The sequence below is a fragment of the Rhincodon typus genome, chromosome 25 (assembly GCF_021869965.1).
Source record: "Rhincodon typus isolate 14 chromosome 25, sRhiTyp1.1, whole genome shotgun sequence".
NCBI classification, from domain to species: Eukaryota; Metazoa; Chordata; class Chondrichthyes; order Orectolobiformes; family Rhincodontidae; genus Rhincodon; species Rhincodon typus.
The window spans coordinates 17535714-17664538 of NC_063356.1; the positions used below are offsets into that span (position 1 = coordinate 17535714).

General features: G+C 40.1%; 1 protein-coding gene across 1 annotated transcript; it reads right to left on the minus strand.

Annotated features, from left to right (window-relative positions):
* Window positions 1-22406: 22406 nt before the first annotated feature.
* Window positions 22407-63505, minus strand: LOC109934068. Its single transcript, XM_020532892.2, has 5 exons — window positions 63164-63505; window positions 43283-43363; window positions 39390-39562; window positions 29518-29658; window positions 22407-25297 (listed from the first exon to the last, which is right to left on the minus strand). The coding sequence occupies exons 1-5, from the start codon at window positions 63240-63242 to the stop codon at window positions 25109-25111; spliced, it is 663 nt and encodes a 220-aa protein (XP_020388481.1). The 5' UTR covers window positions 63243-63505; the 3' UTR covers window positions 22407-25108.
* Between the last annotated feature and the right edge of the window lie 65320 nt (window positions 63506-128825).

Here is a 128825-nt window from a genome sequence, read left to right on the forward strand (position 1 = left end):
CCGATACAGTCATCAATGTAACGGAGGAAGAGGTGGGGTTTAGGGCCGGTGTAGGTACGGAAGAGGGATTGTTCCACGTAACCTACAAAGAGGCAGGCGTAGCTTGGGCCCATGCGGGTACCCATGGCTACCCCCTTTGTCTGTAGGAAGTGGGAGGAATTGAAAGAGAAGTTGTTGAGTGTGAGGACGAGTTCGGCTAAGCGGATGAGGGTGTCAGTGGAGGGGGACTGGAGACAACCCAATTTAAATAAGACAAACCTTACTGATGAGTACTAAACTATAGAGGCATCATTTAGGCCATTTATTTAACTTCCAGGAAAACGCAGCCGCTCCTCATGCAGTGTCTTAGGCTTAGACTCTTATTATTGATGAGCTCTTAAATATTGTGGTTGGTTGGCTCGTCAAGCTGGTTCGTTGTTCCACAGACGTTCCATTACCCTGCTGGGTAACATCATCAGTGCAGCCTCCGATGAAGCACTGTTGAGTTTTCCCGCCTGTTATTTAAACTCTGGTGTCCGTTGAGCTGGGTTGTCTCACTTCCGGTTTTCCCTCGCAGTAGAGTATATACAGGGTCTAGGTCTATGGCCTTGTTGGCGGAGAACCAGGCCTCTAGGAATTCCCGTGCCTGTGTCTGCTTGGCCTGTCCCAGGATCCTGGTTTTGTCCCAATCAAACTGGTGGTTTTCCTTATCAATGTGACTGGAGATGAGTGAGTATGGGTCGTGTCTTTTTGTTGCTAGTTGATGTTTGTATGCACTTGTGACTAATTTTCTTCCTGTCTGTCCAACGTAAAGTTTGTCGCAGTCTTTGCAGGGGATCTTGTATATTACATTGGTCCTGTGGGTAACGGGTCTTTTGTTTGAGTTAGCAGTTGGCGTAGGGTTGATGTGGGTTTGTGTGCTATTCTGATGCCCAGTGGTCATAGGAGTCTTGTGGTCAGTTCAGATGTGTTCTTGATGTAAGGTAGCGTGGTGAGTGTGTCGGGGCATGTAGTATCTTCCTGTTGTCGTGCATGTGATAGGCATCTTCTGACCCAGTTGTTTGGGTATCCATTGTCCTTGAATACTTGGAGGAGGTATTCTTCTTCTTTTTGGTGTAGTTCTGTGTTGCTGCAGTGTGTTATTGCCCGTTTAAATAGTGTTTTCACGTAACTTTGTTTGTGTGTGTCAGGGTGGTTGCTGTTGAAATTCAGTACTTGGTCAGTGTGTGTGGCTTTCCTGTTTACCTTTGTTAGGAATTCCCTATTGGTGCTACGTTCCACCATGACGTCAAGGAATTGGAGCTGTTTGTTCTTTTCCCCTTCCTTGGTGAATCTGATCCCAGTGAGAGTGTTGTTTATGAGTTCGTGTGCCTCCTCTAGTTTGATCCATTTAATAATTATGAAGGTGTTGTCCATGTATTGTATCCATAGTTTCGGTTGGATTAGCGGAAGGGCCATGCTTTCGAGTCTCTGCATCACTGCTTCAGCTATTAGTCTGGAGATAGGTGATCCCATTGGGGTACCATTGATCTGTTCATATATTTGGCCGTTAAAGGTGAAGTGGGTGGTGAGGCATAGGTCCAGTAGCTTCAGCATGTTGTCTGTGGAGATGGTGTCGCTCGGGTCTTGTTCTTGTTTGAGTAGTGTTGCCAGTGTTTCTCTTGCTAGTGATACGTCTATCGATGTGAATAGGGCAGTAATGTCAAATAATACCATGGTCTCGTCTTCGTCTATTCTTATGTCCCTGATGGAACTGAGGAACGCTTGGGCTGAGCGCATTGAGTGGGGTGACTTGCTGATGAGGTGCTTTAGTCTCCTTTGTAACTCGTTGGCAAATCTATGTGATGGTGTGCCTGGCAGGGCACTACCCACTTTACCTTTAACGGCCAAATATATGAACAGATCAACGGGACACCCATGGAATCACCTATCTCTGGACTAATAGCTGAAGTGGTGACGCAGAGACTCGAAAGCATGGCCCTTCTGCTAATCCAACCGAAACTATGAATACGCTACATGGACGACACCTTCATAATTATTAAACGGACCAAACTAGAGGAGACACACAAACTCATAAACAACACTCTCACTGGGATCAGATTCACCAAGGAAGAGGAAAAGAACAAACAGTTTCCATTTCTTGATGTCATGGTGGAACGTAGGACCAATGGGGAATTCCTAACAAAGGTAAACAGGAAAGCCACACACACTGACCAAGTATTGAATTTCAACAGCAACCACCCTAACACACACAAACGTAGTTGCGTGAGAACATTATTTAAGTGGTCAATAACACACTGCAGCAACACAGAACTACGCCAAAAAGAAGAAGAATACCTCCTCCAAGTATTCAAGGGCAATGGATACCCGAACAACTGGGTCAGAAGATGCCTATCACATGCACGACAACAGGAAGATACCACACGCCCCGACACACTCACCACGCTACCTTACATCAAGAACACATCTGAACTGACCACAAGACTCCTATGACCACTGGGCATCAGAATAGCACACAAACCCACATCAACCCTACGCCAACTGCTAACTCAAACAAAAGACCCGTTACCCACTATGGAAAGGACCAACGTAATATACAAGATCCCCTGCAAAGACTGCAACAAACATTACATTGGACAGACAGGAAGAAAATTAACCATAAGAGTACACAAACATTAACTGGCGACAAAAAGACACAACCAATACTCACTCATCTCCACATGCATAAGGAAAACCACCAGTTCAATTGGGACAACACCAGGATCCTGGGACAGGCGAAGCAGAGACAAGTACGGGAATTCCTAGAGACCTGGTTCTCCACTAAGAAGGCCATCAACAAACACATAGAACTAGACCCTACATATACTCCACTGCGAAGGGAAACCAGAATTGAGGTAATCCAGCTCAACGGACACCAGGGTTTAAATAACAGGCGGAAAAACACAAAAGCGCATCATCGGAAGCTGCACTGATGATGTTACCCAGCATGGTAATGAAACGTCTGCGGAACAACGCACCAGCTCAGCGAGCCAACCAACCACAATATCCACAACATGAGCTACAAATCTACTCAAAAACCTTAGAGCTGCTCAATGTAAACCTTCCCTTCTTGGTAGCCCTCCCCATCATCCCCATAAGCTTTGAACTTCCCCAAGTCCCCACTCATCTTATCTAGCTACATCCTGATCAGCCTACTCTAACCCCAGCACCAGACATGTCAAGTCAACATGACACAAAAAGCAGTCTTTTGTCCTGTCCATCAATCCATTGTGCTGCTGACTGTTGATGATCCCGAATCTCCCAGATTAGTTCTGTCCTTTCCAAGCTTTATCATTTTTCCCCATTAAGTATTGATTGTCCCCTTCTCAATTTATTCCCCTCTCCATTGCAGTGTGCTGACTCCAATTCCCACAGTTAAGGTCTCTAGTTTTCTCCCTGTAACACTGGCCCCTTATTGTCTCCCTTTGATTTTTAGTGACCAGACCGGGACTTACCATGGCTCACTCCTCTGAGCAGCTTAGCCAGACAGCCTCAACTGATAAGTGACACATTGTAGGAAGGACATGATTGCACTTGGAGGGCGTGCAGAGGTGATTCTTCAGGCTGTTCGCTGGGATGGAGAAATTTTTCCTGTTAAGATGCTGGATAGGCTTGGATTTTCTTTCTGGATCCATGACGACTGCGTGGGGACTTCAATGAGGTGTATAAGATGGAAGGGAATGGGCAGGTTGGGTAGGAAGCAGCTGTTTCCCTCAGTTGAATCATCAATAACAATAGGGCATATGATAAACGGCAGGATGTTTAGGGGATTTGAAGAAAATTTTTCCAATGGATGGTGAGAATCAGGAATGTGCAGTTTGGGAGGGTAATAGTAGTGAGCAACCTCCCAACCTTTTGAAAGCCAATTGGATGAGTACTTGAAATGTCAAAATTAAATTCAAATTAAATTCAAGGTTATGGGCTAAGTGATGGGTAAGATTAGCATGGACTCGATAGTCTAAAGGGCCTTTTCTGTGCTCTCTGACCCTCTCTGACTCTGAGCTGGCTCGGTCTCAGAGAGGAAGCCATTTTGAAACTTGATGAAAATAACTTTGTCAAAATATGACATTATTCAGTGTGTTTTTCAGACAGGAATTATAAAGTGGTGTCCACCAGGTGTCAGTATTAGGACCTTTATGTTCTTTATGATCCATATTAATATAATGGACTTGGGTAGAGAATGGATAATTTCAAAGTTTAGACAACCTGAAATTCAGAAAGGTAGTAAAGTGAGGATATTACCGGATTACACGATGATTTAGACTAGTGGATGATAAATGTTAGGTGGAAATTAAGATAGAGTGAGAAGTAACTCATTTTGATAGGAAGAATGAAGACGGGAAATATATACTAAATTACACAATTTAAAAAGTCTGTGTAGGAACAGCAAGACCTCTGTACAAATGATATGCATGAGTATTTATGAGAAAGGTGGAACATAGTGAGAATGGGAAAATTCGATTCTCAACATTTGACAAGAATTTGCTGGATTTTCTCTTAGAGCTTTGGATAATGACTTTAGAATCTTGCCATTCCACAGCATCTACCTTATTCTTATGCATTTACATCTTTTCAAATCCCAATTTATTTTATTTATATTCCACTTCCAATTCTTCTCTCCTCCACTGAGAAATTAGACACACAAATTACAGATATGCACAACAGAGTGCTTACTTGGTGGCTACACCTCACTAAATGCTTGTCACAGCTATCATTCAATTTTCTTGATGATAATATTCCTGCAACCACCAAGGCCACCATCCTCCTTGGCCCTTCATCTGCAAGCCACCACATGGACAAAGAACTCTATAGTGCATATAACCAACAGGCTTCATTCCATGTATATATTGTAAATAGCTCTTTTTTATCCTTAATTTCTCTTCATCTTTGTAATGATATAATGTACGTGGACCAAAGAATCCCTACTTCATGATCTTTGGGGATTCCATGTTTTCTAATCTCGTGTTTTTGGTGTTGTTGGAAGGAATACACAGTAAGGGTGTCAAGTCATGGCAGACAGGACTGAAAGGTGTTTATCTGAAATGGAACAGATAGCAGAGGGATTGGAAGTGGCAATGTCTGTGATAGAGGCCAAAGCTGTTCCAGGGTCACTAGAGGCTCAGATATTGGCAGAGGGAGTTTGACCTTTAGACCAAAGAGAAATGGAGGCTCACCATGCATGCTCCTTTGTTATAGAGGAAGGAAGCTATATTCCTGTTCGGATATGTACATACTGATGAATAGGAAGCTGGAAAGATTTGGGAGAAGACCACAAATGCCTGACCTTACAATTGAAGGTATGAGGACACACAGCTGGTTGTGGCATGCAGGGGCCACGATATAAATGAGCAGGCAGCATTCTTGATGGAATATCTGTGCAGGAAGGCCCATTAGGAATTATTGGGAAAAGCACAGATATTCAGTGGATCTTTGAAGTACTGGTGTGGATTTATAGGGACAGCAGTAGCCTGAAATATCTGTAGCACAGGTTTTAGGAGTATGAGCATAGCAAAAGGGAGGATCTGGTTTCCATGTCCCTGGGATTGGCAAAGTTGTTTGATCACAATGTCCTCCTGGATCCCCCCTTCTGATTGAACAGGGAAGGACACTGAAGGTTGACCTAGCAGAAGGATGGAGGATGGTAACATCAAGACAAGACAAACATCAATTATCTTTCCTTGAAGCAGAGGATCACATTCAGATGATAGGGAAAGATTCCTCTTTTAAGACCAAGAAAGGCTACTATCGGTCTGGTGACTGTGGGGGCAGAGGAGGATGCAGATCTCAGACTGAATGGGCGGGCAGAACAGATGTTAAACAGCAAGCAACAGGGGCCGTGGTGGCATAGTGGTAAGTAGTTTTCACTGGAATAACAAACCAGAGCGTCAGGCCAATGCTCTGGGGACATGGGTTTACATCCCAATATGGCCTATGGTGAAACTAGAATTCAATAAAGTCTGGCATAGGTGGTTGGCCTAACAATGACTAGGTAGCCACGGTTTGTGATTAAAAAAAGTCTGGTTGATTAATGACTTTTAGATACGGAAATCCGCCATCATTGTCTGATCTGACTTACATGTGTTTCCAGGCCTACAGCAATGTCCTCTGAACAGCTAGGGATGGGCAATAAATGCTGGCCTACCGAGCAATGCCTGCATCCCATGAAAGAACATAAAAGCATAGATACAGTCCTTGCCATCTATCTCCATGGTGAGCCTTGTGGTCGAGTCTGCCCAAGAGATGTTCCAAGAGGGTTTGCGATTGCTAGGTCTGGGAACTTCAAATGAGAATGCCCTCAACCACAGCCAGCACTGCCAAAAGGCACACAGATCCCATCCAGTGCAGCAGCCTTCTCTTCTCACAAGGCATTTAAACTGATTGGGCCTCCTACAGAGAATCAAGTTTATTATTTTCTTTAATCTCTGTTTTTCAATGTTGCTATTTTTCTCCTGCCTCTGTCTTGGAACACAATGGGAGACAATATCTTGCTGCCTTCAACAAATGGACATTGACATGAGCCCTGTACATTGGGAATTGTTTTATTGCCCGTGGACCAGCGCAACCACATGCGTGGTTTTCAACCAATAAGCATCTACACTGCAGCTGACCTTTCTCCGTCTAAAGCAGAGCCAGAAATGAATTATGGTTTTTTGTTTTGATTTGTTATAGAATGTCAGTGTTGCTAACTGGGCAAATATTTTACACACATCTCTAATTGCTCAGAGCAGTTGAGGCAATTGTATTGCCGTGGGTCTGGAGTCACATGTAGGACAAATCAGGTAATGATAGCTAAGTTCATTCCCTAAAAGGCATCAGTGAACCAGATGGATTTTTACAATTATCAACAGTGGTTACATGGCCATCATTATGATAGAAGCTTTATTCCGGAATTTTAAATGAAATCAAATTTCACCATCTGCCATGTTGGGATTTGGAGCCATGCCCCCAGGACATTACTAGGGGCGGAAAAAAAGTTAAAAAAAATCCATAGTACTTAGAAGCAAATGAAATGACGCTCCATATTGCAGTATATAAGATGAGTAGGACCAGTATGTATCATTCACAAGTTTTGATTTTGTTTTTCACTGATAATACTGGAGATCTGGATTAGACCAGTGATATTACAACTACACCACCTCCTCTGACCTATCCCGATAATCAGCAGATAAATTCTTTAAATTTCTGCATTCCACATTGTTTCTCCACAGGGGGATTCCATAATATTTAACTGCTTCAATGCAAGATTTTGAAATCTCAATTCTGGAAAATGTTAAATTTTCAAAAACTTCTAGACATAAGGATGATGATTATTCTTACCATATTCTGTCCAAAATGAACAGCTAGAAACCATAGAATCCCTACAGTATGGAAGCAGGCCATGCAGCCCTTTGAGTTCACACCAACCTTCCAAAGAACATCCCACCCAAACTCTATTCTTGTAATTCCCATGGGTATTCCATACAGCCTGTACATCCCCGGACAATTAAGCATGACCAATACACATAACCCGCACATCTTTGGACTGTGGGAGGAAACCCACACAGACAAAATGAATGTGCAAACTCTGCACAGACAGTCACCCAAGGGTGGAATCAAACCTGTATCCCTAGCACTGTGAGGTAGCAGTGCTAACCACTGACCCACCACGTAAGCTACTCCTGCATATATTTCTACTTTATGACTACTAATAACATGCTGGGTTAAAATTGAATCCCTTGGCAATAGCATATATTACCTTTTTTATAGGCCTAAGTATACATTAATTTTTACTGCCAAGTTCATCTTCTCTACATACTACGCTATCAAATTAATTGCTCCAATGGGTAACTTAACAGAGAAACAGTCAGTTGAGCAGTTACTTCTAAGAACATATATTTTATCATAATGTTGCTCTTAATATTCATATACACGCGTTTAGAACCATGCAATTATTATTTCAGCTAAAACGGATCACTAACTATATCTTGTGGGATTGTACAAATTAATTTGCTAATGTTCTGCTCATCTAACAAAAGCACTGTGTCCCAACAGGGGGCAGTATACAGCTATCATGGAAACTGGATATAATGTTTACAAAAAAAAATCACACACAAACACAACATAAAAACAGTTTTTAAATATAACAAAGTGTGGGGCTGGAGGAATACAGCAGGCTAGGCAGCATCAGGGGAACAGGAAAGCTGACATTTCCGTTTGGGGCCCTTCTTCAGAAATGGCTATAAAATAAAAACAATAAAAACAGTTTTTATTGCAGACAGACTTACAGTCTGAAAATAAGAATTCTTGCTGCACAATATGCATAACATAAAATATGAAGCAAATTGACACAAATATATTTATATTGTAGACAGATATAGACTGGGAAATAATAACCGTGAGCAGACTCATGGCTGAGGGAATGGAAGTACTGACTAGGCTCAGCATGAGGATATTACTATTTGCAATTTACAAAAATAACTTGGTTCAGAAATGCCAGGCAAAGTGATCACATTTACAGGTAGTGACTAACTGGGAAGGGGCGGTTTGAATTGTCAGAGGCAACTTAGAAACGACAGAATGAGTTAGACAAAATATGAAAGTGGGCAGAAAATGACAGGTAAAATTGATTACAAATTGTAAAGTGCTTCACCAAGGAGGAAAAAAAATAAGCTAACATGCACTTTGAAAATATTAGTTTTCCAGGCTAATACCTGGAATGAACAGGTTGTCTCATGAGGAACATTGTACAGGCAGGCTAGGCTTGTATCTCCAGAGTTTAGAAGAGTAAGAGGCAATTTGATTGAAATACATAAGATCCTAATTGGCCTTGACTGGGTGGATGTGGGGAGAATATTTCTTGTGGGAAAATCTAGAACTAGAGGTCACTGTTTAAAATAAGAGGCCACCCACTTAAAACAGAGGTGATTTTTTCTTTCTCTCTGTAGTTTTTGGAACTCTTTCTCAAAACATGGTGGAAGCAAAGTCCTTGACTTTTTTAAAGGCAGAAATGGATCCTTGGTAGTAAGGGGCTGAAAGAATTGGAAGGATGTAAATGCATTTGAGCAGTTCATAGAAGGTTTGCCTGGAATCTGTGGGTTTTCTTGAGGATAAGTTTGAAAGGTTTGGCTTGTTTAGAATTTAGAGTGAGGAATGATTGGATTTAAGTATTAAAGATCCTGAAAAGATTTAACAAAGTGGATGTGGAAAGGATTCTTTCTCTTGTGCTTGAGTCCAGAACTAGGTGCACCTTAAAATTAGGTGTCACCATTTTTGGGATTCAAATTGAGAATGTTTGTGAGACTTTGGAACTTTGCCTCAGATGGTGGTAGAGGTTTGGCCATTAATTATTTTCCTTAAGGCAGAGATAGTTAGATTCATGCTAGGCAAAGGAATTCAAGGTGATCAGAGGTAAATGGGATTATGGAATTCCCAACATAAATAGATCAGCCACGATCTTATTGAATGTTGGAGCAGGCACGATGGGCCAAATAATTTAATTCTGCTCTTAATTTCTACAGCTTCTGGGTATTGGGCTGGTGGGATTGTGGATTTCAGGCTACAGTCAGATCATCTTACTACATGATAAGCAGGTTCAAGGGGCAAAATGGCCTATTCCTGCCCTTTATTCATATGGTCATACCATAACTAGGTATTAGATTCATTGTGTAAAATACTCCACCAACACAGGGAAATTTTATGTATGTCCTTTAATGTAGACACAGCAGTTTTGGCAGCATCTGTGAAGACAGAAACAGAGTTTGTTACCAGTTAGTGACCTTTTTTTCAACCAGGAAATCCAGCTCTGTCCTTGACTTTTTCACTCTTATCAACACCACATCCTTCTAAGCATGCCTCCGAATTAACAGTCACCTCTGAATTTACCTATATCCTCATTTCCATTTCAAAAAGAAGTTCTGAGCAAAGTTGTTGACCGGGAACATTAACTCTGTTTCTGTCTTCACAGATGTTGCCAAACTGGCTGAATGTTTCAAACATTTTCTACTTTAATTTTCAGATCTCCATCATCCTCAGTATTTTGCTTTGTGTCTTTGTTATCAAAGCAGTTCTCATTTTATACTTGAACTCCAATGCACATATTTTCCATCTTGTCAATTTCCTTGCATCTTCCTATTATACTCATTTTGTTAATTTTTTGCACTTTGGTACATATTGAAATCTATTTTGTACATTTAACACTTTTGAGCATTGCCTGACCAAGATGAACTTTACATTATTCTACTCATGATTTCTTGCTGGTTTTGGTATGATCTATTTTCTTGAACCTCTGCTTTTTCCTGATTGTGCTCACTGCCTATCCATTTCATGGGTTTCAGGTCTGAAGATGAAATGAAAATTTTCCAATTCTTTCAATAGATGTTGACCACACCTCTGCTGATCGCAGCATGCTCTCCTTTTGTATTGTACCTTTGTTTTTAAGGTAGTAAGAGGTGCCGGAAAAGTGAAGCCACCAAAAGGAGTGCATGTTTTGGGGTTTAACACATGACATCGCTAACACATTGTCAAAATCAGCTGCAACTGGGTGCAAAACGATATAAATTACTGGTGAGTTGGTTAGCTCAGTTGACTGGATGGCTGGTTTGCATTTCAGTATGATACCAAAAGCATGGGTCCAATTCCTGTACTGGCTGAAGGATTCTCCTTCTCAACCTGTCCCCTTTCTGGATACCAAGTAACCCTCAGGTTAAATTGCCATCATCGGTTCTCACTCTCTCTTGTGGGGGAGCATGAATTATTATATTATTGAATGCACATCAGCAACATTTCAGATTCTTGATTCTATGAGGGAACAAACAATATAGCTCTATCTTAGATCTCAGAATCATTGGCCAGAATTTAACAATCGTTACCAGATCTTGCTGATCAGTTGGAGGTCTCCCAGGAAATTTGGATTGCTTTTTTCTGGGAAGCCTGATATGATTTTAATTAACGGCCCCCCATGAGACTTGCAGCTCTCCATGTACGAAGCAGTGTCCGGAGGAAGGTGGATGATCACTCCCTGGATAGAAGTATGTGGGCATGATGGAACTGACTGTGAGGGTCTCATTAGTGAATGGGGAGTCAGAAATGAATATGGAGTGACTTCCTCCAGACTATCTTTTCCTGATGCTTGGTCCCTTGATTGGGCACAACGTGTGCCAGCTGGGACCATCTCCCCATACCCATCCTGAAGTAGGCCTCTGGAAACCTCAGCAGTTTACTCAATGGCCTTCCCAATGGAAAGTCCTTCATCTGCTCCCAGTGGACTCTTAAAGGCCTCAACAGCTTTCTGGGTGAGAAGGCTGCCCACAGGGCTTAATCAGAGAGATGTGAGAAAGTTCAGGGACCTCCACCTTCCTGCCCAATCATATTGCCGATTGTGTTCCAAACAATTGCGGATGTAACCTTGCAGCAGGTGGGGATTTGAGGTGCAACTTGTAGCTGGAGACTTGAAATAACTGAAGGCCTCAACCATTAGACCAAATGCCTCATTTGCCCAATGCATTAACAATAATCACATGTGCATTGTGTAGTATCCAACTATAACTTCACCACAATTGGCTTCTGCACTGGTCATTTATCATTGATCCTGTTCCATCATCTGCTAAAGGTGTTGCCTATATCAGGGGAAGAAAACTGTCTAGACGCAGCTGGAATAAATTATGACCAAATGTAATTTCTGAAATATGAGTAAATTTGTGCTACATTTTTCCCCCGGTGCTTTAACTTTGTGATAGTAAATGATTTATGTGCTTTGGAATTGAACATAGATTTGCTTCTCATTGCTCCACCAGTGTAAATAATGAAACTGGCTACTGCATCTCAATTGCCAGGCTTTTTCCTTTCAGATGGTGGCCTGACATCTTGGGAGGAGGATGGGGCCCACACACTGTCAGAGGGACACTAGCAGGTTGGAAAGGGTTTGCTTTGACACGTCATTAATGTCCTGCTCCCAGATTCCACAATTAATTGGAGAGCAGGGCGGAATGCTGTGCCGAATCTGTCAAAGGAACAATTTCCAATTACAGATCCTGCATGGGTAAGTAAGTGAACTGGATATCAGTTCCTGATGCTTTAATGGCCACAGAAATGGAGAAGAGAACTGGGAAGGGACCACAGCAACCTCCAAGCCCCACCCTTGGTAGAGTCTTACTTGGAGGTCCCACTGCAAGATCTAAAGGACTGAAATAAGAGGATGGGGTGAATTATACAGTCTCCTTACCAATGGGTATTTGAAGGGGGAAGGGCTTGTAAAATAGAGAGTGGTTCAACTGCACCCACCTTCCTGTTCCCCATATTACATGAGTAGTATACAGACATCAGGCAGGCTGTCCCCACATAGGCCTATTGAGGCCTTTATGTGAACATTTATCAGCCACTAACGTCCTCAGCCTGTCTCTGTTGTGTATTTTCAACCTATCAGAGGAAGGCTGAAGCAAGCGGGAGGGAAGGCAGACTGGCAGCTTTGACAGCTTGTACCACTATCCTGCAGAAAGCAAGGTATCTTCTCTGGAAAGGGTTTCTACATATCCTATGCCTCCTCCCTCCTCGATTATATATTTCTTTTGGTCCTTCCAGATGTTCCTACCCCCATCAGCCTCACTAAAATGAAACTCCATCCATCCAATTGCACCCAACCACCAAACCTGCCCCCTACACTCTAGTCTGTGCATCCCAAGGACATAACTCAGGTGTCCATCTTCTCTTTGTATGGACTGGTTTTGATCCCAGTGGTGGCCACTATTCTCTGCTGGTGCTGCTCAGACTTTGAGATTATCTGGCAGTTCTTTCAACTCTGATAACCAGCCCTGGAGGGGTGACAGCCAAGTCTGCACTAGTTAAGGCTATTCCCATTCTATTGTCACTGCAGGGAAAATAGATTTAACCTTGTTGAAGTGCTGACCAACTCAGGATTGCAGATAATCTGCCCCTTCTCCCCACCCCTGTAAAGTACACGAAAGTCAGGTGCAGGAATGAGATATTAAAATTTTAAATCTGGAAGGTATAATGAAAGTGACCAAGGAAGTGAATCGTGAGTGAAATCCCTCAATCATGGAGTTAAGTCTCAAGAATCTCAGACAGGTTGGGAAGTTGACTTTGAGACTAGTGCAACAAAAACAGAAATTGCTGGACGAACTCCGCAGGTCTGGCAGCATGGGAATGGAAGAAGATTTGGTCTGCTCTGCTTTCTCTCCACAAATGCTGCATGACCTGCTAAGTATGTCCTGTGATTTGTTTTTATTTGAGACTTCCAGCATCTGGCTCTTCTTTGTTTCTTTTGAGGGCGTTTGAGGTACCTCCAGTGATAGCCACCTTGATAGCCAAGGACAATGTATGCCCTCCTTGTTAACACTGTGAAGGAAGTCTTGGTCCAGAAGGCTGCAGGTGAGAGCAGTGACAGGAGGCTGAGAATTTCAGAGACAGTAGTGCTCACATATGTCAGGGGAGCTGATCTTCTCCTACAGTGCCTGAGTTAGGAGGTGAGACCCCTTCATGCTGTGTCTTTCTCTTCTGCCTTCGTAGAATGGCATGTGGCAGAGGAGTCGGAAGCTACTGTTAGTGTGTTCCTAATCCTCCAGGTTGATTAATGAGAACAGAGATAAGTTACAAATCAATGGACCCCAGAGAAGTTGTACTAAACCTAATTCTCCCTTCCTCTGGTGTCACATCCATTTATCCCTAGCAGCTGATATAAATCCGTTCTGACTTTCTCAACACAGTCCTGTTGAGCAGATTGAACTGGGCTGATGGACATCAGTTCTTGAATATTTGGTGGGTTCTTAGATTTCTCCTATTCGCTGCCATCAACATCCTCATCCTGGGAGATTTCAATCTACATTTCAGTCCTTGCCCTGCTACAGTCGTGAACTACATGCATGATTGGTCCAGGGTATCTGTGTTTGTCAAAAGAAAACTAACAACACAATTGGTGAATCTGCACATGAACTGAGCAGGTGGATTCTTGGGTACAAGGAGCATCATAGATGAAACTGACTGATTCTATACTTACTCAAATTGCATTTACATACTTCAACAGGGATCAATACATGAAGAGGAGGAAAAGGACTTCGAAGGCTTTCTGCATCTAGAGGTACACGAGACAAATAAAACACACGCTGATGTCCAGAAAACGGAATGCTAACTGATTTTTTTTCTGCTCCTTCATCTGAATGTATTGAGCCAACTTTGGTGCTTCAGCTGTTATTCCAGTTGGGGACACAGTTAGCTGTATAGAACAGGCACATTTAATACTGCATAGATAGTATTACATTGCTTGAGGCCTGTACCTATTGAACCATTGTGAGCCTATTTTGTCTTTCAACTTTATAAAATTTGTTTGCAGGGTGTGGTTGACGTTTGAAAGGCCACATTTAAAACACCAGCTATCCTGAAAAGCTAATCCTCTTTGAGTTTTGGTTAAATGTTCTCCAATCTGGGCAGCAAGCCGGCAGTGCCCACCCAGACTGAGCAGATATCGGGCCTCTAAAAGTGGCATTAGATGTGAAGCTGGAAAAACACAACAATTCAGACAGTATCCAAGGAGCAGGAAAGTCAATGTTTCCGGCCGAAAACCTTCGTCAGGACTGGGGAGGGGTAGGAGAGCCCAGAAGTAAATACAGAGAGGGTGGTAGGGCTGGAGAAGGGTAGGTGAGGTGGTGATAGGTGGATACAGGTAGAGGAGTTATTGTGATTGGTCAGTGGGAAAGGTGAAGCAGATAGGGGAGTAGGAACATGAGCAGGTTAGGTCAGGTCAGGGAGGCCAGGAGGAGGGGGAGGGCTGGACAGGAGATAAGGCTGGGAGTGAAGGGAATTTGAAGCTGGTGAAGTCAATATTGAGGCCATTGGGCTGTAAGCTCCCAAGATGAAATATTGGGTGTTGTTCCTCCAGTTTACGTTTGCCCTCACTCTGACAGTGGAGCAGGTCAAGGTTGGACATGCCGTCAGGGATGTGGGAGGGGGATTTAAAATGGATGGCAATTGGAAGGTCAGGTTGGTTGATGCATGCAGAGTGCAGATGGTCCGCGAACTGATCCCTGAGACAGCATTTGGTCTCCCTGATATAGAGGAGACCACAGCGGGAGCAATGGATGCAATAGATCAGGTTGGATGAAGTGCAGGTGAATCTCTGCCAGATCTGGAAGGATTGTTAGGGGCCTTGGACGGAGGTGAGAAGGGAGGTGTAGGGTCAGGTCTCTTGTGGTTGCAGGGAAAGGTAGTGGGTGTGGTGGAGAAGTTGGTGGGGAGTGTAGAGGTGATGAGGGAATTGCAGGATGAACAGTCCCTATGGAAAGCAGACAGGGGCAGGGAAGGAAACATCTTTTTGGTGATGGGGTCTGATTGTAGGTGGCGGAAATGTCGGAGGTTGATGCATTGGATTCAGAGTTTGATAGGGTGGTGTGTGAGAACTAAGGGGACTCAATCCTTGTTGTTGTTGGGGGAGGGGATTTGAGGGCAGAAGTGTGGGAAATGGGGGAGATGCGGTTAACGACATCTTAATTACTGGTGGTGTGGGGGGTGGAAACTATAGTCCCTAAAGTAGGAGGATATCTGGGATGTCCTTCCCAGTTCTGACAAAGGGTTCCAGCCTGAAATGTTGACTTTTTTGCTCCTCAGATGCTGTCTGACTTGCTGTGCTTTTCCAGTTTTACATCTATTGATTCTGGCTTCCAGCATCTACAGTCCTTACTGTCTCCAAGTCACTTTTAAAGTGGCATTACAGATGAAACCCAACAAAAAGATTTAAAAGACTTGGTTTTAAATGAATAGGCAGATACAACAATAAACAAAATAGAGGAAGATATTGTAACAGATCATCTAATATGCTTCATTAATGTTTTTCATATATTCCTATATGTTCTAGATATCTTATTGCGGGATGCCAAATATTACCTCAGCCTTTTTTTGACCCAGTGTCTCATTATAACTGTACTGTTCTGGTAGCTTGAAATGATGGCAGATTACCACAGAATGTTTTTCGGTCTATAATTATAAATCAACAAATTGTGTATTCATTTAAGTTTCCTCTTCAAAGTGCTCAGTAGTGTTGATTGACAGCAAGAAAGTGTTGTGTTGAACAAAACAGTTTGCAATCACCTGCAAACTTTGCATAGAGATTCCTTTGTGATTGCATGCCGTGGAATTGTGTGAGGGGAAAACAGCAATAGCATTCAGATGGCAACACTTCTAGTCTACCTCAGTTTCCACATCATAAAATCCTATCATATTTATTAATAGATTTAGTCATCAACTATAATTCCAGAAAATCCCCTGTTCTCATAAAATGTTTCATAAAACATTTATTGCACTTTAAATGCCAAGTAACACATGACACACAGTGACTCTTATTGCCACACAATCTCACCGCATAGAGTCATAGAGATGTACAGCACAGAAACAGACTCTTTAGTCCAACTCGTTCATGCTGACCAGATATCCTAAATTGAGCTAGTCCCATTTGCCAGTATTTGGCCCACATCCCTCTAAACCATTTCTATTCATGTACCCTTTCAGATGCCTTTTAAATGTCATATAGATATCCACCTTCAGCAGTTCCTCTGGCAACTTGTTCCATACATTCACCATCCTCTGCATGAAAAGGGTGCCCCTTAGGTCCCTTTTAAATCTTACCCCTCTCAACTTAAACCTACGCCCATTAATTTTGGACTCTCCTAACCTTAGAAAAAGACCTTGGCTATTCACCCTATCATTCATTATTTTATAAACCTCAATAAGATCATCCTTCTGCTTTTAACCCTCCAGGGAAAATAGCCCCAGCCTATTCAGCCTCTCCCTATTGCTAAAACCCTCTGTTCCCTGCAAAATCTTTGTAAATCTTTTCTGAACCCTTTCAAGATTAACAACATCTTTCCTATAGTAGGGAGACCAGAATTGAACTCAGCATTCTAAAAGTGACCTCACCAATGTCCTGTATAGCTGCAACATGACATCCCTCCTCCTCTACTCAATGCAGTGACCAATGAAGGTAAGTGTGCCAAACACTTTCTTCAACACCCTGTCTACCTGCAACTCCACTTTCAAGGATCTATGCACTGCAGCCCTCAGTTTCTTTATTCGATAACACTCCCTAGGGCCCGATCATTAACTGTATAGGCCCCGTCGTGATTTGCCTTATCAAAATATTACACCTCACATTTATCTAAATTAAACTCCATCTACCACACCTCGGCCCATTGGCCCATCTGATCAGGGTCCCGTTGTACTGTGATAACCTTCTCGCTGTCCACTATACCACCAATTTTGGTGTCATCTGCAAACTTACTAACCATACTTCATATATTCACATCCAAATCATTTACATAAATGACAAAAATCAGTGGACCCAGCACTGATCCTTGTGGCACAACTCTGGTCACAGGCCTCCAGTCCGAATAACAACCCTCCACTACCACCCTCTCTTTTCTACCTTCAAGCCAATTTTGCATCCTATTGGCTAGCTCCCCTGGATTCCATTTGATCTAACCTTGCTAACCAGTCTATCATGTGGAATTTTGTCGAATGCCTTGTTGAAGTCCACATAGACAACATCTACCACTCTGCCTTTATCAATCCTCTTTCTTACGTCTTCAAACAAACTCAGTCAAGTTATTGAGACATGATTTCCCATGCAAAAAGCTGTGTTCACTATTTGTAATCAGTCCTTGCTTTTCTAAATGCATGTAAATCCTGTCCCTCAGAATCCTCTCCAACAACTTGCCCACCACTGGTGTCAAGGTCACTGGTCAATAGTTCTCTGGCTTCTCTTTACCACTTTTCTTAGATAATGGCACCACATTAGCCAATCTCCATTATTCTGGCACCTCACCCATGGCTATCGATGATACAAATACCTCAGCAAGGGGCCCACCAATCTCTTCTCTAGCTTCCCACAAAGTTTGGGATACATCTGATTAGGTCCCAGGGATTTACCACCCTTTATGCATTTTAATATGTCCAGCACTTCTGCTTCTGCAATATCGTTTCAAGATATCACTATTTATTTCCCCAAGTTCTCTAGCTTCCATGTCCTTCTCCACAGTAAACACTGATGCAAAATACTCATTTAGTATCTCACCCATTTGCCATGGTTCCACACATAGACAGACTTGTTGATCTTGAAGGGGTCCTATTCTCTCCCTAGTTACCCTTTTGCCTTTAATGTATTTGTAGAATCTCTTTGGATTCTCCCTAACCCTATCTACCAAAGCTATGTTATGCCTCTTTTTTGCCCTCCTGATTTCCCTCTTAAGTGTACTCCTACTATCTTTATATTCCTCTATATATTCATTCGATCCCAGCTGTTTATACCTTACATATGTCTCTTTCTTTTCCTTCACCATAGCCTTAATTTCTCTAGACATCCAGCATTTCCTACACCTACCAGCCTTGTCCTTTGTGCTAACAGGAATATGTCGTCTGAACTCTTGTTATCTCAATTTTGAAGGCCTCCCACTTTCCAACCGTCCCTTTACGTGTGAATAGCTCTCCCAATCAACCTTTGAAAGTTGTTGCCAAATACCATCAAAATTGGCCTTACTCCAATTTAGAACTTTAACTTTTAAATCAGGTCTATTCTTTTCCATACCCATTTTAAAACTAATAGAATTATGATCACTGGCCCCAAAGTACCACTGACACCTCAGTCACTTGCCATGCCTTATTTCCCAAGGGAAGGTCAAGTTTTGCTCCTTCTTAGTAAGTACATACACATATTTAATAAGAAAATTTTTTGTACACACTTAACAAATTCCTCTCCTTCCAAGCCCTTAACACAATGGCAGTCCCAGTCTATGTTTGGAAAGTTAAAATCCCCTGCCATTGCAACCCTATTATTCTGAGATCTCCTGACATATTTGCTTCTAAATTTCCTGCTGACTATTAGCCAAGATAAGAGAAATTTGAATAAAACAAAACCATAGATGCTGAATATCTGAAATGAAAACAGAAATTGCTGAAGAAACAGAGCAGATCCTGTGGAGACAAACCAGAATTTACAAATGAATTCTGGAGAAGTATCAATGGACTCAACGTTAACTCTGCTTTCTTTCCACAGATGCAGCCAGACCTGTTTGGTTTCACCAGTAATTTGTGTTTTTATGTGCAGAGTGATTGGAAGTGCAGACAATTTTCCTTTACCGAGAGACAGAACTATCACTAAAGCATGACATTTGATCTAATGGATTAGATGAGATGACTAAACATATCCAACAGAAATTAAGAAGTTAAATTTATGAACTCCTAGTTTAGGTTCAGGTTCTTTTCCTATTGAGCTTTTAACAACAATCAAATTCAGAATTACTAATAATTATGTGTAGTTGTACAGTTAACGTCAAAGTTTGCAAAACTGTGTAATCTTTTTGCACTATTAACATTTTATCATTAGTGTATTCAGAATTCATTTTACAAAATGAACCGAGTTTATTATATTTTCAATCAAAGTATAGTTGTACCCTAGTCAAACGATATATCTCATCTTCTCAAATTGTTTGCTAGCATTTTTATTATGTGCTACTCTGATGTCCACGGAAACAAGCTGCTTGCTGTCTATGGCACTTCACAATGAAATTTAATTGAAAATAGGTTATTGAACATGGCAAAAAGTCAAGTAATTGAGTTTCCTTTATTAAAGATAATTAAATAAACATAGCACTGGAGTTTTGTCACGTTAAAGGAATGCAAGGATTTAGTTGTCTACTCTAATCCATTGTTTGGTATTGGTTTTAATGCAGTGTATATGCTTCTGGAGAAATGTTCTTTTGGATAATTTTGGTGTTAAGAGAGCATTTGAGGTGGTTTAGCCTGCTCTTAGTGCAAGATGCCATCTTGATAAAGGAGTTAGATCTGGAATCAGGAACAGCTGTTGTATATTGTCAGCTACTGCTCATTAAGGAGACTATGCTATATTTTGGTGGATAGCACTTGGCCTAGCACCATCTAAGAGTGACTGGATGAAAGAGAATGAACAAATAATTGCAAAGGATTTTGAGTGATTCTTTGGGGCACGTAAGAGAGTAGTGCTCACTTGCTGCTGGAGATTTGAAAAGATAATTGGGAGACTTTCTGGAATACTTTGTTAAAACTTCACCAACATGCTATCTAAATTAATTTTAAAAATATTCTTGAGGACAACACCTAAAAATCCCAGCAATACTCTATCTTATTGAACTCCTAATAGGAGAAAGGGGACTGTTTGGTCATCAACAGCGTGATAAAAGTTTCCCTTCTGGAATTAGTGGAAGACTTTGGAGAAATCGGATTGGGATCTGTTGCTGCAGGAGGAGGAGACAGGAGGTTCTGATAGTCTGTATATTCCTTGTGGGTAGGGAAGATACTCCCTCCTCTGGGTCTCCCCGAGGATGACAACCTTTTTACAAGTCTGGAAACATGTGCACCCACTCTCCAGTCTCTGATCCATCCTGGAACTTGCTATGTGTTAGGCAAAGCACTCCATATTTTCATTGGAAATGGGTGAGTGGAGCCCACATAGCTAACTCCATGAAAATTGCATCTCATCTACATTTCAATGCTAAATCTGCAGTTGTTTGCACTAGCATCTTCTGGCAGGTTGATGCAGTTTTACTGATTGTCCATTTCATGCTGAAACCAGGTGCAACTTAACAGCAGAGCACCACAGTTCTTCAATGTCACCTTTCATCAAAATTATTTTTTGTTTAAAAAAGGAATCCAATATAAGGATGAATTCACTTATTCCACTTCTCCATCCACGTGACTCTCCTGTTGCAATGTGAAAAGCTTTAAGCAGATGAAACAGTACATTTCGTACAACTGCAGACACCTTGATATTTACATTCATTGAATTTGAGACTAACTGAACTATCAAATGTCTTGTGTGTTAAAGACCAAGTTTCAATGGCTTATCTTTAATTACCTGTGCACTGATAAGCATGCAGTATGTACATTGGTGGAGCAGCAACAAAATGTTAATGTTTCCATACTTTGTTGAAGTATTTTAAGTAATAATATTCTGGAGGAAGCATCGTAAACCTGCACAGGAAATCCTTGGCAAAGCCTACACAGCATCTGGAAGTACTAACACAGACATTTGGCACACACAAATCGACTGCATTGTTAACTGTGCTGTTAAATTAAACAAAGGATACGTAATTACTGAATATGCTGAGCTATCACATTTTTTCATAATTGTAAAACTTGTAAGCTAAGAAACTGATTCACTTGAATGGAAGTATCACTGGAGCTTACAATCACTTTCAGCAAATCAGTCACAGTCTTTAGTTCCTCTGCCTGCATAAAAAAAACAGGCAAAGAGTCATTTTAAAAATATTGTAATGCATAAATTATGTAATCCAAACTATAATTAACACTTTGAGGAACTTTTAAGGCTATTTTTATGTTGCGAACCATGGTAGTTGATTGGAACTGGAAAACTTGTTTGTTTGACTAAAGACACTTAATAACCATCAAAGAGAGGACTCTAGTTCTGTCTGTCTAGATATTTTTGGATTGTACAGTTTTAACTAAAAGCCAAAAGAATCCAAGACCATTTCAGTTTCAAAAAGAAAGTAACCAATGCAACAGCTAATTTAATTTTTTTTTTACTTAAATACTTCTATAGAATCTCTACAGTGCAGAAAGAGGTTATTTGGCTCATCAAGTCCCCACTGACCCTCTGAAGATCATCCCACCCTATCCCTGTAACCCTGCATTTACCATGATTAACTTACCGAGCCTGCACATCTCTGGACATTATGGAGTAATTTAGCATGGCCATCTACCCAACTTGCACACCTTTGGACTGTGGGAGGAAACCAAAGCACGTGATGGAAACCCATGCAGACATGGGGAGAATATGCAAACTCCACACACTGTCACCCAAAGCTGGAATCAAATTCAGGTCTTTGGTGCTATGAGGTAACAGTGTTGACCACTGAGTCACTGTGCCACCCAATTTCATTCCCCTTCCATTAGTAATTCCAAATGCCAGTACTCTGAAATTAACCCTGTTCATATTGCAGTTAGGAATTTGAACAAGTGAAGCAATTTGATGCCCACAGTTGTTTTCAAGTACCTTTTACATTTTGGTGGTTGCTGACCCACTCCACTTCACCAGCCCACATTGTCAGGGAAGGTCCATACTGGCTAGCAGTGGACAATCTCATCATGTTCTGTGTTTTCATGTATTACACAATGCTTGGCATCCATAACATAAATAGGATACAGGAACCAAGCAGATGTTTGGCTGTAAGGTCCTAGTGCTTGTCAATTAATAATGTGCTGGCATTGCAGAAAAATGTTTATTAAGCATTTTAATGAACCATGGTGAAAAATAACTATATTGCAGCACTGAATAGAATTTTTTCTCATAGTGAATCTATTAAATATTACTATATGTCTGAATAATTAAAAAAAGTTCTATGCAAGACCAGAAACTTAAATTGGTTTAACCAACTTTTATTATTTTTGATTAGAAGTATAAATCGTAGATATCAGACAAACGTTAACATTTTAGACATCTTACCACAGTGAACTGTTGTATGTTAGTAATCTTAACACAGCAATCATAGAAAAACTGCAAGCTGAGGCAAAACATATGAACATGATTATACACACTATTTTTCCTTAAAAAATGACAAAACATTGTTTAATCAAAACGTGTGTGTAACATGCTTTTTTAAAAACAAATGCACCCATAGAAAAGTGAAATATTTTTCACAGGGTATCTCATATTTTAAAATTCTAAAATCTGGTCTGAAAGTCAAATTTTAGAGGCAAGCATTGATATGTTGCTGAAAAGTCTGAAGTATGTGCTGTCAGTAGCAAGGTGTAAAAGTACTAACACTTTACTGTATTTCAATTATCAAATACGATAAACACTGCATCCACTTTTCAGTTTTGAGGGATACTAAAATCCTGCACAAGAAATCGATTATATTAGGATTTTAATTCCCCTTCCGATCTGCTAAAGAAAATAAATTCACCATTTTAAAATATAGTTCAGTGATTTAAGGCACTAACCATCTGTTTTATTTATTCCTGCTAGATCACATTGGATGTAACTAATGCCATTGGTTACATGATCACATTGTATAGTATTAACATAGTACAGAAAAATATATTGTGGTCATTAAGTTATCTTATATACTTAATCTATAACATTCTAAAGTGATGGTTAGAAACTAACTTTCCACTATACTATAACATATTTATGGCTCCACGATGGACAGTTATATGTAGAAAGTACTGCAGTTCCAATCTGCTTATAGTCACAAGATCTGGTACTATAGGTCAGCTCTCAGAATGAGTTGAGTTTTTGGTAAAACATTTCATTCAAAAACAAACAGGTCTCTCTAAATCTTTCTTTGTGTTAGTGGTAGTGGGAAGTTTGTGTCACAAATTCCAGAAGTATGGGTCACACACTATTGAAGGCAGCCTTAATGTAAACCAATTGAGGTATTGGTCCATCAAATAGGGGGACTCAGAAAAATGGCACAAACACCCCTCTGACATTAATGCAGATAAATATTTGCAGAACGCAATGTAGTTAACTGAGGTGAACCTTTCCCAAGTTTCCTAAAGCTGACAGCACTTTGGATAAGTGAAGATTTAAGTTGAAAGTTTATGGTGTAAGTCAGATTGTAAACACAGCAGACACTCTCAAATAATATTTGCAGTGAAATTGGTGAAAAGGCATAGTTAATGTAAGATTGTTGAGGACAGTTATTTGAAATCTGGCTAATGTACTGTGGATAATAAGATGTCACCTAATAATATGTAGGATGTATCTAGTTGATTGCTGTGAATTCTTATTAAAGCCACTTTATTTCCATTTGTCAACCAGCCAGCATTTCATTCACTTCCATCACTTGCATCGTTTTCTTCATGACATTTGAAACCCTTTTACAGAATCTAGTCACTTAAAGTAAGGGTGCAGCTAATGGTTTCATGTATTGGTAGACTTTCGTGGATCTTTATGTAATTCCCTTACACCCATGAATAACGGGCTCATTACTCAATTTTAAAAAAAAACAGTACTTAAAGCCTTTGAATGATTACAGCAGGGAGGAGGCCATTCGACCCATCATATCCACGTAATCAAGAGAATTGCATTTCTCTATTGTTTATGTTTGCACACAATACGTGAATTTGCTATTTGGTAATATGACTACCAAGAGACAGTTTAGACACGTCCCTGCCGGAATGGTGACATCGGTGGGATGTGGTGTTTGGGGAGCGAGGGATGCTGGTGAAACTATAACATTACACCTCAAGCCACAAAAGGCCTTTTTAATGCATATTTTGATTGCACAAAGTAACATTTTTCTTTACAATGTTCCCTTGTCTATTTAGCAGTTTCAGTACACTTCATCCTCGTTACTGCGAGGGTTAGGGGCACGGACTCCCCACAGATTACAAGACGTGGATACCTTTCCTACGTACCACGAAGGACTGCGAGATCAGACCGGATGAGTCAATGAGGAAAAATAAATTGATGGGGTCTGGGGCCTCCTTCGCAAAATGTGTGGATTTGTGGGTAGCATATCAGTGGATAACGAGGATGAAATGTAGTTGACTTCACTTCCAAAGCTGGTCGTACAACAGGGAAACAGCCATTTGAATGAATGCATATCTGATTAACTTATGTTTGTGTCTGAATGCACCTAATGTGATCTGACAAGCCGTTATTCCAACTGGAAATCAACTCATCAAGTTGAGGCATCTCACTGATGGGGAAAACAGAACATTTCACTAACTAAACATGAGGTGATGGTATTGAATCAGTGCTCAATGTAGAAATTCATCCTGCACATTACCCTAATTAATTATATCCTGCCTTTTATGACCCACTACACCAGCAACCATTAATTGCATATGCACTCAATCACCTTGTTATCTTGTGCTGAAGCTTATTTTAACTGCAAGGTTCACCACCTACCACTGAAAAATCAATTTGCACGTCACTTTTATGAACAGCAAATTGTAAACCAGGTCAAAGAGTACAAGGGCAGCCTTGCAACTGTTAATTTCATTTTACAATTAAAAGACATCTTCAGTTCTGTAAGCCAAATGTATAGTACCTGGCATAGGGTCATAATTTAGAGAATCGGACAATGACACCTCCATTTCTTTCCGTTGTGCATTAGAGTTCTGTGTCTGCTTCTTTCCTCTGGTGACCATTTCCTGTCGGCTCTCCTGCTGTAGCTTTTTGGTTCTCCCCATTCTCCTGTGCCTCTCCATTCAGTTTTGGCTTCTCATGTGCATCTGATTGGTCCTCTGGAGCAACAGAAAACATTGTGCTATCATGATCCTGTGCATCGGGCTCCTCATCCTTAAAAGAGAAAGGACAAACTGAATTTGTTGCTAGCGCGCACAGCTGCCGAGCCGGGGATACACGTTAACACTAGCTCATCGCTGGTGACACAGCTGTTGCATTTTGGTGACCTGTAATTCTATAAAGGGTGTTTGCTTTGCCTGTTACACTTTGAAGGGCTCTTGTCAAGACAAGAAATAAATGGGGAAGCAGAATGTTGGGAGGAAATGTTGCCTTTCGCTCCCTAATCAATCGTACAAATTTATTTTAGACATTGATGGCTAACGACCTCTTAAAAATAAATATACAGCAGTTTTGTAAAAGTGGACTTTTGGTCCCCAATTTACTTTATATAAATTTACAGATGTCAATGTCAAAACTGTGCATTCCAGTTCAGGAACCCTATAGTGAACATTGATTGTCGTTGACTCTGATCTATAAATTAAACGGAGACCACCAGAGGGCTCTCACTCCCCATGCAGGTGACCGACCCTTAGTCTTGCAGTAGCAGTATGACTGATGCACACAATTTAATGTTGAAAGAAAACATATCTACATTGGGATTGCTAAAATAGAGACAGGAGGTGATCATTACAAATTAACCAAAGTGTTTCTCAGCTCCATTAGTGACAGTTTAAACACTAATCCGAATCTCTCTCTCTTTCTGAGTCTTAATAAAAACCGAAAAAAACTGCGGATGCTGGAAATCAGAATCAAAAACCGTTCTGAGGAAGGTCGCTCGACGAAAATTGATTTCTCTGCACCGATGCTGCCAGACCCGCTGAGCTTTTCCAGCAATTTCTGTTTTTGTTTCACACTCTTTCTCGTTTGGTTTTCTAATGGATTTCAAACTAACAGTTAATGACAATCAAGGAACCTCAATGGAGTTTGGTTGTAAAAAAAGAGTTAATTAACAAAAAGTGACGATGATTTTAGTTTGGCTTTTCCAGACAGGTTACTAATCGACGACGTTAGCTTCAAATGGTGCTGTAACACTATGAGCAACGGTGTTCTTAGTAATAATGCTGTTTAGCCCAAGTGGGCAGAACGCAGAGTGAATCAACAGGTCTGGCAGTCTCACGACTTTTCTGACATTCAGGAATGATAATGACTAATACAGTGTTCTAGAAATGTATGATTTTTTGAAATTTGAATTTCTCACCTCCCCAACCCATCCTGAATGTGATTAGAATCATGCGCTCAGTTCTCATTTTACAATTTAAAAGTGTTTAATAAGAATTTTAATAATTTCAAACTAGCTTCCCACTGAAACTTTCAGCTCGAAACTCCTTTCTTGCTTTTCCACGATTGAAGGGAGAAAAATGACCGAATGTTGACAGCTGAAAATGTTAGTTTACACTGCTATTGCAACAAAGTAAAACAGAAAATGCTGGAAAACGTGGGTCAGGAGGTTTGTCAACTTGAAATAATTACTGTCGTCCTACTGGTTGGTGTTTATATAGTATTTTGTACCAAATTCTGGAAAACATCGTAAGTTGCTTCATAGCAGCATTATAAAATAACCTTCAAAACCACTGGGATTTTGGAGCAACATGGGAATTGAACTGGTACATCTTTCTGTTTTCTTTCTATAACTTTCTAATGTTCAGTAGTCTAGGTAAAAGGTTAATGAGGTAGCTGACCAAGAGACAGTTATCTGTCAATCACCTGAAACCTGAATATGGCAATAATAGAAATTGCTGGAAAAGCTCAGCAGGTCTGGCAGCATCTGTGGAGAGAAATTGGAGTTAACATTTTGGGTCAAGTGACCCTTCCACAGAACTGTTGATAGGAAAAACTAGGAAGAAGTTTTTTTTATTCTGAAGATAGGGTTGGGCAGGCATAAATGATAGGTAGAGATAGAGCCCAAGGAGAGATAAGAACAGTTGGACAGACAAAGGAGTAGATAATTATCAGCCTAGGAGAATGAATAGCTACTCATGGGTAACTAGTGGCTAACAATGTGATGTGTGTAATAATATACCATGTGATAACAAGGCATGGTGTGTTGGGGGTTAGGGCAAGGACATGGGGGAAGGTGCCTCAAGCCCTAAAATTTGTTGAACTCAAAATTGAATCGACAAGGCTGTAGAGTTCCCAAGTGGAACTCCAGTTTATGCTGAGCTTTGCTAGAGTACCGCAGCAAGCCTGAGACAGAGATGTTGGCCAGGGAACAAGGTGGCGTGTTGAAATGGCAGGCAACAGGAAGCTCAAGGTCTTTTTTTTTACAGACAGAACGTAGATGTTCTGTGAAATGGTCATCTAGTCTTCACTTTGATTCCCCAATGTAGAGGAGTCCACACTGTGAGCAGCAAATGTAGTAGACTAAATTGAGTGAAGTGCAGGTAAAGTGCTGCTTCACCCGGAAGGTTTATTTGGGCTCTTGGATACTACCAGACACACATTCCTCTCCCTTCCCTTGCCAGCCTTCTGCAAGGACTGTTCCCACCGGGATACCCTGGCCCACTCCTCCTTTACTCCCAACACCCCCATAGTCCCATGGCACCTTCCCAGCAACTGCAGAAGGGTAACACCTGCCCATTTCCTTCCTCCCTCCTTAGTACCCAGGAAACTATTGGAAGCAAATCTGACAGAAAAAATGTGTATTTGGAGAGATAGAGATTAATCAAGGACAACCAGCATGATTTTGATAAGGGGAGGTCAAGTCTGCCTAACTTTTTCATAGCGGCAACCAGGTGTGTAGATGGGATCACTTCTCTGAAAATTTCCTATGTATCTATTCTACTAACTCTCCCTGACAGTTTGGTGGGCTACAATGCACTTACAGCAATGCGATTGCTTCCTTTTTTTTTGATTTGACGTTTTACCCTTACAGCCTCATTTATGAGGAACCTTGTAAGATGTCATCCTTTCTTATTGCAGTAATTGACTCCTTTATCAATATTGCAATACCATTACCTCTTTTACACCACACCCCTGTCCTGCCTGAAGATTCCTCGACCATATCTCTGTGATAGCGATGATATCATAATCCCATGAGTTAATCAACATCCTCAACCGATTTGTCATACTCACTAGGCTCCTTGCCTTAAAATAAATGCATCTGAATTTGCCACACTCCCTTATCTTCTCTTGACAATATTGGCTCTGCATCTCAGACTGATTTGGTTTTTCTTCTGTACTTGTCTTAGTATCGCCTGCTATTGCATGTCAGCCCAAGTCCCATTCTGCTGACAAATTAGTTTAAACCCCTACCAACAGCAATAGCAAACCCTCCCCATGAAATGTTATGCTGTAACTGTCGGATTTGTACAAGTCCCACCTTCCCCAGAAACAGACGTGGTAATCCACGAATCTAAAGCCTTCCCTCCTGTGCTCCCCTCTTCAACCACATATTCATCCACTGTATCTGCCTATCCCTAAACTCACTAGCATGTGATTGTAATACAGAGCCTCATCTCTTTGTAATTATGTCATTGGCATCAATGTGAACCTTGACCTCTGACTTCACCATCTTCCAGCTGTCCATCTTTACACTGGCACCACACATCATTCTGGAGTCACATCTGCTGCATCAGAAACACCTCATTTTCCAAAATGTGTATCTTCCAATGCTACTTTATATTTACCAGGCAAAGTGATCAAAGATTGACTTTCGTAGACCAAAATTGCTTCTGCAATTAATAAGACACAAATAAAACAAATATTCCCTTCTCTGCCTGTCTATAAATTCTCCATTAGGCGGCTCACACAGTGTGAAATAAATGATACAAGCCTCAAAAATTTTGAGCTAAATTTGTCAATTCATTGAAGGGAGCGGCTGATGCCATAATTAGTAGATATCTGGTTGACTGTCTTTTAAAGGGAACATTTTGCTTCTGTACCAATTTCCTTCCTCACATTTTAGCAAGTTTACAAGTTAGCTGACGCTGAACAATCGATTTTGTTTTATTGTGTTTGTATTGATAGATCTATACGCAACTAACACAAGCCCTAAACATACCATAATGTGAAACAAAGCTTTGAGTGAGGCTGATGCTCAGCAGATGAACCTCCCCTCGGTACACTGACAGCAAATTAGGAAATTATGAACTTTACATAAATTATTGTCTGCCCACATATGCCACACACACCTTCATGTGCACATATACACTCTCATCAAAAGCAAGACACCCCGACATCAATAGAAACAAATATTCTCCTATAACGGTTCTAATGTTATTTTTATTAATTGTTACAGAATGTCAGTAAATCTTCTCTGCAGTTTAGACAATTACCAGTCTCTTGCTCTGTGGGCTCTGGGACCGCTTGTTCATCTGATAGTATGCAACCAGAATCATTGCAGCAAGAAGCAATCCACTGACAAGTAATGAGATTAGCACCTTAGGGGAGCCAGGTTTGGAATGTTCCTTAGCAGTCTGGAAAGAAAGAAATATCATCTCAGTGTGACACAATTGGTTTGAATTTTCTACAAAGAATAGCAGTTAGCTATCAAAAATTTTAAATTACTAAATGCTAATGTTTGCATAAAGAGACTTTACACATCTATGTAGCAGTAAGTGCATTCATGCTGCCTTGGACATTTAATGCCATAAATCTAATCACGTACTGTCAAATTTATGAGTGTTACCAAAGTAAGACCAAACGGCTGAATTTGACCAGCTTTCTGGAAGCAGGGTGGGAAGTGAGGCGGTGGAAATAGGGATGGTAATCTGGTATGATCCTGTTGTCAAAGAATATTTCCAAAGGCAGGAATGGTAGCACCTTAGCCACATGCCTACCAGAAGTGAGATTCATATAATCCAAGTAATTAAATTTTTGATGTCTACTTAATGACTTCCACTGGGGTTTCCTGAACAATGGAATGGTTACCCCATGGTGTGTTATGCTTTCCAGCTGGAATGAAGAATCCTCCGTGTCCAGGCCATCTGATGAGGAAGGATGGGTGAAGGTGTGGGGGATTTCCTTTCAGGAAGCTTTGTGACCCAAGGAGTGGTGCCTTGACAACAGCCGTTACTCTCATGGCTCTGACATTGCCTTTGGAATATTCACCCTCCTATCACCAGGAACCACCTGTGTAGGCTTCGGAAGCTGAGTTTTGTCCTGCCATCGAGACACACGGTAGGGTGGTAAAGTGTCAATTCATCAGCGGACTGAGTTGGAAATCGGTGGATTTATTGCCACAACAACAACAACAATATATATTTATGTAGTACCTTTAGCAAAGTGCTTCTCAACAACTATATGCAACAAAATTAGACTCCAAGCCACACAATGGTATTAGAGCAGAAGACCAAATGCTTGCTCTGAATGGCAAGTTTTAAGGAGCATCTTGAAAGTAAGGTTGAGATATTCTGAGCAGAAATTCCAGAGCTCTGAGCCGAGACAGCTCAAGGCATAGCCACAAATAGTGCAGCAGCACAAACTGAAGCTATTCAAATAGAAGAATTAAATGAGGACAGGTACCTTGAAGGTATTTGTAGGGCTGGAGGAAATTACAGAGAAAGGGGGAGTTGAGGCTATGGATGTGTTTGAGAATAAGGTGAAGAAATATAAAATGGATTCCAAGTTAGGGAATGTTTTAATGTAGTTTAGCAAGCACATTGATGGGTGAATGAGATTTGCATAAGGAAGGACATGGGCAGCAGAATTTTAGGTCAGCTCAAATGTTAGGAGGTAGAATGTGGGATGCTGGCAAGAAGTGCTTTGAAATAGTCAACTTTACAGTTGAGGTATGGATGGATTATTCAAGATCCTAAAGGATGCACACAGAACGCTGATGATGGAATAGGTGGAAAACGCATACTTAGAACTTCGGTTGTTTTTAGACACTTTTCCCCAAAGTGAAGTGTCTGTTAAATTCAAAACTACATTTGTTGCTACAAAATCCATGCTTCAGACTCTAAATGTTGACTTTGAACATACTTAAATAACTAATAGATTACCACACGGACTTCGACGATTCAAGCAGGTAGTTCAGCACCATAAGCTCATGCCAATTAGGGATGGGCAATAAATGCTGTCCTAGCCAACAATGCTCACATCCACTACAAGAACAAAAATGAAATAACTTTCACAATCTTAGAATATCAAAGAGCTTTAAAGCAAGTGCCATGTTCCCCTACATTTAAATAGTGACAGTACTTTTGAAATGTAGTCAACATATAAACAAAGGAAAACACAGAATATAATTTGTGAACAACAAGTTTTGACAAACTGCAGTGAGATCTATAATCAGAAAAGCTATTCTATTGATGTTGGTTGATAGATAAATATTAAATATTACCCCGGGAAAACCTTGCTTTTCTTTGAATAGTTACAAGTTTTTTTAATGCCATCTTAAGAGAGTAAACAGGATGTCAATGTCACATCTTATGTAAAACTGAGCATATCTGACAGTGTATCACTTCCTCAGTGCAGGACTAGTGTGTCAGCCTGGATTATGTGTTCAACTTTGATAGAATGAGGTTTGAAACTAAAATTTTCTGACTTGGAGGTGTAAGGATTTGGACTGAGCCAAGGCTGACACCTAATACAACAAATATTGCATGTCTATTGGCAGAAATCTAACAACTTAAATGAGTGGCTCCTCGGGAACAGGCTTAGAATAAGCAACAGTCATAAATACTCCAGAAAAACCCTGAGGTGCCTATCAAAATATCTGTGGTCAAAACACATTTTTGCCAAGAATTTTCAAGGAGCACACAAGGGAGAGATTAGATCCCTATAGTCTCAGCAGTTAGACACGAATAAAAAATGATTTGTTATGTCAATAGCAGGTTTGTTTTAAAGTACTACTCACGATGGCTGCTTTAGAATTAGAAATAGCTTTATTGTCATGTACTCACATGAGTGCAGTGAAAAGTATACAAGTCGCCACTTACGACGTGATCTTAAATACAAAGGTAGCTAAGTGCAGATTCTTAAGTAGAAATTCTTAGGAAAAATTAGAAAAATAAAGAAATAAAATGTCCAGCATTGGACCTGCTAATATCACTTTGTATAGCCAGCAATAAAGGAATTATTTTTGCTGCATTGATTATTCTCAGATTATTTGGCATTTAAGGCAGTCTTAATCAGTTTCTTTTGTCTGTTGAATTTAAATCCATTCTACAAAAAATGCCCAGAGTACAGTGAGGTAAATTGTTTTATACACTGGCTGAATACAGGAGCAGTATAGAGCAGGGGGCAACTTAATTTCTCGTTGAGCAAAAGTGTTCCAACGCTGGCCTCTTATTCAAAAAGCTTTTACTCATGTTTAAATCATAACAATGGGAAGAGATATTGTGGTCCAGTTTGTAGCATCCCTGCCCCAGAGCCAGAAGTGTTAAATCCCAGTCCAGAATTTGATGAACAAGTACCAAGAAGGTATGTTCATAATGTGACCAAACAGGTAGATGATGAAGTTTTAAATCTTCTCGACAGACACCATTGGAAGCGGTGAGAATGGGAGAGATACTTGGTTAGCCATGTGTTGGAAAAAATATTTGAACTGTGACTGTCACTATCCAGACTACAACAAAAAGGCACTTTATCACAGGAAATTCGACTCCAAGTGATCTGTAAAAAACCACCAAGTCATGAAAATGAATATCAGAAAATTATTGATATACATGAAAATCAGAACTGAGTCCATTGTTCTCACCTATTGCACTTGTAAATATCAAAGATGACTGTGAAAGACTAAGAGTTATTTTTGAAACTGTACAGCATAATATGTACTACCCGCATCACAATGCAGTTTTCCTTATGAAAAACAGTTTAAAGTAAACTCTGCGATTCTGTCCATGAGTTGGTATTCGTGTATTCCAGGTACTGCAGTCTAAGCTGCTTAATTCAGGGAAACTTCACAAACTCTCAACGTCCTGGGGGTTGCCATTGATGAGAAACTAAACTGGACTAGCCATATAAATACTGTAGCTAAAAAAAAGCAGGTCAGGAGCTAGGAATCCTGCAGAGAATAACTCACCTCCTGACTCCCCAAAGCCTATCCACCATCTATCAAGGCACAAGTCAGGAATGTGATGGAATACTCCCCACTTGCTGATACAGCTCTAACAACACTCAAGATGCTTGAAACCATCCAGGACAAGCAACCCACTTGATTAATATCACATTCACAAACATTTTTGCCACTGACATACAAAATAAACAGCATGTGTTATTTACAAAGTTGCACTGCAGAAATTCACCAAAGTTCCTTATACAGCACTTCCAAACCTGGGACCTCTACCATTTTGGAAGAACAAGGGCAGTAGAACTCATGGGAACACCACTGCCCGCAAGAGCCCCTCAAGCCACTAGCAATCATGACTTGGAAGTATATCGTTGTTCCTTCTGTTTGGCTGGCACAAAATCTTGGAACTCCATCCATAACAGCATTGTGAGTCTACCTACAGCAAATGAGCTGCAGTGGTTCATAAAAGCAGCTCACCACCACCCACTCAAAGCCAACTGAGGATGGTCAACAACTGCTGGCCCAGCCAGCAATGCCTGCATCCCTTGAGGGAATAAAAAAATTCTGAAGTCTGAAAGAGCCCAGCTTCCAAAGGCCAACATCGTTGAAGATAAAAGAAACACTGTTCAGGAATGAATTATGATTTTGTTGCAACTTATGCAATTTTAGCTGTGTTTTCCATGTTAGAAATCTTTGCCCAGATTTTCTGCCAGATATATGTTATGCCAGCACAGATGGAATTGTGTATGGGGACCTTGCAGATTTTCTATTGGTGCACACTCAGAGGAATTGCCTCGAAATTGAATTTTCTGCTGGGTAATTCTGCTGCTTTGGGAATCCTCCGACAGTCTTCATTGAAATTGAATACTTCGGAGCGTTATGATGAAATTAACTAAAATAATTACCCAGAAAGTTGGACTATTAAATACATGGTCTATCCCCTGAGTAACTAATAAATGGATCCCATGCTTTACCTCACACATGCCCAGTACCCTTCTCCCAGACCACTTGCATTCCCCTAGACTCTAATCTGACACTCCACCAGTACTTGACCCACTTCACTACCACTAGATGTCCCCCTGACAATCCTGCCAGTCTCTCACCAACAGTTGGACCCCAACACCACCCTATTCCTGCTGCCAAATACGGCCACACCAAACTCTCCTCCACCCGTTGTTGAACTTAATCTGACCTGACCTCCCGTGACATCCACTGTACAAGATAATCCCATTGGACATAACCTGACACCCTTACTACCAGACCTGAGCCCACTACGATTCTGTCTCCAGGCCTGACCTAATCCACCCCCGAGGAAAATTTACATTGCTATTTAAAAGAGAAGAATGTGCAAGCTTACAGTGGGAAGGCAGGACAATGGCACTAAGTGAACTGATCATTCGGAACAGATACGGACACAATAGGTTAAATGGCTTCTTTTTGAAAAAAAGGATTTTTAATCGACCTGTTCAGAGTTGCTACCACACACCTCTGGAGCAGGTGGGACTTGGGTTTCCTTGTCCAGGGATAGGGACATTATCACTGTGCCACAAATGATTCAGTGATTCCTCCTCAACTTGCTTCTTTAGCAAGGATAAGTCTAATGGAATACTAATGAGAAATGAAACCACTCCAGCATCCATTGCAGAACAAACCTATATCTCGTGATTACAGGCATTTGTTGGTATGGGAGAGACATTAACAGAATTTCAGGTATTGAAATTAGGACTAAACCTACCTCTGGCCCAAAGTAAAGTTGCAATGCAGAAAGCATGTTAAGTGAACTTTATGCTATAGTTACAATTCTTTTATTGCATTTCTCCCTGAGCCTGACTTGCTGCGAACAAACATTTAGGGCAAAGACCTTTCTCAGAATAAAATGTGGAATAAATTAGTTCAGTAATGCCTTCACTGCATCCAATACCAACTATGATATCTCTTTTGTTAATAAGTCACTGGAATAAGTTTTGAGTAATTATAGTTTTTATAGCCAGGTAAAAATTAGTCAGGAATCACGCAGAGAATGTGGCTGCCAAGGCAAAATTCTTGGCACTGAGAATCAATACAAATCCGATATCTATTTCATTTCTGGATTAAAAATGTTGAAATGTCTGTGGGAAAACTACAAGGAATAATACCCAATCTTACCTCAAACTACGAATGGAAAATGAACATTTTCAGGGAAAATAATGAGAAGCCCAGCAAACAGGATATGATCTGAATATTTTAACCCACAAAAATATTTTTACACAGTGGAAACTCTTGTCATCTAGAGTATTTCCTTTACAGATATTCAGTACTTGAAGCATGACAAACTTCTGACTTGTTTGCCAAGAGGTTTTACGTCTAGGTCAGGATTAATTATCTTTAGGTGATATGGCTGCAGAACAACAGTCAATTCACAATAGTTGCACCTCAGCTTATTTAAACATTCCTTTACTTTCCCATAATAAAAATAAATAAAAATGATCTTTTGTATTTGGAATAAAGACAACAGTCCTTACATTGTTTGCTGCATTCACACAGAAACGTTGAGAATGCAATATATATTCAGTAGAAATCAGCTAGATGTATCATTTCAAATGCAGTCAAGCATTGCTTGTCAAATATCTGCACTAGTTTGTGTTCCACCAAAATAAATAATTGCTATTTGAACTGAAGAATATTATAAATTAAAACTCATAAGCACGTCCATCTACTAGCGACACACTCTGATGAGACTTACGAACAATGAGAAATTCAAAGTGATAAAGACCAAGAACTGGAGGAACACAAGAGGGATTTTATGGATCACACAGAATTGGGAAATGTAGCATGCAGAACTATTGAAGTAGGTGGGATGTAAAATCTTGATTTGTTGGTGAATTGAGATGTAGAGATAAAGTCAGCAGGGTATTTGTGCTGTGTTGGGCCTCACATAGGCGTATCACAAGTTTGTACCTCTAATACATTTTCAGGCAATGAATACTTAGTTGTGATAAATTATTGTGTTTAATAAGCCCTGCCTTCAATATAAAGTCATAGGTGCATGAGAATTTCTTTGCATGTGGTTCATGTTTGCTTAGAGGTGACATGCACCAATCAGCTTTGTGCTATTACATCTGAGGTCAGCAGTTTCCCTTATTGAACTCTACAATACAAGACAGGGAGCATACTGGCAGTCTGTCAGAGAACTTGGGACTGGAAAGCCTGAGTCAGTGGTGAAGGGGTGGGGTTGGACCAGGGGCATGGAAGAGTAGAAGAGAGATCCAAATGCAGATGGAGAGTAGGGTCAATTCTCAAGAATTAAAGGCAATAGAATTCGGAAGAAACATTTTAGCAGTGATGCAAATCCAGGAAACTTTTTATGTCTGACTTGTAGCTGCTGCATTGTCAGCTGATGATAGATTTCACCAATAAAATGCATCTTCCACCATGGTATTGCTCATGTTCATGTACATGGTTTCAATTTTAATTGCAGTTGCATGGGGAATTGAGAAAAGCAAGAAAATGGAAGTGGTGGGAATGGCTCAACAGCTCTAAAATTCTTTGCATAATAATATTTGATGTTCAAAAGGTTATCCTCAAAATACAGACTTGATTTCACATATAACAATTTAGTATTGAATGTAATACAGGCATATTTCCCCTGGTGGTGTTCACAATGTATTGGAATATGGAACAAGATACATTATTAGGACTACTGATTTACAGTGATTGCAATAACACATAATTTGACTTCTTTGTTTTAATCTAACAACATCATTTATGCTTTCAAGCTACAGTTGCATGGTCATGTGTGCATTTACACACAAATTATAAATCAATGACTAAGACCAATAACTATTAGCTAAAGTTTATTTTACCTTTTCCGAAAGCCAAAAAATACAAAGGATAGTGTTTCAAACTTGCAGATATGAACCTCTTGTAGCAATACAGGGGGTCCAGGTAGCCATTAGGATCAGTAGCATCAAGTGGGTTTGGGAGTGATATTGTATGGGAGAGCTGGAAAGGGGGTTGTGGCCTTGTGATGGATGTATTGTGATTCTGCTTGGCAGAATAGCGAAGGTGATAAGAGGATTTGTTTAGGAGTGGAGACGTGTGTTAGGGAACAATGAGATTTGTAATCTGATGTGCTAAATCCCCGGAAGAAAGGTAAGGCACATGAAAGTGGCAGATGAGTCAAAAGGAATTAATATAACATAAGTGCTTTGAGAAATAAACCTTGCATATACATGGAAATGTGTCTTCCAAAGAAGACTTCTAATGAAATATACACATTGATTGTATTTCTTTAATGCTAGGCATCTTAATACTTAAGTGAAATGATGCAGGAAGAATTTATATTTTGAAATAAGTGCATCATGTTGTGGATGCTGGAAAACAAACAAAAACAAGCTGCTGGCGAAACTCAGCAGGTCTGACAGCATCTGTGGAGAAAGAAAAATTGAGTTAACATTTCAAGTTGGATATGACGGTTCTTTGGAACTTTGAACTCGAAACATTCACTCTGTTTCTCTCCCCATAGATCCTGCCAGACCTGCTGAGTATTTACAGAACTTTCTGCTTACATCTTGATATTTTCAAGTTGATTGTAGCTTTCTGCTTGGTTACGTAAAACACAACAATGCATTATTAGTGATTTAAAACCTCATGAAATCAGTATTTTTTGATTATTTTAGGTGGCAAAATACATTAAAATCAGCCTTGCACTATACCTAAAGCAATAATGCTTGTTGTGCACAGTGACTTTGCTGCAAAATCATCAGACTGCTAAACATTGTGCTCCATTTTTAATTGGCAGAACACCAACTGGGGTACAAATCCCTCTGGCAAGCTTGTAATAAGAAACCTTTAACCAATTAAAACAAAAGAAGAATTTAGCATATTTCAACAGAATGCTAACAGTCTGGATGAGCTGCAATTATATTGCAAAGTTCTAGATGATATTCACAACTCATTCATGATTACAAAGCAATTATTTAAACTTTAAAAATTGTGAATTATATTCTATTTTCAAATTCTCGTGGTTATATCTTGTTTTAAATTCCCATACAGGAACACTATACGCCACATTCTTAGTGAAGACTTGTTGCTCAAATCCATATTTGTGTCCTGTTTCTGATGGAGCTTGTAAGACACTGAGGCCAATGTCTTGTTCAACATGAGTCTCTGTTATTCAACAATCTGCGTAAATATTGTATAGGTGATCCTAGCAGTTGAGAAAGCACTTCATAGCAGCGTGCAAAAGCTGTCTACCAATTGTTGATGCTCAAATTAAAAATGTATCTCTCTCTCACACAACCCAACCACCCAGTCTCCATGTTGAAACAGATAACACACAGTAAATATTCTGATAATGTAACAGGACTTGTTCTACGCATAGAGGAGCTGGCCTGTTATGTTCTCCTCCGACAGTCCATTACTTACCAGGGTGTCTCCTTATGCTGGTGGAACTAGGCGTACTGACTCAATTATATAACAGTACTACAGCTGAAGTTGTTATTGGCATTAGGGACTGTCGCAGTAAAATAACACAGTAGACAGGGACAAAAAGGGGAAATGTTTACAGTCTTTTTGATGGACCGGTGACGAGCTCCTGGACTTTCACAATGAGGGCAATTCATTTTGCTTCAAAATGTGTTTTAAGAGCAAATCATCAATGCCACAGGAAACACTGCTTTTCTGTTGAGAAAGGATGTTAACAATTTACTTCTTGTAAGACATCAGTGGATGCAAATGTTCCATAGGTCTATTGTTAGTGTGTGGGAGGTGAGGAAACAGAAGGAGGGAAGCATGCTTCCTGTTTTTGAAGCAAACATAGTGAAATCTGAAGCTCATAGCAGAATGTCTGATCCAAGACCTGGTTTAGCAAAACTAACAAGGTGTTCTTTCAATTTGTAAGCTTTTAGAAATATACATTTGTTCAAAATGTAAGCACTTGTTTCCTTCATTAAGCTTCTGACTTCTTATTCTGTTCAATTCTGACAATATATTGCACATCTTTCAATGCAAATGGATCCTCAAGACATAAATGGAAAATGAAAACAAAGTGTGTACACCATTATTAGGTTTACATTAATTATGCTTTCCTAGGAAAGGAGCACAGTAGACAGGGACAAAAAGAGGAATATTGCCATTTTAACAATTATTACAATTAATTTACAACACAGTAATTTTTCACATGAACAGATGTTTACAACTTGATCTATTTACCTGCTTGCCTTTTGCTGATCCATTTTTCCCAATGAGAGGAGGTGAATTTGTTATAGGACGCGGAGTAGCTTCAGTGTGATCATGTCCATGTAGTGTCACAGCGGCACTGACCTGACCATCTGTTATTGATCTGTTAGTTGAATTTTCAGTGGAAGTATTGAATGCACTTTCATCTGTGAGCATACAAATGTGCTGAATTGTTACAAGGCTAAAACTCACTACTCCTCTGGTATTTCCAGTACAGTTGGTTCTGCAATAACATGTGTTCTGTCAACGCAAATTGGTTGTAATGCGATTGATGAATAGGGGAATGCTGTTTCTAAAATGCGAACTTGTGTTGGCTATAACGCGATTCCATTGTGCTTGGAAGAGTATGCATTGACATCACATGGTCGTTTCACCGGCTGTGTCGTGAATACGTGCAATGTTAGCATCGAAAAAGTCTCTGTGCCAGAATCACATGATCATTTTGCGGGCTTTGTTGTGAAGTGCTTTCTGTGAGACAACCTCCTCCCCCATAAAGTCATCTTGACATTTTTTTCAAGGTATAATGTTAAATTTACTTTTATTTCATGATTAGATATGAATTAAACATTTATTCAAATTATGCTATCTTTTGTGTTAGGCTTTCGAGTGATTTTTGAGCGATTTTGAGTGATTTTTTTTGGTAGTCTGGCCCTAACTTCACTTTTCCCATAGGCTGCATTATTTCTAGTGTGTGATTTTCTATAACACGATATTGCACAGGAATGCAACTATAGCGTTTTAGCAGAACCGACTATATTCTTAAAGTATGATTACTATCACAAATCTGATCGGACACTAAGGATTAGGAAGTTTGAGATCCCAGTTTTGAAATGATGTTTTTTACTAATATTTTTCTCTGGTCATCTTCTATTTTAACCTTCCTACTTTTGAATGTTACCAGCTCTTGGGTATCAACAGCCCCTTGGTGCAAATTTTTTTTTGGTGTAGGGTACACATGATGTGCATGTGTATTTAAAATATATGTCACATTGGGGTGCCATGATGGCTCAGTGGTTCACACTACTGCCTCATAGCACCAGGGACCTGGGTTCAATTCCAGCTTCTGGTGACTGGCAAATGCAGTGTTATGGGGATGTGGTAGTTCTGGGAGGGATGCCCTTCACAGGGTTGGTGTGGACTCAGTGGGCTGAGTGGCCTGCTTGCACACTGTACAGATTCTCTGAATAAGTGAGCGTGCATGTTTCTGAATATGTGTGTGCAGGGGCAGGGAGACATACATAGGAACATAAGACTTAGGAGTGGGCCATTAGTCACTTTGAGTCTAACCTCATTCAATAAAATATCAACAGATCCACTTGTAGTCTCAACTCCATTTTGCTTTCTGCTCCCATTGCCGTCAGCTCCTTCTTTTATCAAAAATCAAGGTACATGTGTTTGTGGGGGGATGTGTGTGTAATACTGTGTGTGGAGAGAGGTGTGTGTGCTTGTGTGAATATCTGCTGTTATGAATTCTAAACTTTTCAGGATGAAGATGCTTCAACATGTCTCTTTAAGTAAGTTGGACAGTATGTTCTGGTAAAGAGGGAAGGGGAATAACTGATCAACACCTCAGCTCAGAGGAATGATCATGAGATCATGTTGCCGTTGAAGAGGGAATCACAAACAGAAACTTAGGGAAGAATCAAGTCACAATTTCAGCACAATTTCAAAGTATCTCACCGAACAAAGCACACCTGCTGTGGAATTGCAGGCAGGCGAAGAATCGAAACTTTGCTCAGGACTGTTTAAGGTCTGTAAAAAGTAATTTGTATAAAGGTCTGTAAATAAAGCTCTAAGGAGTAAATAGATTCTATCAGAGCAATAAAACTGTCTAGGGTCGTGGTGGATATGGCAATCTCTGGAATTCTGGATAATCAGGGCTGTTGAGACTGGAGAGAGCAAGAGAGGTGCATTGAGCTGCACCTTGGCTGGTGATAATTGTATTTGGGAAAAGTCAGATGGATTGGAATCACTGGGGAAGTTTTGACCTGGCTTTGTGGGAGAAGCCTCCATGGAACTGGTTTCATGTCAACCCTGAGCAGTGGGCGAGAGATAAAAACCAAGTGACACAATCACAGTCCAAACTTTCACTTCCAATTTATCGTCAAAAAAGTCTATGCTGAGGTTTACCGCCCTGCAGATATAATATTCAAGCAGTTTATTCATTTAGATGAAAAGTTTATCACTGGACCCTGGCTGGCAACATTGAGAAACAAGTAATATGGAAGTAAGGGTCTCATTTTCCACTTTGGGACCCTGAAACCCTGAAGCCTTCACTACTCAAGATCAAGTTTAATAACTTCAGGGCCTGAATATCTTCTTCTACGTCCTTCCCCTATCCCACACATTATGCCTCGTCACCACATGGGGCTGCTTCTACCACAGCCAACTCATTTTCATCCACTCACGGTCCCCATTAATAGCTAATCATTCTCCTGAGCTGACCTTTACGAACTTTTTTGTCTGCCCAACTGCTGTTCTCTTTTTCTGGGCTCCACTTCCCCCTTCATTAGTCAGCACACTGAATATAGGATTTGAGACGTCATGTTGTAGCTGTGCAGGACATTGGTGAGGCTACTTTTAGAATAATGTGTTAAATTCTGGTCTCCCTGCTATAGGAAAGATGTTGTTAAATTTGAAAGGGTTCAGAAAGCACTTACAAGGATGTTTCCAGGATTGCGTTATAGGGAGAGGCTGAATAGACTGGGGCTATTTTCCCTGCTGCTTCGGAGGATGAGGAATGACCCGTATAGAAGTTTATAAAATCACAAAGGGCATGGATAGGGTGAAGAACCAAGGTCTTTTTCCTCAGGGTATGGGAATCCAAAACTAGAGAGCATAGGGTTAAGGTGAAAGGGGAAAGATTTAAAAGGGACCTGTGGGACAACTTTTTCACGCAGAGGGTGATGCATGTTTGGAGCAAGCTGCCAGAGGAAGTGGTGGAAGTGGATTCAAATACAACATTTAAAAGGCATCTGGGTAGGTATATGAATAGGAAGGGTTTAGAGGGTAATGGGCCAAATATTGGCAAATGAGACGAGATCAGTTTAGGATATCTGGTCAGTGTGGATGAGTTGGACTGAAGAGTCTGTTTCCATGCTCTATAACTCTGTAACCTTATTGTTTAATCCTTCCCAGTTCTGAGGAAGGGTCACTGGACCCGAAATGTTAATTCTGCTTTCTCTCCATTGATGCTGCAGATCTACTGGGTTTCTCCAGCAATTTCTGTTTTTGTTTGTATAAGGAAGTAAGAATGTGAGGGCATCAGAAAATAAACCTCAAGACTTTGGAGCAGAATTAGAAATCAGCATGGTGGTGGCACTGTGACTCAATGGTTAGCACTGCTGCCTCTTACTCCCAGGGACCTGGGCTTGATTCCAACCTTGGCTGAGTGTCTGTGTGAAGTTTGCACATTCTCCCCCTGTCTGCATGGGTTTCTGCTGGATGATCTGGTTTCCTCCAACAGAGATGTGTAGGTTATGTGGGTTAGCCAAGGTAAATATAGAGTTACAGGGATAGGTGGGGCTGCGTCTGGATGGGATTCTCTTTGGAGGGTCAGTGCAGACTTGATGGGTTGAATGGCCTTTTTCTGCACTGTAGAAACTCTGTAATTCTAGCACTTGAGCTATTCAATGGTATTGAAATCAGCAGAAGGGCAGTTTCTATAACATACAATTAATAACAAGTTGAATATCTACCCAATTACTCTCTTGGTGACAACATTACTCTCTATATCTTTAAGTAAGACTGAATCTTTTGAATCACATGAGTGGTCTGTAGAACTTTTGCATTGGTTTAATTGCATTCAAACTATTAATGCATTAAAATAATATGAAGCTGATAGTCTATCCTGATGTTAACCTCACCTGTTACACTATTGTTCATTGCTGGAGTTCTGGTTGAATTTGTAGCTTGCTCTTGTCCTGAACATTGGCAATTCCATTGAACTACATTGAAATAAAGAAACATCAAAAATTGGTTAACAAGATGGCATTATATCAGTCATTAGCCCTTGTTCTGCTACTTAAAGAGAAACTACCTGTGCATCTCACTTTCTTTCCTACAGTGAAAGTCAGCCTTGAGTAGGTGCACACAGTGGGCAAAATTAATTGCAGCAGATAAAGAAAAACTTAGCCAATACATTACCACAAGTTCTGCATTGTGATCTTAAATTTTACTCTGACTGTCTCTAATTTCCAGGAAAACGTAAGTTCAATCCTTTCTTTCCATGGTGTCTGAAGACTACAAAACACATCGGTGAATCCAAGTTTTAGAGGTCCGAGTTGTGAAGCAAAACTAGAAAGCGGCAGGACTTGCCAGCCTTCAGAGGAGAAGTGATCTTATCACAATATTTAAGCTAGCTATTATGATGGAAAAGATGAAAGAAATACAGAAAGAGTTGGGCAAAAAAGGAACAGGTTCAAACTCATAAAAAACAAATTATTATTGATATTTAAGGAGATTTTTTCAACCCTGTTGTACTGCAATTCCTAATGCATAATTTTTCAGTTGCTATATTACATTAGGCATTGTATATGAGCTGCTTCATATATTTCTCTCTTAGGTATCATAGCCTTAGAGGATGTTTCTGACCATAAACCTTCATCGGATTTGTACACAATCATGCTTGGCAAAATGGAACAATAGTTGTGGTGTTGTCTTTCTCAGTGCGATTGGCTAATCAGCAGATGTTCCCATCCTTACTGCAGAAATAACAGATAACAGAAATATTGGAAGGAAGGACTTAGAGGTTGATAAATGAACCTTTTTGACCACCTTGTCACCTTCAATGAAAGTTTTGTAGTGCGGCTTGGACTCAACACTTGGCCTAAATGTGGGAATGCTACCACTGCTTCACAAGACCAACCCATTTTAATCTACCTAATTCAACACACACAATGTTAGATGAAAAATTCTACCATGTGTGGAGGCTTAATTGCTTGAAAGCTGTCATAGTCATCAAGTGTTCTTTCATTTAAGAATGACAACTACTCAGGGTTGCAAGTTTCTGGTATAAGTGAGTCAACTCATAAATCTTAGGGCATGTGTGACAGGCTGTCCCATGTGGCATCAGGATCTGGAAATGCAGGATTTGCTTCCTATTTTTTCCTTCTGTGCCATTGCTTTGCTTCCGCATTAAGTCACAACATCGTGAAGTGTGATGAAGTTTGATGTTCACCATTTAGTTCCTCCCAGTCATTAATACTAATCTTACTGAACCTTAAGGAGAGCTTCAAAATCTTTGAAGTGTTTTCTTTGTTTGCCCGGAAGTTGGCCCCTTGAGTTCAGGAAACAAGACTTGACTGTGGAGACATTTTTAGGCCATCCGGATATGCTGTTAAAGCCATTATGGCTGATTTTTCCAGGAGTTTTGCCTGAATGTTTGTAGAACTGCTTCTAGAAGGACATTAATGTTTGTTCAACAGTCATCCTATGTATTCGAGAGTAAGTGATGAAGGCACGCTGATGAAATTTCTCTAGTGCTCTTATATGTCACTCGTACACAGTCTGTGTCACACTGCAGTACTCACTCAGGAATGTGATGATGATGATTGTTCTTTACAGTAGGACTTCTGTTGACTCAAACATTTCTCCTTTTTGACATTTATCTCTCCGGTAATGAATTCCGTGGGACCTGAGTTTGCATCTTTTACAGCATGTGAGAAACAAATATCCCAAGAATATTAGGCTCCTGTCAAACAGGTTAAATCTGTGGTGTTTTCCCAAATTATCATCTTGTATCTAACGTAATTTGCCACCTCTACCAATATGTAGTACTGGATTAGAGTTGTATTACACTACCATCAGTCCAGCTATGTTTTGCTCTGTCCAGGACTTATCCAGTGATCAGATGTAGTAAATATACCATTGCAGGATATCTACAGAAGAGACTATGGCTAAGTGTGTGTTACGTCAAGTCTTTTGGAGGATTCTTTTGTTGTGACATCTTGTCAGTGCTCTCACTGTTTTTTTACGAAACATATTGCATTAACTACCTACCTGCCCCTACAGCATCCCACATGCGATTGCAGCCACATCTCATCACATGCTGTTTCCGGAACAACTTGCTACTGCCGAGGTATCCTGGAATTAACTGGCACCTGTTCCAGCTTAAAAAGGCTGTCAAGCACCTGGATAAGCTCTGACAGTTTGAAGCTGGCCTGTTCATTTGTCTTGATCTTAGAAGACTGGGGGAAATCAGCACACTGCTTAGGGGCAGGGACCTGGAGATCCTGCTAGATGGAATGGTGTAGAGGTCAAGCCTCCTCTTCCCTCAGCAGTGGAGAATGATGGCATGAAACTAGATCATGCCAGCCTAGTTCAATGTTGAAAACTGGTTTAGAACAGTGTCGGGTATCTGGAGGAAAACACAACACTGTAGACAGAAGATAACACGGTGTGGAGCTGGAGGAACATATCAGGCCAGGCAGCATCAGAGGAGCAAGAAAGTTGACGTTTCAGGTCAGGACCCTTGAAAGAGATCTGTGAAGAAGGGTCCTGACCCGAAACGTCAACTTTCCTGCTCCTCTGATGCTGCCTGGCCTGCTGTGTTCCTCCAGCGCCACACTGTGTTATCTCTGACTCCAGCATCAGCAGTTCTTACTATGCCTGTAGACAGAAGGTCAATGTCTTTCTCCACTTTACCAGTGTAAGTGCTACATTGTCTCTCTATTGTCTTACACTCACTCTGTCTCTGCTGCTTTACCCATCTCCCACAAAGCCTCATGCTCTACCACTCTCACTCTTTGCTGCATTATCTCACCACACACACTATTGCCCACCCCAATTTGCAACATTACTGATCCTGTATGCCCACTGCACTGCCTACTCACTTGCTACTCACAGGATACCCCCCTACCTGCACCAAAAGTAACAGCTATCATCTCCCTTAAAGCTTGCTTTTCTCTCATTCCAAGAGCAAAAACGTTTTCAGCAGGCAGAGAGTCAAGATGACTAGTTGCCCTACATTTGATTCCTCACCACGGATGTGGACAGCATCCAGAGTCAGACTGTCCTAAGTGGCTGACAGGCCATTTCTAAACCCCTGGACTGGTATGTGAGGCTGCCCTTTGACTTACTGTTCCAGGACTCCCTGAGTAAAGGATATGATCCTTCAGTTGACAGAGGCCCTACTGACAACTATGACAAGCATCGTGTTTTTGTGCCTGTGCTAAATGGGAAAGCAAGGAGGAAGTCATATAAGCCTGGTAGCTCTGACTGAGGGGCCAAAATGAACAGAGGCAAGGCCATGCAATGCAAGGCAGGGATGCTTTGAGCATCTAGGTAGGCTGAAGAGTGAGTGAGCACTGTGACAGCAAACAAAAAGGCCAGAGATGCAGCCTGGTCAAGTCCATGAGCTGGGAGTGCAGTCTTAATTGCACAGTCTCCTTGCTGCAGCATTGCAATGATAGTTGCTGTACAGCATTGAAGTGCAGAAGCAGATCGGAGATGTACCACGAGAGTTCTTAGAAGCTGGCACATATCAGATGCTACTGTCTGTGAACATGGGGTCAACGTGGCCTGTGCCCATGGACTGTGACTGAAGATATTGGTGCCCAGTGTCCAACATGAAGGTTTTTCTGAGCAAGTGGCGAGTTTAATTTGCCAGATACCTGCTCGGACTTCCATCTTGCTCCATGTAGGATGGGAAGCTGAATGTTAATGAGGTGAGTTGGACCATTAATAAGGTGCTTAGCAAGCCATACTACTCCTTAATAGACAACTTGCCACTGCCTAAAGTGAAACTCATCATGCCGCTACTTGTCAAAAGCATAAAAGATCTCCTGAGATACTCCTGACTTTGAAATAGACATCAGCAGACTGCTTATGTTTCTAACTCAAATCCCATCATAACCCACACCTTTAAAAATCCTAAAAGGCTACGCCCATTCTTACATAATAAGTTTAATTTCATTCATTGTGCTAACTGGTTTAGACCAAATTCTCAGCTGACGTTATTCATGCCATGATATGTCTCTTTCAAATCACAGAAGGAGAGTAAGTTATTTCAGCACTCTTGATGAGAAAATATTGAAAATGTTGCACAGCTACAGGTAGCTTCAGGTCAGTTTAGGCACATTTTACAGGAGAAATTCTCTCAGGTTTTGAAAGTAAACCTGAGTGCCTGATGACTGATACAATTTTCATATTTTTGAACATTGTTATTCCTTATCTTGAACATCATGTACATTTGGAGCAATAATAAGGAGACATCCAACAACATCTTTAATTTATATAAAAGCTATCATGTATAAATAACACTTTTTTATATAAGTAAAATATAATATAATAGAAATTGAAAATGACACAAAGTTCTGAATTATGATTTGTCCTGCATTTCTTTTATAAGCAATTTTGCAATATTTAATGATCTTGTGCAACAGAAAATGGCAAATGACCTAGCAGCAGTGGAGTCTAGGTAACTTCATTAAACTTAGGCATTCCCCAACATAATGGCTGAATCTTGTTTTAACAGGTTATTTCGTGGTATGCCATGTCAGTTATACTTATTTTCACCTTTTCAGTTGAAATTGTTTTTGCATTGAAACTGAGAGTGTCAGCTAATAATGAATCAATGAGTAAACAGGATATCTGAGAGTTCAGTGAATGACAGGATCAATAATGTATCTCCTTAACCAATGGATGTAAAGGTTAAGAAAGAAACAAAGGAACAATGGAGAAAGAAGGTGAAATAGAGTCAAATCAAGTCCAGAAAGGAAATAAAGAAAAAGAACTAAATATATTAGGAGCAAGAGAAGAGACAGAACAAGTAAGAAAAACATAAAAATCAAAATGGGACATTGATAAAATCTTTAACAATTGGCTTTGTGTGAGAGTGTGATGGAACATTTTAAGTTGTTCTCTGTCTGGGCCAGAGAAGTTGTTTGACATTACTTTAGGGGATATTCATCTTTTACAAGGTACTTATGCTGTTAATTATCTGGCTTAACTTTCTGTGGCAAAGTCTGTTAGCCAATGAATGTGCAACTTTATTAATTTCTTAATAATGGTGAGATTAAGGGTGAGGTGACGTTTTTATGAAGCAAACAGCAGAGCAGTGTACATTGGACAGTAATTCTGGAGATTCACAACATATGACAATCTCTTAATCCTCCAAATTTACTGGCTGATTTTCACATTACCAACAACATGCATTGTTAACACCCATTATTTTTCCAGCAAATTCCTGCTCAATACATATATCCATTTCTTTCCAGCTCAATAACAAAACTTTGGCAACACAAGTTTCCTTCTGCGTTTTACTATTACCATGAAAAGCATTGGAACATGTCCCAGTGTGAATTAAGGGAATTAAAGTGGGTCATGGTGCATAACAGAACAAATTATATACAAGGAAAAAGGATTTGGCTTGATCAGTCAAATAATCTTTACTAATTAATTCAGGGCCCTGATTTCAATGAAAGGAATAAAATGTGTCAGCCCTGAAGAAGACAGTGCGCTTGAATGTAACTGAGAGGTCAACACCAAGCCCAAATCTAATGGCTGGGTCTCATTTCTTAAAATTTTCTTGGAGCCTCATTTGAATTCCAAAAGACCTGTTTGCTAAATGATAACTAGGAACAGGCATTTGGCAGGAGGAAGTTGCAGCCAGGGGCCTCTGAGAATGATATCTGGCAGTCAAAGAGGAAGGGGGACTTGATGCAATTAGTAAGGGGGAATGGAGAGGGAAATGGGGGAACCCAGTGAAGGAAAGGTCCAACCCATCCATTCTGAGGAAGGGTCACCGGACCCGAAACGTTAACTCTGATTTTTTCTTCACAGATGCTGCCAGACCTGCTGAGCTTTTCCAGCAACTTCTGATTTTGTTCATCCTTATGAGGCTTGAGATAGCTCTCTTGTGCCATTTTGCCTGCAAGGAAGCTAAAATAAAATCTCATAATATATCTCTCTCTGCCTGTTCTGATCCAAGATCAAACTCCCAGGTTGCCCGGACGTAAGAGGAACATTACTCTTCACTCAAGCAACAATTAAACTGCCTGCGGGTCTTCACGATGTCAACTCACTTTTTATAAAAGAAGATTCTTGCTGTCTTCCTAATGTGCGACCTGCTGTTCTGCTTAAAACAGAACAGCTTATGAGTAAGAAGTGGAATCATAGGGGATATGTTGTTGTCCCCAGTTTAACAGCAATGGAGGTTGAATCATTGAATATTTCCAAGTCAGCATTAGACAGATTTGATTGATTTAAGGAGTCAAGGTTTATGAGGGACTAGCAAGAAAGTGGACTTAAGGTCATAATCAAATTAGCCACGATCTTATTGAATGGGTGAGCAGGCTCGAGAAACTAATGCCCACTCCTACTCTTATTTGTTATGTTTGCCCTCATCCACTTTTTAAAATCAAGGCCCATACATTTTCATGGCTCATGAAAGGAATCTATCTCCTTGGAAGAAATAATTAAAAGTAAACAATGGTTAAAATATGTAAATGAATTTGCTTGTCAATACATTATACTATTGTCTAGCAACAGTTTTCATTTTGGATAACTTCTTGATTAGAGGCAAAGTTGCCATAGTCCTGCTGGACCATAGGTCTGCTCTCTCATTATAGAAAGACGACTGGTGGTGGTTTAACCTGAGGGTCACCACACATCAAGTGAAGGGAGAGGTTGAGAGGGAGAGTCCTTCATGGCAACCCCAGCCAGTGTGGGAATTGAACCCATTTTATTGGCCTTACTCATCAGCTGCCCAGGCATTCAGTTACCAATCCCCTACCCTTTGGTTAATCAGTGTAACAAAACACATTGGTACCACTCCAAAAATTAGTGAACATTTAGGGCTCGGCATTCTGTTTGAACTTCCCTTGCTTCTTTTAAGAAAAAATGTCAGTATACTCCAAACGGGGTTAATATGTTGTAGCTGGGATTGAAGAAGCCTCTTAAGAGCGGTTTGACTGTTATGTTTTCCAGCTGCAATCTGGAAAATCTTACCGAATTGCACTGATGTAATGTATTTAACATGTTTCACAAATGTACTTAGGAAATACTTGGCAAATCTTAATCCATTGATGAGATATAATAAAGTTACAGATGTCCTTGGAATAGATTGTATAGTTCTGCATGAAACAACTAGCTGGACAAAATCTAGAGAGAAAATCAATGTTTCCATTTTATCATTTCAAGTTGAACAGCCCTTTAGTGTTCAAATGCTAAACCATTGTTATAATTAAGTAATATTTCGTAGACCAAGTGTTGCTCAAAACAAATATTTCAGTTTGAAGTTATATAGTTAGTGATTGAAACATAGTAGATAGTACATTCCTCTCACCTTAACTAATTTTTCAGATGGGTAGACAAATTTTAAAAAATACAATTAAGCATGAAATCCAACAGAATTTGCATTAAGCTCATGGGAGAAAGTATTGGATAATTAATTTTTACAGAGAAACATGAGGTCCCAGTTTACAACACAATGGCATTTTTCTTCACTGCACAGAATCTTGGACCTTTATATTAACAGCAGAAGTAGATAGGTAATTTCAGAAAAAAGTGTTAGTTTTCATCTACCAATGTCCTATGCTGTCATTTCAGGGTTTTGTTTTTAAAATTTTATCTAATCAATGGGGCAGATTTATTTCTTAACTACATAGCAGTAACCAGTCCATTGATTGCAATAGAATGTAAATTGGGTAGGTTCCAAACTGAGTGGTCTATTTGCTCTACGCTACGACTGCAGCAAGTGACGTTTTCCATTTCCTATACCAGCTATCCTGTGACCTCTGAATGTGATTGCCAAATGTGTTGTCATTAAGGAAAGCTCTCGGGTGTGGAAACTCTGTCATGTCCCCATAGGAACTGTTTGGACAATGGCCAAATACAAATTGTGTGGAATTGTTAGAAGCAACAGTAGAGGAAACTTCCATTCCTTTGGACTAGATTTAAATGTAAACATCAGGTTTGAAATACCAGTACCTATTCAGGCCCCTAGTGGATATAAGTCTGGCCTTATGCTACTTTTAAAGAGGTAATGTTCTTTAATTGCTGGTGGTATCTTGTAAATACATATTGAAAACTGCAAAAAATTAAGAATTTTGCAGTATTCTATTTGAAGCATTTTAAAAAAATGAATAGATCTCACAAGGCATCCTTGTGATGTTTTAAAAAAATAAAAATGACAAATGAAACATTGTAATAAAGAAATGTAAACTTACTCATTGCACTGAGATAAATAAATATCTTTGTATCCCACATGAACTCCGGTAACAAAATTCAATGTGTGACCTTAAAGTAGCTGTACCTTTTTACAACGTCATTAGAAATGGATTAGGTGATTACAATAAGCGTCGAGAATCTACAACACATGGTGCAATGAATAAATCAGTGTAATAGATAAATGAATTGAATTTTCCAATGATATAAAAATCTCAATAGAAGAAAATATGTAATTTAAAATTATTCATATTGTTCCATAGAACTAGATTTGATTGCAAGATGAAATATTAAGGTGTAAATAAATACATTTCATTGAATCATAGAATAGATACAGCATAGGAAGATGCCATTTGACCCGTCACATCTATGCCAGCACTCTGTAAGAGCAATTCACTTACTCCCTTTCCCCTGCCATTTCTCCACAGTCCTACAATTTTTCTCTTTGTATAATAATTCAATTCTCTTTCAAACAAGAGAGTGTAATGTTTGAAATCCTCCAATATTCTAACACACTCCTATGCCTGAGGCAAATTGGAAGATTATAGCCTGTATAATTTCCATTCTTACTTCCTTCAGCATCCTTTGATGCACCAACATTATCAACTTTCACTGCATCCAGATGTCAAATGCCTTCAGCAATTTCTTTTTTTATTCACTTGTGGGACATGGGCATCAGTGGTTAGCCAGCATTTATTGCCTGTCTCTAGTTGCCCTTGGGAAGATGGTGGTAAGCTGCCTTCCGAAACCACTGCAGACTACATTCTGTAGATAGGCCCACAATGCTGTTAGGGAAAGAATTTAATCAATCCAATATCTCAACTGCCTTCAATTGTCTTTTCCGATGGAAATATGAATACATAGATGTTGTCTGTGTTTTAGACACTTTGACTATTTTATGTATTAAAAACACAGAACTCAGTTGTGGTTCGACTCGATTTTATTAACAAATTATTTCTTATTAGAACACTGAGCATTTCTTAAATTCCCACAATTTATTCTCTATCTAACTCTATCCTTCTGAGGAAGGATATTACCCACAACATCCACATGTTTGAGCTGGGCTGCTTGAACCTCCTTCCCCTCCAACATAAAGCTGGCCCTCTTTCACAAAGGTAAGTGTCACAGGTCAGGTGGATCTTCTCCTGGATCTTCTTGCGTTGCTGCAAGTCTCCTCTGTGAGTCTTCACTGAGTCTTCATTATGTCCTCACTGACGAGATGATGTCCAGGCGTGTGATCCTATTCCCCCCTTGCACTGGACCTTCCAGATATTCTGTGGCCTTTGGCTAATGGAGTCATGAGCCGGGTTCAATCAGCCAATGAGTTACATCAAAACCCTTCATTGTTGCCATGCAGGGAGGTGTAAAGTGCACATACTCAGGCAGTCAAGATGCTAGAATATCTGATTGGCACTTCTCCAATACACAACCCTCGGACTGTTTGTAACTGGTTCCCCTTGAACTTTTGTGACCTCTTTGACCTTGGTTTCCACCGTTCTTTTCAGCCAAACAGAGTAGGCTGCTGTTTAATTTAGCTTGGCTGATTTTCTGTTCGGCCTGATTTCTTTGCTGTGGGTCATTAGAATGCCTGTTGTCCCTTGACCACAAGAATTAGGCATTAATAAAAATTTTAAAGTGAGGATGATATTTATTTTGATAGAAAGGCCAGGTTTAGATAGACGTGAATTCAGCTACTGATTGTCTGATTGGCAGGGATTCTCAGTTTTCACTTCACCATTTGTGTTGTACCTTCAGCTATTCATATTTAAGGGATCATCATAATGATGTGAGGGGATTTCACAGATTTTGCCCAAGAGTTTGGTTACCTGCTGGTGGTAAACTTTGAAGGATAATGTTAGTATGAAATATCTTGAGACATTTTACTACATTAAAGGTGCTGTATAAATAGACCTTATTGTTGTTAATAACTGCAGACATCAGTTATCAAATATAACCTGTTTGAAGCAGATATACCTTGATGATGTCTCAGCCTGTGTAATGAATGCTTACAGTAATTCACATGTTCTTACAGATTTTTCAAGGTCTGGTTTCCACACAGTGTCTGTAAGAAATCCATCTGGTTTGGAGGGTGAAGATATAAACGTGATTGATTACTAGGTGACAGAGAGACTTGGCTGACTGGTGAAATAATTAGGCCAAAAACATTTAATGGGAGGTTCTCTGTCAAATTATCTGGTGTTGATGAGAGGGGTCGGAAGCAAGGATGTTAGAAACAAAAACAGAAATTGCTGGAAAAGCTCAGCAGGTCTGGAACATCTGTGGAGAGAGATTGGTTAATGTTCTGAGTCCAGTGACCCTTCCTTACAACTGATGGTAGCTAGGAAAAAGTTGGTTTTTATGCTGAAGATAAGGAGGTGGGCAGGGGAAGGGGGTCAGGGATAAATGATAAGTGGAGATAGAGCCTAAGGAGAGAGCAAAACACTTGGACAACAATCAGGCTAGGATTGCTGCTATTGGGGACTATTAGTGGTTAACAATCAGTTGTCATAGAATCATAGAATCCCTACAGTGTGGAAATAGGCCCTTCGGCCCAACAAGTCCACATCAAACCTCAGAGCATCCCACCCAGACCCACCCGCCTAATCTACACATCCCTGAGCACTATGGGCAATTTAGCACAGCCAATCCACCTAACCTGCACATCTTTGGACTGTGAGAGGAAACTGGAGCACCCAGAAGAAACCCACGCAGACACGGGGAGAATGTGCAAACTCCAGACGGTCACCCAAAGTTGGAATCGAACCTGGGTCCCTGGCGCTGTGAGGCAGCAATGCTAACCACTGAGCCACCATTGTGTGTAATAGCAGGCCATGTGATAACAGGCCTGGTGTCTGTGGTTTGGGGTAAGGACATAGGAGAAGGTGCCTCAAGACCTAAAATTGTTGAACATCATCTTGAGTTAGGGTTCCCAAGCGGAAAATGAGGTGCAGTTTTTCCGGCTTGCGCTGAGCTTCGCTGGAGCACTGCAATGAGCCTCAGGCAGAGATGTTGGCCAGGGAGCAAGGTGTTGTGTTGAATGGGCAGGCAAATGGAAGCTCAGGGTCTTTTTTTTTGTGGACAGAATGTAGGTGTTCTGCAAAGCAGTCACCCAGTCTACGCTTCGTTTCCCCAATGTAAAGCAGGGCAAGAATGTTGATTGGTTCAAGGTAAAGTTGGGCACTGGGGCTGGATTGAATATGGAATCATAGCTGTGGGATGGGGAGCAGGAATGTTCATTTGGTAATTAGGTTAGTGGGATGGAGCAGACTGGTTGCAGAATCAGAAAGAGTTGATATGGGAAGATTGATTACAGAATCAAGCTAGTAGCAGGAAAGCTGGTATGAATGTAACAAGGCCAGTTTTTTTTACAACAGTTGTCAGGTGAGATTGATCTGTGCTGAACTATGACTGATGATTTAGTTAAATTAGAACAGACGGACAAAGAGCCAAACTGATATGTTTTAATAATAGGGGATGATCAGTCCAAAGCAAGGTATATTTGAAATCTTGAGATTAAAAATATCCTGATAATATCAGTAAAATGGGTAATCCACTGGTTCCACCAATACTCCCTTGTTATCGTTACAGAGCTGGAGAATGGATATGGAGATATAAACAATGCTCTTTAGCCACTGAGTCATTAGCAACATGATCTGAAGATTGGGAAAGATATCAGGGCTGTTGTTTACATTTCTTACAACTGAAATATGGACTGAGTGTAAATCAGCAATTCAAACTTGGCACTGTGCTCCTATAAATGACAAGCATAATTCTTTCTGCATATAGAAATACTGAAGATGCTTTCAGAAGTTATGGTGTCCAGGTGGCTTATTTTAAGCTAATATTATACTTAATGTGTGCAAGTACGTCCAGCAATTTGGGAAAGGTAAACAGTGGTTCTTGGAAAATGTTATAAAGCTGGTATGTTTGTGTATTACATCTGTTTTACAAATTACAGATGTAACCAATTATCTAAAATTGAAGACTGCAATTTAGAGGTTTATGTAATTGTTGTATTTTTGTGCAGCAATCCTTCTCTCATCTGTATTCCATATTAGTTTGCACCCACGAACTTCTTTTGCACATTGTATCCACAGCAATGGCTCTACGATGTGTAAGATGACAGCTAGAAAATAGTCGTTCATTATACTGGGCTTTGATTACATAAAACAGTCGTTATTGACTCTGAAATTATTGAACATTTTCCTGCTTCAAAATGAACTACAATAATTAACTGAACTTATTAAAAATTCTGCATCTACGAAGTATCATTTTTATGAAATCTTCATGTTTCACAATTCAAACAAGAAAAGCAAACTGTGTAAAAAATAAAATATGAGCAGCATGGTGGCTTAGTGTTACCACGGCTGCCTCACAGCACCAAGGACCTGGGTTTGATTCCAGCCATGGGTGACTATCTGTGTGGAGCTTATATGTTCTCCCTGTGACTGAGTGGATTTCCTCCCACAGTCCAAAGGTGTGCAAATTAGGTGGATTGGCTATGGTAAATTGTCCCATGGTATCTAAAGATGCACAAGTTAGGTGAGTTAGCCATGGTAAATGAGGGATTACTGAGATAGGTTGGGGGACTGGGTCTGGGTGGCATGCTCTTTGGAGGATCAGTACAGACTCAGAATTCCTCATAGTGGGGAAGCAGGCCATTCAGCCCATCAAGTCCACACACTCTCCAAAGAGCATCCCATGCAGATCTACCCTATTCCCATAATCCTGCATTTTACCATAGCTAACCTATCTATCCTGCTCTTCCATGGACACTACTTGATGAGCCAAATGACCTCTTTCTGCATTGTAGGGATTCTACATTTAATTGCTATATTTAAAATGTGATCTTCCTATCGAACTTGTATGGGGAAGATGAGGTTTTATAAAGAACCTTCTTCCAATGTTACCAAATGCTGACATACTATCAAGTTTGAAGTTCTCTATAACAGCAGCTTATGTATATGCAATGGCTAGAATTTGGTGGCACGCCTCAAGGTGGCGCAAAAGGGGGATAGTGCATGAAACATGGATATGGATAGTATTTGGGAAAAGAGCTGAGGAAGAGACAGAAGGTGCTTGATGTAAGTTTGCAACTGGTGCCCCTGGCTGGACGTTACAGCACCAAAATTCCCTACACCATCCCTCTTGACACTTCCCATCCCTGGCACCAAAAAAAGTCTGCTCCTACTTTGTCAATTTTTCCCCACAGTCATTCAACAGTTCTTGGGGCATTATTGTTTTAAAATCAAGCCTTCTGTCCTCACCTGGGCAAATGAGAGAGAAGCTGGTCAATAAAATAGCCAGCAGCACACTGGTCCCAGTTGTGCCACAGGAACAGTGGCCAATACAGCAATAAAATCCTGACCCCATTTTCAGGTCAGGAACCTACACAATTTCATATGAAAATCTTGCACAATATTCCTGCCACTCTGAATTCTTCAAATAAAAAAGGATCCTTTAGTTTGCGTTCGCCTGGTTTGTTGACTAATCAGACAATTTTACAACACTACAGAAGTTATATGTATTTTCAATTAACTACTCAGAGATGTTATTGAACACCTTGGGAGCAGGTGGAACTTGAACCCAGGCCTCCTGACCCAGAAGTAGAGATACTACCAATACACCACAAATGACCTAAACTGCAGAATCCATCAGAGAAACAAACGCCCCTTTCCAGTGTTAACAATAATGTAAATAGCGAGTGGTGGTTACAATCCACTGCAAAAGTTATGTAATGATCTCTTTATGCGATAGTGGGTTAGATCATACTGAAAAACAATTGTGACACCTTGTTATTATTGCACTATCCAGATAACAAACTGCAGAAATTAAGAAAGGTGCTGGGAATTGCAAATTTTCTGAAATTGGTGATCAGTTTATGCCCTTCCACTGTTTGCTTCTCAAAAACAACATGCTTCCCTTAGCCCCTCTGTTATTTTATTTAAAACATGCTAAAATGGTAAATGGTATTAAACACCACGCAATGTCAAGTCTGGTAATTAAGTATCTAAGCACTTTTTTTAACAGCATTATAATTGTTAAAGAAATGCCAATAAGTTCTCTGAATCAGACAGAGAATAATTTAAACTGTGGAGCTGAAATGCTTAATAATGTGAATTGTTGCAAGTGACCTATATATGTAAAATCTTAACTCCCTTTCCTTACTTTAACTTAATATTTTTTTTTTCTTTATCTCTTAATCCAATACTTCTTTGGCTCTTTTCTCCTGCTGTGCATGTTTTGGCCTTAGTTCACACTCCTTCTTTGTTCCTCCTCTCTTTCCTTCTTAGTCATTGCATCTTTTTGGTTGAGGAGATGGACTTTCAGCAAGTTACAGTGCAATCTTTCTTTGAGCTGAATGGTACAGAAAAACTTTCATTATTTGTACGTGCCATGAAATCCCCATTTCAGCAAGGTACTGTCCCAGATTTTGAAAAGGAGGTAGTTGTATTGACGATGCAAATTTTTGAAGCAAATATGGCTGTTGTGACGTTATAACCTCTATTAGTGCCAAATCTATACACACAAAGGGACATAAGCATTGTACCAGAAATCTCTGTTGGCCTCTTAAAAAGCAAAATCTCTCTTTAAAAAAAAAGATTTGTATTGTTTGACTGAAAAAAACTCACTTTGATCATAATTTATGAGGAGGTGGCAGGATGCACTTTAAAATCTGGCTGAACTGAGTTTTTAACCTATCAATGTGTCATTTAGACCATGATTAATAAGACTAAGAAATAATTACAGCAGTTAGGTGATGTTTATTCAGATGCAGCCTGTGGGTTCACCTTTGAACCCACATAGGATGACATTGTTCACTCTCACAAGGCACTGACATACATTTGGCTTAGTTAAGGGAAAGCAAGATTAAATTTGAAAACTTGATTTTCTGGATATCTTCTGGCCTTGATAATTGCTCAACACGGGGTTAGGCTTACAGGAAACATATTGCTGATTTCTGTTGAAGCTGTCCGTTAAATATGGTGTCTGCTTCAATATCGTCATTGGGACCCAATACGAGGTTATTAAAAAGACACTGCCAGCTTTGGACAGATATCCGTGCCAAACACTCTGGTATTGAGAGAAATTCAGAATCAATTGGCTCTCCAGTGTGTGTAAATACTTTGGGCATTTTAAGTGCCCACTTCCCTGACCTTGGCAAGGCAGACAGGGATGTAGAGCTAAAATCATTCACAAAGATTGATATTTATTTTCTTCTCACTTCTCTCTTTCCCATAAGCATTGATTCATCGGCACGGACTAATATATATTACCTCAAACAGATAGCCATAGTCCGGTGTGTGTGAACCTACACAGCAGATGTTAGCCTAATGTGTGACACCTCAACTAACTTCAATCTTATTCTGCCATGATATCCATCAGTATGCATTTTCATCAGGATTCATTGCCATCAAGAATCATAGAATCCCTACAATGTGGAAGCAGGCCATTTGGCCCATCGAGTTCATACCAACTCTCTGAAGAGCATCCCACCCAGACCCACCCCCTATCCTTCTAACCCTGCATCCCCCATGGCAAATCCACCTAATCTGCGCATTTTTAGACTGTGGGTGGAAACCGGAGCACCCAGAGGAAACCCACACAGAATATGTAAACTCCACAGATTCGCCTGAACGTGGAATCCAACCAGGGTCCTTGGTACTGTGAGGCAGCAATGCTAACCACTGAGCCACTGATTAAGGAATCCTTAACCAACATCACCTCACTCAGGAATACTGAGGTCAATTGTGAAGTCACAGATTCTGCTCTGATTTCATGCAATTTTCACGCAGGAACAGAAGTTGGCTGCATGACCCAATTCCACACAATGCAGCAATCATGCTAACTCAGCTGTAAGTTAAACCTATACAAATTGTGAACATTTTTGTTCTCTGGTGTCATGCATGGGCATGAGAGAGCACAGGCCCATTTCATGCTGGTCTTATTGCATTTATTATTGCAGAGAGATGAGACTCATCAGTCTGAGCTGAATTCTAACCATGCTCCCATGGAGACAAGCATTTTATCTCCTTGTATCATCTAGTTCTCTATTTAGCTTAACTGCTTCAGTTGCGCATTACCGCTAAATTCCAAATGTTCTCTTCCTAATAGTTGAAGTCTCAGGCAAGTACCTTTTCAATGGCAATAAAAAGAAGAATGATTAATCAATCGTGCTTTTATAAATACACATAGTAATACAATTACATTTCAGAATAAAGAGGTCCTGTGACAAATTTCTCTATTACAAAGCTACCATGTTAAATACCTAGCAAAGATTATGTCTTAAACAGAATACAGTAAACTGTGAATATTTCGCATGATCCCATTTTTGTACAGAACTCACTGTACAAATAAATGAATGCTGGCTCAAAATACCTGCAAAATCTGACCTGCTAATAGGATCTCAGATAGGTGACAATACACACTTTCCTAAATATTTAACATTGCGTAAACTTTCAACTAGAAAATAGGGGTGAAACTTTCAGATACAAGCCCCTGATGTGACTATGTATACTGGGCAAAGGAAACTATGTTGTGTAGTTTATAATATTGAAAAAAAAATCATTAATTTGGCAAATATTGGAACGAAGCCCTTCTTTAAGCTGTGTGTAAAACTGAAAGATGGCGTAGCACCGGGACAAGTTATGGAACAAATTTTCACCACCAACGTTCAGCATCTGTTGCACTGATCATGAATCATCTAACCATTAAGAGCAGTTCAAAGTTGCATTTCCCTAAAGTATCTGTAAATGGTTTCCAGGAGTTTGTGAAGGCTTCGTTTAATTATAAAGTTATAGTCATACAGCACAGAGGGAAGTAATCTGGCCCAATGTTCCTGCTTTGGCTCTGTCAAAGAGTTCTCTAATTAGACCCACTCCCTGTCCTTTCTGGTCATCTGTATATTTTTCCTTTTCAGAGTTACTATTGAATCTGATGTCAGGCAGTGCATTCTAGATCATAACAATTCATTGTGTAAAATAAATTCTTGTCATCTCCCCTCTGATTCTCTCACCATCATTATGAAATGGTGTTATCTTTATACTACTTGAATATGCTTTCCTATAAAGCTAAGCTATTTTGGAGCTTAGTTCTGTATTTGGATTTGAGCCTTGACTACTTGGAGAAAAAGTATTAAGAACTTGCCATGAGTAGCATAGCAACACCACTACTCATCAGGAGCTAAATCAAAAGTTAAATGGATTTTACTTGGCAACTTAAAGAACTGGCAATCACAAACTGTGGTTTGGAAACAATAGTCCATTGGTTCATTCTTTGAGCTCCTTAAAGAACAGAATATAATCCAACACAGATCAATCAAACCGTTGAGCATTACACCCACCTTCTCGACTTATATCATATGCATCACATTCCATTTTCTCCCTGAGGAAATTTTAGGGCATGGACAACAGATACTGAAAGAAATGACCTAAAGGTGGTTATCAGATCATGTAATCTTACAGCTGGAGCATCAATACAATTGGCTGGAAAAAACCAAAAGAACTGCAGATGCTGTAAATCAAGAACAAAAACAAAGTTGCTGGAAAAGCTCAGCAGGTTTGGCAGTATCTCGGGAGCTGCCAGACTTGCTGAGCTTTTCCAGCAACTTTGTTTTTGTTCTTGAATACAATTGGCTAGATTGCATTTCAGAATAATGCTGGCAACATGGGGTTGAATTCAAGTCCAACTGAGATATACTTGGGTCCTGCCTCCTCACTGTTTCCAGTGAATCTAGGCATAATCAGATAATTGAGATGCTATGAAGATGATTTTTATATCCAGAACAGGATAGTTGTTGATGACTGGGTTGTTAAATATTTGAAACTCTAAATTTACAACATTCCCAATTCTGCTCGGAAGAATCTCCTGGTATGGGCTGCCAGCTATGTTAGGGCACAAGCCAATATTCAACAGATGAGAAAAGGCCAACCAGTGATTAACTGTCTAATGGAGGTTCTTTAGGTTTTAAATGAATTAAAGACTTCATGGTCATGGAGGTTTGCAACCAAATGAACCTTCGTAGCAGATTTTGGAATCAAATACTTTTTATAATTGACCTGCCTGCTCATTTCACTAATGAAACCTGGAAGACTGGGTGGTAGGCTAGTTACTTATTACCAGAGATTGGAATGCTTCCCATTCAGTTCCAAATTTGTACTGAAGTATGTACAGTATTGTGGTTCCTGCTGTAGAGACAGCAGAATATCTATCAGTGCTTTGTTTGGCATGACATGCCTATTTACATGTTAAATTAGCTAAAATTTGGCTCCGCCAATCATTCCCCAGGACTGTCAACAACTGGAGTGTGATGCTGCAAGGAGAGTTTCTACATTTATGTTGGGGAAGCAGAAACCCCGCTTGTTTGGATTTTTCACTTGAAAGGTTTAGAGAGTCTAATACCTGGTCGCATGCCTAGGTGATTAACAAAAAAAAATTAGCTAAGCCTCAGGCAATAATAAATCCAAATTATGCATACGTTTTAGTGTTGCAGATTATCTTGGCCTAAAGGAAGCCAAGTGTGACAGCAGAAATGTCCTTGCGCCTATTCTGGACCAAATGGAACTCTGCCATGTTTCAATATCATAATTTCAAATTTAAAGCCTCATTAAAATATGACTAAATTTGGCTTTTCTTGTTGAGGGTGGAGCTGAGGGAATAAAAGAATTTTGTTTTATTTTCACTCAATTTAAAACAGCAATTCTTAATTATTCACACATGTATACCGAAATAAAGATTCCACTGACATTTTCCTAAGTATCACACTTGCAATTATTCATTCATTCCCTTGTCCATTCATTCATTTTTCAGCATTTTTCTTCTGTATTTGCTATTTATCCACATCCGCCATCTCCTTTATCACAGCACATTCTTTTAACCAAGCATAATTTATTTTCTTTTAGAAACTAGTTGTTATCTAAATTATGTAAATTAGTTTCCTTGCCTTTTGCACGTATTCTTGAACATCATCAAGGTATTGCGATCAATGATATAGTTGACTGTAACGATTTAACCTATTAATATCTTCAGAAATAATTTTTGCCACTTTGTTACAATAGAAATATATTACAGTTGGAGTGGCCAGCATTGTTTTGTTTTCTTTTCTTGATATGGTTTTAAAATAATAGAGCATTTGACAGAAATATGCAATATAGAAACTTTTCACACAAATTCAATATGAAGTTTGCTCTAATTTTCACCAATATTCTAGAGTTTTTTTTAAGACTAATATTATCATGCTTAAAAGGTGAACAAAACTTTAGGGCAGAAATCTTATCAATAACAATGCTATAAGTTTGCTATAAGAGTGGCAATTTCAATGCATTAATTCTCTTAATGATCAAATTAGTTTTAATGAGATTAAAGATACAACAGACTTTCTTATAAGACAACACTGAGTGCATTTCAAAAATCTAGCATTCAACTTTCTCCCTTTCTAAAATAATTATACCTAGAAGAAAGGAAATACTTGAGAAATACATTAAAAATGTATAATCCATGACATGGTTGAGAATGAATACAACATATTTTCATTTTGTTGGAAGCAACTGGATGGCAATTATTTCCATACTTTTACTTACCAATCAAACACAGCACACACAGCATTAGGGAAAACTGCTGTCCTTTTGAAATGTTCATCAAACTCCATGTGATAGACATTTTGTTTAAAAGCTAAATTCTTGCTGTAGTTTCTTGTTGCTTACTCTGTACATTCAATGCCCAGTATTACACAGTCTGCTTTGGAGCGGTCACGTTGAGAATGGGTGTTATATACTAAATTATTGACAGCCCCCTCCCACTCTCTCCACCTCCTTTTAATGACAAATGCATTCAGGAACTGGGATGCATAAAGGGGGTCTTCATATCTGCTGTCCTATAAGTAAGGGGAAATATTTGTAATTGCTAAATGGGTAGCTGTAAAAGCATCAGGAAACAGCAGAAAAACAAAGAATCATGAGGTTTTGAAGCCTTTTTCAGTTTTATACATCCCTTCCTGAAGCATGTTTTCCCCTGGATTCTGGTTCATTTCCTTTGGGATATGAATAGCGCTGTGTGCTTCAATTAAATGTGTGCCTGTTAACCCTCACTCTGCTAAGTCAGTTACAACCTTGAACTCTTGGAACAGCTATGAACAGTGCCTACAGATGTTTGGATTGTAGCTATCAAGTTCAATTTCATGGCATTGAACTGTTATGAGTTTCTGAATTTGAAAAAATATCTTTTATAAAGGTTTCATGATCACAGTTTGTCCTAAAATTATTTTCATCCAATACAGTAATTTTGAAGTGTAGTAAAGGTGGTAATGTAAAAAATACAGGAGCCAAACTGTACACAGAAAGTCCCCACAGACAGTAGTGTGATATTGATCTGATTATCCAGGCTGAATTTTACATCTTTCTGGCAAAGTGTGAGTCATGTTGAATTGTTGGAATGATTCTCGCTTAGCAGGATTTCTCATCGCAACTCACCAAACTCGCTTCATTAACTACCTGCCCTGCCCTTATGGTGTCCCTCATGGTTGATTCTATCTCCATTTTACAACACACCATTCTCAGATCAACCCGCGACTCTGAGGATATCTGCAAAAAGTCCCTTGTGCCCATGCCATCTTTAAAAGCATATGTGCACTCAGACGAACTGTTCTTTTGCATTGGATATGTCAGACAAGAAGAAATGACCACTCCAGCTTGTGGGCAGGATGTAGGAGGTCCTGTTTGTCAGGGTGTCACAGATGCTAGAAGTCCTCGTTCCTCAGGACCAGTAGTGGAGGCCACAACATCAGACCATGCCAATCTTTCCAAAGTTTCACTCAGGTCATTGCAGTCTCAGCTGTCTGGAGGAATGTCAGCAAAAGTACCACCATCTTCTCTCTGATACCTCATTCTTATTCTATCTCTGCTACTGTACCCACTTCCCACCGTTACCACTGTCCTACCATTCTTATTGTTTCCTGCAACATCTTCTCTCATTTGCTTTCACCCACCCCACCGCCAACACCACTAATCCTACATGCCCTCTGCCCTGCCTTCTCACCCGCTCGGGACATCTTTCCGGCTGCACCAGGAGTAACAGCTGTGCCACCCACTTTCATCTCCCTAATACTTACCTCTCTCTCCTTCTGGGATGGAAACAGCCTGCCAATTAAGTAGAAAGACTGAAAAAGGGGGGTGAGCTGCACTACTTTCAGCTCTTCAACCCTTATGTGGGGTGCAACCTGATTCTGACTGCCCAGAACAACTAACTGACCAAGTCCAAGCCTCTGGCCTGGTTTCAGAGGCTGCCCTTGATTTACTGTACTGGGAATACTCTGAGTGAATGCTGCCCACCTTGACTTGTCTGAGGCCTGCTGACAACCATGACAAGCCTCCTGGCTTTGTGTCTGTGCCGAATGGCACATCAAGACAGAAATAATATGAACCTGGTTTCTCTGGATGAGGAGGAAACGTGCAAAAAGGCAAGGCAAGGTAATGCAAAGCAGGGATGCTGTGGTCATCCAGGTAGGCTCAGAGTGAGTGAGCGCAATTACAGTGATTGAAAAGTCTAGAGATGCAGCCTGGTCAAGTCCATGAACTGGATGCGTGTCCCTCAGTGTAGTGTCCTAGCTGCACCATCAGAATGGTAATTGCTGGTGCAGCGTTGAAGTACAGAAGCATACAGTAAGTGGATCAGAGACGTGTCATTATGGTTTCCAAAGGCTGCCATACGTTGGATGCCAATGTCTGTGAACAAGAAGTGCATGCACCATGTCTCAAGACGTTCGTATCTGATAGAGAACATGGAGGTTCAGAAAAAGCAAAAAGCTGAAGTCATCAGATACTTGCTGTGGCTTCCATTTCGAAAATTCTCAATGGCTAGCTAGTTTGACGCAATTGATAAAAAAAAAGAAAGCTGGATATTATAAGCTGATTTATGCCATTAATAAGGTGTTTAACAAGCAAAAGTCCCCCATTAATTGACAACAAGCTGTTACCTAGTGTGAAACTCACCTTGCTGTTCAATAGCTGGATACAAGATCGAGTAAGATCCCAATGTATAGATAAGCCACACCAGAATTCTCACACAATTCTACCACAAATCTCACCATATCAGTCAGGCCTCTATATAATCACACCCTCTGTTTTAGTGATGTTGAAGGATAAATATTGGTTTGGACAGGAGGAGAACTGTTATTCCTTAATAACAAAGATCATTTTTGTCCGCTGGAGAGCATGGATAGGATCTTGATCTTACACAAAATACAGCAACTCTAACTATCGCACTTTTCCAGTATTACACTGGAATTGTCAGCTTAGACTATGTTTGTAAATCCCTAGAGTGTGGCTTGAACCCATAACCTTCTGACCAAAGCTGGTTTTGAGTACAATTACACTCTTGTCACTGGATGTACTCCTTCTTAGCTGGTGGTTTCTTTATTTCCACTTCACAAAATACACAACTTCAAAAATTTGTCTGAGGGCTGATTTAAACCATTTAATCAAATACACATGATGACTCTATCGGCCCAGTCACACAAAAACATTAATGATCAAGGTTTCTCAATTCAGCCCCTGTAATTTATGTTCAGACCACTCCCATTCATCTGAAGAGCAGGAAAATCATGAGCTGCTTGGAATAAAGGTGAACCCCACCTCACCAGAAAATAATTTTAAGTGTGTTATCCATGCATGAAGACTATCATTACAATTAACACTGCTGAAGAAACAGTCCAATTAATATGCCAAATAATCCAACACTTCCAAATGAAATGGAACTGAATATAACAAGAGTTGTCATGTCATCTAAAGTTAGACATGTATATTATTGTTGTAGTAATGCAATAACTTAGCTTGTTTATAAAGAATATAGAAGAATGGCTTATTCACAAGACAATTTAAAGTGATCACAATGCTCATGGACTTCTCAATTCTTAATCACAATATCAAAATATTTCATAATTGAAATGAAAAGACTATTAAATCTCATTGTTTGTCTGCTGCAGTGTGTTATGAAGGGGAGGTTAAAGACCGAACCCCTCTGATAATTAAACATAACTCCCTAATCTGTTACCGTGGGAGTAGAGGTTCCTTTCTAATAATTAAACCCAAAACATCCAGAGAAGCTCGCGTTGCCCCTCATAATCTGTTAAAAGAGTTAAATGAAAGGAATCCCTGATACTCACTTTATAAGTAACCAGTAACAATTTACTTATTTAACCTTAACAGTGAACAAATTAACAAAATTTCTAACAAACTAAACAAATACCCCTTAACTACTAATTATTCCCTAACTGAACTAAATTCTACTGGTGTGCTATTCCAATAAACACAGGTCCCACTTATATAAATCCAATTGATAAGAAAACAATAAATTAAAACTTAGTCTCTCAAAGTCCACACAGAATGTTTTCTCTGGAATGCTCTGCCTTCTCCACGGTCTTTCCAGTCATAGACACCTTTCTTCTGCTGTTCTCGAGTCAGGGATGCTTTCTCTGTGAGGACTCTTAGCTAGAAGTGCCATGGTGGTACCTTTTATGGTTAAATGGTGCTTTCTTAGAGAGCTCAGCGATTTCCTGTATGAGTTAGTTGCTTATTTCTCAGATGGCTATTCGCTCTCACCACTTCAGATGGCAGTTAGCTCTCTGCCAATTTTCAGAATGCTGTCTTTTTTATACCCTTGATGATCTGTCCATTTCTTACACTAGGTTTGGTCCCTGTTTGTCAACACCATCAGACTTAAATTCAGATGGGTTTCAGTTTCTAAGTGCTTGGTTTAAATTAATTGGCTGATTCAAGCTAGTTGCAAAAACATCAAAACAATCCTAAAGTTTTCAATCACACAGTCAATTGATACATGTTTCAGTTTTTAGAACTGACAGTAATATGCAGCTGCATACAGACCCATTTTCTGTATAAATCTTTGAGCTTAGAAAAGCACTTTATCTCTTAAAAGAACCACACACTGTTTCCTTTATCGTTCTTTACAAAAAAATTCTAGCTTCCTGCCTTCCAATTCACAATTACTCTGTAAAACTTCATAAAGACCTCCCCCCTTAAGAAAAAAGTGAACCATCATTATTAAAAGGTGACTTTTTTTTTATCTTAACACCATGATCACGAGATACATAGGTCAGTAATCTAAGGTTACACACTTACTATTAATTCTGCACGCATATTTAACATTAGATTGTACTGGTTCTATTTTATCTACACACTTTCTTTTAAACCTGCGATAATGCATTCACAATAACATTTTTATGATCCACAGCATGTACAATCTATAAATTAAAAGCCTGTAACATAAGACTCCAACAAAATAGTTTTGTATTCTTGTCCTTAAATCTTTCCAAAAGGTGAGAGCGTTGTGGTCCATATACACAACCATCTCCGAAACATTGTAACATAAACATTAAAATACTGTAAGGCCAATAACTCTTTTTCAATGGTGGAGTATTTTCTCTGGTGGATATTGAGTTTCTTTGAAAAATAACCAAATAGCCTTTCAATTCTGCCATCATCCTCCTGTATCAACACAGTTCCAACCCTTACATCACTGGCATCGAGAGTGACTTTAAAAGGGTTCCAAGAAATTTGATGTGGGTAACCCTGCTGTGGTGGTTTACACAACTTTTAAATTCTCAAATGCCTCCTGGCATTATTCTGACCACCAAAATTTCATATTCTTCTTTAGCAAATCCATCAGCCGTGCCACCACACTATTAAAGCTTGGCACAAATTTCTGGTAGAATCCACTCAGTCCCAAAAATCGAAGCACTTCTTTCTTCGAGGATGGTCTTGGAAATTTCTTGATGGCCCTCATCTTCATGTTCCTCGGGATCATTCTTCAATGTCCAATGTTTTGTCCCAAGAACATCACTTCTGCCTTCACGAGTTCAGTTTTTGTTAAATTTATAACCAGTTTTGCCTCCTGTTTTTCAAAGACCTCTGCCAAACGAACCATTTATCTATTTTATGTAGATAGACCAACACGAGGGGAGGCCACTTTGGATTTGGTGCTTGGCAACAAACCGGGCCAAGTGTTAGACCTGTTAGTAGGAGAGCATTTTGGTGGTAGCGATCATAACCCTGTTTCTGTCACGATAGTCATGGATAAGGATAGGTACATACGGCAGGGTAAAGTTTACAATTGGGGGAAGGGTAATTACAATTCTGTTAGGCAAGAACTGGGTAACAGAAATTGGGAACAGATGCTGTCAGGGAAGAGCACCACAGAAATGTGGAGATTGTTTAAGGAATGCATACTGCATGTGCTCGACATGTTTGTCCCTAGCAGGCAGAGAAGATGCGGTCGAGTGAGGGAGCCATGGTTCTTGAGAGAGGTCAAACGATTGGTTAAGAGGAAGAAGGAGTCTTATGTAAGGTTTAGGAAAAGAGGAACGGAAAAGGATCTAGAGGGATACAAGTTAGCCAGGAAGGAGCTGAAGAAAGGGCTTAGGAGAGCTATAAGGGGGCATGAGAAAACCTTGGCGGATAGGATCAAGGAAAACTCCAAAGCTTTTTACACATATATGCAGAACAAGAGAATGACCAGAGAAAGGGTAGGGCCCATCAAGGATTGTAAAGGGAATTTGTGCAAAGAGCCTAAAAAGATAGGAGAGGTCCTTAATGAATACTTTTCTTCAGTATTCACAACTGAGAGGGACCTATTTGTAGAGGAGGACATTGTGAAACAGGCAGGTAGGCTAGAGGAGGTTGATGTTAGTAAAGAAGATGTGTTAGGAATTCTGAGGAAGTTGAAGATAGCTAAGTCCCCCGGGCCTGATGGGATTTATCCAAGGATTCTATGGGAAGCGAGGGATGAGATCGCAGGGCCTTTGGCGATGATCGTTTCGTCCTCACTGTCCATGGGTATAGTGCCGGAAGATTGGAAAGAGGCAAACGTCATTCCCTCATTCAAAAAAGAGAACAGGGATAACCCCGGAAATTACAGGCCAGTTAATCTTACATCAGTAGTGGGCAAATTATTGGAAAGGGCTCTGAGAGACGAGATTTACGATCAATTGGAAAGGCACAGTTTGACTCGTGATAGTCAGCATAGATTTGTGAGGGGTAGATCATGCCTCACAAACCTTATTGAATTCTTTGAAGAGGTGACCAAACACGTGGATGAAGGTGGAGCAGTGGATGTGGTATACATGGATTTAAGTAAGGCGTTTGATAAGGTTCCCCATGGTAGGCTCATGCAGAAGGTAAGGAGGCATGGGATAGGGGTAATATGGCAGATTGGATTCAGAATTGGCTGACCCTTAGAAGACAAAGGGTGGTAGTGGACGGAAAATATTCAACATGGCGCTCAGTTACGAGTGGTGTACCACAAGGATCTGTTCTGGGTCCTCTTCTATTTGTGATTTTTGTAAATGATTTGGATGAATGAGTGGAAGGGTGGATTAGCAAGTTTGCGGACGATACAAAGGTGGGCCATGTTATGGACAGTGCGGAGGGCTGTTCTAGGTTACAAAGGGACATTGATAGGATGCAGAGCTGGGCTGAGAAGTGGCAGATGGAGTTTAACCCTGAAAAGTGTGAGGTGATTCATTTTGGAAGGACAAACTTGAAAGCAGAATACAGGGTTAACGGAAAGATTCTTGGCAGTGTGGAGGAGCAGAGGGATCTTGGGGTTCATGTTCACAGTTCCCTGACAGCTGCCACCCAGGTGGATACAGTTGTTAAGAAGGCGTATGGTGTGTTAGCTTTCATTAATAGAGGGATTGAGTCCAAGAGCCGTGAAATATGCTCCAGCTATACAAAACCCTGGTTCGGCCACATCTGGAATATTGTGTCCAGTTCTGGTCACCTCATTACAGGAAAGATGTGGAAGCGTTAGGAAAGGTGCAGAGGAGATTTACCAGGATGTTGCCTGGAATGGAGGAAAGGTCTTACGAGGAAAGGTTGAGAGAGCTAGGGCTTTTCTCTTTAGAACGACGAAGGATGAGAGGTGACTTGATAGAGGTGTACAAGATGATCAGAGGTGTAGATAGAGTAGACAACCAGAGACTTTTTCCTAGGGTGGAGGTAGCTTTTACAAGGGGACATAGTTTTAAAGTGAAAGGAAGTAGATATCTGGGATAGGTCAGAGGTAGGTTCTTTACTCAGAGAGTGGTAGGGGCGTGGAATGCATTGCCGGAGAGGGTATTGGAGTCGGCCTCATTAGGGACATTTAAGCGGCTATTAGATAGGCATATGGATGATAGTATAAGGTAACGGTGGAGGTTAGATAGACCTTAGGTTTAGGGTAAAAGTTCGGCACAACATCGTGGGCTGAAGGGCCTGTACTGTGCTGTACTGTTCTATGTTCTATGATCTTTCCATAAATGGCTAAAGATCACTAAATCATCTATATACATGATGCAATTAATCATTCCTGCTACAACTCTTGTTCATAAGTCTTTGAAATGTGGCTGGTGCGTTCTCCATTCCAAAGGGCATTACTTTAAATTGATATAGACCATTTAGAGTTACAAATGCAGAAACTTCTTTTGCTCTCTCCGACAAAAGTACTTGCCAGTAGCCATGCAGTCAGTCCAACTTTGTGATGTAAGTGGCTTGCCCAACTTTTATCATCCAGTCCTTGTAAAGGATGGGCCAAAGGGCTAAAAGTTAATGATGATATTCGACAGCTGCATGAGAAAATAGATTGTACAGGATGGGCTGAATGGCTAAAATTGTTGATGCTACTCGACAAGCTGCATGACCTTGGATGAGCCTTGTTAACATTCCTGTACGTGCCAAAAACGGCATAATCAAAGTTGCTTTTCTGTACTGGCTGTTTGTTACGCTGTATAAGAGAGAGAGCTATGTTCCAAGCCATCGGACTTCATCCCGCACCAGGATCACAAACAGTGCCAGGAACAACCTCAGCCGTCGATCAGGACGTCCCCAACGGACTGAAGGGCGTGAGCATAATTGATTTTTCCCTCTCTTTTTCATTCTTTTTATTTACTTAATAAATGTCCCTTTCTTTTTTTGGGTTTTATTATTACTCAATAAATGTTCATATTTACGCAAATTGCTATTGTTGAGTCTTCTCTTAAGTATATTTAACTGAATCTGGAAAGAACCATTTGGACACGTCCTGCAATCCAAGACATTTTTAGGACCGAGAATTGGATTTGGGAAAATGTGTAAGAGAAGGGAAAAGCAACCTGATGGTCCGGAGACCTTCCATAATCTAGGGTGGAATGCGGCAGGCTTTGGATTCAGATCTGTGGCGAACATGTTAGCACAATTAAGACCCCCGAAAGGATGGGGGATGGTTATAACTGAAAAAAAAAGAGAACCGGAGACCAGGGTTCGCCACTTTTCTGAACCTCGTAGATGTATTAACTCTGTGGTCTGGTTTGAATGCATCTTCATTTGTTGGTTGCTAAATGTCATCTTGTACCATTTGTGCATTTTTGTTCCCTGGAGCTCAAGATGTGGGGATACTTTGAAGTTTTAGTTTGCATTTTGGGAATGTCTGGTGATTTGAAAGAGTGGCATATGCCTGTATTTGTGTGGGACATATATGATTAATGTAATGTTCTTTTAAAAAACCATTAGTGGTTGTGTAAGGCAAAAATCTGTGAAATGTTGATTCCAAATTTGGTTTATAAAGTTTGGTAAAAATTTGCCTTTTGGAATTGGCTCTGTGTTGTGTTTGGATTTGAATAAATTTTAATTCCAGAAATTGCCATGTCTGAAATTTCATTTTCCAGTCAGACCGAACTTCCAGATACTGTTTTAACATGAGTGAATCTTTGATTCTCAATGATAAGATTGACTCATTGTTAATATCCAAATGATAGGGACATTGGAATGTTGAAAATGCAACTCCCTGTGTGCGAGGTGTTTAGGAAAGGCAAATTTAACAAAGGGGTGGGCTTTTCCTTCCTTCAAGGAGAAGGAGAGACTGATGATATAATTACATGCAGGAGTTTATGCCTCACCCCCTTTTTGAATCCATGGTAGATTAATGCTAATTAAACCATTCTGCTTGACATGGAATGGATGGAACTTCTTTTTTTTTAGAAATTGAAGACATTGAAGGCTGAATTTGCAGAATTTCAACATCGCAACACAATGATTGATGAGGCACCCTGAACTCATCAAACCATTCATCCATAACACATTTCAGTGTTGGGGAAGTAATGTGGAAATATTAATTGTAGTGAGTGTCAGGAATCTCAAAACCACTGAGCCTGAGTACGCTTAAGCACATCATGACAAAAACTATATAAATACTCATATGCCCTGGTATTCTAAAACATTTAAATGAGATGGTTACCTAAAAATTTAAAGGGATTCTGGGAAGTGATAAAGTGCATGCACATAGTCTGAGTGTTTTCAATGCATCCAAATATAGTTAGTAACTTTAAGGGAGTAAACAAAACATTGAATTCAGACAAATTTACATAGAAATATATCAAATATCCAGAATGAGTCATCAAGTAACTTAAAAAAAAGTGGGGATCATCTTAGAAAAAGAACAAAGTACGTTGTGCCTGAATCAAACATAAATATTTGACTTCTGTTTTAAAATATTATAAGATTTTGTTCCATTGACTACAAATCTCTGGAGTTAGATACAGCCATAATAGTTAAGTTACAAAATTGGATGAGACAAAGTAATTAAGGGTGGAGAATGGTGGCAGAAGACAAAAAGAAATTAAAATAATGGGTAAAAGTTGCAATTCAGGCTAAAATGTTATAGTAGTGAAAAGGAGGTTTAGATAAGAGCGCAAAACTGATAGCTTTCTCTTGGTGATGTTTGTATCCTTTCCTTTCTTTTTAAGAAAGATCGAATTGGTGATCAAGCCACTACCTGAGGCATCAGGACCCAATGAGTGGGAGTCAAGAATGCGTGACATGGTCTTGGGATAGCGACGTAAGTGTGCAAAAGTGATTGTTACCTCGAAGTTAACAAACATGAAACGGTAAAAAACATACACTAAAGAAGGGGTCTCAGACATGTGTACCTACTTGACAAAAGGATTAGTGTGGCTTGGAAGAGCACAAAAACATAGTTTAAACAATAAGACACTGACACAAAATCCATTGAGAAACTGACTTTAAAACAATAATAGTAGTGTTAGTGAAATTACAGTCAAAATAAAAGAGTGTGATTGGTTATTATGTCAAAATGTTACAGAACTGAAAGATTATAGACTCTGGGAGGAGTAATAGTGGACTGAGCGAAAGGGGCCATCAGTTGACATACAGATACCCTATCTTGAGTGCTTGTATGATGCATGTTTTCCAGTGTTTGAACCAGTAGGTGAAATTGCAATGTGTAAGGACAGTTAGTGTATGTGAAAGAAGGCTGAGCTAAGATTCAGGTGGTAAGGGAACCCAAGGAAAAATAAAAGGCAGGAAGGTAAAGCCTGATGAACATTATAGCTGTATTGTTTGATACCATATACATTGTAGCTCTAAGAGGGTACCTGTGTATGGAGGTAGCTACCACTCAATGATGCAATCATTCATAAAATTGGCAAGGAGGGAAACATTTTGAAGACGTATCCTCAAGATGGATAAAGATGAAGAGAGCTGGAGAAATTTTGAGTCCGTACATGATATTATTTTGTTGTTATTGGGTGAAGTGATCTGTGGATTGGGAACTGGAGGATTAAAAAAAAACACAAATTAAGGAACCTGGCCTTCCTAAAGTGATATATATATTTATATATATGCCAGGATGGTGTGTGACTTTGACAAGGGTTAGAAGCTTGCAGGAGATATTGTTTTCTGCACCTGCTGTCCTTGTTTTCCTAGATGTTAGAGCACACAGGATTGGAAGTTGCTGTTGAAGAAACATTGATGAATTGTTGCAATGTATCTTATAGCTGATATGTACTGCTGCCAATGTGTAGTGATGGTGGAAAGAGTGAATGTGGTGAAGGAGTATTAATGAAGTGGTCTGCATATTGCATGGTGTCAACATTGAAGAGTGTAGTTAAAATTTCACTCCTCCAAGACAGTGGAGAATATTTAATCACATTTGTGTCTTATGCCATGTGAGTAGTGAAAAATCTTGGCAAATCAGGAGGTGTATTACCCACTGCAGAATATTAGCCTCTGACCTGCTGTAGCTGCAGTATTTATGGTGCTGGTCCTTTCCAGTTTCTTGTTAACGTTGATCTCCAGAACTCTAACGATAATCAAGAGATGGTTATCAGTTGGCAGTTGGATTGTCTATGTTTGATCTAATGCAATGAAATTTTCATGGGGCCTGGAATCAATAATGAGGTATTTTGAGACATTTCCTTCCAAGTATGTACCACTGGCTCAAACTTCTAAACAAACACTGTTCTTAAAAATCAGAGAACAACTTTTGGAGGCCTGCCCTGCTTCCAAAATTATGAAACATTGGACCTTGGTTGACTCATATGACTCTGTAACTATAGCTTGACTAGCTTGTGGGACTAATCCCTCAATTTTAGCACAAGTCCTCAAATGAGATGGAATTTGTAGAATTGGCCAAATCTGATGCCTAGGTCAATGCTGGATTGTCCATACATTTTTTTTCTTAGTCTACTTTTTGTAGTGGTTTGCATGGTTGGCTCAGCCATTTCAGAGGCTAGTTAAGACTTCACCTTTACTGAGTGCCTGGAATCATATTGCACAGATTAGGTATGGACTAGTTTCTTTGTCTACAGAATACTAGTGATGCAATTGTGTTTTTATAACAATCCAATAGTTTTGGATTACTGTACCATTCAGATTTATTACATTGATTGAATGCAAATTCACAAACTGCCAAAGTAGAATTTGAATTCACAGCTTTGGATCTAGACTTTAGGATCATTGGACTAGTAATTTGACCACTATGCTACTGCCCTAGAATGTAATGATGCTTTGTCTGTTCATTTTGGGTCTGAGTTCTTTAGAGGAATGGGGTAATGCTTAGCCTTATAGTAAAAGGGAATAATATTCTCTGAGATTATGGTGCATTGTTTCTATGCTTTTCCAGAGCATTAAGTGCAATTAGCCACGTTATCTGTTTTCATTATTTTCGAAAAAAATCACAGCAAATATAAATGAACTGTTCTGAATGTACAGAAGAACATTTGAAAGACTAAGGATTCGCAAAATAATTGTTCTTTTTGCTCTAATGATATGTCTAAGGATGTTAGTATGAAACACATCTGAAATGTTTTGCAAGTTATTTGGGATTGTTCTTTGAACAATTCACAACAGAGTTGGTCTATTCTATGTCTAATTCAGAGCTGAAAGTGCATTTCGCAATTTTTATATTTGATTCTGTCCACATTTTCAGCTAACCTTTCTCTGTAATCTCAGGAAACATTTTGGAAGCATTAAGGAAGAAAGTGATTAGACCCATTTTTTGAGCCCAAAATCTGAATGAGATTGGTTTATGGCTTTGGTCTCAAGACTCACCTACTTCCAATGAATGGCAGGCACCTTCTCAGGCTCCTGAAGGTGTATACTGGCTCCACTTAGATTTAATTATGATTATCTGTAGATTCCTCATTGACAATTAACACACACCAGGATTGCACTAAATTCGGAGAGGTGATGGCCTAGTGGTATTATTGCTAGACTATTAATTCAAAGACCCACGTAATGTTCTAGGGACTTGGGTTCGAATTCTGCTACAGCAGATGGTGGAATTTGAATTCAGTAAATACCTGGAATTGGAAGTCTAATGGTGACCATGAAATAATTGTTGGAAAAACCCATCTGGCTCTCTCATATCCTTTATTGAAGGAAACTGCCATTCTTGTGGTCTGATCTACATGTGACTCCAGACCCACAGCAATGTGGTTGACACTTAACTGCCCATCTGGGCAATAAATACTAGCCTGGCCAGTGACATCCACATCCTGTGGATAGATTTTAAAAAAGCACAATAGACAAAGCAGTGTGGGAAGGCACGGTGATTAATTGACTATTATGTGGAGTCTCAGATGGTTTTTTTTGATAAAGTTGATTGTTTTATGACAGTGTTTATTTTAGCGTTATAACCAAGAGTTCACTGTAATATCAAGTAACAGAGGAATGTTCCTTCATTATTGCTGGATTAAAATCTTGTCAGTTGTATAAATTCACCTACACCATGTAGATTACAGTGCATAAAGAAGGCAATAAATAAATTGCCAGTGACACTCACATCCCGCAAACACATTAAACAAACAACTTCCTTTGTAGGAAGGGCATTTTGAGTTGTATTCAAATGGAACCGATGCCGGATGTGATGGTCACACTCAGCTTGGCTGGAAAGGAGATGTGTTTGTTACTTCCTTCCTTCTTTGTGCTCCTGCTTCTCACATGATCACCAGGAAGTGAAGGATACAGCAGATCAACATGAATTAGGTTTCCGCCCTCCCTGTACTCTACCAGGGACCGGAGAGATCATCAAGCATTGTCCAGGAGCAGAAATATTCTCTAGCACCTGATTGGCTTGTTCTAGCACTAGGAATCCAGGTTCAATTCCAGCCTCAGGGCAACTGCCTGTGTGAAGTTTGAACATTCTCCCTGTGTTTGTATGGGATTCCTCTGGGTGCTCTGGTTTCCTTGCACAGTGCAAAGATATGTAGGTTAGGTGGATTGGCCATGCTAAATTGCCCATAGTGCTCAGGGATGTGTGGGCTGGGTGGGTTAGCCACTGTAAATGTAGGGTTACAGGGATGGGACGGGTTTGGGTGGGATGCTCTTCAGAAGGTTGGTGTGGACTCAATGGGCTGAATGCCCTGCTTCCATGCTCCAGGTATTCTATGATTCTGTGACCCATGGTGGTAGCAAGGCTCTCATTGTCCAAATGCTGACCAAGTATGGATAGCATCTGGAGCAGAGTCATGGGACAGGTGTCAAGTGAGTAAGCCCTTCACTAGCAGCCACCCACTGGTTTGATCAAATATTAAAGGAAGAGGAGTGCAGATTGACTGCATCCAGGATAGAGGACACCCAGCATTATGATTTGTTGAGCTTGGTCATCCATATTCATTTGTTTCAGGTACCCATCAGCATTTAACCGCAGTGCCCACAAAATGATGACTCGATAGTCAATGGCATCCATAGAATCCCTACAGTGTGGAAACAGGCCCTTCAGCCCAACAAGTCCACACCGACCCTCAGAGCATCCCACCCAGACCCATCCCCCTATAACCCACCTAATCTACAGGAAATTTAGCATGGCCAATCTACCTAGCCTGCACATCTTTGGAGTGTGGGAGGAAACTGGAGCACCTGGAGCAAACCCATGCAGACATGGAGAGAATGTGCAAACTCCACACAGACAGTTGCCTAAAGGGGAATTGAATCTGGGTCCCTGGCACTGTGAGGCAGCAGTGCTAACCACTGAGCCTCCATGCCATCATGGGAAAGCCCACTATTCCAGCTTCTCTCCAGACAGAGCCGTTGAACCCTATCTGGCCTGCATGCCATCTGCCACCACTTCAATTTAGCAATGAATGGTGAACAAAGGGATAGTTCATAGGTTGCTGACTCTAAGCTGGATGATTCTGATGTGAAGGGCTATGCTCACTTTCACAGCCCTGGCAACACCTGCTAGTGGCACAAAAGTGGTCGAGTTCTGAGAGTATCTTCCATCTATAGTGCAGGCGATCCATATGCTCTGCTCCTGGTTTAGGTGGAGGCAAGAAGTTGCTCCTGGAAGATGCTGGATCGATAAGACCTCTTGCTGAGGTCTCTTGTTCTCCTCCTTCTGTGAGCAGTTTGTCTCTTGCCTCTGCACCATCGCTTTTTCATGCTGCGATCAAAGAGGAATTATAACAATAACACCCAAAAGCAAAAGACCTGATTGGAACTCCAATCAAATGGCCAGCAGTCTTCTTGGAGCTGAGGCTGCCCCAGGGACTGAATGCAGAGGAAACAGCAAATTTGGCAGCATCTTTGGACAAGAAAACTGAATCCCCTCAGAATCTAAGATGCTTCATTGAGATCACCTCTCAGTCTTCTAAGCTCTAATAAGGAAAATGCAACCTGCCCAAGCCATCCTCATAAGACACAGGGATCAGACTACTAAAGCTTCTTTGAACCTATACAATAGTTATTCCTCAATTAAAATCATAAAAACAGATTATCTGCTTATTATCAAGTTGCTGTTTGTGGGAACTTGCTGTGCACAAATTGGTGTTACATACCCTCTTTTAGAATAGTGACTAACCTTCAAAAGCACTTCTTTGGTTATAACGCTCCTTTGGTTATGGAAAGCACAATATAAGTGCAAGTCTTTCTTTCTAGCAGATAGGAAATCAATTTGATGAGTCCGTAAAACAAATGTGTTTTTGTCCACACTCTTTGTTTATTTCCGCCTTTCTCATTACTGAGCCTGGCAGTGTGAGAACTGATTTAACAAGGGTAAAGAAGCAGTCAGTGACTTGCAAGTGTTTCTGCTTCAACAGTGCATGTTAATTCATGTGCCACTCCTTCATTCTCCTGGCAATGTCATCAGCACTCATTGTCCAAATAAACTAATTTATTTAAATGTCATACGCAGTTGCTTAAACAATGTTAATTGGGCAAAAAAAAGTCACTTGAACAAATAAAGATTTTTTTTCTCTTTCAGTGAACAATTTTCAAAAGGATAAAAATGACAGTGTCTTTCGGTTATGTCAAAATGAACAACTCTTTGTTAGGAAGAACTGGAAACTGGTATGATAAGAACTGTTCTTATACTGACAGATCAGGGACTTTCAGGGGAACATTCGAGATACGGGGAACTGTTCCAATCCACTTCAGAGGGTGTTCAGCTGTCAGTCTTGTTGGACTAGTACAAGCAGTCAGGGGGACTGCATATTGTCAGTTGGGGAGCTGCAAATACAGTGGTCACGGGTCATAGAGCAGGGGAGAATGCAGTCCTGGGTGTTTGCCTGACAGTATTTCTGAAGGGTTCAGGTGAGGGAGGGAACTGGTTGGGACAGCAGAAGGATTAATGATAGAAGAGGTAAGGAGTCATGGCTAAAGGAGAAAGCAGAGGCAATTATAATTGTGAGGATAATGATGGTGTAGGGGGTGGGAGAAATCTCTAATCTAAAGGAGGCATCTGGAATATCATCGGAGGAAGTGGAAGACTATGGGAAGGGGTGTTATTGACTGTGGCCTCCACAGCTGGGGTTCAGGGGTCATGGATGACAGTTGAACATGAAATTCAATGTGGTGTGTCTCCACATTGTGGAGATGGTTAGGATGGACCTTTGGGTAGTGCAAATTAATAGGGGACATGACGGTTCTAGAGAAGAGGGCTTAGGGGATGGTAGCATGTTTCCTTCTGTAGAAGCAAAGTACTACTACAAAATAAATGAATTCCCTTGTGGTGACAAACCCTCCAAAAATCTTGACGCAACTTGGACTTAGCCAAACAAATGTAAAAATCAGCCTCATGACTCTGTCATATTACAGCTCATCAGCTCCCTTGTGTCCTCAGAGAGAAGAAAGGTAATTGGAATCCTTATTGAATGCATAGTATGTGAAGTTACACACAGACTGGAAAATCAACAGAGAGAAGCAAATGGGAGATTAGAACAGAACAGTACAGCGCAGGAGCAGGCCCTTTGACACACCATGTCAACATCAACCATGATGCCATTCTAAATTAATCCAGTCTCCCTGCACATGGTCTATACTCCTTTATCTCCTGCCAGTTCATGTTTCTAGCTAAAGGCCTCTTGACAACTACTATCGTATCTGCTTCTGCCATGTCCCTGGCAATGTGTTCCAGGCACCTACCACCCTTTGAGTAAAAATCTTGTACATCTCCTTTAAACTTTCCCCCTCTCACCTTAAATCTCTGCCCACAAATATTTGACATTTCTACCCTAGGAAAAAGACTCCAACAATCCATCCTATCCATGCCTCTCATAATTTTATATACTTCTAACAGGTCGCCCCACAGCCCCTGATTTTGTTCAACCTCTTTTTAAAGCTAATACATTCCAATTCAGGCAGCATCCTGGTATAAAAACAAAGTTGCTTGAAAAGCTCAGCAGGTCTGGCAGCATCTGTAAAGGAGAAAACAGAGTTAACGTTTTCGGGTCCAGTGACCCTTCCTCAGAACTGGTATATCTGTTTTGCTCCCTCTCCAAAGCCTCCACATCCTTCCCATTGCGTGGCAACCGGAATTGCACACGATACTCCAAATGTGGCCTAAGTAAAATTTTATACAGCTGCAACATGACTTGCCAACTTTTACACTCAATTCCCCAAACTGATGAAGGCAAACACACCCATACACCCTTTTTTTTTCTTAAAATTCCCTCATGGATACGGGCATTGCTGTCTAGCCAGCATATACTGCCCGTCCCTAGTTGCCCTTGAGGAAGGTGGTGAATAGCTGCCTTCTTGCAGACGACATGCTGTAGGTTGACCCACAATGTCTTTGGGAAAGTAATTCCAGGTTTGCAATTCAACAACAGTGAAGGAACCGCTATTTATTTCCAAGTCAAGGTTGTGAGTGGCTTCAAGGGGAACTTGCAGTTGGTGGTGTTCCCATGTATCTGCTGCCCTTGTCCTTCTAGATGAAAATGGTCATGGGTTTGGACCATCCTGTCTAAGGATCTCTGGTGAATTTTTGCAGTGCATCTTGTAGATGGTACACATTGCTGCTACTGAGCATCAATGGTGGAAAGAGTGAATGCCTGTGGATGTAATACAATCAAGTGAGCTGCTTTGTCCTGGAGTGAATGTTGAGTGTTGTTGTAACTGCACCCATCCAGGCAAGTGGGGAATACCCTATCACACTCTTGACTTGTGCCATGTAGATGATGAGCAGGCTTTGGAGAGTCAGGAGATGAGTTACTTGTTGCTGTTTTCCTAGCCTCTAACCTATTCTTGTAGTCAATGTATTTATACAGTGAGTCCTGTTGAGTTTCTGGTCAATGGTAACCTCCAGGATGTTGATAGTGGGGGAATTCAGTGATGGTAACAGCATTGAATTTCAAGGGGAAGTGGTTAGATTGTCTCTTATTGATGATGGTCATTGCCTGGCATTTGTATGGCACAAATATTACTTGCTACCTGTCAGCCCAAGCCTGGATGTTGTCAGATCTTGTTGCATTTTAACATGAACTACTTCAGTATCTGAGGAGACATGAATGGTGCTGAACCATTGGCTAACAACCCCACATCAGACCTTATAATGGAGGGAAGGTCATTGATGAAGCATCTGAAGATTGTTGGGCCTAGGAGCTCCTGCAAAGATGTCCTAGAACTGAAATAACCAACCTCCAACAACCACAGCCATCTTCCTATGTGCCAGGTATGACTCCAACCAGCAGAGAGTTCTCCGCCAATACCCATTGATTTCAGTTTTGCTCGAGCTCCTCGATGCCACACTTGGTCAAGTGTGATCTTGATGTCAAGGGCTGTCACTCTCACCTCACCTCTAGAATTCAGCTCTTTTGTCCATGTTTGAATCAAGTCTGTAATGAGGTCAGGAGCTGAGTGGCCCTGGCGGAACCCAAACTGGGCGTCACTGAGCAGGTTATTGCTGAGCAGGTGCTCCATGATAACACTGTTGATGACACCTTCCATCACTTTACTGATGATCGAAAGTAGACTGACGTGACAGTAATTGGCCAGGCTGGATTTGTCCTGCTCTTTGTGTACAGGGCATATCTGGGCATTTTTCTACATTGTCATGTAGATGCCAGCTTACTTACCACCTTATCCACTTCTGTTCTACTTTCATGGAGCTATGCACTTGGACACCAAGAGCCCTCTGTATATCAGCGCTCCTAAATGTCCTGCCATTTACTGTGTACTTCCCTCTTGCATTTGATCTCCCAAAATGCATCACCTCACACTTGTCCAAAATAAACTCTATCTACCAAATCTCCATCCAAAATTCCGACTGATCTATTTCCTTTGACAACATACCTCACTATAAATGACTCCACCAATTTTCATGACATCTCCAAACTTACTAATCAGGCCACCTACTTTTTCATGCAGATAATTTGTACATGTTACAAACAACAGAGGTCCCAGATTAAGGACTACTGAATGAGGAATATGAAACCGTGAGCTGGAGAGCTGTAATGAAAAGGCAAATGGAACTGAGGAGTTGTATTCCAGAGGAAAGTGGGACTTCGGCCAAGGCCAGCCAATTTCATGCTCCAGCTTGAATTATAGCATTCTACATCACAATGACAGATTGCAAAATTAGCCTTGCAACATTGCTGAGCGTTCCTCCAGAACATAGACACCTCACTGACCTCACAACTTCCGATCTGGCTGCCAAGGCCCTGTGCCATGGTGCTCCCTGCTGGACCATTTCAGAGGGCAGTTAATGGTGAATTACATTGCAATGGATCTGGAGCAACATGGAGGCTAGGTAAGGATCCCTTCCCTGAATGGCATTAGTGAACCACTAATATCCCAGATACTAGATTTATATTTTAGGAGTCATTAATTGGACGTAAATCCCATCAGCTGCTATGTGAGATGTGAACCCAGGTCCCCAGAAATATGATCATTACTAGTCCCGCAACATTACCACTACTCCTCCACTGTCTCCCCACTGAGAAAAGAATGGATATGAGTTTTTTTTTCATTCGTTCACAGGATGTGAGCATCACAGGCTAGGCCAGCATTTATCACCCATCCCTAATTGCCCAGAGGGCAGTTGAGAGTCAACCACATTGCTGTAGGTCTGGAGTCACATGTAGGCCATATCAGATAAGGATGGCAGGTTCCTCCCCTAAAGGACATTAGTTTTTCCCAACAATTGACAATGGTTTCATAGTCATCAGGAGACTTTTAATTCCAGATTTTTAATGAATTCAAATTTGACTGTTTGCCTGTGGGATTCAAACCCAGGTCCCCAGATCATTGCCTGGGTCTCCAGATTATTAGTCTAATGAAAGTACCATTAGGCTATCACCTCCCCTCTAATAAGGTGCTCAGAAGGTGTTGGTTTATTGCTCACTGACATTTTATCATGTAAATTTGCACTCAGATTCATAGCAGCTAGACTTTCTGGATTCAAACTTAAAGTCCAATCATACTCATTTTTCCTTTCAGCAACAATCAGCAATCCAGAATTAATTTCAGGACTAACTTAAGTTTCTACCAAAAAGCAGTCTGCCTGCGGAAGAGGCTGACTGATCAGAAATAATTACATCCAAGTATGATACAATTTGTAATAGAATCCAGAATCGAGTGCTGTAAATTCAGGGTTAAAAGAAATCCTCATAACCCATCCATCGCTGCCTGAGGCAGTCTCTTTGTATGGTTTAACATATGTTGTTCCTAGTGAAATACAAATTGTGATTTGCAATTGCAGAGTAATTTTGATTAACATCAAAACGGTTGTCGCAAACGTGTGATTTTAATCTGTTGTTGAGTTCTTTAGACTGCCTACCTTTACCACAGTTCCTTTCAATTAGATTGTAATATAACTCATTCCATTAACTCCTGCATCATATTCACTACATATTTTCAGTGTTATCAGGTCCATCTGCTAGTCCTGTTTGAATGGTAGCCTGTGTGCCCATTCATGGCCACCCACATCATTAATAGCACATTATTAAATCTACAGTCCTCTCCTGGCAAGTTGCTGTCTCCTATTTTTCACTTGGTACCACTTTTCAGTCACATCCATTGATTTTTCCCTCCTTTTATCAGACCTTAAACAAATCTTGCTTCATGTTTTATTTAGGCAATTTCCTTTTTATGACCAATTTAGGGCTTGGCTATATTACAATGGGACTCACCCCTTCCCCCCCAACCTCTACCCCTTCATCCTGGATTACAAAACCTTCTTTAATTCTACTTCCTGCTCTTTAAACATTTTATTCCTTTTTAAAATGACTGGCATTAACAATTGATAATCCTGTAAAATCATACAAAAAATAATAGACTGAAACAGAAATATTTAATTGGCATAAAGAACATTACGTTATATTAAAAAATATGGGGACAAGTTTCCTCCATGCATGAAGTGTATCAAAACCATAAATGCATATGGACATGATTTACTTACACACTTGTTGCTCCCAGTGTGCAAAGGAAACCTTCCATTCACTGGCTAAATATTGGTTCCATCTCATACAAAAAAACTGTCTTTTAAAAACTCACATAAGATGGTGATTGAACCAAGGGATCCTGAGGGTGCCATAAATCACAAGAACAAAGTTCAGACCTCTTAGAGTCACAGACCTCAGTGTTAGTGCAGCAAGACTGAATTATTTCTGGCAAGTTCTATTTCAACATACAGCAAATTCTGGATTGCACTTCTGTTTCTAAGCTATATTAATGATATACAGTGTGTGGAGCAGTGGATGTTTTAATTTTCTAATGGGATAGGGGAATTAATGTAGTGGATTTTACTTTTTCTTCACTGTTGGTGCATGATCTCATTGGACAATCCTTCTATAGTTGGGAATTCTGCAGTTCCTTCCTTAAAGAGGCTTTTTAAAAAAAATGTGAAACAAGGGGATGGGGATAGTGGGGTGGAGGAATTTGAATCACAGTGAAATCCAGTCTTGGTCTCACCTAGTATCTGTATTTTGGCTTGGAAATTGGATCACACCTGTATCAGGTCTGTAGTGAAACTGGTCACTAGGTCACATGTGAATTGGTCCTCAACCTTATTTTTATTCACTGACAAATTGCAGGTGCCATTTGCAGGTACAACAGGCACCAAAATTGGTTGGTACTACAGTTCATAGGAAGAGTCCGCGAGTCGGGGGGGAAGATTGCTAGGCCCAAGGCAACTGATTGGAGGAGCATGCAGTTTTTGTACTGATGCTTTAAGAGCTGAGTATGCCAATAAGCCAAAGACCAGGATGACAACACAACTAACAGCCATGAGCAGTTCAAGTGGCAACATGCTAAACTAAGGATATTGCCATAGATTTCTCTGTAACTTTACCATTTTTCTGTTAAATAAGTCTGTTTGAGATTTTAAAGTAAATCGAACCTACCCTACTTAGCAAAGCACTATGAGAGTGGTAATTCTATGCTAAAGAAAACAACACAAAATATGCCATGGTGATCAGCAGTGATTTTTCATTAAAAAAAGTGAAGACATCAATGCAAACTTGAAAACCAGAAGAAAAATCCTCAAACAATATTCAAAGAGGACAATTGTTATATTTACATCAGGACCCCGGAAGAAAAATAGTCACTACACAAATGGTGATGTCTGAACAGTGCATAATTGATTTGTGAACTGGCTGGTGATTGGTGGTCCATGTGGGCAGCAAGTCGATTCTGAATTGGGCTGTGGAAGTTTCAAAGTTGTTGATAGAAACTTGCCATTCCTGCACATAATGGGAAACATCCTCTCAGCATTTACACTGTCAAGTCCCTTAATAATCCCATATGTTTCAATAAGATCAACTCTCATTCTTCTCAATTCCACTGTGACCTAACCTGTTTAACCCTTGCTCATTAGAATAAAATCCCCTACAGTGTGGAGAATCCCTACATGCCAGAGACATCCTGGTGAGCCATCTAGGAACTGCTCCCAATGAAATAGTATTTTTCATTAAATAAGGGGACAAAAACTGCTCACATTACTCCAGATGTGGTCTCACCAGCACCTTGTACAGTTGCAGGAAGACTTCCCTACTCTTATACTCCAACCCCCTTGAAATAAGGGCAAACATTCCATTAGCCTTCCTCATCACCTGCTGCAATTATTTGCTAGCTTTTTGTGTTTCTTGCATAAATACCCACCATGTCCCTTTGTGTTGCAGCTTTGCTCCATTTAAATAATAATCTGATCCTTTGTTCTCCATTCCAAATTGAACAATTTCACATTATACTCCATTTGTCAACTTTTTGCCCACTTATTTAACTGATCAATATCTTTCCGTAAATTTTTCATGTTCCTTTTGCAACCTGCCTTTCCACCTGTTTTTGTGTTGTCTGCAAATTTGATTCCACTGCAGTAATTTTCTTCCTCCAAGGCATTGATACATATTGTAAATAGTTGCGGTCCCAGCACTGATCCCTGTTGAACCCCGCTTGTCATGGCTCACCAACCTGAAGAGGAATCGCTTATCCCAATTCACTGTTTCCTGCTCATTAGCCAATTCTCTATCCATGCTAATATACTACCTCTCACAAATTAACCTTTTGTGAGGTACATTGTCAAATTCTTTCTGGAAATCCAAATATAACAGATCTTCTCATTCCCCACCTATCTACAAGATTCCCCTTTCATGAAGCCACGCTGATTCTACTTGATTAGATTATGATTTTCTAAATGTTGTGTTATTAGTTCCTTAATAATTGATTCCAATACTTGTCCAACAATAGATACTGGGCAATTGGCCTATAGTTACCTGCTTTTTGCCTCCCTCCCTTTTTGAATAGGGGTGTCACATTGGCAGTTTTGCAATTTTCTGTTACTTCTCCAAAATCCAAAGATCTTTGAAAATTTACAACCAATACATCCACTATCTCTGTAGCTACCTCTTTTATGATCCTAGGGCACAAGCCATCAGGGCCAGGGGACTCGTCTGCCTTTAGCGCCCATTAGTTATATTATACTACTTCTCTAGTGATAGTACTTAAGTGCTTTCCCATATTCTTTAGTATTAATGGAATGTTTGAAGCATCATCCACCATAAGATAGACTTACCCATCCCTCACATTGATACATTGACAATGAAGTGTAGGTATGACAATTTTGCATGAAACCCACCAGCATTTTACCTGGTGAACAATATAAGGACCAGCAACAGCAGCACTACCAACATAAATGGAATCAACACTGTAACCATTAACAAAATCATCAAGATATGAATAACTGCAGAAGAAGCCAAGAATATTTGCTATGTGTTATTGCATAGATTCCATGCCAGATAGACAGCGTACTGGTATGTGATATAACAACTTGTGATGTTCCAGTATAAAGAGACCTACCTCATTTTCAGTCAGGCTGTCTATGCAATGTAGTCAATGTAGCGTGTTCAAACAAGTGTTGAGTCAGTTACGTGTATGTAATGTACAGTGACATCTGTAAGCATTGAATCTAGACTATGTGCAGTCTGTGGTGTTATGGCAATGAAAATATTTAATGTTGTTAATAAACTTCAGAATATATATCTCAACAGGACTGTAGTCCTTGCTGTATTTGTTATGTGAGCTAACATATAGGGTGGCAGTCAGACTATACCATTTTGGCTGTGGTGTTTGAGCCAAGAAACCGTGTCACTCAAATTGAGTCAATCAAGGGCTTGCAAAAAATATACACAGACAGATTCAACACCATTAGAAACTTCAAAGATAATGGTGTAATCCACCTCAGAGAAGATGCAGTTCCGTTATTTGACTATCCCAGAAAGCACAGTGTTCAGATACCGGAGAATTTTAAGAGTGATCTGAGTGATCAATGGAATGTAATGAGAATATCCTAATGTACATAAACACACACACACACACACACACACACAAGCACACAGTCTGGTACAGTTCTGTTATGTCTATGTTAAAGAAATGTAGCACAATCAAGGAACATTTGAACTTGAAACATCTAAATAATTGTCTAAAGAGATGCCCGCACAAAATTCCAACATGACAGAAATTGAATCTCAAATTCACAGAGCTAAATTATTTTCCAATTGGTTGCTAAGCATGAGCATTTTTCAGTTTACTTGGCAAAAGGTTCTTAGGAAATCAATGTTTTCAGAAAACCATTTGGAAAAGACTACATTTATGTTTTTTTTCTGACAATCAGGATTCGTTCCATGAACACACAGACAGTTACGAGAAGTATTCCTTGATGTGAATGTATTCTCAATGACATGGTGGTAATGTTCAAAAAATAACCAAAATCTGCAGTCACTGATGGTGGCATCACATTGTGACAAACTTGACATCAACAACAAGGAGTATGAGGTGAATGGAGAGCAGATCAATCTTTCTGGCTGTATCCATTCAGGTAATGGGATCTGTCCCAACCTGGGACAAAGATGAAGTTATATGTCGATGCGTACTCCTCAAGACAAAGTGGCAATGTACTATCTCTTACTGTCTCAGAGTGGCTATGTAACTTTATCTGTTTGTCTGTTAAATAAACCTGCTTGTGATTTCCAAGTAAATGGATCCTATGCTACCAATTCAGTAGGGGAGTGGTAATTCTAAGGAAAACAGCACAGCCCGACTAACACAAGCCCATAAATTTAATGTGGCTGGAAGCAGCAGTTCTCCTCCTCTTCTTGATTCCATCGTAATTTGGTAAAAATATTAAAACTTGTTTTTCCTGAGGCACCCTCCTGTGGTTCCTTTTAGGAGCACTGGTTTAGCTGCGAATACACTGAATAGTTTCAGGAGAATGTGCAGGTCAGATGCAAACCAAATTTGGAACAGGGAACACAAACAAGCATTGGACAGCTAATGGCATTTTCAAAATATCTGATAACTACTCCAGGTGTAATGCCCTGGATGCAAATACAGAACTACTGCCTAACAATGGACAATGCATTTTTGCCAGAATGACTGAAGCTCAGTTGAAAATTTTGAGGCTATAATGTGAATGCAGCACCATTAAATTTTATTTGGAAGTTCAAGGGCATTGAGGGCTTTATGGAGATCTTAATATAGATTATCTCAGCACAACAACGTCCATTTATATAGTATCATTAATATCACAAAACATCTCCCAGCATGCCTCAGCTCAGCATTACTAAAGAATATTTGACAGTAAATCCCCTAAAGAGATATTAGAGCAGATGACAGAAATCCTGATCGAAGGGATAGACTTTAAGAAACAAGCAGCCCAACAACGTCCAAGAAACAGCAAACCACTTGACTGGCACCCCAACCACTGTGTTGAATTCTCAAAGCCCCTTTGACAGCAAATTTTATGACCCTTACCACAGCAAATGACAGCAGCAGATGCTTGGGAAAAAAAATTACCAGCAAATTCACTCTAAGCCACACATCTATCGAATTTGAAAACATACAAGTGTTCCTCTATTGTGGCTGGAACTCCCTCCTTAACAGTATTGCAGGTATACCTTCATTACATAAACTGCAATGATTCAAGAAGATCGTTCATCACCATCTTGTCTTGGCCAATTAGGGTAGGTAATAAGATCTGGTCTTGCCAGTGATGTTTACATTACATGAATGAATAAAAGAAATGCTGCTTTGATGTAGAAATTCTAAATCGAATGGAATTGCAAAAAAAGTTAAAAACATTGCAACATAATTATAATATCATCACAGCTGTAGGAGTCAATGTAAAATGTGGAATACCTTTATGTTTCAGAGCTTCCATTGTATCAGTCATTAATAGTTATTTGTTTTAGTGAGCTCCGTCGCTGACGGTGAGCCAAGGTAAATTTCTTGCCCAGTTTACATCCGATATATCTCAGAAGCTGAAAATACTGGAGAAATTCAGTAAGTCTGGCAACATCTTGTGGAGATTTTTTTTTAAAATTCAGGTTATTATGCCAGGCTAATATTTATTGCTCATCCCTAATGGCTCAGAGGGCCATTAAGAGTCACCATATTGCTGTGGGTCTGGAATCACATTAGACCAGGCCAGGTAAATATGGCAGATTTCCTTCCCTAAAGGACATTAGTGAACCAGGTGGGTTTTTCCAACAATTGGCAATGGTTTCACAGTCATCCTTAGACCCTTAATTCCAGATTCTTTATTTAATTCAAATTCCACGATCTGCTATTGCAGGATTTGAGCCCAGGTCCTCAGAACATAGGCTGACATTTTAGATTAATCATCTAGCTAAAATACCATTAGGCCATTGACTCCCATTGAAGTAAAGATGATATTGCTGCTCTTTGGAACACTGAAGAATTTGCCTGGTACTGTCAGATCTGCTGAAATTCTCTAGCTCTTACGGTTTTAATTTCAAATTCCAGCAGCTCTTTGTCCTCATATCATAAACTGATGGGTAGATTTCAACAAAATTTGATACACTCATATAGGGTGTGGACCAAGGAAGAGCCAATTAATTTTTGGCAATGATTTTCATCTGCATACTGGTATTTTTAAAGACATCCATTAATATTGGGAAGAATTGGGTACATTGAGTTTTTTCAAACATGTTGTGAGTTATTTTGTTTATTGATTGTTTTAGGATGTTGTGGATTGTCTTAATCCCCATGGTGGAATTTCTCACAACTATCAAAATGTGAGCTGAGTTGTCACAGCAGATTGGTTGATTTGGTCTGAAATCTCCACAGTAAGATAAACCTCTGAAGAGGAAGTATTTTTTTCTGTTTGGTAAGTATACAGTACCAACTGGACAGGGAAACACATCAAGGAAAAGTTGCATAATTGCAATAACATTGAGTTAACAGAGTGTGGCTGAGTATGTGCTCTACTGAGTGTCCTGTTCATTTGTTTCAAAATGAACTGCACCCCATGTCCTAGCTGAGAACTTATTTATTGAGAATAGTAAACTGGTTACCACAACACAAGATGTACCAGCTGGGAATAAGTTTAAGTCCACAAGAAGGTTATCTAAGAATACAAAGAGATCTTGGATAATTACTGAGGAGTGGCAGATGGAGTTCAATCTGAATAAATGCGAGGTATTTCATTTTGGTAAAACAAACAAGGGCAAGACTTATAAAATTAATGGTAGGGCCCTGGGTAGTGTTGTATTACAGAGAGACCTAGCGGTTCAAGTACATAATTCTTTGAAATTTGCATCACAGGTAGATAGGGCGTTTAAGAAGGTGTTTAGCACACTTGCCTTCATTGCTCAGACCTTTGAGTATAGGATTTGGGAAGTCCTGTTGATGTTGTACAAGATGTTGGTGAGGCCCCTTTCTGGACTACTGTGTGCAGTTCTGGTCACCCTGTCATAGGAAGAATATTTTTAAACTGGAGGGGGTTCTGAAAAGATACACCAGGTTGTTGCTGGGAATGGAGAATTTGAGTTATAAAAGTAGGCTGGATAGACTGAGACATTTTTCATTGGAGCATAGGAGGTCAAGGGGTGACCTTATAGATGTTTATAAGATCGCAACAGGTAGAGATAAGATGAATGACAAGGGTCTTTTCCCTAGGGTTGTGGACTTCAAAACTAGGAGGCATATTTTTAAGGTGAGAGGATGAAGGCATAAGACACAACCTTTTTATACAGACAGTGATTTGTGCGTGGAATGAACTTCCAGAGGAAGTGATGGACGCAGGTACAGTTACAACATTTAAAATACATTTGGATAAGTATATGATTAGGAAAGGTTTGGAGGAATATGGACCAAACGCAGGCAGGTAGGACTAGTTTAGTTTGGAAATATAGTCGGTATGGACTACTTGGACCGAAGGGTCTCTTTCCATGCTGTATGACTCTGACTCTACAAGAAATATGAGCTGATCCGAGCCTGGCGGGTAGTTTGGGCTCAGCCAAAGCAACACTTAACTTGGACACAACTAGCTTTTTGTTTTGAAAATCAGATCTTGTACATTTCCAGCTGCAAGCTGCTATTGGAAAATAAGCCTAAATAAGATCTTAAGGGAGTTATGTTTCAGACAGATGGGACATGTTATGATGAGCAAAACCACAGGAAATTAGTCATTTTGAGCTGGGATTTGAAAAGGTGGCTCCATGTGGAAGGCTGGAGCATCTCTAATAAACAATTCTTATGAAACACTTGAAAAGACTGTCTTTTAAATCTTTAAGTCTACTGAACATCCCGGGAGTGAAGCTAAAATAAAATTCTCACTTAGGACAAATTTTAAACAAATTTATTTGTTTGATCAATGTGTGGGGTTTACAGGACTATGGGGAAATTTTCAAGTTTATCACTTAGACTGTAAACTGGTGGAATGAATTACCTGCCTGTTAAAGATTCTGCTAAATTTTTATTTCCAGGGAGTATCCAATTCACTTTGTCAGTCACTACCCCAGTAACAATGGTGATGACTTCCACACCTGAATTTTGCAAACTGATATCTGAAGTACAATCCTTGTATTTTTTTTCCATTCCAAATTGTACTGATTGGACTGAGTAAATACTTGCTTCAAATTCACTGGTTACAATAAGAAAATGTTATGTTCCCATTTACTTCAAGCTGCTTTGTCCTTTTTTTCTGGATGTAACTGCCAAAGTGTTTCACTTGAAGAGAATACTCATAACTTGTAAAAGAGAAATAAGTAGAACCAGACATCGCATATTGTGTTTGTTGAACATATTACGTATAAAAAAATCTGCCTGATAATTGTAACTCATTTCTGTCAATATACATAAGTAGTAGTTTATCCATCTCTGTTCGCAGTTTGCCTTCCGCACCTATCATATACTCCTGCCTCAAATGCAACACCATTTTTTCTGCATCTATCCTAAGAAAAGCTCACTGAAAACATTTACTTATTTCCTATTTGTTTCTTATGCGGTGGGAGGAATTACCCAGTTCAGATGCACAAGGTATCTTTTACCAGTCTCCTTTGTTCAGGCATACACAGGGAGTCACAGGCCAGAGTGAAGTCTCTCCTCTCCCAAAAGAAATGATTACACCGTATTTTGTAGCATCAAAGTACAATAGATTACAGTGTTCACAATTACTCAAGAGGTTACATCAAAATTTGTACAACATGATTCTTACAATTATCCCTTTTTTGGCCAGAATCTGCCCACTCCCTGTTCTTGGCTGCTTGCCCAGCCTGTTGGTCTGAGTTCACCCCTTCCCTGTGCTTGCCAAGACATGTTTATGTGACATTAACTCTTTCATATTTAAGGTATATTCTATTTTTCTTTCTGCTAATATGGCCCCCATCTTCATTCTCTCAAGTCTAAGGGATACAGTGCAGGTAGATGATTTGGAGAATCCAAGCCAAACTTGTAAAAAGCCATTGCAGTGTCATTGTGCCACTGAACAGAAGAGGTGATCCATTACATGCTGTGAGATGGTCTTTTGTAAGTTATACAGTGGAGCGCCATGTGCTGGATACATTCTGTTTAGGATGTATAGTGGCAATATGCTGTTTTTGGCTTTCAGGGTATGTCAATTTGTCTTTTGGAGACATAGAATGTTAATGGACATAAGAGCTATTGATTGCCTTATACTGTTAACATGATTTGTGGAGTTGTCGAAATGAAAACCTTGGTAATCTTCTGCAGTTTTCTACTCATTTTATTGGCTGTGCACTTTATTGATACGTTTGTGTCTGTACACATCTATGCAACTTTCCGTGCTGCCAGTGTTGTGGTGTTATACCACCTTGCTAGTCATCTAGGTCTTGTTCTGGGTCTAGCTTGGCTTTTGAAACTAGTCTTTCTGCCATATGTTTTGCAGGTGTGAAGAAATACTGGACAACTTTTGGGTAGGTGCGACAAATTATAGATAGTGCTGTTTGCTGCACTTTGTTGATTATAGTAATAGTGTTGTCTGCACTCAAAGCGTGTAATTATTGCTGGCCTGACACTATAGCTTCATGCTGGTGCCCATCATCTTGCAAGATGCCAGTGGTATAGCTCTTTTTCTTGCCCAAAAGATCTTTTGTGAAGGATTAAATTGGTGTAGAGGTAAATAAAATTCAACCATCCTCTCCACGAGTTCTTCAAAGAAACAACATTCATGCGTTTTGCCTTGGCAACAAAGTTATCAATGGCCTCATGGGGTTTATTTCTGTATGATTTGTGTGGAGTCTGTTAATCTGCAAGTTTATTAACTCCTTAAGCTGGTATTCAAGTATTCTTCAAATCTTCTCTGGACCTTTTTTATTTTATTCAATAAGAGCAGATGTATTTTTCTACAAATTCCCACTTTCCAATAGCAGGTAAGATTTTCAGAGATCTCTTTTCTGGTTCTTTTATCACTTGTTCTGATAAATGAAGCTGCATACATTGCTTAAATAGCTATAATTCTGTGAAGAAGTAATTGCTTCCCATTCTTTTGCCAAATGTTTTCTTTCCATTTCTTGTTGAAGATCTGTAGATTTTAATTGAAGTAGAGTTTACTTTTATTTTTCGATCCTTCGGTTATATTTTACATTGCTTTTCACTGCTGGATTTTGTAAACGATTGTTGATAATGTTGGGGTTGTACCTTTATGAGGTATAGGCAGGTAGTAGCAGATTTCAGTACTTGAGGGAGTTTGTACTTTAAGGCATGATGACAAGGTTTTGTCACACAAATTTGATGCCAAATTTGAGAAACAAAATGGCAGAACTAACTGACTTCTCCACACAGGTAATCTTGTTTTAGGTTAGAAAAGCACCTGTTTTGTTGACTAGGAGGGCTCTAGTAGTTATACTCCATAATAGTCAAACTGATAGTCCTCTTTAGCTGTCAAATTTAGTTTTAAGCATACAAAGAAGACTTTTAACTGCTGTATCTTAACTTTTATGTCAGGAATCAGGCTGAATTTCTTTTTGTTTTCTTGTTTCAGCAAAAACTGGACATAAATCTTGACAGGTCTTGAGTTATAAGTAGAAACAAGGTAACTATGCCTCACAGCTCTTTAATTTGCAGGTATGTACTCACATTAACTTGCTGCTGTTGGTCTTCTAAATGCTTTAGGATTCAGGACTGCGTAATCTTTAATGAAGGCGCTGAGTGTCTGCAAATGAGGTTTTAGAGTCTTTTAGAAGTAGGCACTGCTTAACATCACATCTCCATCATGATGTGATATATCCGGGAGTCATTTTTCATAATGGTCACCACTGTTAACCCAGATCTGTTCTACTCTCATAATCTCCCCAATGCATAGTAATAGGCTTTTAAATTTTAGCAGGGTATTTGTACCTGATGAAGTGATACTTCTCTTATGTTGGCTCACATAATAAGGGAACAAACCAGGTGTGATGTAATAATTAAGGATTCAATAGACTTTTATTACAGTTCCTGGTAACTACTTATATTACAACCATAGGCACTTCATGTCTGGGCTAAAGCTAAACAAATCAGATGTACATTGTAGCACACATTCCGTAGTGTGTCATATTGCAAGAGATTCCAGAAAAATGAAGATGGAGACCTTTACATCATTGGGTCACTTGCTGTGATATGGTGATGATATCATAACATACCTTTCTTAAAGGTTCATTAGACACTAGATGTGAGACGTAATACAACATCGTCCACAGCTTGAGTGCTTTTCTCTTCCTGAAGCATGTTCTGGGGCTTTCCTCGTGATATTTCCCAGATCACTGCCTGTGTGTGGCTTACCACAAGGTATCTGAGCATCATTCTGTCTCATATATAAATAAAACATCAGACTAGTATGGAAAGAACATTACAATGTATAGTAAGCTACAATAGAAACAATTAAAGGTCACATAGAAATTATGAAACAAATAATATAATTGAGGCAGTCATAGATCTTGCCAATATTAACACATTAAGAGAATTGGATCAAGGTGTCAAAAGCGTTGGGCTACTTTTATAAGTGAAATTGTTGTTCTTCCCCAGTATAGATAGAAATAACTCAGAGTAATCCAACATAGAGTAAAAGTGCTTAATTTTTGTGAAACTTGGTTGTTGGATCTTTCTTCACCTGCGTCCCGGGTTCTCTGCTTCTGGAGAACTAATAAAATTAAGATAAATAAAACACTTTAAGAGGGAATAATGTCCAAAATTATGTCATGGAAAATGTAATCTTGCTTGGAATGCACAAAATGGAATGTCCTGGTGCCCACATGAATTAATTAAAGCAATTTCTTTCAGAAAATAATATCTCAGGATATAATATTGATATTTGATAAACAGAATGTACGTGAAGTTGCCAAGGCACTGGGACTGGATGAGATTCATCCAAGAATATTGATGGAATGAAAATGGAAATTGGAAAGACACTGGCAATAATTTTTCAGTTTTCCTCAGACTCAGGGTGGTGTTAGAAGACTGGGGAATTGCAAATAATACTCTTGTTCTAAGAAGCGTGTGAAAATAAGTCAAATAAATATAGACCATTAGCTTTACATTCTGTCATTCTAGAACTTCTAGAAGCAATAAATTGGGATAAAGTTAAATCATATGGACAACTGTAGGTCAATTAATGAGAACCAGTATGAATTTCTTGACAGAATATTATGTTTATCTAATTGCTGAAGTTTTTGAAGAAGGAGTAGATAGAATTTATCAGGTTAGTGCTGCTGATGGGTTTTCCATGGACTTCCAAAAGTAACCTGTTACATTACCACATTAACATGCTCACATCAGATTTGTGAGCAAAATTAGAGCTCATGAACTAAAAGGGACAATCACAACATTGATACAAAGTTGGCAGTGCCAGGAAACAGAGGGTACTGGTTAACAGAGGAGACAATTTGTATTGGAGTTCCCCAGGGGTGAGTATTTGAACCCTTGTTTTTCCTGGAATATACTAATAATCAGGACCTTGGTGTTCAGGGCACAATTTCAAAATTAGCAAACAATACAAAACTTGGAAGCATTGTAAATTGTGAGGAGAATAGCATGGAACTTCAAAAGAGATGTTAGAGAAGTGGGTAGACAGGTAGCTGATGAAGTTCAAGTTAGGGAACTGTGAGGTGATACACTTGATAGGAAGAGCATGGAAGGACAGTGTAAAGTAAAAGCTACAATTCTAATAGTGCAGGAGCAGAGCAACCTGGACATATATGTTCATACATCATCAAAGCCTGAGAGAGAAGTTAATAAAATACGTGGTATCCTGTGCTTTCTTAATAGAGGATAGTGTACAAGGACAAGGAAGTTATATTGAATGTGAATAAGAGACTATTTCAGCCTCAGTTTGAGTACTGTATTCAGCTCTGAGTGCTGCACTTTCAGATGAATATGAAGGCCCTGTAGAGAGTACAGAACTGATTTCTGAAAATAGTCAGAATAGATGAGGAATGTCAGTTATGAAGATAGATTGGAGAAGCTGTGACTGTTCTCATTGGAGAAGGCTGAGAGGTCTGATTGAAATATTCAAAATCATGAGAGGTCTGGACAGAGTAAATAGGGGGAAAATGTTCTTACTCATGAAAGGATCAAAAACGAGACCCCAAAGGTTTAAAGTAATTAGCAAGGGAAGAAACAGTGCTACGAAAAAAATAGCTTTTTCACATATTAAGTAGTGAAGGTTTGGATTGCATTGCCTGAGTGTGTGATGCATGCAGGTTTGATTGTGGCGTTCGAAGAGATATTAGATGGTTATTTGAAAAGGAGTGCAGGGTTTCAGGGAAAATAGCGAAGAATGGTATGAGGTGAAGTGCTCATTTTTAGAGCTGGTGTAGTCACAATGGGCTAAACGATCTTCTTCTGTGCTCTAGCATTTCTACATTTCTGTGATTCGGTGATGTGACTGAATTGAGACCAGACATGTGTTATATATTGACATTTTGAGAGAAAGAGATGGTTTTAGGCTTATGGTTCCTAAAACTCGGCACCTCTGTTTTTCTTAACCTCAGGTTTACATTTGTGTAGACTGGAAGATAGAGACTGATAGCTATGATCAGTAAATATCTTCATTATAGTTGCATAATGCAAGGTGGTAGGAGATGATCTAGATGGAATTTGAACTTTATTCACGAATGTGTTTCTATGCAGAATTTTTTTCAAAAATTGCATGCAAGTGAACCAATGTGACCTGAAAGAAAAGGAGGCAGTAAATTAGATGGTAGTGAAGGAAACTTCCGTTCAAGCAATCACAATACTGACACTTTTAAGGGAAAACAAGTAATGGAAACTAGAAGTGAGTCTATAGAGGTCATTCATAGGTGAGCCAACGTTGTAGGAAACACATGAAGGAAATGAAAGATGTGGCTGTTGGAGCTGCCCATGGCTGAAGAGAATTGTTATTTGAGGCAGCAGTTTCCACAGCCAGAATCAGAACCTTTGCACTCATGGCAACCAGACAAGATAATGAAGTGCCTCATAGAAATCATAGTGAGAAAGAGAAAACTTGTTAATTAGTAAAGTGTAGATAGGAAAGTCTGATCCCACCATAATCAAAGTCTTTTGAAGTAATTGCCGTTACATGTTATACATGTAGGTATACTGAAATTATAAGTGTAACTAACTAACATCCTTTAGATAAATGGCTATAGATAGTAGAGAGAAGCAGCTTCCCACCAGCAGGCGGCACTGAAGGACAAATAGTGCAAACAACAAGGACCGAATGACAAATATCGAAGGGTTTAAACAGGTAATCTCATGAAAGGGCAGTGGAGAACAGATTGCATTGTAATGGGGGCAATTGCAAAACATTACTTAATCATTATGACCTCAGAAATAAATAATCGTAGCTTCACAAGGTAACAAACAGCAGCCACTCAGTATGATGCAGCTGGCAAAAGACCAGGGAGGGGCATAACAGTCAGAAGGGAGGTAGCAAGCACTGATGTCAATGTTGCATGTAATCATTATAATATGGAATGTATAAATATCCTGTATTTTATTGGGAGAGAGGGAGTGTCTTGGAGTCTATCTCCAGTGACCTCTTCCAGGCTACATGGCAAGGACCTCCAAATAATGATTGATTTGTGCTGCTTGAACACAGGCCTAAAACTCCTCTTTCAAATCTCTCTCCAGCAGTGACAAAACATAAGGATGTTTTAAGGTAAACATCATTAAAATCGAGAGGAATTTGTCCCTAAAAGTAGACGAAGGCCAGATAGAGGAGAACAATGATAATGGGGGGATTAGGAGAGTTGGGAAAAGCATTGAGAACAAACTAAAAATTCAGTGTTCCAGAGTGAAATGGTGAAGAAGATTGAGATTTCCTCAGTGCTGAATGTTCCCTTATGTTCCACACCCAGGCAGATAAAAAGTATTTTACTTTTTGTTTGCTAACATTTACATGAGGAGTTTAGTTCTGTGAGGGTTAATATTGATGATTGCATTACGTTCACCCAGTATGATGATACTGGTAGGACATGGGTGGGAAAAACAGGATCTCAAATGTTGTAGAATTACCATCCATGACATCTCATAGTCTTCGTAAGAATCTCCGAGATAACAATGCAGCTTGTATCTAGTTTGCTACCATGCAAAAATCTATATCTTGTTTTCAGGCTTGAACCTCTTCTTGTTAATCTATGAGGTGTTTTTTTTCTCTATAATACTAGACAAAGCAGATTCAATCTAAAAGGAGACTAGTGGCAGCTAAGCTAACCTATTGAGATCAAAAGTGCAGCTCACTCATACATAAATGGTGTAAAGTGGTGGGGATTCATCAAATGAAATGGTGTCATCCTGGGCTTCATTCCATCTTACAATGTAGTGAATGGTGATATGGATTGGAACTCAATTTAGTTGTGCCTTACAGAAGAGTAGACAGCAGTATGCATTCCAGTAGCAACTTGTGTCAAGATTCAACAAGAGAGATCAGCTGTGAATTTCACTGTTTATTTATTTTTCTTAGACAAACTCCGATGTTCAGAGGTACTCGAAGTCAAACAGCAGAGGCAGTAGCTGTGAAGGTTCACTGCTGGGTCAGACAGCAGTGTAGGTTTCTTTCTCCATTGATTCACTTCCCACCATGTCGTCACTGCCTTTGTCTCCCTTCATCCTTTTTTAAAGTGCTGTTGTTTTGATCTTTCTTCCTCAACGTTCCAAAACAATGTAACAGCTTATAAAACAGTTGTTACTGCTCCTAGAATTTGAGGAAATCAACTCCAAAACTGAAAATATCTCAAAAAGGAAATGCTTTTTGTCAATTATATAAATGATTTGGATGTGAACATAGGAGGTATGGTTAGTAAGTTTGCAAATGACACCAAAATTGGAGGTGTAGTGGACAGCGAAGAAGGTTAACTCAGAGTACAACAGGATCTTGATCAGATAGGCGGTGGGCCAAGGAGTGGCAGATGGAGTTTAATTTAGATAAATGTGAGGTGCTGTATTTTGGAAAGGCATTTCAGGGCAGGACTTATACACTTAATGGTAGGGTCCTGGGGAGTGTTGCTGAAAAAAGAGACCTTGGAGTATAGGTTCATAGTTCCTTGAAAGTGAGTTGCAGATAGATGGGATAGGGAAGAAGGTGTTTGGTATGCTTGCCTTTATTGGTCAGTGCATTGAGTATAGTAGTTGGGAGGTCACGTTGCCGCTGTAAAAGACATTGGTTCACTCACTTTTGGAATACAGCATGCAATTCTGGTCTCCATGCTATAGGAAGGATGTTGTGAAACTAGAAAGGGTTCAGAAAAGATTTACAAGTATGTTGCCAGGGTTGGAGGGTTTGAACTATAGGGAGCGTCAGAGGCTGAGGGGTGTCTTTATAGAAGTTTATAAAATCATGAGGGGCATAGATAGCGTAAATTGGCATGGTCTTTTCCGCAGGGTGGGGGAGTCCAAAACTAGAAGGCGTAGGTTTAGGATGAGAGAAGAAAGATATAAAAAGGACCTAAGGGGCAAATATTTCATGCATAGTGTGGTGCATGTATTGAATGAACTGCCAGAGGAAGTGTGGAGGCTGGTATGATTACAACTTTTAAAAGGTATCTGGATGGGTATATGAATATGAAGGATTTAGAGGCATATGGGCCAAATGTTTGCAAATGGGACTAGATTTATGTAGGATATCTGGTAGGCATGGATGAGTTGGATGAAGGGTCTGTCTCTTTTCTGTATATCTCTATGACTCTCTGACTCTAAGAGAGAATATACAGTCAAAGCAGTCAAAAGCATTTCAGACCAGATAAGAGAACTGCAAAAACAAAACTGAGGAAGAAGCTAAATGGAGTTGGAATATTGGTTACACTTCTCAGTTACTTACTACATTAGGTGGTGATGAACTGTTGGAGTAGTCCTGAGTGGAGGCTCAGCTCAAGAGCAAAAAGATATTAAAGGCTCCAAGAGTAAAGTTGAAATCCCTGGTGGGCATGGGGAAAGTTTAAAAAAAACACCACATATACAGTCTGAGCAAGCTAGAAAGCAAAGAACTGACAGTTCAGTATGTGTCACGGCCAAAATGCATGAGCACCACAAGGCGTGGATACAATAACGAAAATCGAAGGCCATAAATGCAATCTAAAAATGAAGTCACTATGCTAAAAAGCCAAAGCAAAAAGTGATAAAGGGACAACATTGAAGCCTAAACAGACAGAGTCTAATGAAAGAAGGATGTAAGGAGATTATTGAGGCCAGAGTAAGAATGTATGTCTATAATTAAAACTGCAGCAAATGTGAGGAAAAATATTAGGATGGTAGGATTAATTCAGTAAAACTATTAAAGAGAATGCATATGTCTATTAAACGTATAAGGCCATGGACAACATGAATTACCAAGGAAAGCTGTTAAGCAAACTGAATTAAACTTTAAAACAACAGGCAGTGGGATTCATTTGGTCAGAGTGGCAGAGTGTGTGTGTGTGAGAGAGAGTGAGAGAGTGTGTGTGTGTGTGTGTGTGAGAGAGAGATTGTGTATATGAGAGAGCATCTGTGTGAGAGTGTGTGTGTGTGTGAGGGAGAGAGTGTGTGTGCATGTGTGGGTGTGTACATGCATACCTATGTGGGTGGGTGTGTGCATGCGTGAGTGCGTGCATGCGTGCATGTATGTGCGTGGGAGTATATATTGTGATGGGGTCGCCTGTAGAGCGACATGAACCCAAGATCCCAATTGAGGCTGTCCTTATGGGTACCGAACTTGGCCATCAGCCTCTGCTTGGTGATTCTGCGTTGTTGTATATCCTGAAGTCCCCCCTGGAGGACGTTTACCCGAAGATCTGAGGCTGAATGTCCTTGAAGTGTACCCCCACTGGGAGGGAACATCCCTGTCTGGCAATTGTTGTGTGGTGTCTATTTATCCTTTGCCGTAGCATCTGCAAGGTCTCGCCAATGTACCATGCATCAGGGCTTCCTTGCCTGCAGCGTATGAGATAGACAATGTTGGCTGAGTCACATTTTGAATTTGTTCATGAGATGTGGGTGTCACTGATAAGTCCAGCATTTATTGCTGGATCAACCAGATGGTTAACCTTGCTGGTTTTGTACAGTCCTCAGTCAAGGGAGCACACAGGTTGCTGTATGGCAGTGTGCTACATTCATCTCATACCTGCTTCATGGGGGGGCAGCAGGATTTTGAAAGATATGCTACAGTCAAGCATGGCTGGGAAGGGCTTCAAGAAGGGGTGTGGGGTGTGGAATTGTCTTCTGTCAGTCACAACCTGCCTTCAAGGAGGGATGAGTGAGCACAAAAGACATGTTCACCTCACAGGCCAGGGTCTGGGTAGGAAGAGCATGGAGGTCTATGTGACTATAGATTGGTTGGATGGGGAGTTCTGGAAGAATGACTATGGGGTTAATGGTATGGGCTACCAGAAAGGGGATGTGGATATTTGTGACTCACCTAGACCATCAGGCAAAATAGCACTCACTGTTACCTTCCATTGTGCTATAAATCAAAAGTGTACAGTGGTAAGAAAATGATTGTGAACACACACGGAGTGCATGGGGGTATGAGGGAGGGAGCAGTAGAGCTTTTAACTGGGAACAACATGAGTTACTGGCCCCTGTAAATTCTATAACCCTGAGGGTTGCATGCTCTTTGGCCATTCTACAGCATTTGCCCTCCCTGTGGGTGTCACCTCCTCGGCACAGGCACTACTAGGTTAAATTTTGACAATTATACCTTTGGGATCTTCACCCAGGAGGGCAAAAAGTGTCAGGAAAGTATCACAAAGTTATACGTTAGCATTGTTACCCCTGTTTGTACCTGATATAGGAGGCTGTCAGCACAGACCTCAATCCGTTCAGCCTTGTATGTGGCTATGATCTGCTGCTAGATGGCGTGAAATGCATTGAACACCTACACAGAGAGACTGAAAAGTAAATGCATTAAAGTCAAAGTCTACAATATTTATGTACAAAGTTTGAATCACAAGATAGCCCTCTACACTCCTGCTACCAAAGTGCCCTCAATATGTTTCCTTCTTTCTCTTTCTCCTCCTATATCTAAGTGCACTCTCTGGTTCCACAGCTGGGGTTGAGGGAACCTAGTAGAGAGGATACTGGCTCTGGAGGTTTGGTAACGTGACCCCTGGGGCACATGTGTTGAGATGGGCAAGAACTACCAAGGGCCACAAGTTGACTCTCCTATGCTTGAATTCACAGGGAAGCGGAGGGGGAGGGGTGCTGGCAGGCTGGATGGTGGTGGAGGACCCGGTAATGTCATAGTGTCCTGACTATAACTGCTGAGAAACCTGTGTGTGGTTCCTCCCCTGACTGTGTGTCTTCTGGCACCTTGTCTCCTTGGGAGCAATGGGTACCTGGACGAGAGTCAAGGTCCCCTATCCCTCCATCACCACGCCCTCAATCCCGCAGAACAATAGCTGGGATGGTGGAATGTGGATTTGGGCACCTCTTAAACACACTTTGAGGATGGTAGGCCTGTCACTTCATTGCAGCTGTCAAATTCTCAATAGAGGCATCTAGATAGCCACTTGACTCACTGCACTGCTACAGCTTCTGGGCAATAAGAATCACTCATCCCACGTAACCGTTTGTGACCCCTTTCCTCCCTGTGCATTTGTGAAGCCACACTCTCTATGTCTATAGTTTCCCTAGTGCTATCAGTATTGGGTAGATGGGGATTGCAGAAGGAAGTCTTACCAATGCTTCTTCTGTGGTCACTGTCCTCTCATCCTCAGGGGTCCAGGACAGCAGTCCTTCCATGGTCTGCCATTTCTCCTCAAATGTTGTGGTAATGTTTGTGGAACCTGCAAGGTAAAGGAGAGGGAGTAGATGTTGTGGCCAGTGATTAGAAGTGGCATTAAATGATTGTGAATGACAGCAGGATTAATGGTAGAGTGGCATGCAAAGTGGCATGTATTCATTTGGCAGGAAATGGCTGTGTCTGCATTCCCATAAGAATGGTCTTGGCCTCTCTGAAGTACCAGGATTCTCTCTTCATAAACGTTCAGTACATGGATATTGTTTACTCCCCTAAACCTCTACCTAGTTTGGACTCTCTCAGCCCTGTTATTGGCTGTCATTTCCGACAATGAGAAAAAGAGGGTGGGGGAAATGAGCGATATATCAGTGAATGGCACCTCTCTTAACACTGGTGTATGTGGAGAAAAAGGATTGAGGAGGCAGCACTGACAGTATACAGGGCTAGTGGTGTGAGCAGATGATTGAAGATAGTGCAGGTAATCATGAGGGTGGGTGAAGCATGAGCCTTGGTGGGAAGTGTGGGCAAGAACAGAGAGTGAGTGTTAGGAGGCAGAGAGAAAAGTGTCAGAGATAGTAAGAATTGCCAATGCTGGAGTCTGAGATAACACAGTACGGAGCTGGAGGAACACAGCAGGCCAGGCAGCATCAGAGTAGCAGGAAAGCTGACATTTCGGGTCAGGACCCTTCTTCTTCAGAAGAGAGAAAAGTGTGGTAGAGCGGACAGTGTCATCGACTCTACAGCACTATTGGCCATTCCTCAGCACCTTGGAGACAGCACTGACCCTGGCTGCGATGATAAATCAGGCTGTCAGGTTCTGGTCACTTGATCTCCTCTGCTGGGCTTCCACAAAGCCTCTTGGTCACCCCGTTGACCAGGGCTTCGAGGTCCTTGGAGAAAAGTGATGCCATCTGTCTCCTCTTCTATGTTCCAATTCTGTCCATAACTGAGCAGGGCGGCTTTGGAATACCAATGTTCACTTGGGTAAAATGCAGCGCTTTAAAGATGGTGCGTATGCAAGAGATGTCAGTCTTTTGCCAGATATCCGTTTTGTGGCAAGTTATTGGGACAGGATATGATAAAATGGAGCAGCAATCATATACAAGAGACAGCATAGGGGTGTGGTGGGCAATTCATGTCATTGGTTCAGTAAAATATGGTGACAGAACTCATTAGGCCTTGCAAAGCAAATCACCCATAAGAATCTTGAACTTAGCCTATATGATGTAACATTCATCCCAGAACTGTTGTTGCTGGAATTGCTGACAAGTCTTTGTAAGATTTATTACATTACAAAGATGTGATTTGGGGGAAAACAACTGGGGGAAAACAGCCTGGGAAGGTAAGCTTTTCGACTGTAAAAGTCTTACCTCGCGTGACTGCGGCCTTTCAGTTGTTTTCAGCGACGGGAGACCGGGAGAAAGCGCGAGGGCAGCCTGGGAAGGTAAGCTTCCACCCAATAAATTTGGGAGTTAACTAATACCCCAGACACTACACGTGTAGTGTCTCCCACCCTTCCACCTCCTCTAACCTAATAATAAAGACTAAGTGTGGTGAGCAGGTAAGCTATTTGCATTTTTTTTCCTCATCTCTTTGTTATCTTTCGGGGTGGTCACCTAGACGCCAAATCCTCTGGGAGCGGGTCGGAAGGCAAAGCCGGAGTCTGTTTGAGTATATAACGGAGTAAACTTACTGGTGCAGAGAACACTGCGAAACTAAAAAAAACTAATTAAATTTAAATAATTAACTAAGTAGAGATGGAAGGCCAGATGATGTGTTGTAGCTGTATGATGTGGGAGCTAGCTGATCCCATTGAGAACGGCAGTGACCACATCTGCAGCAAGTGTTGGGTGCTTGAGGAGCTCCGGCTCAAAATTGATGAGCTGGAATCCGAACTCCAAACACTGCGGCACATCCGGGAGGGGGCGAAATACCTGGATGCTGTGTTCCAGGAGGCAGTCACACGTGGTCGATTAACTAATGTTAATTCGATCGGCGGGCAGGGACAGCAGTGTGTGACTGCGAGTGAGGCAGGTAGAGGGACCCTGCAGACAGGAACACAGGAGCCGCAGCCCTTGACATTGTCCCACAGGTATGAGGCACTTGCTCCCTGCGAGGATGAGGAACAGGGCTGCAGGAAGGATGAGTCAACTGACCAATGCACCACGGTCCAGGAGGCCATTCAAGAGCGGGGAGCAAAAAGACAGATTGTAGTTGTAGGGGATTCCATCATCAGGGGGATAGACAGTATCCTTTGCGAGCAGGATAGAGCATCCCACATGGTGTGTTGCCTGCCCGGTGCCAGGGTGCGAGACATCTCTGACTGGCTTGAGAGGTTACTAGAGAGGGAGGGGGAGGATCCAGTTGTTGTGGTCCACGTAGATACCAACAACATAGGCAGGACTAGGAAAAAAGACCTGTTTCGAGATTATGAAAAGCTAGGAACAAAATTAAAAAACAGGTCTTCAAGGGTCATAATCTCTGGATTGCTGCCGGAGCCACGTGCAAATTGGTATAGGGAGGCGAGGATCAGGGGAGTAAACACGTGGCTAAAAGAGTGGTGTGGGAAAGAAGGTTTCCTTTTCATGGGGCACTGGCATCAGTCTGGGACAGGAGGGATCTATACTGCTGGGATGGACTCCACCTGAACAGGGTCGGGTCCAGTGTTCTGGCGAAAAGGGTAAATAGGGTGGTTAATAGGACTTTAAACTAGTAAGTAGGGAGGAAGGGAGAAGTGAGCATAGGGGGACAATAACAATTAATGTAAGGCAAAGCAGCAGGTGAGCAGGTGACGAGGAAGCTTCAACTCCATTGAAAATTAGGAAAAAAGTTAAAGGGAAGGAGAACTCAAGAGCTGTTAGTAATGGAGGTAATAGGAACCAAAAAGAAGGTGCAAAACTGGCAGAAGGGCACTTTATCTGAATGATCGGAGCATTCGAAACAAGGTGGATGAGTTGACGGTGCAAATCATGGCAAATGGGTATGATTTAGTGGCCATTACAGAGACATGGTTACAGGATGGTCATGACTGGGAGTTAAATATCCGGGGGTATCAAACTGTTCGGAAGGACAGACAGGAAGGTAAGGGAGGTGGTGTTGCTCTGATTTTTAAGGATGATATCAGGGCGGTAGTGAGAGATGATATAGGTTCTACTGAACAAAACATTGAATCCATTTGGGTGGAAATTAGGAGAAGGGAGAAGAAGTCACTGATAGGTGTGGTCTATAGGTCACCAAATAATGACACCGTGGTGGGGCAGGCAATAAACACAGAAATAGCAAATGCATGTAAAAATGGTACAGCAATTATCATGGGGGATTTTAATCTACATATTGATTGGTCAAACCAGGTCGGTCATGGCAGCCTTGAGGAGGGGTTCATAGAATGCATCCGCGACAATTTCCTTGAACAATATGTAATGGAACCTACGAGGGAGCAAGCTATCCTAGATCTAGTCCTGTGTAACGAGACAGGAATAATTAATGATCTCACAGTTAGGGATCCTCTTGGAAGGAGCTATCACAGTATGGTCGAATTTAAAATACAATGGAGCGTGAAAAGGTTAAATCCAGTACCTATGTCGTGTGCTTAAACAAAGGAGTCTATGAAGGAATGAGGGAGGAGTTAGCTAAGGCAGAATGGGAACAAAAACTTTATGGTGTGTCAATTGAGGAACAGTGGAGGTTTTTCAAAACGATTTTTCACAGTGCTCAGCAGAAGTATGTTCCAGTGATAAGGAAGAACTGTAGGAAAAGAGAGAGCCAGCCATGGATGTCTAAGGAAATAAAGGAAAGTATCAGATTGAAAAAAAAACACATACAAAAAAGCAAAGAGTAGTGGGAAACTAGTAGACTGGGAAATCTTTAAAGGCCAACAGAAAGCCACAAAAAAAGTTATAAAGAAAAGTAAGATAGATTATGAGAGTAAACTAACTCAGAATATAAAAACAGGCAGCAAAAGTTTCTATAAATATGTAAATCATAAAAGAGTGGCGAAGGTAAACATTGGTCCTTTAGAGGATGAGAAGGCCAATTTAATAACTGGGAACGAGGAAATAGCCGAGACATTAAACAGTTATTTCGTGTCGGTCTTCACTGTGGAAGACACAAATAACATGCCGAAAACTGATGGCAAGAAGGTTATAGCAGGTGAGGATCTAGAAACTATCATCATAACTAAGGAGACAGTGCTGGGCAAGTAAATGGGGCTAAAGGTAGACTAGTCTCCTGGCCCTGATGAAATGCATCCCAGGGTACTAAAAGAGGTGATGGGGGAAATAGCAAATGCACTAGTAATTATTTACCAAAATTCACAGGACTCTGGGGTGGTTCCCGCAGCTTGGAAAACAATGTGATGCCACTGTTTTAAAAAAGGAAGTAGACAAAAAGCAGGTAACTATAGGCCAGTTAGCTTAACTTCTGTAGTGGGGAAAATGCTTGAATCTATCATTAAGGAAGAAATAGCAAGACATCCGGATATAAATTGTCCCATTGGGAATACCCAGCATGGGTTCATGAAGGGTAGGTCATGTTTAACTAACTTGGTGGAATTCTTTGAGGACATTACTTGCATGGTGGACAACGGGGAACCTGTGGATGTGGTGCATCTGGATTTCCAGAACACATTTGACAAGGTGCCACACCAAAGGCTGCTACATAAGATAAAGTTGCACGGTATTACAGGTAATGTATTGGCATGGATAGAGGATTGGTTGACCAGTAGAAAGCAAAGAGTAGGGGTAAATGGGTGTTTTCTGGTTGGTGGTCAGTCGCTGGTGGTGTGCCTCAGGGATCAGTGTTGGGACCGCAATTGTTTACAATTTACATAGATGATTTGGAGTTGGGGACTAAGTGTGGTATGTCAAAATTTGCAGAAGACACTAAGATGAGTGGTAGAGCAAAGTGTACAGAAGACACTGAAAGTCTGCAGAGGGATATAGATAGTCTAAGTGAGTGGGCAAAGATCTGGCAGATGGAGTACAATGTTGATAAGTGTGAGGTCATCCATTTTGGTAGGAATAACAGCAAAATGGACTATGTTTTAAATGGTGAAAAATTGCAGCACGCTGCTGTGCAGAGGGATTTGGGTATCCTTGTGCGTGAATCACTAAAAGTAGGATTGCAGGTGTAGCAGGTGATTAAAAAGGCAAATGGAATTTTGTCTACCATTGCTAGAGGGATGGAGTTTAAAAACAGGGAGGCTATGCTGCAGATGTATAGGGTCCTGGTGAGGCCACACCTGGAGTACTGTGTGCAGTTTTGGTCTCCTTACTTGAGAAGGGATATACTAGCACTGGAGGGGACGCAGAGGTGATTCACTCAGTTGATTCCAGAGTTGAGAGGGTTGGATTATTAGGGGAGACTGAGTAGACTGGGATTATACTCATTGGAATTCAGAAGAATGAGGGGAGATCTTATAGAAACGTATAAGATTATGAGGGGAATAGATAAGGTGGAGGCAGGGAGGTTGTTTCCGGTAGCAGGTGAAACTAGGACTAGAGGGCATTGCCTCAAAATAAAGGGAAGCAGATATAGGACTGAGGTCAGGAGGAACTTCTTCACCCAAAGAGTTGAGAATCTGTGGAATTCCCTGCCCAGTGAAGAGGTTGAAGCCTCCTCGCTGAATGTTTTTAAGGCAATGCTAGATAAATTTTTGAACAGTAAAGGAATTAAGGGTTATGGTGTGTGGGCGGGTAAGTGGAGCTGAGTCTCAAAAAGATCAGCTATGATCATATTAAATGGTGGGGCAGGCTCGAGGGGCCAGATGGCCTACTCCTGCTCCTAGTTCTTATGTTCTTAAAACCATTCACATGACACCGGGAACAAAAGTCAGAAAGTACAACAGAGAATCTTAAGAGAAGGTCAACCATTACAGGAGGCCAACAAAATCTATAAGGTACAAGATCCCAAACAATGTACATGAGAAGCCCCTTAAAAAGAGTAGGTCCAAACAGCAGGTACTTAAGGGTCAGAATCAGTGCCGTGAAACAAGGAAACCTCACTGGTACAAGCAACGTCTGGGTATTTAAAAGGAATGCTGCATCTATAAAGCAATAGGCAATCTCCAGAAGATGAATAATTGTAAGGGACTGTTGCAAAGAATGACACACTGCAGCAAAATGTTAAATACCTCACACAGGGTTGTTGGTGGGATATAGCAACCTACATCAGGAGAGATATCAAATGCTGACACAATCACTGGAGAAAATTGCGACCCAAGGCATTCACTTTGGCAAGAAGAGGTTTGTGTCAATGGATATCTCATTAATTTTAAACTTGATACCAGTGCAGGGTCACTATATTAACAGACTGTATACCAAGGGTGAAGAAACAAAGATTATAGCCTACAACACTGAAACTACATTGTCATAGAGATATGGATCTCAAGATTAAAGGTAGGCCACCATCAGCACTGCAACACAGGGGTAAGCTGAGAATGGTGAGGTACACATACATGGCCACCAAGAATTCTCAGTCTTAAGCAGGAATGTGTGTCTTGACTTCAGCCTTATTTAACTTTAAACAGCCAAAAGGCAGTGAGTCATGCTACAATTGTTTGAGGAGATGCCAGTCATGGAATAATTGGATAAGGAACAGTGAGTCATAGAACTTCAGGTTGAGCAAATGTTAACTGTTGAACAACTGCTCAAAGGGCAACCAGTAGAAGATTTTATAGACCCTCCTAAACTCATGATAGAACCCAAAAAAAGACAGAATGCGTTGAGGGTACATGTGTTGGAACACATACTATCAACAAGATGGAAATCTGCCACTATATAGTGTCGGCAGAAATCTTTTCCAGTTGTATCAGCACTGAAGAGAGTTCAAACGACAAAAAAAAAATCAGCAGAGTTTGCAAGAAATCACAAATGATGAGAAAGAAATGAGCAGTATAACCTATGTGAGCTCATTGATGAATTTTTAACTGAATTTGTTCAGGAAGAAACACAGCCATGCAAACAAATCATTATGGCAGATTTGAAAGTGATGTGAGATTTTGAGATGACGCAAGTTCAAGAGGAATATTTCAATTCTTCATTTTCTGAAGAAGAATTATCAGTTCCATTGATCATGCAAACTAAGCAATATTCAAGTAACATAACTGAGGGCATGAACATGTTGGGTTCTCTAGTAAAGCAACCACAATGTAAGTGTCCAAACTAAACAACAACAGATTGAAGTACAGAATCTACATACTTCAGCAGAGATTGGCCAGCAGATTGAGAATAAAGAAATGTTCACACAGATTGGATATAAGCTGCAAATGACTCCATAGAAGCCAACACTGAGGTGGAAGGTCTACACATTCATGACATGGTCAAGAAAGAACTGTCTGGTTCAGAGATCCAGCATATTACAAGGAAGAAAGCACAGAGCGTTTGCTTTCAATGATGGACTGTCATGAGATTTAACATTCTCCAGATGATATTATTGGGGCAATTTTCCATTTAAATAGGCAAGTTGTTCTGTGAAAAATCTTCATGTAATTAAGGGACCTCCAGATGATGCAATAGGCCAGTTGCCTGGTTCAACAGGAGTAATGTCATCCCCAAGGACATCAAAGAAATGATGAGTCCTCCAGCTCACTGACTTCACAGAGTCAAGAAAGGAATCAACATTAACAGTCCTCAAGCTAAATTGCTTACAAGCTTCAAAGTACAAACAGAATGATATCTAGAAATATTATGAAGCCTCTGAAGTCAGAATTTATGAAGTCAGAGACTGGGGAGAGATGGGGTAGTGCTAAACATCTAATTAGAGACGTGAACATATAATTGTTGACATTGAAACAAAACAGCTTGGGGCATATGTTATTGAAGGTGTTTGGTTCTGAAAAGTTTAATTCAGAGGAGTGCATTAAACTCTTAATGAAGAGTTGAGAAGAACAACTCTAGATCTCAAAGGAGATATACCTTCCACTCATGTCTTCTCACAATGTTAGTGACCGTTCGTATCATACCAATGTAGATATTTTTTAATCATTGTGTTCAGGCATGTTCTGGAACAGATGGGACATGAGTCTGGACATCTGGTGCAGAGGTAGGGATACTAGCAGTGTGTCATAAGAATCCTTATTATTATATACCGATGCAATTTGTACCTGATTGCTATCATGGAGTAAACTACAAACAAAAATATAGATTGGTGAAAAAGCTGAGCAAGTCTGGCAGCATCTGCAGAGAGAAATCAGAGTTAACATTTCAGACCAAGTGACCTTTCCATAGAAGTTGATGAAAAATAGTGAGGATCCACCATACAACAGCAACAACAACAGTCTCTGAAAAGATCACTTCAAAAAATGGAAAGGGGACTGAAATAGATATCAAGGTGCTGATTTGCAAAGGCAATGTGCCTAACACCTTTTCAAACAGGCATTTTGGATGGTTCTTTAGGTTCCGTTTCTAGCTTTGGTGGCATTTTACTGAATTCATTGCCTGGTTTTCCATAGGTTGGTAGTCCAATGCCATAAAAACCAGGCCACTATACTCATGCTTTACAATAGTTTCCACAATCGCTATTGCAGATAGCAATTTTGCAGCTGATTTACTTCCAAATATGTTTTAAATGTGTTGTCCCAAATTCAGAAATAAGAAGTAGACACCATACCAAATTCAGCTGCTCTTTTTTTGGTGGTGGTTGGGGTGTGTGAGGGGGTAAAGAGAATACATGAGAGAGAGAGAGAGAGAGAGATGTAGGCAGCAATCCAAGGTGAAGTCACAGATGTAAGTGAGAAAAGAATGTTTAAGTAAAAAAGAACAAGATAACATGTCTAACATTCTTCCCGTAACTGATTGGCAAAGAGATGGAAATGTATTTACAGTAGAACACCACGAATGCATGACATGAAAATTTACTTGGTGAATGCTTAGTTTTACTAAATATGAACAACTTTGCATCATGTTTAAAGCAGCTGTTTCACATTCACATAACGGGGTTCCTTCTAGGGACATGATCTCAGACTGAAGCAGAATAATGCCATATGGATTGAACCCTGCAGCATAGCAACAGAGATCAAATTAACATGTTACAGAGTCAGAGTTGCAGCATTTGCACAGTCCAAACAGACTCAAAACATTAGCCAGCACACTGAAATGATTACCACAAAACAAGAACTTGTATTTCTGAATCACCTTTCATATCCTTGGGATGTGGCAAAACACTCCACTAAAAAAAATGCTGTTATGTTGATTGAGGGGTAAATATCAAGCAGGATTTTGGAAGAACTCTTCTACTTATCTTAGAATCATTCGATTTCTGCCCTTCATGCAACTTTTTAATTGATGGGTAGAAGCTTTCTGATTAACATGGGCATTGTATGGTAGCAAAATATCCTTTTCATTCAAAGGCTCATGTTTGTGTCCAGCCTCGATTAAGAGGGATAATCTTTCTCACAGGAATAGGATCCTATGCACAGTGAGCCTGGTTCATCATCCAGAGTAAGTGAAGCCAATAACGTGAAACTGCCTATTAATCAGGCAGTTTGTCCTTTCCAATGATCTTCAGCTGCCAATTCCAAAAGCCCTGATCTCCCCCAGCTGGCAGGCAGATGAACATAAAACTACTGTTTTCTTTTTTTGTGAGGTGGCAAACAGGATCCATGTTTTCTTTGGTCTTGTGCCCAATGAAAGAACTACATTGTCTGAAGCACGATCTTCCTCTAGTTGAAGCATCCCTTGGCATTATGACTGCTGATGGACAGGGGGACAATGGCTCAACATGCGAAAGAAATTTAGCAAAATGGCATCTAAGGCACTGTTCCTACAGATGATAACTAATATCCTCAAAAACATTTCATTGCTTATGGTTAGTATATGGTGTTATGAAGATAATTGATATACTTAATTTGTACTCTAATGAAGACAACATTGTGTTCTAGCTCTCTGGGGAGATTAGTAGCAGGACACAGTGAATTTGTTCCCATTAAACACATTGGACTTATCAAACTACAAAGATTGTTGGTTTGAGAGGAGGAAAGATTAGCATGACAGTAAGGGAAGGACTCTTCTGATGTTGGTGCAATGACATACTGTTTGAACAAGTGGGTGCTTTTATATTACATCTGACCGAAGCAGACCTGACTGAAAGCTACCTTCTACACAAACTAAACTGTGAAAGAAGCCCTTCTATATTCAGGATAAAAAGCACCAATTTCTGAACAATTACGAAGAATGAAAGACGTTCATCACATCCAATTTTGCAGATGAACAGAATGTTCAGAGGAAATGAAATACTCCATAAGATGTTGGACACCAAGGGAATCAGGAGATATAGAGGAAAGTATAGCTGATGTAGACGTTACTGTGTTATTATCTTACTTAGTAGAAGCGAGTAGGCTCGATAGGCCTTCTAGCCTGTTTGTATGTCTATGTCTTTTGTTTTTAAATTCCAATCATATGTTGGAGCCAACAAGAGTTTCTAAAATGTCCCAGCCATTTCATTCCATCTCAACCACTGAGAATGTGGCACTTCTACAAATATATTATTGGCTGTATAGGGAGAAATGTTTTTCAAAACTGCTCACTTACACCAGATGTTAGAGGGAAATGATGTCATTTGACACTTTTGTGAGGTGAGTTCATAAATCGTGTACAATCTGGCTTTTTGAAGATTGCAGTTCCAAATGCTTAGACAGTATTTAATTATTTCAGACACACCTAATGACTCATCCATATTTTCAAGCAGAATGCAACTCCTTTAAGATCAATATTCACTTGTTGGGAAAGACGCAGATTTTAAGCAGGAATTTTTCCCTGGGAGTGGTTGCTAGTCTTTGCTACATTAATCAAAATAAAAGAAAAGTGATGCCAACATCTGTAAATTATTGAGTAGGTCATCAGAGATGAATGTTTCTTCCTTTTGCATCCTCGCTAAGTAAACGGATCATTATTCAAGACCACTTTTAAGAGACAATCTTGATTACTCTACCAAGTTTTAGTAAATATTCCAATCAGTGATGATGTCCAGTTATGGAAACTTTCTCAAATTCATGCTTGAAGATGATACAACAAAATGGCGAATGTTAAATATATTTCCAATATGCATTGCAGGATATTTTTCATTTCTGTCCATGTGGTAATCATTTTAATGAACGCAAAATCAGGCAGATTCTCTTATAAATGTCTAAACTTCTCACAATGATGTACGTCAGGCATTGTTTAACAAGCAGAAGGAGTTAATGTGTGATAAAACATCACCATGGCAAGATACTTAAACAGTGCAGGCATGAGCAGTTCACTCCCTAGCATGAATCAGGGCATAAATTGTATCACACACTTGTAAGGAGTAGTATACCAAAGACGTCTCTTGCACTGGTATTTAGTATTAGAATGGCAGTGGAAATAACTCCACAGAGGCCAAGTTACCCTTTATACACAAGTGGAGAGCCAGCTCTCAGAGTGAACAGAACCCCTGACAATCCTGTTCTAATCTGTCAGCCAGGGCTCCCTGATTGAATCAGATCAACAGCCCAATCAGGAAACACATATTCTATGACGTCCACCTGAATTACCTCATTACAATCACTACATCCCTCTCCTTCAGAGTCCAAGGACATAGGCTTTTTTTTTGTAGCTCCTTCTAGGCCGTTTTAGCAGTGTATCAGTCTCCTCCATCTCAGCCTCGGATATGGCAGCATGTAATGCAAATTGGCTCACCTCTCATGCACAGAGCTTCTCGGAAGAAATTCAATCACTTCTTCAGGTGGCAAAGGCATCAAGGTGGCAACATATGCCACGCCCATCTCATATTCCAAGGTATCTTCAATGCTTGATGAAGAGGGAGACCGCACAGGTTCTGGAACAGTTGGAAAGGCTGTGGAGGAACCAGACATGTTTTGCTCCAGCTCTGTTTTTGAGTTTGCAGCTTTCATACGGTCCATGTGCTTATTCAGGACGGTTGCACCTACCCAGACTTTATACGTTGTTGGACCCGACCTTGCATCAACCATGCTTCTTACCCATACATATACCAAATACATATACCTATACCAAACTTCATCCCCTGAATTAAATTGACTCTCTCACTTAGCAGAGTCTTGTGTCTGGCATTGGCGTTCCTGATGTGTTTTCACCCATTCACCAAGGTCCAGGAAGATCAGGTTTAACCTGGTGTGGAGTCTTCTCCCCATTAGCAACTCTGCTGGAGCTATCCCTGTCATTGCATGAGGGTTGGTCCTATAATCAAATAGGAACTGGGATGGTATGGTATGCAGTGGAGCTGTAGGCTGTTTCTTTAAGCCTGCTTTGAAAGTTTGGACTGCTCTTTCTGCCAGACCATTGATGGTACAGAGCTGTCCTTGTATGTCTAATACCATTTAACTTTAGGAAATACTTAAATTCACTGCTGGTAAATGATGGCCCGTTATCTGTGACCATTTAACCAGACGTTTATTTTGATTGGTTCCGATTTGAATGTTGTTAAGCAATTTAACGGTTCCAAACCAGATGTAAGTGGACTTTCCAGGGTGTGCACTATCCTGGATACTGGCCTATGAGTTCTCTTACTCAGTTTAGGTCTAGTGGGATTCTTTTGCTGTCTCGAGTCCACATACTGGCAGCAACTACAATGGTTTGCTGGCCTAGATCCTGTAGAAAATTTTAACCATTTGGCTGAGGCTTGGCCTTGCTTTGGGATTTTGTTGTCGGCAGATCTAGAATCCCTCTGTTCAGGATATGTCCTGAGTGAGGCTATGCAATTGCTTTCACTCAAGTGGTGTTCCCCTATGCTCAGGCAGACTGGCGAGGATGTCTACTTCCATCGGAATATTCTGCAACTCATATACTCCACTTGCCATGTCGTGCCTGTTTGAAGTCCAGTTGGGTTTCAGCGAGTAGGCGCCTTTGCATGGTCACATCATTAATCCCACACACCAGACAGTCTCTCAGCATCACATTAAGGGTTAAACCAAATTCACATGCCTCTGTCAGTCATCTTAACCTGGTCAAAAGTCCTGATATGGATTCCCCTGGTTCTCAGATTGCTGAGTAAAACCAACAGGAGCTCAGAATTAGAGGAGGCTTGACATCATAATATTCCCTAACTAAAACCATTAACTCCTGAAACGTTTTAGTATCTGGTGCCTCACGGAAAATTCAGGCTCCTAGTAACCAAAAAAGCTGCAGGTCCACAAGCTGTCAGGAGAAGTACTTGTTGCTTTTCATCTGCTCCAATGTCATTGCCTGGAAAAAGTAATGCATTCTTGCCACATACTGGGCCCCGTCACCGATGGCAGGATCGAACAAGTCAAGCCTTCCAAATAAAGGCATGATGCCAGAAATGCTTACCCAACTCAAAAATGACTGCTGCAAGTCAATTTCTTCAGGAGCATGCTTTTCTCTTATTGTCACTAAAATAACTCCACAGAGGTCAGTATCCTGTCACCAAGTCATCCTTTATTTTCACATAGAAAGTCCTTGACACTAATCCAGCTTCCTCAGAGCCAGTTCTCAGAGTGAACAGAACCTCTGACACTCCTGTTCTTATCTGTCAGCTAGGGCTCTCTGATTGGACTAGGTTAACAGCTCCAATCAGGGAACTCATATTCTATGAGATCCACCTGACTAACCTCATTACAATCACTACAGTAGAGTCAATGGCACCTTAACAACTAATACACCTCTTCAACACAAGGTTTGAATGGATTATGTATAACAGGATTAATTGCACTGAAATATTGTAATTCTAGAATTCAGATTATAATCAAGAATGCACAAATCTAGCAAGAGATAGAATTTCTTCTTTTGTTCACAGGATGTGAGTGTCACTGGCCAGAGCAGCATTTATTGCCCATTCCTAACTGTCTTTGAGATTGAGATTGTCATAATGCCCTATAAAGAACAAAATAAAAATCGTACTGAGTTATTGGTAATTTAGAACCTCCTGTTCAATGAGGCGCATTCATTCTTGTGTTATAATGTTAAAAGGGCTATTGATTTTGTGTTCATTTTCGTAGCAAGCATATAATCTCTGCAATATAACAACTGATTTAACAGGGGAGATTTATTACCACTTTGTACAGGACCCATTGGCCACATTCAGCATTAGTGTAAACATGCCTATACTGGGTCATAGTTTTAGAATTTAACCCTTAGAGTACTTCGGCCTTTTATTATGTTTCAAAACAGATCTCTTTTCTTCATGATACTCAACAAATACGATGAAGCATTTTTTTGCTACAATATGCACCTTTGTTACTGATCCTTCCTCTTTAGTTCATAAACATTCACAACCTTGGTATCCTGTTTGATTCTAAAGTGTGCTTTAAATCCACATCTGATTGATCACTAAGATAGCTTGTTTGAACTCTACTTCCAACACAGGCCCAATCCATCTGGTTAATGCCCAGAAATGGGTGAAGGAATCACAACGCATGGTGAATATAACCAGTTGATTGAATGCACGCAGGGCACCATCTTTATCTTGTCTGTGCATTACCAAGATTTCTGAATGCTGCTATTGCTATCCACATTGTTCATTGGTTGGACACATCAGCAGGAAGCCCAATTCCAAAAGTAGTTAGAACTATTTAAAGCTGGTCTGTCAAACTTAAGACTAACTTGCACCTCCTAAAGAAGAAATGAACTATGGCTTTTGGAGGTGCTGAAATAAGTGAGCTTAGAGTGCTGTGCAAGAATGTACAATAACTGACAATGGAAGAGAGTAATCACTCAGGTTTTCAGATGTTGGAGGCCTTGGTTGAAGATGTGGAATGAAGGACAGATGTCTTCCATTCTCAGTGCATTAGGAGGCAATTTAGGCAGGTATTCATAAGGTTGTGGAAAGAGACATCCACAGAATAAAATCATAGAAGAATTGTAAGAGCATAGACACAGTGCAGGAAAAAAGAAATCAATGATCTCACACAAGCGGTCAAAGCCACAGAATACATCTTCAAATACCATTTCCTACTCCCAAGTGCAACATGAGATCCACACACTGTTTAATTCACTACACCACTGCCACTAACCTACCAACAATCATAATCAATCACATCTTGTCATTAAAATTCATAGCTTCACCTCAGCCTGGGATACTTAACACAGTTGAAAACCTCCACCCCTATCTCTTTAACACACTGACAGATTTACAACAATGATAACAGTACCACCCAAACATATTACATAGCCTTCACTGACACACTTCCCTCTTGTAGGACAAAGCGGCACATGACCAGAGACACCAGAAGGTAATGAGATGAAGAGACACATCTGCATGTCCCACTCCATGGTAGAGACTGTGCTAGTCATTATGGGAAGGATGAATGCTGAGGTTGAGGCCGTGGTGAGATTAAATCACTGAAGATGGAGATTTTTAGATGGCAACTATCCAAGAACTTTAAACTGCCCAGGTAGTGGAGAAAGAACAAAAATAGTATGAAGGTGAAAAGACATTGTTCCATAATTTCAATGTTGCAGCCACACTCTCATATTATCAAAAACAAAAACAGAAATTGTTGGAGAAACTGAGCAGGTCTGGAGACATCAGTGGAGAGAGAAACAGAGTTAATGTTTCAAGTCTAGTGACCTTTTGTCAGAACCTTATATATTATCATTTAGAACTGACCATATTTTGGCAAAGTGCCATTTTCATTGAGTTTCATGGTAGGCTTCTCTGCAAGATCTCAAAGGTTTTTTCACATTATCGACCCAAACTTATCTCATTAACTGCCATTCTCAAAATGTTCATCTGATGTTGGCTCGATTCTCCCACTGGCCATATCCAGAGGTACTTACCAGTACCTGGATATCCCTGAGGCTAATGTGCTTGCCAATCGTATTCCATTTTGGAACTGGCAAAGACAATGGTTCCTCAGAGGAGCACAATCCAGAGACAAATCCATGGCAACAATGGTGTCTATGTTGTACAGCAGAGAGGAAGAAAGGAGAATTGAAAGGCAACAGTGATAGGACATTCCTTGTTTGGGGCATTGGACACATCTTTGAAAATGGTCTGATTGGGCATCATCAGCATGGATTTGTGAATGGCAAATCATGTTTGAAAAATTTATTGGACTTTTTTGAGGATGTTAGTAACATAATCGATAAGGGAGAGTCGATGGGTATGGTATATTTGAATTTTCAGAAAGCTTTTGATAAGGTCCCCCATAGGACTTTGGTTAGCAAAATTAAAACAAATGGTTATAGGACTGTGGTCTTCAACTCGGAGGTCATGATTAAATGGTCAATTGCTGAGTCTCTGATAGTCGATCTTACTGCCTACTCGATTGTCATGCTACTACATGATTTCTGATTCTGGAAGGTAGAGAAAAATGTACGTTCTTCATAGGCTTTGCCAACTTTTTATATCATGTTTCAGAATGGTCCAGTTGGACTATCAATTCAGGGCAAAGTAAGTTCTGTGCTAGCAATGGAACCAGGAACATACACATCTTAAAATGAAGTTGAGAGCGTTCCAAACTGTTCCATTGCTTTGCCAGAAAATGTTTTAAACATATTTTTGATCTATAATGCTGTTATAATGGGGCTAATCTGCAATAAAATGACTGCAAAGTTACCTCTTATCTAATTATACTTTAGCTAAGCCTGATTTATGTGAATGTAGAGTCAACCCACCTCACGTGAACATAAAATATCCGGCACAATCTGCCTGGTGGTCTGTTAAAAAGTTTGAAAAATAAACAGCAGATAAGTTCCATGTGGTTGAACTTGATATGGCATGCTTTGAGTTAAAAAGGAGACACAAGGCGTGAACTTAAACCCCTACTGGATTCAACATCTGTGGTGGAAATGAGCATGACAGACAACATAGCAGCATTATGTATGAGTTTTCAGAGAAGGGTACTCCAGTGGACTGAGCTACAGTTACAACTCCCTGAAATGATAACACCACCCTTCATCTTTTGCAGCTGTAGTGAATAACATTGTCTGCTTAAAAAAAACATGCTTGACGCAAGTGCTATTCTTTGGGATTCAAAATGAACACCACAATCATATTAGCAGTTAACAAACATGCAAGTTCCTACAAACAGTCAATCAATCTGCATGGTCTTATTTTGGTTGTGTGTACCACCGGTGAAACATTTGCTTTGATTGTTCTTTCTCTATTTCAGTCGCTGCTGTTATTGTTCTTTCTTTAATTTGAATTAAGGTATTGAATCGCATTGTATCCTCGAATCATCGATATTGGTTCCTTGCCTTTTCAAAAATAAGAGTGAAGTGATAGTGATTTAATAAAAACTGATTTTTGAAATCAATAAATAAAAGGTGACAATGATGTGAAAACTACACATAGAAACATAGAAAATAGGAGCAGCAGTGGGCCATTTGGCTCTTTGAGCCTGCCCAGCTATTCAGTATGACATGACTGGTCATTCAACTCAGTACATTGTTCCTGCTCTCACCCCTATCCTTTGATCGCTTTAGCCCTAAGAACTATAATGATAAATGATAACTACACTGATGTACTTCAGTACCAGGCTGATTTGATTTGATTTGACTTGATTTGATTTGTAATTCTCACACGTACAGAGATACAGTGAAAAGCATTGTATTGTATGCTAACCAGACAAATCATACCTCACCCATATACATCAGGGTAATCAAACAGTGTGCAGAATGTAGTGTTACAGCTACAGAGAAGGTGCAGAGAAAGTTCAACGCTAACACAAGAAAGGTCCACTCATGAGTCTGATAACAATGGGGAAAAAGCCGTTCTTAATATTTTGGTACGTGTTTTCAAACTTTTGTATCTTCTGCCTGATGGAAGAGATTGAAAGAGAGTTTAACTGAGGTAGGAGGGCTCTTTGGTTGTGTTGACTGCTTTCCTGAGGCTTCAGGAAGTGTAGACGGAATCAAAGGAACTTCAATTAATTTTCATGGTGGATTGATCTGTGCTTACAATGCTCTGTAATTTCTTGCAGCCCGGGGCAGAGCTGTTGCCATACCACACTGTGATGCATCTGGATAGGATGTTTTCTACAGTACATCTATAAAAATTGGTAACAGTCATTATGGACATGTTGAACTTCCTTAACGTTCTGAGGAAGTAGAAGTGTTGGTGTGCATTCTTGACTATAGCATCGATGTGGATGGACCAGGATAGATCGTTGGTAATATTTACTCCTAGGAACTTGAAGCTCTCAAACACCTCCACCTCAGCACCATTGGAACAGTCCTCCACTCCATTTCCTGAAGTCAATGACCAGCTCCTTCATTTGCTGACATTAAGGGAGAGATTGCTGTCTTTTCACTAATTCTAATAAGCTGTCTCATCTTCCTGTATTCTGTCTTGTCGTTTGAGATCCAACCCACTATGGTCATGTCATCAGCAAATTTGTAAATGGAGTTAGAGCTGAGTTTGGCCACACAGGCATGAAAGTATAAGGATTATGGTAAGGTACTGAGTATGCTGCCTTGCAGGGCACCAGTGTTGGGGATTATTGTGGAGGAGGTGTTGTTGCCTATCCTTACTGATTGCGGTCTGTGGGTCGGGGAAGTCAAGGATCCAGTTGCAGATGGAGAAGCAGAGTCCTAGGTCTTGGATAAAAGAGATAACAAGGTGTAGAACTGGATGAACACAGCAGGCCAAGCAGCATCAGAGGAGCAGGAAGGCTGACGTTTCAGGCCAAGATCCTTCTTCAGAAAAGTTTGGAGATGAGTTTTATTGGAATTATGGCATTGAAGGCAGAGATAAAGTCAATAAATAGGAGTCTGATGTAAGTGTCCTTGTTATCCAAATGTTCAAAGGATGAATGTAGGGTCAGGGAGATGGCATCTGCCGTAGACCTATTGTGATGATAGGTGAATTGCAGCAGAGCAAGGAAATCTGGGAGGCTGGAGTTAATGTGTGCCATAATTAACCTCTCGAAGCTCTTCATAATGATGGATGTCAGAGCCACTAGGCAGTTGACTGGATATAAAAGATATAAATCAACCATAGTTATGGCTTTAGCTATACATGTAACCAGCTTTTGATGTTCATTAAAAGATATTGCTCTTAATGTTCCTGGGTCTTTTTCAAAATCCATGCATGAAGTTATTTGCCTCTCAGATGTTGCCTGACCTGATGAGTTTCTCCAGCAATTTCGTTTTTTTTGTTTCAGATCTTCAGCAGCCTTTGTTTTATTTAAGCCTGTAACCACTGAGATCCAGATAAGACTTTTTGAGACATGCTAGATAGAACAAAAGAAAACATTCCATCAGTTAAATATTTTTCAGCTACATGATATATACTATGCCTTCATAAGGTCTGCTGTATCTTGTTTGTGAACAAATAGAGCATCACATAGTTAGGTAATTTAAAGCTTAAAACCACAAAGTGAAATAATTAAATCAGGCCAAAACTGAACGAACCAACAGAAATTTTGGAATGGGAGAGCTTTGTAAAACGGTTATGTATTTTTTAAAAAAAATACTTTAACACTTTTATATGGAGTTTTGCAGAAAATGGGCAGCTGCTTTTTACAAGTAGAGCGACCAATGAAAATACAGCTGTGGACAAACAGGGAAGGACTGTATTTATGTTTACAACTTCACAGGTGAGAGTTTAGTTTCTGTGTGAAACAAAGAGGCAGAATAGATGATGCTCTTGAAAATGTAAGGAACAGGGAATCAGTGAGGTGAACCTTGCAGAGGAAAATTGGACCGAAAAAATCAAGTAGAGTGGAATGATTTTCAAAGGGCACTGTAAATTCTATGACTGCAAGAAGTGAGCCTGTCGAAGAGCTGGGAAATACTGGGAACTGTTCCTGTACATTTTCTTTAGGTTGTTGTATCCATTGCCAGTGAATGATTGATTGATTAATATTGATTTTAGTTTATTTGTTGCAGTAAAGGTTAAAAAAGTAAAAACTTGTCCATTGGTTTATATCCATTGGTTAATTGGGAAAATCATCTCTTTTAAAATGGTGTCGCTCCTAATGGTAATAAAATATATCAATTAACTACTTTAAGTGAAAAATCTTTCAACCTAACTCCATAACTCAAAGTCAGGAAGAATTGAAAACTTAGGTGGTATCAAATAATATTTACATAACGATTCATTTTCTTAAATTTTAAACCACTGTGGGATTTTAGTTTGTTAAGCTAAATAATTTGTGGGCAATTTCAATTCATTTATTGCTCCTAGGTATTTAATATTAACCATTTATTTCTATCAGAGATTATCAGATTTATTTCCTCTGTCTCCGAGATTTTCAAGTGGGTTCCTGGATTCAAAGAAAAACAGTCGACTATATTTCAAAGAAAATGTGATTGCAACTTTCGGACTTTCTGGGAATTGAATACTCCAATGTAAGGAATTGGTTAGCTCAGTTGTCTGGGCAGCCGGTGAGTGATACTAACAGCATGGGTTGGATTCCCATAGAAGCATGAAGCCTTCTCAAGCTCATCCCTCATTTGAGGTCCAGTAGACTCTCAGGTCAAACTCAACACCACTTGTCTGTCTCTCTATCTTATGACAGAGCATCCCTTTGGTACTATGGTGACTTTAATTTATTTACTCAGGTTTAAAATGGAAATGATAGTCATTTACAAATGGAACCAATTTCCAAATTATGCTGACTATTTAAATCTCTGTGTGTTACTAATTAGACTAACTAGTTCTATATGGTACTGAAGGAATACACAATAGTAATTAACTTGGCTTTCTGCTGCATTTGCCTTGACAAGTGTGTGTTTATGGGATGTTATTATATTGGAACAGTTAATTAGTAGTAGTTTATATATATATACATAATTTTGTGAAGCATTTCAATAGTTACAGTTAAGCCAATTCTTTTATTTTAGTTTTATTTTGTCTATATTTTAACTGCAGTATAAAAATAAACTGTGTTTTGTTTAAAATCGAGTGGTTTGACCTATCAAACTGTGTCTGGAATGTGACATTTTATACTTACCTCTAAAATAAGTGTCTAAACTATCTTAATATATTTTGAGGGGTTTGCTCTCTAAAATATGGCTATATTGCTTTCAGCCACAGTAGTCACAAGCATCCTACTTTTAGAAAAAAATGACAAACTTATTACTCAATATTACAATGAATATTCCAATAAGCTTGCAGCAATGATGTGGCTCAGGATTATTATCTGTTACTTAACAGTTACTTGCACCCATTTCATTTTATAAAGAAAATTGATATTTATCCTTTTGTGTTTGAATCAGTGCCCCAGGGAATGAGCACATCAGGAGAATGCAGACTTGGCGGCAGAAAGAAATTAAGGATCCTAGGGCATTCCAACTTAGGAAAGATAAAAGTGTTAAGGTATGAAAACTGTCTCACAACATTTTGGGTACTCATTTTTTGCCACTTAAAAGCGATTCTTGAAAAATTGCTGGATTTATTATTCAAACATTGAAAGATCTGAAAATTGAATATTCTTGTTCTTTAATAATCACACTTTTGTTTGGTAGTGTGTTTGATATATTTAATGTTTGTTTATTCACTGGTATTGATATCCAGTTTTACAGGAATCTAATTCTGACAAATGCAGAACTAATTTAGATAAAACAATAATATTCATGAGATTCCAGCAGGATAATCTATTGTGGTTTTGATTAAATTGAACCAGAAAGATACTTAGTTAGAAATCATAGTAGATGGGATTTGCCTTAGCAAATAATACATTAACTCAAAATCAAATGTTAACATCAAAACAAATCCAGTTTCTTTAGAGGGATTTGTCATAGCATTGTTCCTAACCATCGGGGAAAGGATTTATGGAAGGATTTCATACACTAAACAGAAATTCCAGTACAATCACCCAGTCTCTGAGCTTAGTGAACTTCAAAGTAAGCATGAGGTTTAAGCAAAATATGTAATTTGAGGAACTGTACTTGTGAGAGCTGTCTATTAACCCAGATACAATCTACCTGCTGTTGACAGACTAACAAACGATTACAAGTCTGTCAGGTGGTTAACAAAACTTCCATTGGAAAAGACTCAGTGGCAGGTAACAGATTTTTAAAGAGTGTTGAAAAAATAAGCTATTTCTTCAAACATCAACTTTTGGGAGACCATACATAGACCAAACTCTGTGCACATTAGTTTCCATTGGGAGACCCATAGTGTGAAAATGTTCTTACATCTAGTTTAAGTCAACCCACTTCCTCCAAATAGTAGATGCTATTATAAATACATGCATGGGTCCTAGTTCCCTTTACCTGTTTTTCTGAGTCATTGGTCATTTTAGGGCTGTTTCCCACTCTTGGCCTGAATTGTAAAATTTCATCAAGTTTGCTTCCAGTTTCCCTCCTTCTCTTGCCTTCATGTGGACTATCTCTAGCTCTTCCATTCTTTTCCTTTTCTTCTCAGTCTCCATTTCGGGGGATAGATGATCAACTCATTTTTACTTTGAGCCAAGTGACTCCCATACTGGAAGTGATGGCCTTGTGTTATTATCACTAGACTATTATTGTAGAAACCTTTGTAATGTTCTGGAGACCCGGGTTCGAATCCTGCCATGGTGAAATTTGAATTCAACAAATCATTTCCCAGATGATTGCCTGTCCCTAATTGCCCAGAGGGCAGTTAAGTGTCCACCATATTTATGTTAGCCTGGAGTCACATGTAAACCAGACGAGGTGAGGACAACAGTTTCCTTCCCTAAAGGACATTAGTGAACCAGATGAGTTTTTCCAATAATTGTCAAGGGTTTTGTGGTTATCGTTAGACTCTTACTTCCAGATACTTATTGAATTTAGTGAAGCTAGCTGTCAATGCCTGTGAATAAATACAGGAGTGCAGTTTTTGGTGTTAAGGTGTGTGCGGATTCAGGACAGGAAGATGATCATTGAGGTTGTCCGTATGGAGTAGCTGTTGAGAGGAAGCATTAAGTAAGGCTGGATCAACAAAGGTGAAGAATTGTAATCCTTTTTGAAGTCTAATGAGATTGGATAACAATGTTTTATTAAAATCTGGGGGAGAGGGAGGTACTGAGAAGTCCTTGCAATCTGTACTGATTACATTTACTATTTGATGTGCTATTTGATGTGACTTATTCAATTGCTGTATACTACCCATTTTACCACATATTAGTTCTACATGTTAGAAATATGTTGTGCGCCCATTATAGATTCTATTATTGTTCTAACTTGTATAGTAAGATTTATTGTTGCCTGTTCACAATCATGGAAGCTTTTGGATGTATTCTTTTAGTAAGGCCTTTATATCACAACTTTTGTCTACTTTAGAAATAAAAGGTTACTCCTCTCTGGCCTGTTTATATCATCATTTGGTTGTCTTATCCAGCATCCTAACATAAAATTGGTGATCTGGTCTGGTACCATAACAAGTTTTAAAAAATGATTGTATATGAGAAAAATAGCTTAAGGAGAGATGGTGTAAATGTAATGGCTCTGAAGGGTTAATACTCATGTAACATTAGCTCCACCCTTTCTACTGATGTGGCACACAGTCTGTGAGTTGAGGAAAGTAATTCTTTCTGAGAGAGTGGATGTTTCCTTACAAAATCCCTAAAGTCTTAGTTATTATGCCTGACCATGTGTGGTTTTACTCATTGCTATAATGCAATAAACCCTTTGGTATCTAAATACTCTGAGGTGGCATATCCTCCACCACTAATCACAAGATAGGCACAAGACTGAACAAATACAAAGGAAGATTTGTGGCAGCAATCAAACATTATCGAGTATCACATATTAATTGAGGATGCAAACACCATCAGATGCCAGCAGTGGACATCTGGAAAATTGTCACATCAATGAGCAGTACACCTCACTTAAGCCACTTGATGAATCCTTAAAAGATGTAATTCAGAGTGCACCAGAGCTTGGTGAACAACTAGTTAGGATAGATTAATATCTGTTGTAGATGCTGTTAGAGACAAGTTGAAGCAGAATCATTGATTTCCTTATCTTCCCAAGAAGAATTCTTAGTAACAGTGTCAGAGATCATGCCAAACAAGAAGCAAACCTCAAATAGCATGCTGGGAACATGTTGGTTTCACAATAATGCAATTTCTAAGATTGATTGAGACCAAAGCAATCAACATTTTGAAAAAAAGACTCATTACAGTTCAGCACAGATCTATAGCAGATTGAAAAACCTGATTGATAATGAGGTGTATACAACTCCATGGAAGCTACCACTGAAAAGGGATGACCGATGCCCAACAATTTAAAATATTGCAAGGGAGTAATTATCTGTTTAAGCAGGAAAAGGCTCTCTATGATGGAAATTTAAGAGATTAACGGCCCTACTGTTTAAAGAGATCTTCAGGTCTCAGATTATCAGGCACAGATTCAAAGAAAATGATCTTCCTTTGAGTAAACTATCTGGCCTGCAAGTCTGCAGAGAATGTGTTCTGGGAGAATGGTGAAAACTCCATGTTACCTGTTAATTGGAAGCAAATTAGGTGGTGTAAATGTTATTATACATACAAATGTATAACGTTAAAAATGAGAAATGGGAAGAAATATTGCATATTTCTCTGAAACAGTTGCCATAAGCATGGCTCACTATGATGAAGTCATGTGCACTTGTGGTAGAATAACTTAGCATCACGGAGAAGAGAGACTTAACATCCTCAAAATCTCTGTGGTAATACTTACCATATCAATGTAACCTAGAACTTGCTGCTAAAAATCAATAAACTATTTCTTATTCAATACAAGAACCTCTTCTGCCACATTAAAGTGGACCCTGTACATTCTGACATTTAACGAGAATGATGGCAGCAAACCAACTACATAGTGAGTGCAGAGATAGTAGGAACTGCCGATGCTGGAGTCAGAAATAACACTGTGTGGAGCTGAAGGAACACAGCAGGCCAGGCAGCATCAGAGGAGCAGGAAAGTTGAC

Bases quoted from the DNA above. Each gene is read 5' to 3' on its own strand.
- LOC109934068 (XM_020532892.2), bottom strand. From the start codon at position 63,242: ATGTCTATCACATGGAGTTTGATGAACATTTCAAAAGGACAGCAGTTT. The intron at 43,364-63,163 runs GTAAGTAAAAGT...ATTTCAATGTAG, and splicing joins GTGTGTGCTGTGTTTGATTG to TTCAATGGAATTGCCAATGT. The intron at 39,563-43,282 runs GTGAGGTTAACA...GTATGCTCACAG, and splicing joins AATGAACAATAGTGTAACAG to ATGAAAGTGCATTCAATACT.